At 41.1% G+C, this 109,632-nt stretch overlaps 7 protein-coding genes across 9 annotated transcripts; all 7 read right to left on the reverse strand.

Moving 5' to 3' along the window:
- Positions 1 to 14,857: 14,857 nt before the first annotated feature.
- On the reverse strand, positions 14,858 to 19,583 carry nsun5 (NOP2/Sun RNA methyltransferase 5). Its single transcript, XM_080763417.1, has 4 exons — positions 18,375 to 19,583; positions 18,079 to 18,286; positions 17,463 to 17,627; positions 14,858 to 17,110 (listed from the first exon to the last, which is right to left on the reverse strand). Exons 1-4 carry the CDS (start codon positions 19,297 to 19,299, stop codon positions 16,903 to 16,905), a joined length of 1,506 nt encoding a protein of 501 aa, XP_080619543.1. The 5' UTR covers positions 19,300 to 19,583; the 3' UTR covers positions 14,858 to 16,902.
- An 18,799-nt stretch (positions 19,584 to 38,382) lies between these two features.
- Positions 38,383 to 56,652, reverse strand: sgk2a (serum/glucocorticoid regulated kinase 2a). Its single transcript, XM_080763420.1, has 13 exons — positions 56,450 to 56,652; positions 52,647 to 52,714; positions 51,471 to 51,532; positions 51,077 to 51,134; positions 48,987 to 49,070; positions 46,490 to 46,621; positions 44,231 to 44,343; positions 44,066 to 44,102; positions 43,837 to 43,923; positions 42,458 to 42,553; positions 41,717 to 41,872; positions 40,615 to 40,704; positions 38,383 to 40,261 (listed from the first exon to the last, which is right to left on the reverse strand). The coding sequence occupies exons 2-13, from the start codon at positions 52,659 to 52,661 to the stop codon at positions 40,106 to 40,108; spliced, it is 1,086 nt and encodes a 361-aa protein (XP_080619546.1). The 5' UTR covers positions 52,662 to 52,714; positions 56,450 to 56,652; the 3' UTR covers positions 38,383 to 40,105.
- A 3,201-nt stretch (positions 56,653 to 59,853) lies between these two features.
- l3mbtl1 (L3MBTL histone methyl-lysine binding protein 1) lies at positions 59,854 to 74,694 on the reverse strand (the record flags this gene model as incomplete). The annotated part of the gene is made up of 21 exons (XM_080763414.1): positions 59,854 to 59,991; positions 60,202 to 60,264; positions 60,454 to 60,611; positions 61,419 to 61,468; positions 62,055 to 62,243; positions 62,502 to 62,604; positions 62,818 to 62,959; positions 63,804 to 63,914; positions 64,283 to 64,368; positions 64,796 to 64,872; positions 65,271 to 65,422; positions 65,901 to 65,992; positions 66,212 to 66,347; positions 68,112 to 68,216; positions 68,394 to 68,476; positions 71,714 to 71,762; positions 72,112 to 72,241; positions 72,784 to 72,946; positions 73,131 to 73,260; positions 73,673 to 73,860; positions 74,517 to 74,694. The coding sequence occupies 21 exons, from the start codon at positions 74,692 to 74,694 to the stop codon at positions 59,854 to 59,856; spliced, it is 2,523 nt and encodes an 840-aa protein (XP_080619540.1).
- A 1,668-nt stretch (positions 74,695 to 76,362) lies between these two features.
- LOC308315445 (uncharacterized protein) lies at positions 76,363 to 82,071 on the reverse strand. The gene is made up of 6 exons (XM_080763418.1): positions 81,875 to 82,071; positions 81,180 to 81,406; positions 79,130 to 79,251; positions 78,602 to 78,804; positions 78,288 to 78,365; positions 76,363 to 78,112 (listed from the first exon to the last, which is right to left on the reverse strand). The coding sequence occupies exons 1-6, from the start codon at positions 81,979 to 81,981 to the stop codon at positions 77,611 to 77,613; spliced, it is 1,239 nt and encodes a 412-aa protein (XP_080619544.1). The 5' UTR covers positions 81,982 to 82,071; the 3' UTR covers positions 76,363 to 77,610.
- A 2,813-nt stretch (positions 82,072 to 84,884) lies between these two features.
- On the reverse strand, positions 84,885 to 91,046 carry eif2s2 (eukaryotic translation initiation factor 2, subunit 2 beta). Of its 2 annotated transcripts, XR_013964029.1 has the most exons (10): positions 90,926 to 91,046; positions 90,158 to 90,341; positions 89,604 to 89,704; positions 88,846 to 88,981; positions 88,461 to 88,561; positions 88,134 to 88,282; positions 87,551 to 87,607; positions 87,229 to 87,314; positions 85,245 to 86,856; positions 84,885 to 85,213 (listed from the first exon to the last, which is right to left on the reverse strand). XR_013964029.1 is itself a non-coding variant. In XM_080763424.1 (9 exons), the coding sequence occupies exons 1-9, from the start codon at positions 90,938 to 90,940 to the stop codon at positions 86,681 to 86,683; spliced, it is 1,005 nt and encodes a 334-aa protein (XP_080619550.1). In that variant the 5' UTR covers positions 90,941 to 91,046; the 3' UTR covers positions 84,885 to 86,680. The 2 variants fall into 2 exon arrangements, 1 of the variants encoding a protein (XP_080619550.1); XM_080763424.1 differs by having other exon boundaries at positions 84,885 to 86,856.
- Positions 91,047 to 91,605: 559 nt separating this feature from the next.
- LOC308315451 (charged multivesicular body protein 4b) lies at positions 91,606 to 99,359 on the reverse strand. Its single transcript, XM_080763427.1, has 5 exons — positions 99,051 to 99,359; positions 96,930 to 97,107; positions 95,656 to 95,770; positions 94,051 to 94,177; positions 91,606 to 92,975 (listed from the first exon to the last, which is right to left on the reverse strand). Exons 1-5 carry the CDS (start codon positions 99,232 to 99,234, stop codon positions 92,905 to 92,907), a joined length of 675 nt encoding a protein of 224 aa, XP_080619553.1. The 5' UTR covers positions 99,235 to 99,359; the 3' UTR covers positions 91,606 to 92,904.
- A 790-nt stretch (positions 99,360 to 100,149) lies between these two features.
- Positions 100,150 to 108,573, reverse strand: LOC308315450 (vesicle-associated membrane protein-associated protein B-like). 2 transcript variants are annotated; one of them, XM_080763426.1, is made up of 6 exons: positions 108,344 to 108,573; positions 105,614 to 105,766; positions 104,912 to 105,015; positions 103,620 to 103,700; positions 103,027 to 103,158; positions 100,150 to 102,196 (listed from the first exon to the last, which is right to left on the reverse strand). In XM_080763426.1, the coding sequence occupies exons 1-6, from the start codon at positions 108,399 to 108,401 to the stop codon at positions 102,035 to 102,037; spliced, it is 690 nt and encodes a 229-aa protein (XP_080619552.1). In that variant the 5' UTR covers positions 108,402 to 108,573; the 3' UTR covers positions 100,150 to 102,034. The 2 variants fall into 2 exon arrangements, with proteins under 2 accessions (XP_080619552.1, XP_080619551.1); XM_080763425.1 differs by having other exon boundaries at positions 103,027 to 103,212.
- Positions 108,574 to 109,632: the final 1,059 nt, after the last annotated feature.

Here is a 109,632-nt window from a genome sequence, read left to right on the forward strand (position 1 = left end):
AAGAAGGATGAAAGGGACAGTGTCACAGCGCTTTGCAGCATAGAGGAAATTCCATCTTAGCTTACTTGCTTCTCTCACACCCAACAAATGACACACATCATGCACACTTTCTCTCTTTTCCTCTCTCCCCCCTCTAGATTTTAGACAAAAGCATGTCTTCACACACACTTATGCGCACGCACGCACACACGCACACACGCACACACACACACACACACACACACACACACACAATAAGTGCTCCTCGGTTATAGAGGGTATGCGCATGACATAATCATAATACCCGGAAGTTATGCGGGAACGCCTACTGAGTGTCAAAAAACTGCTTTCTGGCCTCGATAGCCCATACATCCAAACAGAAAAGTCCTATCTGATTGCATTAAACAACGTTAAACTCACTTTGCCACTCGATCTGCCATTCACTTTATGCATGCGCATATCCTCTATTGTGGGCCATCAATCTTGGGAATTCGCCAACCACGATGGAATATGAAAGATCTGACAGATCGGTCTTGATCACTTGACTATAGACAATTGGCCCGATTCACTAAGCTATATTTTGGATGGAAAAATCTGCCTCATGGTGCCGCTATCATACGGCAATGTTAAATGAGCATTCAGTGATTTGGGTGATTTGGAAACCCCCGGTCCGCCTCGGTAGCAAGATGTGCACATGCACACGCTCTACAGTGGGACGCGCAACAGGCCAACAGCATGCACACCAAGGCCCGCCTCTGCCCGATCATGATTGGCGGAAGGCCCCTCATCCTGATTGGATGAAGACTTGGCCACCTATGGTCAGAACACTATAGTTGGGAGGATTATCATAAAACAAATAAAATAAGTGATATGATATTTGAATTAAGTGAAATCACTGAATATACCTTTAAAAGGGTGGCATTTGTTCCTCAAAGTACTGTAGTGTATATGTGCGCACAAAGTTTCATGATTTGCGGCATTTTGTTCAAAACTTTAGACATCAATCTTAGCCAATCAGGATGATCACACATGATCATGTGGGATGATCACACATGTTCATGTGTACCGAACTTGGATAAAATCTCAATGAGTAATTTGCAAAGATTGTAGAAGTATTTTACATAAGTCGGGCCGATTTAGGTAAAATACTTCTACAATCTTTGCAAAGGTGGCCCTCTAAAAAGGCAAATGTGAAGAATGCAGGCCAAAGGTTTTAACATGGCCTCTAGGCATAGTTTACATACAAAAAGTGGCATGTCTTCCTCGGCCTAGTGAGAATGTGCGGGCAAAATCTCACGGAAATCGCACGCTGTGTTCATGATTTGAGGCATTTTGTTCAAAACGGACCAATCCTGCTATAACTTTGGAAGCCAATCTTAGCCAATCAGGATGGAATATGAAGAATTGAACAGATTTGATTATTTTGGAGGGAAAGAAATTTTGAATCTCTCTCTGTCTCTCTAACCCTCTCCCTCTCTCTGGGGCTCCTTCAGGCTTTCATTGGAAGCACCGACTCTACTGGGTGACCAAGCAAATTGTGCAAATGTCACAGAGAGAAAGGGGAGAGAGACACGTGTGTGTGTGTGTGTGTGTGTGTGTGTGTGTGTGTGTGTGTGTGTGTGTGTGTGTGTGCACGCATCATGCGTGCACACATTAACACTGCACTGCAAATGTCACAGAGAGAAAGGGGAGAGAGACACGTGTGTGTGTGTGTGTGTGTGTGTGTGTGTGTGTGTGTGTGTGTGTGTGTGTGTGTGTGTGTGTGTGTGTGTGTGACATTGGGTCTTAGCGGAGCCACAATGTCCTGTCCAATGACGAGAGAAGCTGTTATTTCAACTGGTGTAGTGAAAGAATCTTTCTCTCTCATACATATTATAAATAGTACATTTTATTTAAATCACAGCTTTCTGCTGCTTAAGAGATGTTTTGCCTCTAGGGGGTGTCATTGTAAATTTGAATTTGAGAACCTAACTGGTTGAATGAAGATTAAATAAATATATACATATATATTCCCACTGTGCGTGTTCTTTTAACAACTACCCTGCAGGAGGATGACTGCACTATGACAGATTACGTATTGCCGTGGACAAGATTCAGTAGAGGATCCATGACAGAATGTTGGTATATTACTAATAATACTAATAATTTCCCAAACTTCCCTTTAGTTGTTGCGTTGTTGTATTTGCCAAGTATAATCTTGCAATTTGCAAATGCCTAATATTATGCCTATATTAGGAGCAGAAAAACACTGATCCGTTATGCGAGTAGTGGAAAGCAGTAAAGCACTATACCACAGTAATGGACAGTTCATATGTGGAATAATAGTAGTGATACGAGGTCTTAATCGGTTGGCCTGGTGTTAGTTGACCAATATATTGTTTATTGATTAGTCAATTGTTGTTTTATTCCCAGACTGAGAACATTTCTAGCAAGTAGATTTAAAAATATGCTTTTACCTCATTGCACTTGGAAAACTCAAAATGTAAAGATTTGTTGAATAAAGATGTTAGAATAGATGACTGTCTTTCAGTCTCACACTATTGTTGTCTTTCTGTCTATTTATCCTTCTTACTATCCATTCATTCATCTGTTTGTTTGTCTGTCTCTCAATCTACACAGCTATGTCCCAAGATCTGTTATAATTTATATCCATATATCTTTAGCTATAACAACAAATATGGGCCACTAAAACAGGCCTACTGTTCAGAATGGAAAATATGGATGTACACTGTAGCTGGGCGATATGGACAACCTTTTTTTACCAATTTATTTACCCAAATACGTCAACATTTTAGTAATTTTTGGAAATGGATAATTTTAACACAACATTTAACATGATATTGCAAGATCAAAAATCCCTGTCTCGATATCAATATATTTCCCAGCTATAACTGTAGCACAGACTGAGAAGAGAAGAGAAGAGAAGAGAAGAGAAGAGAAGAGAAGAGAAGAGAAGAGAAGAGAAGAGTATTCCTTGACACAATGCCCTTAATGGAAGAGGGCTGTTTAGAAGCTGTAAATCCCACCGGGCGACGGAAACAAAACACACCTCAAGGCTCTGGGCTTCTATTTGTGCCGTCAGCATCCTCAGAACGTTTGGTATGTATGCTGTCATGCTCTGGGCTTAGGCAGCTAGCACCTCATTACCATGCTGCTGCAAAGCAGTTAACATTACTGCATGGATGCATTTCCTTCCCAACACAATCAGGGGTCAGTGTTGGACTGTGCTACTTGACTAGAGGGATATAGGTACACATCACTGACAGAATTAAATGAGAAATCCCATTCAGGCCTGACGTCGACATTTTTAATAAATGTTTTCTAAATCATGACAATTTTCTGAAAGATTTGAGGCACATTTTAACGATATTTATTTATTTTTTGAAGATATATTTTTGCGGCTTACGCCTTTTATTGGTTTTTTTTAAGGGACAGACAGTAGGCTGACAGGAAACGGGAGAGAGATGGGGGAAGACATGCAGTAAAGGCCGTGTCGGGCTCGGGAGTCGAACCCGCGGCACACTCTGACTGGATCGGGTGCCCAGACGGTTACGCCACCACCTGGGCCTGATCTGCTATTTTTCAATAGCTAAAATATAACATAATTTAAATGTATGTAACCACCAAAAGGGTTCCCGCTCAAAATGGGTTCAACTAGCTGATGAATAATACAGATAATTGAGATTATTTGTTTGATTGAACATTGAAACAGAAACAAAAAATACAATTCTTTTAGGCTTTTTATTTATTTAATGCTTTTAAAATAAATTAAGCCAAAATAGCCAGCCACTCAACAAGCTCGATCAGATGTGTTGTGAACTTGTATGTAGTGTGTACAGCAGGTCACTGATTTGGTTGAGGGTTTTTTAAACTTTCAGGAATCTATTGTTTTCCTTCCATCAGAAACAAGCCTGCAGCTTCTTTTGTTTGTTGTCCTGCCTGAAGACTGACAATGCAATTTCAGAGATCTTTTTTGTGCCATTATTATAATTTATATGACATTTATCAGGTACTATAGCGAAGAGAGAAGCATCCTAACCAGATACCCGAACCACCTAAGCTGGCTCATTTCCAGGTGAAGAAGCAGCGACTCTACTCTAAATATTTATATAGCAGCATCACATCTAAATAATAATTCTAACAATGTCTGAATGTCACTGACAGCGCGTTATCTCATCATTAACTGCACGAATCACTCCCACTTCTCACACAGGCATGGACCATAATTATATGGAGGTCTTAACGGAGCCCTTTTCCCCATTTGACACATTAATGATTAATAATGAATTTATTAGCGAATTAACCTCGCACCTCCGTCCCTTAGCCCACCGTTCTCACCGTTACCCCACTGGCATGCTTCCTCTAGCTACCGCTGCAACACAACAAAATGTGCCCTATACAATTTGGCACCGCGTGTGTGTGTGTGTCTCCTAATAGACAGCACAGCCGTTGTGGTCTATCTCCGACCGAGCCACACTATTAGCACACATCTCTCCATGGCAAAAAAAAACTGCACGCTCCCAGAATCCAGCTAGGCTACATTTTACCGATTTTACCGATGTATTTCACTGTACAAATATTGTTTTTACATCACTCCAACCCCCTCAGGCCAGGAGGCGGTGTGTGTGTGTGTGTGTGTGTGTGTGTGTGTGTGTGTGTGTGTGTGCGCGCGCGGGGCCGGTAAACACTCAGCAACAACACGTCAAATTTCTACTTCTACTAAAGAAAGAGGCAGCGATGGAGCCATAAGTCCATATCCATACATTCGGGGACATAAATTGCGCAAAATACTTTTAAACATGACGCCAGAAGGCTGCTACATCGTCCTAGCTGTTGTGTGCTAAGCTACATTAGCAACACGGCTATGACCAGGGTTGCCACATTGACTGAGAGGGAAACAAGCAACCAGGTCTATGAAAATGTTAACAGGCCAGATAAAGTCAGAAAATCCCAAAATACATCTAGAATAAGCAACAATAATATTATTGCTGACTGTCAAACATCATTTTCATGTCATGGACCACTAATATTCTATATATATATATATATATATATATATATATATATATATATATATATATATATATATATATATATATTATTATTTTTGCTGTTCATATATTCAGAACGGGTAAGGACTAGTTTTTGTAATTTTTGAATACTGTACATACTACAGATTAGAACCCCAAAAGGGGTTCCCGTCCAGAATGGTAAGGTTACAAAAAGAGGTACCCGCCTATAATTGATTAACAATTATCAATTTCTACAGCACAAATATATTTGATATATTTTGGGATTGGTTTGTGGAAGTGAAAAGTAAGGAGAATTTTGTTTTGGTCATACAATATCTGAAATTCCGAATTCAGATTCCATTTGAGTTTTTCCACAGCAGAGGCTTGCCATAAATATATTACCACCAGCCATATCACGGTATTATTATTTTTTACTATTGAGTTTTGGTTTTAAATGATTGATACAGCACAAAGGAATATACTTGTAATATACATGATACTGATCCACTTTCAAAGTTGATCAGACGGCATTGATGTCCTCATCATTATGTTAGTGATATGCGGCATGTACACACAACATGTGTACATACATTCATTCCAGAGGAAAATCAAAGGTCAGTGATACTGTACCCCACGTACAGTAAGCCCAGTATAGGCACGAGGCGGTTCATGCATGATGGAAAAACTCTAATAATAAGGGCCTCTGATGGAGTGACCATGGGGGCCCCCAGCTCGGGCTCTGCACTCTCATATTTGCTTTCCAACGACAGGTCTGGGTTGATGGAGACAAATCGACCCAGCATGGATGCACAGGACGTGATGGGAGCAGGGGTCTATTTTGGCCATCTGACTGACTGGTTGACCCCTAGGAGCTGCCTTCTGAAGCTGACCCCAGCTATCGTAAATCACTGAGCTGGTGAGTCGAGACACACTGAGACACAGCTGCCGATGAGACGATTGCTTGTAGAAAACAGTGTCACTTAGGTGTGGGTCAATGGACATGTTTGTGGTGTGTGAAAAAGACAGAGTGAGTGTGGGTGTGTGGGTGGGTGTGTGTGGGTGTATGTTTGTGTGTGTGTGTGTGTGTGTGTGTGGGGGGGGGTGTTGGGGGTTTGTACTTGTATTACTACTAGAATTTCGCGCCCGCTACATCCCAGAGTTACTTTGCTACGCACTATGGGAAGAAGGAAATTGCGGGAGTTGACTCCACATGTAGTAACGGCGCGCATGTTGTAGTTGCATTCGTCCAAAGCAAACTTCAATTGAAATAAAATAAATGGTTTTTCATTTTCAGGTCATTAACGCTTTTCATGAGACAAAAATAAATCTAAAATGCAATTTATATCCTATTATAAAATCCCAGGTTGATATAATACACAATCCTCTGTGATCACCAACTCACCAGAAGAGTGAGTTTATAATGAGTTTATGAGTTTATAATGTTACATCGTGTGTTTCTGTGGTAAACAACTCACGTTAGGTCTGCGCACACTGTACGTTGCTATGGCAACCTGTCATCAAATGCTGCTAACGTTGTGGTCACCACTGTTAGCATGTGTGCTATCAGGCAAAAGCTGAGATAGATATAAAACTACTGGCCAAAATGTCATACAAAACACAACACCTAAAATCGGAATGTTATTGTGACCTATTGAGCACAAACAGACCATCATGATTTGCTTGCTGGACCTATAATTAATTTGCATTACATTTCCACTCGCCCATATAAATAAAAAGCAAGATGGCTGCCGATTGTGAGACTGTGAAAGGTAGTGTGGGGGCGGGCCTGACGACATGTCCACAGCTTCGCCACAGGTTTTGACGCTTTTCATTGGTTAGCAACTTCACAAATGTAATAATAGATAGTCCTACTGTACTTGTGAGGGTCCTCAAAAGATAAATGGTTGTTTTATAATTAACAGATCTTCAGTTAGACAGGCTATTAGGACATGATTTAGGTAGGGGACAGGGTCAGGTTTAGTTAGGCATTTAGAGGTTAGTTTTAGGGGTTAGGGTTGCTACCCAAAAATAGACGATCTACAAGCTCACAACACGTTGCGTTGTGAACTTCTGGATTGTGTGTGCACAACACTGACACGCAACTTTGAACTATAACCCAACCTTTAGGGTTAAAAGAGGTAAAAAACTAAGGTTTTGCATGACATCGCTGTCCTAAAAGTTTGATATGCTCACAAGTATAGTAATACCTAATACCACTGTGTGTGTGTGTGTGTGTGTGTGTGTGTGTGTGTGTGTGTGTGTGTGTGTGTGTGTTTGAGTGTCAAGGCACATGCATGTGTGAGAGAAGCCTACGGTAACTAACAGCAAACCAAGAAGTGATAATAACTGACAGAAAATGGAGAGAATTACTGAGAGAGTGAGAGAGAGACCTGTACTTTCCTTGAACTGTACCCATTCTACAAACTGTTAATAAAATTTTCAATCAATCAGAAAGAGAGAGAGAGAGAGAGAGACAGACATTGAGGGAAAAAATGAGAACCACAGCCTAATACAAAGTTCTTCCAAAACCCCTGCATTTGTGGCTTACAACCTCATGTTATTCATACAAACCACAGCATACAACATTACTACTACTGACCAAGTCTGGCTCTGCTTGCTTTAACATATAACTCCCAGTGGCCGAACCATAACATTGACCTGACCACCTGACCACAATACATCACATTGAGCTACAATTGACTCATATACGGTACAGGTTCCTGTCAGAGATACTTTTAATGCTGTGACTCATGTCCTCTGTGATTCAAATACCAGTCCTGGACTTGAATGTCTGTGGAGCAGCATGACCATGACCATTGAAGTGGAGATGCTGTAGTGTGATTTCAATGTTTTGAATTATTTTACACATATATGCTACTAAAACTTTAACAAACAAGACACAACCTAATTTGTTTTGGGTTGTTTTATTGCAGGCCTCCGTCACAGTGGACATTTGCTGCTAGTAGGTGGTCTACTTTGCTTCTGAATGATGTATTACACTTCCGGGCAAATCGCTGCCTAAAGGCTAGCCTAAAATGAGTCACTTCCTCTCTAAAGCACAGTAAATATACAGGGATTTGTCTTGTTGACATTAGAACATGTCGACATTCATGAGCGGACGGAAAACAAGAGTAGACCTTATTCGTTGCAAGCAATTGTTGACAAAATTAATTAATCAATCAATAAATCAATAATGTAATTTTGAAATAAATTAGAGGTCTTATAAGCGAGGGGTTCTTAAAGTGTCGATCACGAACCCTCGGGAAGATGCCAAATTATTTCGGGTGGGTCACCAGATTATTTTCTGAATGTTTTCTGAATGTGAATATATATATACTGTATATATATATATATATATATATATAGCGACTGAATGAAGAGTTTACAGTATTTATTTATGATGTTTCTCTTTTATTAAGGTTATTGTAGCCATCAATTTGTATTGGGGGAGGCAGGGGTGGGGGTTGCGCGGGTCCCAAGAGATGGCCAAAGCTGGGTCCCCAGCCAAAAAGGTTGAGAACCCCTGTTGTAAGCCACAAAGTGAATCCTGCCTGCCTAGTAATGCGGATGTGAAGTTCACAAATATAGATTTGTGTAGGCTATGTGACTGCTGGTGGTCTAGCCTGCGGCTGCAAAGTGCAATGTCTGACCAGTTTTCCCATGCTCCAATCCGTCTGGCTGCAGGACACACACACATGCAGACCAATCTCAGAACTGTCGCTCGCTCGCGCGCGCACACGCACACGCGCACACACACACACACACACACACACACACACACACACACACACACACACACACACACACACACACACACACACACACACACACACACACACACACACACACACACACACACACACACACACACACACACACACACACACACACACACACACACACACACACACACACACACACACACACACACACACACACACACACTTACCTAAAATAATAAACATTTCATTGCTCTGTTTACCAGTAAGCAGGATATGATGTAACTATCTCGGGTGCCATTTTTATATGAGCACATACATGAGTCTACATTAAGAAGAAGATGCTTTTGAACACATGCAACTAAGTAAAATCACACCTGTGTGAACTGAGCGGTGCAACTATACATTTATTGTTATAGGTAGTGTACTGTACTGTGCACTGTACTGTACTGTGCTCTGAACTGTACTTTGATTATTTATGGGAAAAATCTTCCAGAAATGACAGTTACCATGTGGGGGCCCCCGGAACAAACCAGACCTGCAGGAACGCACCCAGGGTGCCTGCCAGGTTCCGGCGAGCCGCCACATGTCCGAAACTGTAGAGAAATGACAGAGTTCCTGTGTGGGGGTCCCTGGAGGGTCCCTGGAACATCCAGACGCACAGGAACGCGCCCAGGGGGGTGGCCCGGTTTCGGCAAGCCGCCCCGCATCCGAAAAAGTCGAGAAATTACAGAGTTACCGTGTGGGGGTCCCCGGGGGGTCTGTGTGCGGGTCCCTGGGGGGTCCCCAGAACATCCAGACCCCTAGGAACATGCCCCCAGGAACATGCCACTTAACTCTGTGCTGTACTCTACTGGCCACTTTAGGTGTTGCAGCTGTCGGACACAGAGACTTGAGACTTAGACAGGTACGTATAGGGACACACATTTCTGTGCTCAAAAATCCAGCCAGTGACAAAATAAAGATAACACAAAAACGATCAAGAGCTTATTTACATTGTGTAAACACACACACACACACACACACACACACACACACACACACACACACACACACACACACACACACACACACACACACACACACACACACACACACACACACACACACACACACACACACACACACACACACACACACACACACACACACACACACACACACGAAACGGAATTCTTCTGAACTTTGATTAGTAATAAAAATCAAAGTTCAGAAGAATTCCTCTTTTACACATAGGCTAGTACTCTTGACAGGTGAGGGCCATGCAAAAACAAACAAACCACGCTACTTCAAAGCCCACCAAACCATTAAAGCAAGTCTGAGATCAGCATGTAGAAACCAACAACTACACCTGCACTCCAAGAACAGACACAAGACCTACTCAGTCAGCAGCTGGCTAAACACACACACACACATTACACACGTGTATGCGCACTTGCGCAGACACCCTCTCCCACACACACACACGCACGCACATGCACGCACGCAAGCACTAAAACCTTTTAGTCTCTTATTTATAACCTGGCAGACACATTAGTGAAGATCCCCTGGTGAACTGGAGATAGACAGTAACAGCTGTCCTCAGAACAGTGCTACTGTATTGGAGGGCTCACATGGTGAGAATGACTGAGGGTAGTTGTTAGCTTTCTACATTGCATTGTGTGTATGTGAATGTTACCCATGGGCCATGTGTAAGGTTGTGATAATATAACTAATCATTTTCTAGGATACTTCTATACCCTTCTACCCAGAAGGAATATAACTTCTAAAAAACTGTATTTCTACAATTTACAATTACAATGTAAGGCATTTAGCAGATGCTCTTAATCCAGAGCGACATTCTACATTTAAAGTGTGTGTGTGTGCGTGTGTGTGTGTGTGTGTGTGTGTGTGTGTGTGTGTGTGTGTGTGTGTGTGTGTGTGTGTGTGTGTGTGTGTTGTATTCATGTGCATCCAATCATTGGTCTATATTTACTGTATATGGTTGTGTTGTTTATGTGCATGTTCTTAGTGTGTTTCTACACCAAACATCCAGTGTTCATTTAACTTTGAGATGACTCCCAGAGTTAAATTAAAATAGGATTTTACTGTGTATGTGTGTGTGCACATCCCTTTATATATCTGTGTCATCACATCATCCGTCACTGTCATGTAACTGACCCCCTTGCCTTGCATAGTAAATATGTTAAGATTATCACCTTGTCCTTGGCCTCAGATTAAATGAATATCTGCTGATTAATAGATCCTTAATTTAGCAGCTTCACTGGAGAGAAACTCAATCTCATTCCGTGTGTTGATATTGTAAATTGTGTAAATGCTTTAAAATTAGTATAAAATCAACTGCCATAAATCAGTGCTTCTTAGAATAGAAATTATTATGCATTAGATAGATTGCAAATTCAGCTGCGATCATGTTGCGACTTTTACCAATAGAGTGTGTGTGTGTGTGTGTGTGTGTGTGTGTGTGTGTGTGTGTGTGTGTGTGTGTGTGCGTGCGTGTATTCAGCCTTTGACTATATATAACATGTCTTGCAATTTGCAACTTCTTCATGAGGTTCAACTTGAGTCATGCAATTTGTGTGAAGTCTAGCAATGCCTTCACAGATATGATCTGCAATACATGTTATACATGTACCTGATACTCTTCCCTAAACAAAGATAACACGTATGTCTGTCATATTGTATACAGGAATGTACTGTACCCGATTGTCGGACGAGGGATGGTTACCTTATGTATAGTGATTTAACGTTGGGTGTTTTAGTGGACTACAATAAGACATTCATGTTGTTTAAATCGTCAATACAAATATTCAATTCGACATGGCCTGCATATTTTAACTCCTTGAATGTTTGTGGGGATGATTGTTTATCCTGTGCATATTTGATTGAAATTTGTATTCACAGTTTGTAGAATGGGTACAGTACAATCAAAGGTGCAGGTCAATACAAACACTGCTACGAGGATAAAACCAGAAAAAGCACTATAAGACTTGTTTACATCAGGGTCCTCCATTTTCAATTAATCAGACCATTTCAATTGCATCAATTAACCTGATGCAAGTTGTTGCAACAGGTGTGCAGTTACATCGCCTCTTTGAGTCCAATAACTTCTTGGACCCAGGCCAGATATGACTTAAATCAGCCATCCCACCTGATACTGTTCTCTAAACAGAGATAATACACACATAGGTCTGTCATACTGTACACGTCAGGCATGCATCTGTTCCAATAAACATAGATAATATATGGTAGGTCTGTCGTATTGGATACATGTCAGGCGTGTATCTGTTACTAGTCTTCTATAAACAGAGATATAGGTCTGACATGCTGGATACATGTCACTGTCAGGCCTGTGTGTGTGATACTCATCCTCTACACACAGTGAATGTGCAGACAGAGGTGATGTCAGTGTAATGCTCAATGATATTCTGATGGGTCATGTGACGTCCGTGGCACTTGATGGAAACGCCAGCTGAAATTAGGGACCGAACCGGTGACCTTTAATTCTGTTACTACTACAGTTTTAGCAGGCCATATACAGAACAACTGTCCAGCTGTTTGGAGTTCAATGAGATCTGCGTTCTCATTTGAATGCTGGAAAATGTCGTGGGAATCAGGTCGGTGTCATGTGTTCACACATGTAGCGTGCAACAGGAAAATGTCTCATTACATATAGCACTGACGAAGGTCTTAGGACCGAAACGTTTGCTTTTTAATTGCACTTTATGAGCATGATAAAATAAAAGGAAAAGAAAATGTCTTAACTTAACTTAAATGTTTTCTTGTTTTCGGTCTAAGTTTTCCTTCATTTTTTATAGTGAGTGAGTCTTTTTCTGTCAAGTTTTCCTTTACTGATGCGTTCACATATGAAGGTAAATACATTCTACTTCACAATCATGAATATAATCAAGTGCTGGAACCTCTGCTATATTATTGAAGAGGCCAAATACTATTTGCAAAAAACAAACAAATAAACCAACAACTAAAAAGGACACATTAATAATGTATATATTGGGATTATATTGTCCTGGTGTATTGTGTTAATATTTATGTTAATACCGGTATACCAGTAGGTCTGTCAGACTGTCACATACATTCTAATATTATATTACAGTAGCCTAATGAAGATGAGTGATAGGCCTATGCTTAAAATGTGGACGTCACATAAGGGATTCAGAGACAGTGGAGCTTTTTCTGTGTTCCTATAGTTTGGGGGTAGGTATACCAACAACACTGTGTTAAAAACAAATACTACAGGCCTCAACATTTTTGTTTTATAATCTATAATTCAATTACATTAGGTAAGTTACAAACGTGCAAAAAAACATATTGCCAATGATGGCCGTGACATATAAAGTATTAAGTAGTAGGTCTAGTTCTACGAAATGTTCATTTGATTTAAAAAAATTACTACTAGAGGAAATATTTAGGGTTGAAACTTACATCACCATGTGAGAAGTCAACAACTCAGGGCTGTGCAAACTGCAAACATGACTCGAGTGCCAGTGGTTGTAGAAACGCTGACAGGGGGGCTGCAAACATTTCAAATAAGATTTGCAATTTTGCATCAAATTAACTAACTATATATATTGGCTAGGATAATTTCTTTGTAACAACGATTAGTATACTATAGCCTATTATAGACTAGAACCTTATACTCAAAGTCTTTGAGTCAAAGATCTCACTTAGCCCAAACATTTAGACTCAGAGGTTTTTTTCGTAGAGAGATTCGTGCAGAATCGAATAAAAAACCTCTACGAGAGTCTAAATGTTTGGGCTAGACCTCACTCATGAACGAAATTACGAGCGCTTACCTTTGTGAGTCGCTCTCTTCAAGTCGAAATATGTAACAGGTCGTAGTTGTCCGTACAGCATTCGTCTGGTCTGGTGTAGCCTATTTTCTTGGATATACAGTATCGCTGCGCGTCGACAGGTAGTAGTCAGAGTCAGACTTTGAAAGTCAGTGTATTTTTCACCAGCTGTTTGTCCCCGGCGGGATTGTCGCTGGGTGTGACGACGAGAGAGAGGGGTCTTCACGGCTCTCCAGTCACGGCCGAATGACAGGTCCTCCTGTTGTTGGGGTCACCTACTGTGTTGCCCTCATGGTGCCTTCGTGTCTCGTGTCTGGTCTGGTCTCAGCCTGGCCACACAGCAGAATTACGCACCGTACTCGACGGGGAGCCCCTGTAGCTGGCAATTAAACACTAAGCTAGACTGTTTACTCTAATACTAGTATTTTTGGCCTATTTTCCATTCCATGCCAGTGCCACTAGATAGCAGCTGGCAACTGAGCCTGAGCAACAGAAAAACTGGTGCCAATCCAATCAGACAGTGCAGCAAATCACTCAATAAATGCATCATGCCAGATAACAGAAAACATCCTGCCTAAATATGGCTTGATTAGAAGGACATAGCACAGCATGATGATACCGGATATGAGTGTGGGAATATTTGACAAAACCCTTATGCAAAAGAATGAATGTTTGTCTATGGTACACACTAGTCCCCTAAATAAATAAAATGGTGCATTTCAAACGAGTTCCCCCATCCCCAGAAAAATATCGATACCGAATTCACTTCTTTCTAAATGCTCTTTTGGTCCATTCTCACATTCTCTCCTTTTTGCCCATAAAAAAAAGGCCCACGTACATGGATGGTGTTAATTTTTATGCTTAATTTTGCTAGGCTTGAAACAAATCTGATCGTTTCCCCCCATGCGTAAGGGCCAGCATCATCAGCCATTTTGTTAGCCCAATATAGTAGGCTATATGATACATCACATTCCTCTGGTGTTTACAACAGATCATTCTTTCTCATGGGAAACGGAATAAAACAAAAACTATTCGTTATAATACAAAGGGCACATTCTTTTTAGTTTGAGACCAGCAAAATAATTTATTTTGGTCGTATTATATATCTGAATTGTTCCCTTTTAAACAAACTTTTAATTTCCTGTCACAGCATTAACAAAAGTGTCCATGGAATGTAAAGTGGCACTGGCAAGTACACTCATTTATTAGTGTGACAATGATTGGGCTTCATGTTAGTAGACATTTGATTTTATGTCATCTTCGCTTCAAATGTGCCATGCATTTCTTCTTTCTTTTACAGTAGAGCTGTGATCATATCTCCATATCTGTCTCTCTTTCTGTCACCCAATTCACAACCCTTAATCAACCCTGGCACCCCCCTATTTTGAGTAAAATATATAACAAATAAAACAATTAAATTAGTGTTGGCTACAAATAAAAATGAGAAAAGCAGGTCTACAAGTACACAATGTGTTGTTGGCTATTTTTGCTATTTGTCAAACCTGCCTATAGGTGTAACTAGGATTTGGGGGAGAAGTTGTTCCAAACACAAGACAGGAACAATGGTAATATTGTGTCATCTGCATTTATAGGCTATACTCTTTCACATCAAATCACAGCAAGGTGAGAAAATTACACAGGCTCTTTTAAGTTAAATGGTGGCTTATTTCCAGCCTTCCATTGCATCACACTTACTTCATATGAAGGTTTTGGTTTGCAAAAAGAAACAGGTGTGTTTATGCGTAATGGAAAATGGTAGTGTTGACTCTGACTCATCTTCACCGGACCTCTAATTTCACCTAATCCACAGACCATTTCCCATTGCACACATTTGAAGTTATTCCTTTTAATTGCATGGTTTAAAAACATCTCGTTTTAAGTTCAGAGGTTATGGTAACAGTATGCATTGGCTGCATGTGGAGTTCAGTTGTGGAAATCAGATTAGTATTCAGATATTTCTGAAGAAAGAAATTCTACTCTACTTAACAGATGAACAAGCAACAGTCCGAGTTTAAACATTCCTTCCATAGCTTTAGATGAGGGCAGATGTATAACAGAATTAAACTACCGTACATGATCAAAGTCAGTGGACAAGACTGTCCCTTTATAGTGTTTCTATTTATTAGTGCCTTACTGAATGTACATCTTAACCACCTAAACCCTACATACAGTACTTAGATGCCTTTAGGTTCTCGCAGGGGTCTATACTTGGTCCCCTCCTTTTTCAAATCTACCTATCTAAGGCCTCGATGTGACGCAGTGAGCTTGTAGACGAGTTATTTTCACATAATGTTCACCTATGATATGCCTAGAATAGGGATGGTAGGGTTCATGTGGTTAATGTGACACATACAATGATATTCTTGACATTTGCATGCAGCCAATGAGGCTGTTCGTTTCCTGTTCCAGAACACATGCTTCGGTCTTTTGAGAGAGATGAGTGAAGAACTTAACTGGCCTGCACAGAGCTCTGACTTAACCATATCAAAAACCTTTGGAATGATATGGAACACCAAATGCAAACCGGGCCTAATTGCAGTATTGCACACTATCGGTGTCTGACCTCACCAATGGTCTTGTGGCTAAATAGAAACAAGTCATAGACATTGATATAGAAATTTGCAAACATTCACCTGTATTCTGGGATAGCCTTTTACCAGTAAAATGGAACATTGCTGCTGCAATATGCTTCCATGAGTCCGTCTAGGCACAATGTGTATTAGTGAAGTCAGAAGTAATGTTGGACGATAAAGCCTGCCCAGTCTCAGACCGAGAAAGGGTGTTCACTGACTTTTGGTAATATAGGCCTAGTGTATTTTTAAAGATGTGTTAAAACAGCTGAATCCTATCTTTCATCCACTAGAGGGAGCCAATGTCCTAAATCTTATGAAAATGAATTGAAGCTGCTTTCTAAACAGACAGTCAGACATATTTAATCTGAACAGTCAATAGTTAATTTGTTGGATTATGCAATTACCACTATTGTCCAGTAGTATAGCCAAATGCTACACATAACTGTCTTTCTCTCTCACAAATATTTGCATACATGGCATGCATTCTATTTTGCTGTCTGCTGTGACAAATGCACGCACGTGTGACCTCAATCTAATCTTCCAGGCAGGGATATACCATATTTCTGAAGGAGCTTGGGAGTTGTTTGTGCTTGTGGTGTGGTGGGGCAGAGGGTATGAAAGGCACAAGTAATGTGCAATTCAAAATATATGGATTTACACCTCTTTAGTATTGTTGCATCCTTTATCACTCATAGATTGTATCTTAGAGCAATGTTACATAGAAAATACTATGGAAATACACAAACACACTCCTGCAAGCAATACTCTCTTTCAGACCATACATGGAGACATTTGAAAAACATCCCTTTCACTCCACTTTGGCGGTTTTCTTTTTCTTCCTCCTTTTCCTCTTCTTCTTGGTTACCATGGTGACAGTGTGTCCTTTTACAGATGCAGACTGGTCCTCTGTCCCCACCATTTCCTCATCACTGCTGCTGGGCTCCTCTGTGGCTGCTGTCACAGTCTTCTCCTCAATGTCATCTGTAATATCAACCATCCCTTCTGGGATGGGGTTTCTGTAAAGAAAGGATATATTAGTCAATGGTCAAAATCACTTCACAACATCAGTTTAAGTGTTATTCATTTATTTGGCTGGATTTTATTTTAAATTGTCTGTGAAACTTACTGGGTAAAAGTCACAAAAATCATATTAATGAAATCAATTAAAAAAAAACATTGGATGTTTGCTAAATTACATTGACAACAGTGATGTATTATGATTCATTCGTCAGAGTAGTCTTCAGCTTAGTAAAGAAATGTAGTTACCGGTACTTACAACCTTTCCTAATATACATTTTTATCACACTTAAGGCTTGTATCACTACCCAGAGCAGAGGATATAGTATGAGGATTGATTTTTATACTTACATAATTTCAATGACTTGCTCCTGATTTTGAGTCTCTTCTTTGCTGCGTCTTGCCAACAGAGCAACAAAGAAACCATGGGTGTAGGTCTTAGAGGTGGAGGCACGCAGACATTGTTTGAGAGGCTCCAGACCACGCTCTGGCCACTGTGGCAGCACAGGAACCAACCTGCAGAAACACAACAGACACAGATTCAGGTTCTGGAAAAGCAAAGACGTTGCTGTCGATATGTTAATAGTTCATCGTTAAATAGATTAATCGATCGTTAAGAAATTCTTCAATTTAACTTTTCCGACCAGTTCCTTTCCCCTCCATCAGGCACCCCGGCTGGCCAGGGGGAGGTAGTTCAGAGACCAGGATTACTGCATGTTTTTGTGAGGTTACCTACCCTAGGGGACACGGGGAGAACATGCAAACTCCACACAGAAAGGCCCTTTCGCCTTCGCCAACCCCACCTCGGGTATGGGCACTGATGACGTGGAGGAGGGCCCACAGCGGGAATCGAACCCAGGACCTTCTAGCTGTGAGGCGACAGCACTACCGACTGTCCGCAGATCACTGCCTCTTGAGAAATTGTCCGTCATGGTATGTGGTGTCAATGTGTGTGTCTGTCCTCTACCTGAAGCCTGGATTATTTTGCAGACATTCAGCAACAACCTCCTCATTCTCCTGGGTGTGGATGGAGCAGGTGGAATAGACCAGGCGCTGCACACTGGGAAATCTCATGGCGTGATTGAGGCAGTGCTTCTGGAACAACGCCAGAGAAGCCAGACGACTCCGTTTCTTCTTCTGGTCAGTGGAGTCATCGCCTGGTAGACACACCATGCCTGGAGGGAAAACAAAAACAATAATTGTAATCACGTTTTTGCAAATAATGGGGGTAAATAATATACAGATCTAAACACACTGTGTTACCTGATCCACTGCATGAGGGGTCCAGTAGAATATACTCCACATCTTTATACAGAGGGCCATCGGGGTCTACCTTCAAGAAGTCTTGATTGGCCAGTTGTTGACATGTGACGCCAGCACGTAGAAGGAGAGTGGACATGGTCGACATACGCTTGGCGTCCAAATCAAAGGCAAACACCTTCCCCTTGTTATGCATGATGGCTGCCAGGTGGCTGGTTTTGTTGCCAGGAGCAGCACACGCGTCGATAACATGGCAACCTGGACGAGGGTTGAGGAGATAGGCAGGGAGGCAGCTGGCTTTGTCCTGCAGAATGAAGTGACCAGCCTTGTACAGGAAGTGGTCGTGGAAGTGTGTCTTGGGTGAGAAGACCAGCACATCCGAGAGGTGCATGTCCATCACAAAATGTTTATCTTTGAGGATCAAATCACCTATCCTGTTGGCCTGTCCCAAGTAGTTGAAACCTTCCCTCTTCAGGTAGTCAATGGCATCGTCGACCGTCGTCTTCAGAGTGTTTACACGCACGTACCTCGGCAGCTGGTCGCCTGGAGATTGCTGGACGCCGGCGGGGAGCAGGTCTTGGTTCCTGCTGACCTTCCGTTTTATCTTCATGCGGGCCAGTTCTGCCTCGAGTCGGCACCGATGCTTCATCATCACAACTTTAAAGGACCCGCCGCACTTCAGCCCCTTGCCGATCAGCAGGTCATGCAACAGCACCTTGGCCAGATGTATTCTTAGTTTGGTTTGTTTGAGCAGCTTGGTGGACTCGATGATCTCTCCCAGAATGGATGAATATTTTTGAGTCTCGCATACCAAGGCGAAGAGCTGCTTGACGTTCTGAAACTTGCTTTCGTAAACTAAGGTTTTCACTGCGCCCTGTTTCCCCTCCACTTTCTCTAGGACGTCGGCAGCTTTCATGTAAAGTGCCATGGTTCTCTAACGTGTTCGTCTCTAAGTTAACAGCTGATTGGTAAAAACGTTACCACTGGAAGTAATGTCTGGAAACGAAACGGATAGCTTACCTTAACAGCTAACGTTACTTTATTTTTTATTTTAAATGCCTGCCTTAATAACTTATTACACTTACTATGCTTCTTCCATGCATATCCATTTCCGACAGTGGAAAACGTTATCCTTTCCCTTTATAGATCTTCTCATAACTACAATGAAATCACATTTGATTATGACTAAAGAGGATGGCTCGTGCATGCACAACACATGGCACAGGAAGAAACGTTTCGGGTCAACTCATGACACCGGAAGAAAATTACAAATAGAGGCGTTCCTAGTATGACGTAAATCTTAGCAACCAATTGTGTGCGTGTGTGTGTGTGTGTGTGTGTGTGTGTCTGTGTGTGTGTGTGTGTGTGTGTGTGTGTGTGTGTGTGTGTGTGTGTGTGTGTGTGTGTGTGTGTGTGTAAACGTTTATGTTACATCTTGAGTACAGATTAAGAGTAAAACTTATTTTTGTTTGGCTTCCTTACAGACAATGCAGGGGCATAGATAGCATAATATTCAAACAACTAAATATATAGTTATATAATATTAAAACACAGCAAACAATTAAAGGGATAGAATAAAGAGTGCTAGAAAAATAGTAACATATGTGCAATTTGTGCATGTTTTCCCTGTAGTAGCAAAGTTAGGTAAACATTTTTGTGAACAGCTTCACAGTAATTATGTTCCATATAGCCTACAACACAGTTTAGTTTAAGAAGGTGCAATTTTAGGCTATGTTCCATATATACAATAAAATGAGTTTAGAAAGGTGCAATTTGAGGGTGATAATTGCTTTTTAGTAGAGACACAGTCACAGAACAAAGAGGACAACAAAACAATATAGGAAAAAAACGTAGCTTTTTGGACATAGAAAAAAACAAATTACAAAACTGTTTTGCAGAACTATAGCTATAGTCCTTTTCATGTGAAGGTGCTTACATTTTATGCTTACCACGTTTTATATTTAGGTTAAACTATACATAACTGTTATGGTATGCATATACCACAGACAACTGATAAACATCAGGTTGACAATATTCACCATTAATCAGAGGTAACTGTTTTTTAATACATTCCAAGGCTCAATATTTGCCTCATTAAAAGTAATCTCTTATTTTTAAAGGTCCAAAAGCATTACTTGCACATGGAGTAAATTACACAGTACAGTAAAAGTAGTGAATATTATATATCCATAACACAAAAGTGTGGATCGATGGGGAAAAAAACAACAAAACCATACAGTTTTATCTCCAGCCATTACAGGTACATGACTGAACATTATGCCAGTTCCTAGCTTAGCTAGAATTGACGGTTTATAATGAATGAATAAGAATCCTGGGAATGTTGGTGTGTTTATCAGCAGGTCATAACTTAGGCTAGGCGTAGCAGCCATGAGGTACACCGCAGGTGAGCAAGAAATACAATAGCATAATAAACCCTATAACATTATACTGTAAATTCAAGGTGCACAGTGGAAGTTACAGCACTGGTTACTCCCACAGAGTAACAATACATCCAGCCAATGAGTAAAACATTTAAATAAACGGAGACATCCAACAGGATATCTTAGTGCCAAGAACTCTAGCAGATAATGTTTAAACTACTTTCTTTAGGTAAAGTAAAACACAGGTCGGCATTGTTGACATGGTTTATGTCTTTCATTCCAAATACTTTGCTTCATTGTTTGCTTTATGTGTCCTTTGGCAATTTTGTAATTTTTCGCAGTTTTTTTAAATTTTCCTCTGGAAACTCTAAAAAACATTTATAATTGATCAATATAAAAGTATTATACTGCAAATAGCATTTCTTCAAGAGGAACCTTAAAGCATCACACATACTTATGAGGACATCAAAAAGTATCTCCATACGTTTTACTCAAGTTCTATAACTGGAAGACAGCTTATGATGTGACATCACCATTCACATTTTGATGACACTGTTGGGCTTCTTTCCTGTCTTCCCACTGCATCCCTGTAGAGCAAAAGCCTCTCGGTTGTGTGAGGGAGCAGATGGCTCTTCTTGGCCTTGACGATGCATGCGGCCATCGGGTAGAGCCGCTCAAAACCCCCCGAGGTCGCCGGTATGGCTAGCAACCTCCTGGCCATGTCCTGAAGCTTGGGGAAACGACGAGCGCTACTCCAATACAACAAGCTGGAGCTATCACTGGCCAACTCTGGCTCGGCCAGATACTGCTCCAGTTCAGTCAAGGTCTTCATCCTCTTGGCAGGTGGCTGGAGGCCAATTCGTAGCAAAAAAATGGTCTTGCGCTTGAGGTCATTGCTGTCGCAGGATTCATTGCTCTCCTGCTCGTTGTTCACACCCATAACCACCTGCCCCTCGATGGCCTCCGCAACTGCCTGCTCCCCCATTGTCTGCACAACTGTCTGCTCCCCCATTGCCTGCACAACTGTCTGCTCCCCCATTGTCTGCACAACTGTCTGCTCCCCCATTGTCTGCACAACTGCCTGCTCCCCCATTGTCTGCACAACTGCCTGCTCCCCCATTGCCTGCACAACTGTCTGCTCCCCCATTGTCTGCACAACTGTCTGCTCCCCCATTGTCTGCACAACTGTCTGCTCCCCCATTGTCTGCACAACTGCCTGCTCCCCCATTGTCTGCACAACTGTCTGCTCCCCCATTGTCTGCACAACTGTCTGCTCCCCCATTGTCTGCACAACTGCCTGCTCCCCCATTGTCTGCACAACTGCCTGCTCCCCCATTGCCTCCGCAACTGCCTGCTCTTCGATGGTCTCAACAATTGCCTGCTCCTCCATTGCCTTCACAACTGCCTGCTCCTTGATGGTCTCTGCAACTGCCTGCTCCCCCATTGTCGTTACAATTACATCTGTGTGCTCCTTGATGGTCTCCACAGTAGAAGCTGAGGTTCCCTGGCTTCCCAGTGCGGCCTCCGCCATCGAGCGGGCCTGGAACTTGGATGGAGCTTTTAGGAACAATGTCTCTCCTTCCTCTTTGGTGTCAGAGAATGGCTGAAAGGAAATGGAAGCCCATGTCATTAGTGTCAAATTTGTGTTATAAGAGGTTTTAAATATAAATAAATTACAAAAACTATTGTATTTAAGCCACCTCACTTTGACACCACAGAAAAGGTATTCACGGATTAACATTCAAGTGGCTTTAACCAACAGTGGGGAGTACCTTGAGTTTGATCCTGGGATCGAACAGAGTGGCCAGAATTATATCCCTCTGGGTGATCATGGACTGGAAGTTGGTGTGGAGGCCTGTGCGCAGGGCCTTGGAGAAGTGGGTGTAGGTAGTGGTACGCTTCTCCAGGATCTTATCCAGGCCAATAAGACAGGGAATGATTAAGGAGAAGGTGACTTCATTCCCTGGGTCCTGGGTCAGGACCTGTGTCAGGACGACAATCGACAAAGAGTAAACATTGTAAACAATGTTTCCACAGTGTACACATTATAGCAACAGCACTGATACAAAATGTTTACCTGGATTACTTCCTCAAATGGAATTAGGAGACCCAGAATGTCGACCACCTGTTCACGCTTGACATTCACCAGAGGCGGGTCGAAGGTTGAGTCCCTGGCCTCAGCGCGTGCCACTGCCAGCAGGGTTATGATGGCTTTCCAGACTGACTCCTGCACCATCCGCTTCATGGACAACATCATGGAGTTCCAACAATGGTTTTGGGTAGGTGGGCACAGCGCCAAGCCGCACTGCTGCAGCAGTATCTGGATGACATAAAACAGATACAAGCTTGTGAGTGCAAAGACTTGAGGCATTTATACTTGCAGACAAAATGTTTTGTCTTCAACACCAAAATGACCTCATAAAAGATGATCAACTCTCTTGCATCTTCTTTTCATATGAAATTCTATATGAATCTGTCAACCAGATTACATTTTGTTCAATGCTACAATATGTCTCTATACACTTTTTGGACAGCATGTCCTTTCTCACCTCACTCCAGTAGGCGCTATTCCTGAAGAAGGCCACAACATTGTGGACCTGAAAGAGCAAGTTGTCCACCACCGGAGAGTTCTTCAGTGCCTCCTTGATGACCAGCTGTAGCATGTTGGCCACGCAGTGGGCACTGGTACCGATCTGCAGCTCTGCAAATGGCGACAGCTCTGTCTCCTCATCGCCGGAGGCCTGCACCCGATCCTCCAAGAACACCTCCATCTCCTCTCCGCCGGGATCCCCCCTCTGAGACGAGGAGCACATGATCTTATAGTTGCAGAATATGTCGTTGGCCAGCACGGCCTCCTTAGCCCGGCTTGTAAGAATGTAGCCGACGTTGTGTGGAAAGAGGCCGTAGCTCAACAGTGCACCCTCCAGCTCCTGAGCTACGCCTTTGCTCAGGGTCTTGTGGGTGACGTGGCGGTAAGCCACAATGGGCTGGCGGATTTGCCACTTGTCATCCACAAAGTGGAGCTGCACGGAGACAATGGGGTCTTCCATCGTACGGGAGAGAACACCTGCTCTGCCCCCTGCCCAAAAGTCATAGGTGACGTGGATGAAAGCCTGCCCGTCTGTGACTGCCAGACAGGCTTTGAGGTCTCGGATGAGCTGGGGCTTGACGTTCTTCTCCACATCATCATAGAGACGTAGGCCCACAGTGCGCTGGGACAGCTTGTTATACTGGGGGCAGATGGTGGACATGAAGGACCTGAAGCCCACACCTTCCACAATGCTGTGAAAGAAGTCCATTGCTGTTAGTCAGATTAGCATAGCCAGATGTAGTTCATCAAGTCTCCACTCTCTGTGTGCAATGCTGATGAAAGCCGAGCCTAATATATAGTTTTTGTTACACAACATCAAACATATTTGATAATTCTGTAATCACATTCAGTTTGGCATTGTGCTTTCATATTTGTTTTAAGAAATATCTGGGGGGAAAAAATATATATATTTTTTTTTTATTGAACTTTGCCCCCTGGTCGCTGGGTTTGGTGTGTGTGTGTAATTTAAACATACATATAATCAATCAGACGTGTGTTCTTTGTCTTTCTTTTCTTTTTTCTCCTGTTCTTGTTTTTCTGGTCTTCTGTTGTACTGTCCCTTTTCTACGTGTATTTTGTGAAAACAAATAACTCTGATTAAACAAGAGTGACGCACGTATCATTAACTGCCAGGTGAAACAAGCGCTCTCCGTTGTGCATCTGTCCCCCCATTTTTTTGTTTTTCGCTATTATTTTTTCGTTTTCATTTTGTATGTTTCTCTGTGACAACCTCGCGGCACGTTCGTTTCCGACGTGCTTTTGTTGGTTCAATCACTGTGTAGCTCCAGTTAGCTCATAACGTTAGCCGAGTTATACTGCGAACTTGAGCTTTAGTTTAGTGCCATATCGTGCACCATTTAAAGTGCACGACACCATGTGCACCCAAGTATAACTCAGACCTGAACAGTCACCTGAGGGGCATCATGTCCTCAGCTATCATTCTCAGGGCTGCATCAGTCAGCTTCATCTGGATCTCTGGCTGAGTTCCCTGCAGTGCAACAGCAGGGCTGGTGCTGGAGGCAGGACTGTGATAGGTGATCTCTAAGGTCTGAGGAGGAGTGATCACCGCCTTCTGTTTGATTATTTTCTGTGGCTCCTTTTTGCTCTTCTCCCTCTTGATCTTGATCTTCTGTTTGATTTTTTTCTGTGGCTTCTTTTTGCTCTTCTTCTTGATCTATGGGGAAAGAATAAAGGCAAAGCAGTAACATCATGTTTGTTTTTGCCTGTGGGATGAGGGAGAGAGAAAAATGTGTATGAGAGAGAGACTGAGGGATAGAGGGAGATGCCGATTTTCATTTAATGAAATGGAAAAATCACACCCGTGTGAAGTGAAAGTAAAAAAATGTATGCCATAAATTCTCCATTCATTGTCAATGGCATTTAATGTTTGTGTTAGGACAAAAATCAACACTATAGCTGAATATAGGAGGGGCTAGCGCCCCTCAAAACATTATGTTATCTTACCACTACTGGAGCTTCTGGCTTATTGTCATCACATCTTACGTCCACCTGTAAAAACAGACCAGCCCAACAAAGCATAATACAGCATTGTAAACATCACAATGAGACATTATGGTTGTGTCAAATCCGGCAGAGTGGCACCATGTTGTAACACACTGTCAAAATCACACCCATGTGAAGTGAGGGGCGCTCTTATCATCGTACATCATCACGCATCATCTCATACTGACCAATCAGAATGCCTGTTGCCTCCTAACATTTGACCTAATTTCTCCTTTCATTGCTAATGGTAAATATGAGACGTGTGTGGACAAAAGCTGTATATAGGAGGGGCTAGCGCCCCTCAAAAAACACACATGTATCAAGTGAGGGACGCTCTTATCATTGTACATCATCATGACATAAAATAGACACAGAGCCGATTTGCTCAGACACTATGACGTAAAATTCTCCATTCATTATCAATGGGACTGTAATGTTTGTCACATAATTATCATATGCATGCATCTCACTACTGTAGATTAAATGGAGTTGGAACAACAGATGTTCAGGAGGCGGAGAAACACACATTGACCCTGCCCTTGACACCACTCTCCGCCCTCCACTACTACAGACAGACGTACTGTCTGTTGGTAGGGCTTTCACCCACAAGTGAATGTAGCTCCACAGCCTGCAGAAGTGGAGCCTGATATGTATGGGGCAGTGATTTGGTTTGTGACGACTCGTTCCATGTTTCGCCTGCCTCGCTGTGTCGCACACTAGCCACCTTCCTACAGGCTTCTCACATCCCACCCCCTCCCTTTTCACCTCCATAGTAGCTCCTTTCCCTACTCCCCTCAAAGGAGCTTATCGGTACTAGAAATACTACATTCACTTTGCCAAAGTGGAACAAACTATCAAAACAAAACACTCTTCTCCCCTACTTTTCCCATTTCTCAGGTTCCTGCTGGGGGCACGCCATACAACCTCCTCCCTAAAGACCTCAGGGTCGGCGACCCCCCCTGGAACCTACACACCAATTTCATTCATTCCTTCATTTCTTTACTGTCAATAAATCCCTTAAACCTTCCCAATGGTGTGTTTCTTCCGACTAGTGAAAAGAAACCATGAAATGCCATTTGTCCAGCTAAAGCTAATCTTGGTTGTCTCTGGATAGCATACCTCTTCCTGCCCAGACTGATCATTATCCAGAGGAATTGCCACGTCCTTGTAGGCTCCCAACTCAGCCTTACGTCTGATGCTAGAGTTCCAGTGGTTCTTTATAGAATTATGTGTCCTGCATGCATAGGGGATTGAGAATGACCATTATTAGAAAATGTCTTCTTCATATATTCAAGCATCATCCTTGGTCACTTGTTCCTCCTCCGATCAACCCTGCCCTTTAAACACCCTCACATTGCTTTGTGATGTTTTTTTTATATTTTGCCCCGTCTGTCCGTCCGTGTGTGTGTCTGTCAATGTACAACTAATCTCTAGCACTGTTATTTTTTTACTCCTACGGATTTTGTCCAAACATCACGCAAATCGATACACATTATCCATTCTATATAGTCACATGATCAAGTCAAGACCCGGGAGGTCCTGTCTCCAGGAGGCAGATAAAAAAGAAGATATTGCACACACATACCCCTCCTGACTCTTGCCTGGCGGAAAAACCTAATAAGTAGTTTTATACATAAAATATCTTCCAGGATAACTACTTATTTTCCAGGACATGAGTATTGCATCAAAATATCTGGTGTTTATTGTTTCCCTGTGCAAAACCTGTGCAAGCCAACCCACCTTCCAGGAAGCAGCTTGGAGATCTCAGCCCACCGGTTGCCCAGGGTGGCATTTGCCTGGTAGATGATCAAATCTTCTTCCTCGGTCCAGGTTTCTCTTCTGATCAACGGATCTAGCTGGTTATGCCAGCGTTCACGGCATTGTTTCCCCAACCTGCCCTTGAGGTGAGCACCGATAGTAGTCCAAAGTTTTGGGCCGTATTTTCGAACGTGTTCAATCAACTGAGTGTAGGAAGCACAAACACATATTATGTTAAATGGGTTTTAATCTGCAATGGACACCAGGTGAGCACGGAAGAACACCACCACTTCCACAAAACGGCAAGAGGTACTGGTAACGAAAGCACACGCACGCACGCACACACACACGCACGCACGCACGCACGCACGCACACACACACACACACACACACACACACACACACACACACACACACACACACACACACACACACACACTGGAGTATTGCAACTATTCTGTTTTTCAACCTCTGACCCTGAATTATCGTCATTGTTTAAGTACCTTCCCCTGTTTTCTTTTAAACGAGGAAAAAACTTAAAAAAGACCAGCTTGTACACTCTGACTTTCAGTCCCCTAAGGTTTCACTCAGACAGACCTTATTGAGTCCTCTGCCACAGGGCCATTGTGCCTGGTGTGGCAATACACACAAGACGTCCTCTTTTAATCACCCCCATACTGGCAAGAAGTTCAGGATTAACAGCATTATAATTATGATGTGTTATTATTGTGTTTCAACCTATGTGGTATATGATCAGATGTCCCTGTGGTTTAGCATATATCGGCAAAACTACTAGACAGTTAAAACAGAGAATGTAAGAGTTATATTCCAAGAAATGACCGTGAATATCCTGTTGCCATTCATTTTAATGACCTTAATGATCTCCACTTTTTGCTTTATTGGTATTGAACAAGTCAAACTATACCAGCAAGAGGTGGTAACCATAATGTCCTTCTCAAACAACCTGAGGCTTACTGGATACACACATTACAAATCCTCCACCCGAAAGGGCTGAATGACAAACTATTATTAAATGTTATGCTGTAATTGTAATCCATATAAAATATATTGTCATTTAATTATTGATTTTAACTTTCAATAATATACTAGGAATGTTCTACAGAAGTACTGCACCTTAAGTCACATGACTGGGTTTTTCACAGCTGCTATCTGATGAATGATTACTATATGCAATTTGATTGGTAGCCTAAACCTACTGTTGTATATTTAATGAAAATGTCAGCCTATTCTCAAACTATGCCTGAAGAAGGCCGAAAGGCCGAAACGTTGCTATGACTCTTATTTAAATAAAACTCTTGAACCAGCAAGTGTCTCCTCCTTCTCCATACGTTTGATACTTTCCAGCTTCACCTTCATCTATACTTTTGAGAATTACTGTGTAGATATTTCACAACACAAGTCTATCATTATTCAATGTAATACACCCGATCTCACGAAATAATATTATGTTTAAACCTACCTGGCAAATGTTGTTGCTAATTCGGATTAGGATTAAGACAATCACTAGGATATATTTGTAAATAGTATTTGACCTTTTTTCTCTGAATCAGTTTAATTGTTTCATGCTTCACCTCATCATCTTCCTCCTTCGTCCACCTCCCCTTCACGTCAGAGTCCAGTCGCTTCCTACATCTGCTTATACACTGCATGTCTGTTCTCCCCTGTAGCAGCAAAAACACAGCACAAAATATGTTGGCAGTGTTAGGAACAATTATTACAGTGTTACAGTCATTGCAACATTATTGTTTGTCCATTTTAATTGGTATATCCTGCTCAAGAGCAGATATTTGCTACTTTATTTCCCACTAAATTTGAATGAAACAGTGCACTTTGCCCACTTCTTTTGTATCTGCATTAGTACAGCTGATGTTTAACTGCTTTCAACCTGGCTTCTTTATTGGGGGCATTTCAGGGTCCATTTGGTTCCATTTGTACACTCTCAGAGTTAAATTAACAGTGATTTTACAATATACACTGCAGTCCCAAAGATAGAAATGCCATTAAATAGGCGTCCGTAACCTAATTCAGGTGAAACCGGGGGCCCTGGAAATTAAAAAATCTTCTCTTATGGGGGTCCTTGGCATATATTTTCAAATGGGGGTCTGCAGGCTAATGAGTGTCAATTTGGGGGTCCTTGACATAAAAACGTTTGGGAACCAAGAAGGACTTACACTACCTTTAAAATGTAAATATCCATGTGTCTGTTATAATGATTCTGAAGGACTCACCTCTTTTGATGTCCATTTAACTTTCATGTCTGCTGAATAATTGGAATCTGTGTCAATGTGCAGCTAGGTTGTCATCTCCATCCAATTCCATACTGCAAAACAGAGATATAAGGGTGTGTAAGTTCAAACATGTTTTAACATATTGATCAATTAAACAAAGACAGAGCACATTAGCACAAAGAACAGAATAAAACTTCAAAAGCCATACAAATGATGATTTTAGATATAAGCAACTGTATCATTAACATCAAAATACACAAAATGTGTGTGTGTGTGTGTGTGTGTGTGTGTGTGTGTGTGTGTGGGGGGGGGGGGGGGGGGGTAACTAACTAACTAACTAGTACTACACAGCAGAGTATCAAACAAAACTAAAACATTTAAGACATCAAAACCAACGCTAACTTAATTGTGATTAAGCCATGTTTATCTAATAAAAGCAGACAATATTACTTTGTCTTACACATCAGTGTGGCTAGAAAGTCAAGCTATAAGCAAAAGGATGCACAGCACACCTAACCGGTCCTTGTGAGGTGCCAGCCAACGGGAAAGTTCACCCTGAAGAAGGCAGTATTATCTGTCCGAAACGTACGTTGGTGTCTCTGTGTCCTCAAGCCTCATTAAAACGGCAGCTATGAGTGTGCGGCTATACATTCTTTTCACTTAGAAAGTTAAGCTAACTAGTCAGCTGCACTGACTGACGGTTACATGCTCACCATAGGATGCTCACAAGTGAAACGTTTTTCTAACTAACTGACTATAACTGACTGACTGTTGACTTTTTTACAGTTACAGTGCCCCTAGCGGTGAGGTATTAATGGTTAGGTCAACTGTTGCAAGGAAAAGAGGGCGCTGTTTTTCCTTTATTTTTTGACCATGTGTTCTCAGATTAGTCCAGTCAGGATGATTCTGAAAACCCATCGGCCAATAAAAACAATTAACGAGACCCTCCACCTCTGTTAGAATGTCAGGTTGAATGTGTGTGTTAGGTTTTTTTTTGCCTTCTTTAAGTGCATTTTATGTAGTCATAGCACTTTATAGTACACATGTATATTGTATAATATATAATATAGACAGTATAGTAGTTGACATAGATACTCCACTGTTACGTTCTTAGCTTATACACGATTCATGATTTATTTTATGTGATGTATGACATGCTTTGTTTTTGCTTAAATGTAAGTCGCTCTGGATCAAGAGCGTCTGCTAAATGCATAAATTGTAAATTGTAAGTGCCCAGAGGGCGGCTGTGGCTCAGGAGGCAGAGCAGGTCGTCCAATGATCCCTGGCCGGGTCGGCGGTTCGAATCCAGGCTCCTCTGTCCACATGTCGAACTCTGAAGCTCTGTAAGCATTGTAGACTATTTCTGCCCTCTCCTGGTCAACAATAAGATTATCCCTGGATCGTAGGCCTAGGTTTATTTGTAGTCTACTGGAATGTTCATGAACCCAGGCAAAAATGGTGATTAGTATAAACATTTATGATTCAAATGTCATCTATAGGCTTAGAAGATGAGATTAAGCTTGGTTGCTAAAAGTTGCACGTTGAGCAATTTGAGTAATTAGCATAATATGTATATGTAACAGTAGACTACCATTAACATCCTGTATAAGGCAAAAACATCAAAATTTCATCATGCTTTAAGTAGCATATGACATGTCAAACTAGAGGGTTTGACATGTAAAAAATGGCCTTTGTTATTGTTATTATTAAAATCCTTTTGGGGTAGTACGTGATTGACCAATCACCAATCTCTATATATTTTCTCTCATAATAGGCCTAATGGCCTATCTGAGCTTGAGCTATCTGACCTATATTGAGTGTCAATATAAGTACGAGTGTGAGGACAGCCGTGAGAATATTCCTGGTCTGCATTATAATGTTTATTGTTTTTTTCTAGGGAACATGACGTAAAAGTTACCTAAGTAACTATTAAAATTTAAATTGCATTTAAACTCACATACTGAACAGAACACCAAGGGATGATGTAGGCCTCCATCCATGATTCATCCATCCATCCATCTTCAACCGCTTATCCGTAGTCAGGTCGCAGGGGCATCAGCTTTACCCGAGAGCTCCAGACTTCTCTCTCCAGAGCAACATTATAACTTCCTCCTGGGGGATTCCGAGGCGTTTTAATGCCAGTGAATCGATGTGATCCCTCCATCTGTGCCTTCCAGGCGAAGAAGCAGTGACTCTACCCCGAGTCTCTCTCGTGTGACTGAACTTCTCACCCTATCTCTAAGGGAGATGCCAGCCACCTGTCGAAGAAAAGTCATTTCGGCCACTTGTATTCATGACCTTATTCTTTCGTCATTACCCACACTTCATGACCATAGGTGAGAGTAGGAACAAAGATTGCTCGGTTGACAGAGAGCTTTGCCTTCTGGCTCAGCTCTCTTTTCGTCACAACCGTGCGGTACAGCGACTGCAATACTGCTGCTCAGATTCTCCGGCCTCCGCTCACTCGTACAATTCCTTCACCCGGGGTGATGTCTCATTCCCTACCTGGACTGCACAATCCATTGGTTTCCTGCTGAGAACCATGGCCTCAGATTTGGAGATGCTGATCCTCATCCCAGCCGCTGTACACTCAACTGCGAACCGGTCCAGTGAGAGCTGAAGGTCTTGGACCGATGGTGCCATCAGGGCCACATCATCTGCAAAAAGCAGTGAAGCAACCCTTATAGCTCACCGAGCCATATACCCTCTCCGCCACGACTTTGCCTCGAGATCCTGTCCATGAAAATCATGTAGGCCTAAATATACAAATGCACTATAGGCTACATAAGGTTAACATAGCTTTCCTCTTAACACACATAATAAAAACTACACCTATGTTTTGTACATAGCTGGACGTAGCATTATAGTATCATATTCCTAGTTTATATAAAAGCACAAGACTTGACACTGAAGTATTTTACTGTTTGTTATTAGGTACAGAAATTCCATTACTGTAGCATTTTCTTGTTACACTGTTGTTGGATGAGTACAGCCCAGTTTGTTGACACATTAAACACACGCAGGCACGCAGGCAGGCACGCAGGCAGGCACGCACACACACACACACACACAGACATTTTGGATTCACAATGACTTTGTGACTCAGAGCACAATGGTCACCGGCTGAGACATCAGGAAGCTCTGGTGATTTGTTGTTTCTATTTTACACATAATTAAGCTTTCGTCAAAAAGAACATGTAAATGTTTTGAGAACTGTTTGATCTATTGACAAGTTTCCTATGTACTAACACAACCTTAATTTGTTGCTTCAGTGGATGTCAGTGATCTGTGCCACTGTGCTGGCTGCGTGACTGTCACTCTCTCTTCCTTTACTCTAGGCTTTCATCACACTCTAGACTGAGATTATTTGTTTGTTGTGGAAATTGAATATCCTGTTGGAATCTTTTACAGTTGCTCTTTTACTTTCTTCTGTGTTCTTACAATGTTATTGTCCATATTCACACAATATATATACTGTATATTATCCACATCTCATTTTTTAAAGGCTATACATTAAAGTTGTAATGGCAATCCTTCCCTTCAGATTTTGTTGCCCATTACTTCACAGGTGGTGGAAGTGATCGTACGCAGCAGTGCACACAGAAATATGAATGATGGATGTCCAGTCGTAGAGCTCAGTTTTGCTGTATTTATTGAAGAGTTGTGCAGTTGAGATGAACATACCAATATAGAGATTATGCTGTTATTTTGTCTGCTGGCTGCATGGTAGGCTGGTAAGAACGGTGTGCTCCCACCATACCCTGTGTCTAGTTCCTCCCTAGTGCCCCTGTGTCACCTTTATAAGTGGTCACCTTCTATGTGCTGTGTTTCTCAAGCCCGCCACCAGGTGGTCAAAAATAATACTGGTAATAATAATACAAATAATGCCTCTCTTCTAATGGCTCCTACACACCGGCCCCTAATTGTTTCAAGGGTAACAATTAATAATCATATAAGGAGTCATATTCAAATTTACATTTACATTTTTTTTTCACAATTTCAAAAGAAATAAAGTAAATTCATTCAATCTTCTTTGAACATCAGTCTCTTTAGTTTTCATTCTCTTGGAGCAGACATATCTTTGTTATCGGTCTCTCCAAGATGTTGCTTTTGGTCTTGAGTCGAACTGTGTGTACAAGACCTTTTGAATCAGGAATGGTCTCCAATATTCTCCCCAGTAACCAGGCGCCTCGTGGTGCAGTGGGATCTACCACCACCACAATGTCACCGGGGGCAAAACTTCTCCTTTCAGCTGACCATTTTTGCCGTTCTTGGATTGATGGTAAGTACTCTTTTGTCCATCGTTTCCAAAAGAGATCTGCCATGTATTGTACTTGTTTCCATCTACGTTTGATGTACAGATCCTCTTTCACAAAGAGTCCAGGTGGCAATATTGGCTGCGTTTTCAATAAAAGAAGATGATTTGGGGTCAGCGCTTCCAGGTCCATTGGGTCGTCCGAAGACTTGGTGATGGGTCGATCATTTAAAATTGCCTCTACTTCACACATTAAAGTTTGCAATCCTTCATCATCAAGCACTTGTTGATTAAGAACAGAACGGAGTACACTTCGTACCATGCGGATCAGTCGTTCCCAAACACCGCCGTGATGGGATCCTGCTGGGGGGTTAAAGCTCCACTTTATCCCTTGCTGAAGCATAGCATTCTGGATTTTCTGCTGATTCAGGATATTCAGTGAATCTGGTGAGGACTCCAATAAGTGAGTTAGTCAGATCGGGACCCTGAAGCAGTTGAAAGTTAAGTGATGTTCCTTTAAAGACTGCTCCACAGTCAAAGACCACTCTCAAGGTGCCTTTCTTTGAGTGATGCACACCATGATGTGGGATATACCAGAGTCTTCCATCACTTCGATTCAGCTGGTCCACTGGCACCAATTCAGCGTAGCCACTGTTAATCATGTCTGTGAGGAAAGATGTGTATTCATCATGGAACTTCTCATCTTTGTTGAACTTGCGTTTCAGGCTCTGGATGCGTTGCTCTGCAATACAACGGTTATTTGGCATGATGGGATCTTCTTGTTTGAAAGGTAAGTTTAGGCAGTAATGTCCATCTTAAATTTTTGCTGAGTGGTTTATAATATCAAGGAATTTGGCCTCTTCTCTTGACATTTCCTCCGTTTCATTACTGGCTCTTTCACTGAAATCTTGATTGTACTGTTTGACAAGTAACTCTTCCAGGTTTAGAATAGATATTCTATTGACAGCAACAGCAGGGCAGCCATTCTCATCCCTGATGGTGTCGTCTCCTCTTAGTGGACCATAGATGACCCACCCCAATAGGGTCCTCACTGCGTATGGTCCATCTGCTTGGCTATTAACCACCTCCCAGGGTTCCAGTAGTTTTGAAGCGTTTGTGCCGATGAGGAGGTCAATGCCATGAGTCTATTTCAGGTAGTGTGATATGGTTTAAATATGGCCAGTGAGACAAGTCTTTTTGTTTTGGAATGTTGTGTTGTGAGACAGGCATGGTTGCGTGTGTGAACACATCAGGCAGTTGAAGAAAGTCATCCGAATCCATCCTTTCTATTTCCAAAATAGTGATATGATAGCTAGACTCAGGCTTCACCTGATTCATCGTTCGGAGGAGTACGTTTGTTTTCTGTCCTGCCATCTTGAGCCTTTTCATTAGGTTTTCAGTGCAGAATGTAGAGGTGCTGCCTTGATCCAAAAATGCGTAGGTTTGCAAAACTGTGTCTCCCTTGTGGCTCTTCACTTGAACAGGTACCACATGTGTGCGGTGAGATGACAGTCTTGCTTTCATTTGATTTATGTGTCGGTTGTTGTTCTCCTTGTTGAATGTGAAGTATGTCAGGATGTTTCAGTTTGCATGTGTCACAAGTTAGACGACCTCTGCAAAATTTCGATAAGTGTCCTCTTTTTAAGCAGCCAAAACAGATTCCATTTTGTTTTAGGAAATCTATTTTCTCCCTGTGGCTCTTTTCCATGATTTGAGGACACCATTCCAATGTATGGCCACTTCTTTTGCAGAACAGACATGAGTTGTGACTGATGGATGCATTCAGTCTCTCTCCATTTGACTCCACAGCTGTTATGGGTGTTACTGTTGTTGCAAAACTGCTTCTTGGACTTGACCTTTCTTTTGATTTAACAGTGGTTGAGGTTTTGACAGTTGAAGTCTGCTTAGGGTCCTGGATGTTTCCAAAAAGTGGGTCAGACATTATCATCACTTGTCTTTCGATGAAAATCAGGAAACATTGGCCGATGACCTCCCTCTTTTAGCTCACATGCAGGCCCTGTTCCTCCATATGTCTCTCAGTTTGTATGGCAGTTTCAAAAGAATGGTCCTCATGTTGGAAGTCACATTCATCTCGTCCATGTAGGATAGATTCTAGCATTGCAGAAACCTCGGAGGAATAGAGAAAATGTTCCAACCCTTTTGCATCCTCTGATTTGATTGTTGCCCAGGCAAAAGCCTTTTCCATATATGCCGTGGCAATCTTATTCTCATTTCCAAAATGCTCTTTGAGCAAATGCTTTGCTCTTGGGTAGCCTTGTGACGGAGGCAGATGTTGGCAGCTGCGGACAAGATTTTTTGGATGCCCTCTTGTATATTGCTCCAAAAAGTGTAGACAGTCACCATAATCATCTGTCTTTTTCTCAATTGCCCTCTCAAATGCCCTGATAAACCTTGATATTGCAATGGATCTCCCTCATAAACCGGAATGTCTCTTTGTGGCAAAGTGGAATACAGATTCAGTTTGACCAATAGGGCCGTGATGTCATTCTGTCTTTGTAACACATTGGAAATATCACCTTGATTGACAACATTTGTAACAGTAGGTGAAGTACATACAGTTTGACCTTGAACCCCTGTTTTCATTTGACCCGGTATGTTTTTAGTTTGCATATTTCGACTGAGGAGAGGGTGTTGCAATAATGGAATTTGCCTGGGGAGAGAGTATTGCAATAATGGAGTTGTGTAATGAGTTGTGTCAGTTTTTGCCTTTTCCTTTGGCCTTACAACCTGTGGCTGTGGGGGAGGCTTCGTTTCCATTGACACTTTTCCCTTTTGTTGGGTCGTTTGATCTGGTATGAATGTGTTTGGATTTAATGAAGTTGTTAATTTCCTTGGAGTAACAGCAGCAGCCGCTCCTGGCTCCTCTGAGTGCATCCCTATTGATATTCTTGATGCTTTTCTTGATCCCATGGTTTCCAGTACCTGGGCCTTTGCTTTGGCTGCTGCCAGTTTTGTCTCCATCTCCAGTTTCTCTTTTTGCATTCTGAGTTGTTCTTGTTGCTTTGTGAATTGCTCCTGTTGCTTTGTGAATTGCTCCTGTTGCATTCTTTGCTGTGCTTCAATCTGATGTTTCTTTTCCAAGGCAGCCATTCCATCAGAGAAGCCTTTTCAGCCTGGGCAATAATGAGAGCAGATGATGTCGATGACGATGCTTTGGATGTGGTGGATTTGCGTGTGGATTTAAATCTAGCTGTATTTGACACACTGTCATCGGGTCCAACATCATCAGAATTGACAACACTCATGTTTTCACTTTCATCAGGAATGTATGTTATTGGTGGTTCATTTCCAACAGTGACATTTTCAACAGTAGTATGCATTTGAGATTCATTTTCAACAGTAGTGTGCATTTGAGATTCATTTTCTTGGGTGACAGGTATGTATGGCTCAGTATCAACAGTTACAGTGACATGTGGAATTGGCTGTTTCACTTCTGATAGCCATTTGTGTACATCATGCATGAAACCCTCATGTCAATGTTAGGTTGAAACCACTGATTCTGCCTCTCGAATTCCTCCGCAGGTATTTGTAAACCCACCAGAGATAAATGATCTGCTCTTGCTTCACCACATAAATGAATTAATTCATCCAAATGACCTTTTACAGCCTCCAAATAGTCATTTGAGTTCATGAGCTCCTTCATTGATTCTCTTACTTTGACAGCCTTTTTAACTGCCTCTTGCCTTTTGATACTTAGCAACCTCCATTTCCAAGCCTTTAGCTGTAAGTTTGACAACTCTTTTTTCCTTTTCAGGTTCAATGTTGCCATCTTGTGGCCGAGCATCTCCATCACCACTAGACATGTTGCTCTTGAATTCACAGCCTCAACTCACCCCAGCAGAGCTGTAGCCTGCAGGTGTGTCCAATCACCTGACAATCAGCATTGGCAGTGAAACAAACAATGTCTGTCCATTTGTGGCTCTTTTGATGTCCTTTGAAGTCCTTATCACTCTTAGTAGACCACGTTCTTACAGAATGTAATGGCAATCCTTCCCTTCAGATTTTGTTGCCCATTACTTCACAGGTGGTGGAAGTGATCATACGCAGCAGTGCACACAGAAATATGAATGATGTATGTCCAGTCGTAGAGCTCAGTTTTGCTGTATTTATTGAAGAGTTGTGCAGTTGAGATGAACATACCAATATAGAGATTATCCTGTTATTTTGTCTGCTGGCTGCATGGTAGGCTGGTAAGAACGGTGTGCTCCCACCATACCCTGTGTCTAGTTCCTCCGAGTCCCTAGTGCCCCTGTGTCACCTTTATAAGTGGTCACCTTCTATGTGCTGTGTTTCTCAAGCCCGCCACCAGGTGGTCAAAAATAATACTGGTAATAATAATACAAATAATGCCTCTCTTCTAATGGCTCCTACAAAAGTAATTATTTTTATTGTGGCTAATGCTGTTCTTTTGAATATAACACACCTGCTGAGTTTATGCAAGGCAAGCATGCCTACAGGGCTATTATAGTGGTTGAACCTGAAGGGTTATGCTTAATTAGGCTTTTACAATGGTGGGATTATATTTCACCAAAAGTTATATAATACTACTACACTATGCACAATCCACTTATGTGGAGCAGAAGTAGGCATAGATAACATTTAGTCATAGAATGAAGTGTTCTTTTTTATTGTTCATCATTATTTGTAGATGTGATTCACTAAGTCTATGGTGCATTTCTTTTCATTTGCAGTAGTTTAGATGTTGTGACATGCACTTTTGCAATGACCACACTTTAACATGGTGTGGTAGATCCTATTGTAATATATTCCTTTTTTCCACTAATAAGAGAAACTGACATGTAACCCATGGCATATATTCTAAGTATAATGCATATACTGTAGACTTAACTCTCCTTGACAGTTTTAACATAACAACCTAAACATAACATGGACAATTGAGTTCCATGCACACGCCCCATTTTGCATGTTGCATTTCATACTCTGTATGGACCCTACAATGATCAGCTCCTAAACATACTGCTCAGTAATCATAAAAACCCAAAACTACATTACAGCAAGGAAAGGTATCAAACACAGAAAGGCACTTTATTGTTAAATCACTACCATCATCTCAAGCTGCAAGTATTTACAGAACATACATGTTTACTTTACAACTTTAGACGTTTGCTTTATAATATTATAGTTCAAAAAACAAAATTACTTTTAGCCTATTTACTGATATCTACAGGCTAAAGAAATGTCAAGCTAAAGAGAGAACATTACTAGATTACTGATTATGGACACTGACCGAAATGTGGATTTGGGTCAATTCTACTCTAAGAAATAGATACAAAGAAAAGGATAACTGTATGCAATGAGTGATGATGGATCCACACCTGGTCTGAGTCAAACTAATTAAACTATGGACAGAATGTGTCAACACACCATTACAATGTGCTTTTCTCTCTACCATCTTATTTATGTGTGATGATAAATATTGTGAGAATAAAGTGATTTAAATGGAAGAATCCTGCATCAGAATCCTCCGTCATCTGTTCCACCCCTACTGTACTAAAGACAAGAACCACACAATCTGCCCAACTCAACTTTTTAACCAAAAAACAAAACCTAAAAATATCACTTACCCCCTAACTTTAAAGCTTAAAAAGCTAGTTTATAACTTGTTTTAAACTAGACAAAGTGATCTTTGTCTAGACAAAGTGAGCACAGGTATTTTGCCAGGTTAGGTAGGTTATTGTTGCCTCTTGGTGGTGCTATAACAGGCCAATGTGAAAAAGCTGGCATTTCTTCCATGGCCTAGTACTGGGAATGTGCTGGGAATGTGCGTGCAAAGTTTCACAGCAATCGCACACTCATGCGTTCATGATTTGAAGGATTTTGTTCAAAATGGACCAATCCTGCAAACTTTGGAAGCCAATGTTAGCCAATCAGGATGGAATGAAAGATTGGACAGATCCATCTTGATCACATGACTTTAAAGATACTGTGTGTACCGATTTGCAGTACACAGTAGTACAGTAGGTAGTTTGCGGTGCTTTACTATACCAATGAAAAGTATCGCTGCCTGAACGCCACATCTCCCCAGGCCATGGCTGGTTCCCACTTGGATGTGCCATAAATCATTTGAGATCTTGGCTCAAATCACAGGTGTTAGAGTCGCACAAAAAGAGGACATAATAAAACATATGAGTTCAGTTGCAGCTTTACAGTAAATGGCACATTAGCGTTTCAATCTAATTATGCTTGGCTTGACTACAAATGCTATTGAGCACCGTCCATGTTGCTCTTAAATTACACCATTATGAATAATACTGGTCTTTGGCTTTGTAGGGCAGATATATTTAAGCTGTGTTTCTTTCATTCTGGGTCTTGACCCAGGTTTAAACCTGGGTCAAGATTCATGTGTGTATAGTGTTCCCAGGTGAAAAGATTTTAAAAACCCTGTGCCTTGCGACTGGTCCAGTTAGATTTGTTTTCTTATATATATTTACATTGTTGACAGTAACGTCCTGCTTCACAGGAAGCTGTCCTCAGTGGAGACATAGGAGAAACCATTGAAAGCATTGTTAGAGCTGGTGCTGGCATTGAACTCGGGCGTCCGGCTCACAGAGTTTGGAACCATCTCTCTGGTGAACTCTGGATCGATGTGCTGAGTGTCTGCTGGACCTTTCTGGAAGACAGGAGAGAGAGACACACACACACGCACGCACACGCGCGCACACACACACACGCACACACACACGCTCACACGCTTGCACGCGCGCACACACACACACACACACACACACACACACACACACACACACACACACACACACACACACACACACACACACACACACACACACACACACACACACACACACACACACACACACACACACACACACACACACACACACACACACACACACACAAAGATTCAGCCTTGTTTATTTTGTGAGTGTGGATTCATTTAGCAGCAGTGATACAACAAACTGGTAGACAGTGGACACTCTGAGACACGAGAAAAATCCAACTTACCACATTTGGGTTGTAAGGAGGAGTGATTCTTTTGTGATAAAGATCATCCCAGTTGATTGGAGAGAAAAAGACGTGGTTCTTTATTTCTAACTGAAAACAAAAGAGCAAAATATAATCATGTCCTATACCACATCCACTTTCTATCTTATCTAGTTACAGCCTCCAAACATATTAATGCGGAAATTTGCTCTTCAGATGTCAAGGTCTCACTTTTCAATGCATTTTGTACACTGTTGTATTTGTATTTATTTATTCAGCACAGTATAAAAACAACACAGTGAACATATAAATATGAAAAGGGTAAGGTGCTAGGCTGAGGCAAAAAAGCCCAAGGGGCTTATACGAGGCCTCTACCTATATAGATTATAATGAAATATTGTACATGAGATATAGAATATCCAGAAAACATGATTGCAGTATATAAAACATAAACAAAACAACAAAACAAAAACACAACAAGAACATGATTAGAATTTTTGGTTATTTACATGATTAGAGAAAAGAATAGATGATACAAAGAAATATAATTAGGTGATCTAATTATAATTAATTAATTAATTATACTGCATGCTCACCTAACTATAGAGCCTACATCATGCAAAAACTAAAGGTTGCATACAATGATGCTTTGCGGTTGCTGTTGAGGCCGGGTAGATAGCAAGATGGCGCCTGTCAAGCGCTTTGAAACTTAATATACAATTTCAAGTGTCGTTTAGAAGAGTCTGACAACTGTGTTAATGTGACTTTAATCAACCCTGTGAAGAGTTCTAATCGGTTCTCTTCCATGATTTGGCGACACTGGCGCAATAGCTTCTACGGACTGTGAGATTATGTGGGCTTATTTATTGATTGTGTATTTGTCTTCTGGTATGTGATATGAACCTAAATTTAATTTAACTGTGGATCCTTTTGGTGGGAGGAGATTTTTGAAGATCTTTGCCTAAAATAGGAACGTCAGGGTTTTCAATATTTAACCAATGAAAAGCAATAACAAGAGCTTGTGACAAAATAATAACTAGATTTGATCCATTGAAACAAGTTATTTTATCCATTTCCTGCAATGGAATATGTACGGCAACTATGCCGCATATGAGACACTCACAAAGTCAGCGATGGCCCCGAGGCGTCTGTGCTGGTCCTTCTGAAGGAGGCCCACGAGGAGAGAACACACAGCATCAGACTTCCCTGGAGGAATGGGCAGAGGCTTGTGGAGGATGCCATCATACATTTCACCAACATCACGGCTGTAGAATGGAGGCTGGAGAGGGAGGTGAAAACATATTATTACCGGTATTTAACACCCTGAGGAAGGTGCAATGCATCACAACTTACAGCCCATACAGTAGGAATGTCCCGAATCTACTTTTTACTTACTTTTACTTTTTACTTTCTTCGTTTCCGATCCGATCCCGATACCTCAATTTCTGTGTTAGCCGATACCGATACCGAATACCGATACCAGTGTCGTGATCTCATGTTGTGTTTATAGCTATATCTCGTGTTGTGTTTATAGCAGATTCCTCACTCAAATGTGCACTTGCAGTTTGGGAAACTCCAAAGCAAATTCCACATATCTCAACATTTTATTTACCTGCCATAGTGTTAACCCCTTACCCCTGTGTCGGATCTGTGGTTAGACTGGCATATATGACCTGTCATATATGACCCGATATGACAAATAAGGGCCATCCGATACTTTTCTCGATACCGATACAGTATCGGGACATCTCTAATCTACAGTACACTGTACTGTTAACATGTACATACATGTTATTGTTACAGACGTAATAGAGCAACAATATACATATTGAATCAAATTTATTTTCTACAAAATATAACATACCAGACTGCATAACATTTCGTAGAGCACAGCTCCCAGACACCACCAATCTACTGTCCTGTCATACGGTTCCTTACGCAGAACCTCTGGAGCCAGGTACTATGAAGAGGGTGGCAAAGGAGAACATGAGAGAAAAAGAAGACATCAAATGAAGGAATAGGTAAATGTGTTAATTATTGACCTTCTAGGGAAAGATCCTGATTACTCAACAATGTGTTAGGTTTGCAGTATTTCAGTACACACAGTTTTTCATAATGGAGACAGTGGCATTTTGTCCTCTGCCTATAGTGGGAATTTTGTAGTACGTTTTGAGTGCAAATTCTCACATAAATCACAAGCTGCGTTCATGATTTCAGGCATTTTGTTCAAAACGGACCAATCCTACAAACTAGCCAAATTGGGATGGAATATGGAAAATGGGACGGATCTGTGTTTATCAGATGACTACAGAGATACTGTGTACCGATTTGTGTGCGTATGGATAAAATGTGTATGAGTAATATATGAAAGAAAATGTGTTTAGCAAAAATCTGCTTTCATGGTGGCGCTGTAACAGGCCGCTCTAGAAAATGTGGGGTAGAGGTTCGGCGTTGGCAAACTTGGCATCCAGGGAGTTTCGTAGCGACCAGGCCAACGGTGCCGGAGATTAGGTGGTAACAAATACACAGACACACAGACAATTTACAATTTAGGCATTAGCAGACGCTCTTAATCCAGAGCGATTTACAGTAAGCAAGAACAAAAAACATGGTAATACAATAACACACGGACGGTCGGACAGGGGGGAAAACATACTACAGTAGTCTTTGCCATGCCTCAAAGAAAATCGTTGGCCTCGATCTCCCATGCACTCGTGCACGTGTGACCCTCAACCCTTAATCAGACTTCAATCTCCAGGTGACCCTAATTACCTACCACCTGGCTGGACCTGTGGTAGCAATTAATGACATCGTGAAATGGCTTTATTTCTAACCTTTTTTCTAAGTTTAGCTCAAAAACAGAGGTGTGTCACAAATCACAGTGTCATGCGAGTGGAGGAACGTGAGCAATGGGAATCAAACGGGTGAATGAAATCAAGATTTATTTATATGGGTCTATCATATATGTCAGGAAGTCATTAAAATGTGATTTTTAGGGACTTTATCTTTACATTTTTGGCATGTCCTCATTATGACCATGTGTATGCTTTCTTAAGAGGCAGAGGCACGACTTGCCACTAGCATTTTCATTTTCTTAGTTTTTATATTATGTTTTGGGAAGAAAATATATTGTTTCCAAACTGTTGGTGTTTCTATGTGATGCATGGCTCTTACGTATGAGATGTTTGGTGAAGCCAAAGACATTATGATATGTCTGTGTTATGTATGGTGTCATTTCCTCACCTCTGGGGTCCCACAGAAAGTCGAGGTTGTGGTCTCTGGCTCCACACCTTCTTTGCACAGTCCAAAGTCTGTCAAAACAATATGGCCCTGCAAAATATATAAATATAAGTGCTTTCACATACTTACATACATACAAATTATGCAGACATACAACAGTATGCTTATGTTCCAGATAAACAGATTTGTCCAAATATGTTTTAGCAAAATATTTTATCTATGGCAAACTTACTTGTGAGTCTAAGAGAATGTTCTCTGGTTTCAGATCTCTGCAATAGACAAAATAACAGGGTTAATAAGACAAAAAAGTACATTTTAGTTTGTCAATAACAGTTGTGAAATCTTTGTTTATTCTGTTTGGTTGTATATTGACTCAAAATGTGTGTGCATGTTTGACCTGTAAACGATGTTAAGCGAATGGAGGTAGCCGATGGCGCTGGCTACCTCAGCAGAGTAGAACCTCGCTCTGGGCTCTGAGAAACACCTCTCTCTTTGGAGGTGGAAGAACAACTGGAAGATATAAGGAGTGACAGAGAGAAAGAGAATAGACATGAAGGTGTGGAAAAGAAGCCAGTGATGGAGAGACAGGGCAAAGTGACAGCATGACGATGACCAAAGAGACCATGAGAAGGAAAGAAGAGCAAGAGGGAAGCTAATTAAAATAGTACAATAGCACAATGACAACATTGTTTTTAAGGCCAACCCAGAAGTTACCTCCATCATGGGTTTCTACCACAGATTTTATGCATTAGATTGGATTTTAGATAATTGAAGAAAATACACCCTGTAGCAAACTTATTATAGGCTTATATGATATCCACACATTAAGTTCAACAAGATCATCTCCACAAACCAACACACTTTTCATGATTTCTGAACCACACATCATCATCATCATTTTTCGACCGCAGTCGAGATCATGGATTCCACAATGCTACACCAGACTTCCCGGTCCTTCATTGCCACCCCCAGTTCCTGCCTACTGAAGCACCGGTCCTTCATTGCCACCCCCAGTTCCTGCCTACTGAAGCATGTGTCCCTAGCGATTGGTCCACTGGCACCAATTCAGCGTAGCCACTGTTAATCATGTCTGTGAGGAAAGATTGCCGTATATTAGATTAGTCGAAGGGTGGATCTTCCAAGACAGATTTTGCGCTCTCATTAGAAGGCGGTGCCATCCAAATGATTCTCTTGTTTCTTTGAAAGTGTCCATGTCTCGGAGCCATAGAGTAGAATCTGCTCAACGGTCGTCCTAAATATTTTTACTTACCACACAGGAAATTACTATAGGTTTAATGATGCACTTCAGAATTAATTGTTGAAGAGTGGGTGTAGGCAAAATAGAAAATCTGGCAGGAGAACCCATTGCGAACTCACTACACACTGTACTACAGTGTGTAGTGACTGTGACTGTGGTACTCTATTACCAGTGTTGCATTGGACAATGTTAATCAGCACGTCACTTAACCCTGACGCTACAGGAGTTATCAGGTCACCCGATGGGCTTATTCAGGCTTATTCCTATGTTAAGCCTTTGTAAACTTTGTTTCTTGGTGTGAAATTAAGGTTGGTTTTAATCGATGCGTGTGTTTAATCGATGCGTGTGCGTGTGTGTGTCGTGTGTGTGTGTGTGTGTGCGCTCCTAAACAATCTTAGGGTGGACGGCGTGATGCTGCGTGCAATAAATGTAACAATTCAAAGCCTTGTATATGGTTGTGCAGTAAAAGTAGTACAACAGGGCCTCTATGGTTGGAAACAAGCCACTAGTGGGGTAATATTGGTAACAAGCCAATGCAGCTTGGCTGATTGAACATAAAGGATTACTTATTAGGAACATTGTTACAGTCCAGCCTGCTGTGTCCTACCACAGCTGAACTACAGGAAAGCACATTGCATGTGAATAGGCTGAATACATAACAGAAAGCAACTGAGAGAGCCAAATCAGGAGTCTCAGCCATAGTTCACTTCAATCCAGAACAGGATGAAACTACATTTGAACATGCTTTATTCAAATCATTTAAAATACGCTAGCCTGCATGTCAAAGTACACTGGCACACACTTCGAGAGACACACTGGCAAGACATCTGAAATGAAGGCCTCTCTCCAGTACTATCGATTATCAGGTCTGATAAATATATTAACTCAGGTGGGGAGGTTATATAATCAATGACAATTAAAAGGATCAATACATGTATTTTAACAAAAATAACTAATAAACTAATCAACTACTTCCTTCTCTAGCAGTGTGTTTTCTGTCCCTCTATTGCTAAGCATTCGTTTAAATTTAGTTGAGGAATGAAATGGGGTGAGTGAATGTGTTTTGGGATTAAGATCTCCTTTATTGCTTAGAGATTATCTCAGACGTGTTACTTTTGGAAGGACTTATTGTTCCACTCAGCAACAACTTAATTACCTCCATGGTAATATAAAAGTTAATAATTTAGATATCCTGTTTGATTTGACTAAATCCAAGTGGTGTGTGTGTGTGTGTGTGTGTGTGTGTGTGTGTGTGTGTGTGTGTGTGTGTGTGTGTGTGTGTGTGTGTGTGTGTGTGTGTGTGTGTGTGTACGTGCGTGCGCATGCGCGTCTATTGAACTCTACTGTTATCTTCCTATGTCAGATTCAGGCACAGATGATGTGTGTGCACTGCTGTACCTCTCCTCCGTTAACGTAGTCGAGGACAAAGTAAAGCTTCTCTGGGGTCTGGAATGAGTAATGGAGTCCCACCAGGAATGGGTGCTGCAGACTCTTCAACAGCACGTTCCTCTCTGCCATTATGTTCTTTTGCTACAGGGGGAGAAGGAGTGGTTGATCAGCACAAAGTCATATTCAGAGTGATCATTTAAATCTAACCACTTTAAGACCTATATTCCAAAAATAGAAGATGTTATTTATTTTGTCTATGTCATCAGACCTTTCATTTTTTAAATTGCGTTATTGTTATTGATTTTTTTTAACATTCCTCAAAACCTTGAAACGTTCTCCTATAATATTAATTACATAATGTTAGTAAGTCCTGGGGGGGGGGGGGGAGCATAATGAGATGACCCATATTTACTTTTTTACAGAATCAAGCCGTGTAGGTACACAAGTGAATCCTCCTAAACAGGTCATTGACTGCAGGAGCTTGTCCTCAATTCCTCTCTTTTCACTTTGAATGCCAAAGTAGAAGAGAGGCAGAGGTAGAATGGCTTGGCCAGGCACCAAATCCCTAAGTCCACCGTTATCATCGAGTATAATACTCTTTGACCTTTAGAGAACTAATCACAGACGATGCAGAACGGAAGAAAGAAAAGGCAGATAAATATGGAGTGAGAGGGAGGGTGTTACAGGGAGAAAGAGTCGTCTAAGAGATGTAGACAAGGAGGGAGAAGGAGATAGGTCGGATGGAGAGCTACTGACGAAGGTGCTGCAAGAACAGTGGAAAGACAAGACCAACAAGTATAGAACATTTAAGAGATTAAGGATCATAAGGAAGCTGATGAGAAGAAGGGAGATGTACAGGAATGAAGAAAGGAGGAGGCAAAGCATTATTATTACTTCAGAGGATGTACGGTGAACGAAAATAAACCACATCTGTTTCTCCCTGTGTCATCACATGATTACCACCATCAGGTTAGGGCGAGCAGACAAGGAACAATTACATTTTCATCTGGTAGCAGGTAGTCAGACCTGACAGAAAGACTTCAGGGATATGAATGAATCGTGTTTAATGTTGCACACAGCTGTATGGAACTATCCCACTTCATTGTGTTTTGCCTCTTTATATTATGGTATGAATTTACACTTACATAATTTCTCTCTCTCTTTTTCTTAATCAATTTAGGGTTGTTTGCGTTCCACTTCCATTTTTATTAATTTATTTAATTATCATCATTATTATTATTATTAATGGGTATTTACAGGCGTAGACAATTCTAGTTCATGAAAAGCAGCATTTTGACCAGAAAGCATTATTCAGGGCATTATAGTAGTCGACTGTTCTAACATTTACATCTAACAAACGGCATGAGACAGAAATGTGCAAAATGACACACGTACCTGTCAAGAGTAAAAGCACAGAGAGGATGATAGTCAAATAACACTTCAACTTGAGTTGACCCATGATCCAATACCACTCTCTCTACACTGTTGGCATACTGCCCGATCTCAAACAGGAGAAAGCACTTCCAATTAAAGGCCTGATTTGACAGCAGATTAGAGGATTTGATTCCAAGTGTTTGTGGTTCAGTCAGGTACTCCACAAAGGTGTTAAATGTATGGGGATAACTTGCTGTTTTCTACATACAGTACATTGTTGCAGCTTATTTTCATGGAGTTGTACAGTTTGAGTACAAAGATCAGAACAAGTTGTAGATTAGATTAGATTGTGATCATAACCATAATATCTGTCACTTTCTACAGGCAGCGCTATTGCTTTACTGCAGCGACACAGGAATATAATACACACACACACACACACCAATGAGTTATTAATTTCAGTGCCTTGTATTATGCTGAATTAATTGTGCAAATTCGCAGATCCCAGATTTGTCACATCCTTGCCATTTTTCATATCCACTATAACATTTGAATTATTCAGCTACTCAGAACCACTTAAATCTATGCACATTGCACATCCAATGATGCACAACCTGTTTCTGTAACATTAACGTTGTGCTCACCAAGGCAAATAATTCTTTCCATGACCTCTTGAGGATCTGAAAATAACTTAGTATTTTGCACTTATGAGCGTTTTTTGAATGCACTATATCAAGTTACTGACTCTATATGAACTGTTAGGGTCTATCTACTGTAGGACCCTAACCCTAACAGCTCATACAGAGTCAGTATCTTGCATAAAAACTATTCCCTGGGCTTATGGTTATAATAGGTGGGACTTATTATTGAAAGCTCCGTCTGCAAGCATGATTAGTATACTTTGCTTCTGAAAGAAATGAAGATTGGAGGCAAAGAGAGAAGAGAAGAGAAGAGAAGAGAAGAGAAGAGAAGAGAAGAGAAGAGAAGAGAAGAGAAGAGAAGAGAAGAGAAGAGAAGAGAAGAGAAGAGAAGAGAAGAGAAGAGAAGAGAAGAGAAGAGAAGAGAAGAGAAGAGAAGAGAAGAGAAGAGAAGAGAAGAGAAGAGGATTTGAAAATGGAGTAGCATAACCCACCTCTTTTTTCTTCAGGATAACTTTCTTCTGCAGGACTTTCACGGCATAGAATTTTTTGTCGGCTTTATGTTTGGCAAGCAGGACCTGCATGGAAGCATGTTACCAGTTTGTTTAGTACACACTCAGAACCACCACTTTGTCACACCATTATCTAGATGTTACATCAAATCCCTATGTGAACACACGCACGCACGCACGCACGCACGCACGCACGCACGCACGCACACACACACACACACACACACACACACACACACACACACACACACACACACACACACACACACACACACACACACACACACACACACACACACACACACACACACACACACACACACAGCTATGTGATCTGTGGAAAAGGATGATACTGAGAAATCTGAGATCTTTGTTGATAGAAATAAAACATGAAAACAGGTATATCTTGATGATAAAAGATACTTCTTATTTAGAGATACAAATCTGCAGAGTGGAGCAAGGGATGTTATGGGAAGTACAACGACATGAGTTGTCAGGATTGTCTCTTCGTGTGGCCCGCTGTCATGTCATTTCCTAATATTTTGCCATTCCATCCTCTGACGTCAAGGTAACCCAAGCAGATCTGAGCGGACTCTAAAGTTAATGATTTATGAAGTAGCATGGCTCATTTGGACCAGACAGTCGTCTCTCTCCATCTGACCCTGTCTACAGTGTCTACTATCTGTTCGTCTGTCTGTCCAATTCAATCCAAAGGAGCTTTATTGGCATGAGAAAACGTACGTTTACATTGCCAAAGCAAAAGCGGAACAAGACAAAATCAAGATAAAACAATGTATGTACAAATACAGATTGAATATAAATTGGAATAAAATAAAGGTGTAAACAGAGCTGTGTTATTAACTATAAAAAGATTGTGCATTTTCTAGCTTTATACTTCAGGCCTGAAGAAGGTCAGTAGACCAAAAGCTTGCCAAATAAATTGATTGTGCGCAGATCTGAGTGTGCGAAGCTTCCAATTTCTTTTTTCTCATGTTCCCTTTGTGGCTCCAGCACCTCTCTTAAGTTCTTTCAGCGGATGAGCGGTGGTTCTTTTTCTATTTTTGTCTAGCTTTATACTTTTAAAAGTTGACAGCAGTATTTCAATGTTTTTGCATTCACTTAGTATAAAATACATTAGCGACAAGTAGCAGCAATTTATTCAAATGTAATTGAATTAAAGTTAGTTGCTCTGTTTATATAAAATAGTATTTCTATGTGCCGAGGTCATTTGCTGCAAACAGTGTAGGGTATAAACAGTGTACACACAATGATTTGTATTCCTGAGTGCTTGTATTCCATTTGACATCAAGCTTCTTCTGTCACAGCAGCTCACAAATCTTGCTGCTGTTTGCACATTGTCTCTGATATCTTGGTACAGTGGGCAGGCGCTTAGGAAGTGTACCTCGTTTTGTGTGCAGTGGGTGCATAGTCTGTCTTCTCTTGGGAGCCAGGTCTGCCTATGGCGGCCTTTCTCATTCGCAAGACTGTGTTCACTGAGTCTATATTAAGTTAATGTTTTCCATAGTTTTGGATCAGTTACAGTGCTCAAGTATTCTGCTACTGTGTATTCTCTGTTTAGAGCTAAATAGCATTCCATTTTGTTCTGGTTTTGGGTAGATCTTTTCCAGTGTGAATAACGTATTTTTCATGTCACTACGCCTTTAAGCCTCATTTGACGGTGCCATTAACCAGAAATAGGTGATACACAAGCTTGTAGATTGGTTATTTTCAGCAAGTGACACCATCGTAAAACAGAGTATAAATTAAGCATTAGCAACAGCTCCGCTATCGCTTTCCCTGTCTCAGCACATCCATTTGTGCTTCTATTTTTGACGTCAGCTACCTGCCTCATACACAACACATAGCTATCGCTTTTCTCTATCTCTCTTTCCATGTGTCTGTGGCCCTGTTTATGCATGCAATATGTGTACTATATACTCTAAACTTCCATTTTACAGCCATTAAGTTGCAAAAAACCTTCAAAAATATATATATATATTCTCGTTCTAAATGTTCCTACAATGTACTGTATGTCTATAGCTGTTATTTGTACTGTATGTCTCTCTCCTTACCTTCCCAAATGTTCCTTTTCCAATGACAGCCAAGAAGTCAAAGTCAGTGGGCTTGGCACTGAAAAGATAAATATGCATTACACATTATTACACATACAGTACGTACAAAGTGTACATGTATGCATACATGTGTATTTTGTCGTTACAAATTAAGTGCTTAAATGCATAGTTGAAAATAAAGGAAATCCCCACACCAGTAGATGCCCCAGTTTTAAAAATGCATTGGTGGTAAAGTTCCTTAACAATGCATTTGTCATCATCGACAATAATCCCTCGCCGTGGGACCATTCCCCGTTAAGTGTGGACAAATCAACCTCTGGTTACGATTGGATACTAAAGTGACACGAGACACAGTATGTACAGTATTTGTTGAATAAAAAGCAGAGTTACTGACTGTGGATTGGCTGAAGGTCCCAGGTTGACCTCATCACCAGAGGTGGAGGATGATGAACGAAGCTGAGGATACACATGGAGGTCAAACGGGGAAGCATTCATTAATTAAGTGAAACTGACTATAGGGACATTATAACAATGACATAAACAATAGATATATATTTTTGTAATGATTTATTCTGTATACATATAACTGTACACAGTAGAATGCTCAGTGCTAATGTAAGAGGTACGTACCAGAGTTGAATTACGACAGCATATTTTACTTTGTATAAATGCATACTTTATTCTATATGAAATATATAATAATAATAATATAATCTATACGACTTTTATACTTGTCACATTTAGCATCCCTAGTTGATTTAAACAATGCCATTAATGTAGGAAGAAGATGGCCTACAGCCCTACACAGTAAAATACTCTCATCTCATTAATTTACCCTTTTGTAACTCTGCCAGTGACAAATGTCATGAAATTGTCAGTTTGAGTCCGGTTGCATTTGTTTTTCTTTTGTTTTGTTTTTAGAGTTAGTTTTAGTTGAGAGTTAGAGTTAGTTGAACATTTCTGGTACCAGGTAGGTCTCGTATCATTGCACATAGACCAGGAATTACAGTACCAGGTAGGTCTCGTATCATGGCACATAGACCAGGAATTACAGGCTGGAATTATGTTCTTATCCCAAATGAATTACAGGAGTGAGATCAGAGTAAGCAGGGTAAGCATGAACCTTTAATCGACAAACACAAAATATAAATGCACCGTTTACCAAATAGAAATCTCTGTTGATTTCGTTGACTTAAACTATGACGAAAGATGTTGCTCGACTACACTTTTTTCACTGAGGAAAACTAAATTAAAAACTAGACTAAAATGTTATTGGGAGTAGTGGAGAAGAAATCCAGTAAAACTAAAAGACATATCTTTGTTTTGGTGTTGCGTCCTGCTACGACTTTCAGCATGCATCCTAGTGTAAAATCAGGCATTATAACGCCATCAAGGTCCGCCAAAATACTTTTTAGTCGACAAAATCAACTGTAGATTTCAACTAAAATGATAATTAGTCGACTAAAAGTTAAACATTTCAGATGACATAAATGTGACTAAAACTAAATTTTATTTTAATCAAAAGACTATGACTAAATTAGCTGTCAAAATTGTAAGAGATGCCACTCACATTACTGTGTGCCATGGTTATGGTCCATACCGTGCCCACTACCAACACTACATCAGTGTCTCATAGATCTGTCAGAGAAGAGAAGAGATATTCACCCAAACTGTAAAGAAAACTCTTGTGAGAGAAATAAGCCAACCCACCTCCAAAAACAAGTGAAATCTCGCGAGAGAAATAAGCCAAATCTCATCTCGAAAAACAAGCCAAAACAAGCCCAAATACTGTATATGCTCACACCCACACACATATATCCCTGTCTGTGTTCACCGCGGCATCATAGAATATTAGCATTTCACATGTATGTGTGGGGGAGGGAGTTATTTTTTAACAACACGCTTCATTGGTAGCATATTGAGGGAGGTATGTATGCGAGTGTGTGTGTGTGCGTGCACACAGATATTCATGAGAGGGCTGAATGTCACTGACAAGCCAGCAGACTGTCTGTCACTCAATGTGATTCAAACTCTGCCAAACCTACGGAGAATGATAGTAGATCATTCTCAAAAAACGCATCAAAGAAAAAACGCAACTTGCAACACGCAAGTCTCAGAAAAACCCAAGCCCAAAGTCGCGGTAAATACGGTAAGTGGACTTGGCAACCCTGTTCAAAATATGCTGCTGGTCCCCCTATGCCAACATGATGTAGACTAGAGGAACTGGTAGTTCTGGTTTGGAACACTTTAGCAGGAACATTAGCTGCAGTGTGGACATTGTGTGTGTGTGTGTCTGTGTGTGTGTGTGTGTGTGTGTGTGTGTGTGTGTGTGTGTGTGTGTGTGTGTGTGTGTGTGTGTGTGTGTGTGTGTTTTGGGGTGAGGGTCCTGTATCAGTGGTCAGGTTTACATTGAAAATATTCTTTTGCCATTCTAGCACCCATCAACATGTGCAGGAAGTAGTCACACACACGCACGCACGGACGCACGCGCACACACACACACACACACACACACACACACACACACACACACACACACACACACACACACACACACACACACACACACACACACACACACACACACACACACACACACACACACACACAAGAAGATCCGTTGACACTTTACTTAAAGGTCGGGTCTATATTGCATTATAATCACATTTATAATGCATCATATTCATAATGCACTTATAAGGCACTAGCTATGAATGTTTATAATCATGTGACAACTTATAACAACGTTTAGATTTTAGAAGGTATTATAAGTGCTGATCATAATGCATTATAAGTTAGTTAGGTATAAAGTGTGTTATAAATTATTATGCATTATTATAAACATTTATGTTTCATAACGAGTGTTATGAAGCAGTATAAGTGCATTATAATGCTTTATGTAATGCATTATTTATAGACCCGACGTTAATATAAAGTCTTACCGAAGATCCTTTCATTTTAATTCTATAGTAGGTCTGCACATCCACTTACTATACAAGCAGAGGCATCAAAACAGTACAGTAGGTGAGATGAATCTGGAAAGATCATACCCACACACTGCCACTTGCATGTTCAAGATACGTTTCACAAACATGTTTAGGTCGTGTAGACTTCCCTGTGTGATTCACACAGGCTGACAATATCACTAAAGTTACAGACAACCAATCAGAACCAATGTGTGGTCATCAAAGCATCAAAATTCTAAATGACACACGAGGATCACAGCAGAAGAGAGTAAATGGTGCCTTTATCCAACGTTACACAAGTATCAAGAGCAGCACCACCAGACTCTTGAACAGTTTCTATTTGTCGACAATTAAGGATTTCTAGTGGCGTTTCTCCATCGGTTTTCCGAAAAACGCGTCCAATGTGAAACCAACTATAGACTGCTGAACAAGAACTAGGTCTGGTGGCACTGCACAGACTGAACTGAATTTGTCTCTTGTTTTAGTAGAGACTCCTTTATATATACACGTAGACTACATCAACTATTATTTATTTTTTGTATACATATTGTATCATGTAGATTAGTTTATGTACTAAGCACTTTATGTTTTTCTCTCTATCTTTTAATTGCAATGATGAGCCTGCACCACCAAGAATTCCACCCATGTTACTTGTAATATGATGTGACAATAAAGATTGATTCTGATTCTAGATTGTTCAGTTCACCCATTCACACACACACACACACACACACACACACACACACACACACACACACACACACACACACACACACACACACACACCGATGGGCCATGGCGGAGGAAATAACCATGCAAGGCACCAACCTGCTCATGGGGAGCAATTAGGGGTTCAGCGTCTTGCTCAAGGACACTGGAGCCCGGGATTGAACTGGCTCAACCTCCTGAGCCACTGCCGCACATGATATGAGGATTGCAGCAGAATAAGTGACAGAAAAGAGTGATGGAGAGTGATGGTGCCTTCAGGTAAAGGAAAAAGATACAAAGATGCAAAGCTACACAGCGTATTTGTAGCTTTGTATCTTTGTAGCTGAAGTTGAAACCAACGTACAACGTTTTAATAACTTTGTAGCTTTGAAGCTTTTGCAGCAAACAAACGTCGGATGTATCTTTGTATCTATATGTTGCTGGCTTCCACTGAAAATGAATGGTAGACTGTATCTTTGCATCTGCCGTGTGAACGCAGCATAACCCATGACATGAGGTTTACAGCACTAGAGATAGTGACACATGACATGAGGGTTTTAGGACCCTCTCGACAACAAGATACTGTATCTCAAAGGGTTATAGTACTATTCCTAAAAAATGCACTGAAGGTTACAGCAGAAGAGGGTGACACATGACTTACTAGTGTGTACGTGACACATGACATGAGGGTTACAACTAACAGCACTAGAGAGTGACAATTGACAAATGACATGGGGGTTACAGCACTAGAGAGATTGAGTGCTGTAACCCTCATAAGAAGTATTCGCCTGTGCAGCAGAGTGACATGGTTAATTACAGTACTAGAGAGTGATACATGACATGAGGGTTTTAGGGCCCTCTCGAAAACGAGATACTGTATGTATCTCAATGGGTCATTCCTAAATTAATAAATTAATTTCAATGAAGATTACAGCAGAAAGAGGGTGACATGACATGAGGGTTACGATAGGTAGAGAGAGACATGGGGGTCATAGCAGAATACGATATGCTATGAATGAACAGTGTACCAAACCGTGGAATAATAAATTAATGCCCCTTCAATATAGATAGATAGTTAGATATTAGATAGATAGATAGATAGATAGATAGATAGATAGATAGATAGATAGATAGATAGATAGATAGATAGATAGATAGATAGATAGATAGATAGATAGATAGATAGATAGATTAACAGGTTTTACCACAATGACAACCCCTTTTCATATACCAGCTTAATCTCTGTCAATGTGTTTTCAGAAAGCCTAAGCTATACACGCCCCAAAATGTATGGTGTCCTATATTAGTCACTGCTTATAGATTATATAAGGAGATATGCCTTGTCTTAATGACTTCTGGTGGAGTATAAGGGTACAGTACAGTACATGTAGTACATACACCATACAGGTACAGCAGTAGACCTATAATAGCACGCACGCGCACACACACACACACACACACACACACACACACACACACACACACACACACACACTCGTGGCATTTACAACACAATGTTTTAGCTCCTGTGAAGCTGTGAAATTAAATTTTCTTCCGAGAACTGTATTCAATAGTAGGTATTCAATCAATCAACAGGGTTAATGTCAGAGCCTGCACATGTGTCCAGTGCATGTTCTGTATCAACAACCGCGTTTTTCTATATTTCGCTCAACAAAGCAAAACAAAAAAGTTATCTCACCTGTCGCAAGTTCAATGAGCGGTATTAAACAGTTCACAGCAGCTTAGAGTTCATTCAGTCTCAATGAGAATATTCACTTTCTTCTCCTGTATCGTAGTGAGTGGACGTCGCTGATTTGTGGACAATTACAAAGACACCACGGCACGAATAACTTTAGTGAGAAAAGTGTGAAGACTGAAGAGAAAACTTAGAGAAAGCTGACTCTGGCCACTTGTCTTGGAGAACTCTATTGGTAGAGGACGTTAGCCTACGTCAGGAGCGGTGAATCATTGATAACCAAGGATAACAGGGAACACCAAAAGGGGCGGTGAAGCAGGTAAATTCACTGTTTCCCAAACAGTGGGTCGGGACCGATGTGTGGGTCACGGAACAAATTTATGGGTAGGCCTACAAATAATTTCATAAATTGTAAAACAACAAACAAACTAATCTAAATAATTCTAAAGAAAAGATACAAATAATAAATAAATATATATTGTGATCTTTGTAGTTTGTAGATCTTCTATTTTCACTAGCCCGTGTCCATAGCCTTACATGCTCTTGGACCAGAGCTATATTTTCACTGTTTGGGTCCTGTCCCGGGCAATTGTCAAATCTCTCTTTTTGGGTGTTGATCAGAAAAGTTTGGGAAGCAAATTAATCCAACATTATAATATTATACATCATAATACGGCTTGCCTTCGCAATAAAAGTGGTAGTACATTTAATTTAAAACAATAATCTATATATTTAATTTAAATCTGAAGTGTGGCCTCATATCAAAGGATGAAAAGGAAGAACCAAAGCTACTGCCTCAGGACTGTTACTTGTTGTGTCAAACATTTACCAAACAAACAATCAAGAGGACACTTTCATTCTTGGATGGGCATGGTTGGGTCTTATAGGTTATCAGTGGAGTGTGTTGCTAGTACAGCGTGTGAAGTGGAATAACAAGATAAGCAGTCAATGGAGAAGGGCGTGCAAAAGTTGTCACCACTACAGTCAACTGTTGACGACAATAATAGGCGATAGGGGGATGTGATATAAGCAGAGTAAACCAGAGTGGTTTATAGTCAATATTAGGCCTACAATACATCATGGGTGATCACTGATGCAGCACGTGCTTGAACATGCCACGCAGACCCGAAAACAAACACACACTGTCTCACACACACACACACACACACACACACACCAAAGAGGCTCTAAAACACACAAAACATCTTTGGACATTTATTAATATGGATGAATGAAGTTCATGACCAAAAAAATTCCGGACACATTCTTACACACAAATCCCACCAGAGACACAAAAGAAAGTGATAATCAATATTCTAAGAGCCCTTAAAACACTCCATTAAAAACTTCTTTCATCTTTAGTTTATATCAAACACGTACAATTTTTCTGAGCTTTGTAAACTTTCTGAAACTTTAAATATAGTTTTGAAACAGTATTTCTGACTATGTCATGTTTAACTTAGAGCTAAGCCAATGTTTATAGTGCTAAGATGTGGCCATTTGCACTGTCTAGCGACCATGGGGAACTTTAGTGTGTAAAATCCACCTGGATCACACAATTGTGCTGAAACATTAATGCAACATGTTATTTTCTCCTATTACGAATAACGAATTACAAAATAGTAATAATTTAAGAACGTTTGCATTTAGAGACATATCAACTCAAAAGATTGTGTCACTTTAATGCTATTCTGTCACTTAGACTTAAACACAGGATAAGCCTTACCATTTCAGCTCGTCCATCTCTGCACTTGTAGTTTAATTACACAGTAACAAAATATAATATCTGGAAAACTATGGGCTATGGTTAGTTCCAAATTTCCAACAAATAATTCTGCACTGAGCAATAGAGACTGGGTATTGGCTTTCTCTCCACTTCAGTAGTTTTCAACCAGCGGATAAAAAATAAATAAATGAACCAGTGTTCATATTAGTTTTCGAGGTGTAGCCACTTCCAACAAGTTCACCAGTCAAAGGTGACTTGGGCCTGTTGGTATCAACAGAGCCAGCTGTATCAACGAATCTGATACATTGTATTGTGTTGCTGGGTAACAACTTACAGTACTTTGATAAGAAAAATAGTAGCTGTAGCGTAAAGTGTTAAACAGAACCTCTTTCTCGACATTTCTTATTGCACAAACTGTGAAGCTGTACTGAGCTCCACCAGCCAATTTATACTTGATTGCACGATCGTATCGCTTGGCAAATAGCGGGTATTAGTGAGCCACACAGTTGTACAACCAAGCATACATTAGACCTAATCTCCTCCTAGTCTTTTTCCTGTCGTCCTCAGTCACATCTTTCCCTACATTTTCTCCAGCTCTCCACTAATATGAAACACCTCGTTCAGCCGCACCCCCCACTATGTTCACATCTCTCCAGATATTCCTTTCCATAGCTACCCTACATGCAAAAGATCACACCTCTGTGAAGTGAGGGGCGCTCTTATCATCATGCATCACATTCCGTGCTCAGCCAATCAAATCATCACAAATGTCATTCCAGCCGATCACTTTTGGTGTCTTCACTTTTCTGACCTCACTTTTATCTTCAATATGTACTTTGCCGAGCCAATCAAATCATCGCTATGGGGTGATCAGCCAATGTTTGTGTTCAGACCCACAAAGTTGGGCATAGGAGGGGCTAGCGCCCCTCAAAAATAGGATACGTTGGCCTGGGCCCTGGCTCAGTGGTCCAGGCACCTTGGCAGGACCACTGGCTGGTAATCCAGTCTGGCAGTGTGCCGCGGATTCGACTCCCGATCCCGACAGCCTTTACTGCATGTCTTCCCCCCCATCTCTCTCCCCATTTCCTGTCAGCCTACTGTCTGTCCCTCCATAAAAAAATAAAAAATAAAGGCGAAAGCCAAAAATAAAAATAAATAAAAATAGGATACGTTGTGAGCTTGTACGCTGGCTATTTTTAAAGGTAGGAATGCCAGGCTGAAAGTGGTTAAACGTCTCCCTCTTGCTGTCTACCAAATTCCTTACCTATCTACTCTGCCTAATATTTACCCCTTCCTCCTAACACTTAGCTCCATCGTTCATCATATATCCCCATCTCTGTCATCGTCCCTTCTTCATAAAACTGATCATGCCCTAAATTCCCCCCCCACCTTTCTGTCCTTAATCTGCATTTTCCAAAACCGCCTGTTCACCAACTGTTCCCCTTTGCGTTCACCTCTCTAGTCCCTCCCCCATCTCCCCCCGTGCATAGGTTACTATCCACAACGCTCCCCCTCCCTCCTCCCCTCGATCTCTGATGATTACAGGACATCAAAACACATGAAAAGGGTTGGCGAGGTTCCCGGACAGAATGGAATTTGGCACGTAATGATTGGCCAGAGGGCCAGGTGAGTAGGTGACGTCACATGATGATTGGCCAGAGGGCCAGGTGAGTAGGTGACGTCACTTGAGCCCCTCGTCGTCGGTGCTGTTGAACATCAGAATGGCGTTGGAGATCTTGAGGGCAGGACCCAGTTTGATGCTCATGATCTTTACAATGTCTGTCTGGGTTAGCAATAGGAAGGCCTCCCCGTCAATCATCTGGAGAGAAATCAGAACCCCAAACACTGCATTGACTTAATTGCCAAACACACAGGGTACCAATATCAGGTAGCAGACACGTACGTGCCTGTTTGTTCAGATAGGACATAGCCTATACTTAGCTTTAGACAAAGCCTATATGTTTTTGTCAGTTTAGACACTGATGTGAAAGTAATTTTACTTGGATTATAGTGTGAATTGTAATCTCACTTCTTCTTTGAATAGACGTGCCTGATCTTCACAACCTGTTAGATTCTGGACAAACCCAAAGACCTGGAAAACACATGCATGCACACACACACACACACACACACACACACACACACACACACACACACACACACACACACACGAAAAACGTTAAGAACTACCGATTTAAAAGGCATTGATTCGTAGAACTGGCCTCAGGTCTTAATGCGTTAAAAACCGAGAGCTAAAGATCCATCCAAAAGATTGTCTCACCTCCTCAACGCTCCATGCTGCCACCTGGCTGGCATGAAGGCCCTGCACCCCGGGCAGGAGCTTACAGTGCTGTTCCCAACATAGGGACAGAGTCCTTTCCGACCCACTGCTCAGGGCAGACATAAACAGTGATGGATACACTCCTTCAGATGACATATCTGTAGGGAAAGACGTACAAACACGCATATACACATGCATGCATACATATGTACAGTACACATACACACGCTCGCACGTAAGCACACATACACGCACGCACAGACAGACAGAGACACAAACACGTACACACGTGTTAGTGCTTCTGCCGCAAGTATAAGAATGGCTGAAATGATCCTCATTGGCAGATACACACCCTCAGAAGAAATACCTGTAGGGAGACACGGACACGCACACGCACGCACGCACGCACGCACGCACGCACGCACGCACGCACGCACGCACGCACGCACACACACACACACACACACACACACACACACACACACACACACACACACACACACACACACACACACACACACACACACACACACACGGTCAGTGAAGGGAACATACAGTCATTATATTGTGTATGTTATATGCATCGCAGTATGGCATTCCTGCCATTTATAACTCAGAGAGTGTATAAATGTAACAGATTGTAATAATAAAATCACAGTGAGGGGCGCTCTTATCATCATACATCAACATCATCCAATCACAATTTGCGTCCTCACTTTTCCGTCTTCACTTTTCTGCCCTCACTTTTATCTTCAATATGTACTTTGCTCAGCCAATGGGGTGATCAGCCAATCACAAGCCAATGTTTGTGTTTACACAAACCCGGAAAGCTGGGCATAGCAGGGGCTAGCAATAACTGTTGTACATGCTCAGTTTATGAATAGTTTAATTAAGGCTGTTACTATGTGACCACAGCATTATGTTGTTACAATGATAGTGCAGAGAAGTACTCAGGAGACTCTTACTCTGATAGCTTCTCTGCTGGTTCTTCCGGTGTTTGGGAGGACGGCCGATCCTGAAGAAAAAGGGATAAGAAATGACTGGAAAGCAAGGAAGAAGGGAAAATGAGAAAGTAGAGGACATGAGAAATGGGTGAATGAGGCTGAGCAATGAATCAATGTATAATTTCCCACACATACTGTAGAACCGCTAAAGATTGATTATCTTGCTGATTATCTATATACTTATCACTAGGAGTGTGTAGAAAATGTCTCCTTTCAGTTACTTGTGGAATCACCGTTACTAGCAGCATTTGTATATTGTTTATAGTTGGGAACATTGGTATTCTGCAGCCCTTATTTGTATACATTCATATGCCCTGCATATTATATGTCAATTTAATTATTAATTCATTTATATATTTTCTTCACCAGGCCGGAGGCTCAGTTTTTGCTCCTGTCCGTCCATCCGTGTGGCCGTTCATGTGTTTGTGTGTGAGCATAGCAACTAATTTCCGACACCATTCTATCAATTGTCATTAAACTTAGCACGTACACTCCCGAGAGACTCAGGAAGAACGTCTGCCCCCACCCCACACACACACACACACACACACACACACACACACACACACACACACACATACAAAAACACATCTGTACCTGCCACGGTAATGAGTCTTTTTGGTCCTCTGGCCAAAGAACAGGTTTCTTTTGGACTCTGTGTCTGATAGGTCAGCTTTCAACCTCCCCTGGTTACGCTCAGCCAATGGGCAGCCTGATAGGCAATGATGGGCAGTGAACCGACCAGTTACGTGGCCAGAACCGTCACATCCTGGGGTTGGACATTTCCTGTTAGAATGAGAGAGGTCAGCTAAATAACCAAAGAGAAATCAAGAAAGTCTGCACTGATTGATTATGGCAGATTGATTGATCTACCATGGTATGTACAGTGCATGGCTATGATCATGATCATGCTATGAAATGAGCTTTGGCGCAGTCATGAAACATTATACATAATTGATGAAAAAGAATAAGAATAAAAGGCATTTTTTTTGTCCAACCGACTTTGTACAAGTATAAATTATCACTAAGGGCTCCAGTGCTGACCTGTGATGGAAGCTGTATTTGTTGCTCCTGGAGTGGCTGATTGGTTTACAGGGAATAGATGAGGAGTAGTTGGACTGGCCTATGGTGAGAGGCTCTCTGGGACCTACACATCAACAATGGTAAATGAATAAGTGATACATATTTAAGAAATCTGTTAAAATGGTGGTCTCCCACATTTTTTAAATGGGTAAAAATGACGAAATCGTCTAGTCTACAACTACACCAAGCATAAGGGATGCTTTAATTTATTAATTAGACGACCGTCTAAAACTGATAACTAATAAACTAATAAATATGAGTGTATGTTGATTGTTACCATGTGGTTGCAGTATTTTGCAGTCTTGAGGAGGAACTTTGAGGGGGTGTCCGGTAGACTCACACCACTCTACTGGGTGGATGTCAGGGTGGTCCGAATCCATCCACTCATCATAGACATGGCTCCAACCATCATAATGCACCTGGAGGAGGCATATATATATACACCTGTATATTGTTTTATTTTTCCTTTTAAAGGTTTTTCTTGATTAATTGATATTTATACATATTTATTTGATGTATTTATACCCTGTGTTGTTCTTGCTTACTGTAAGTCACTCTGGTTTAAGAGAGTCTGCTAATTGCTTAAATTGCAAATTGTATACAAAGAAAATATGCAAATAGCATGAATGCAGCTCAAAATGCTTTACAGGGCAATAAAGAACAAATAAAAGCAAAAACATAAAATAACATTAAAATAATTGTAATTTGGTCCAATCTGTATGGTAGAGTATGTAGAGTAGAGTAGTACAATATAACTTATACAACTGGGGTGGTTGTATTTTGTCTCCCTGCTGTTCTATTGAGACATTTAAATCGTGTCAAATGTCATGTCTAACCAAGACACAGGATCTGACACAAATTTTAGTCAATAGTCAATTTAGCGCCCCTCAAAAATCACACCCGTGTGAAGTGAGGGGCGCTCTTATCATCGTACATCACCATGACGTAAAATAGATACTACGCCTATTTGCTCAGAAACTATGACGTAAAATTCTCCATTCATTGTCAATGGGAATTTAATGTTTGCGTAGGACAAAAATAGACACTAAGCCGATTTGCTCAGACACTATGACGTAAAATTCTCCATTCATTGTCAATAGGAATTTAATGTTTGTATAGGACAAAAATCTACACAAATAGCTGAATATAGGAGGGGTTATCGCCCCTCAAAAAATAAGAAATTAATTGATAGTTGCAGCTCTACCTACACACATGCACATGCATATAATATAATTAATATACAGACACACGGCACAGCCTTGCCTTAATTCGATGAGTCTCCACCTCTTCCACTGTAGCAACTCTGATCAGACCAGGACTCCTCTTATCCACCGCCTCCAGCTTCATCCGGGGCTGAAACCCGTGTGGTGCACGCTGGAGCACAAGCAATTAGGGGGTGGTAGAAAACACAAAGGTATGGGTTAAGGGTTCATTTCGACTTTGTTTACCCTGGGTGAGGGGGTGACAAAAGGACAGAGAGGGTGATAAGCCCTATCAGTTTAGCTGATCAGGTGCTGGTAGCTAAAAAAAAGAAGAAAAAAAACGTTTTGTACTGTGGACACAGCCCTTTAGTGAAGAAAAAAAGTCACACTTGTGTGAAGTGAGCCGCTCTCTTATCATAATACATCATCATACATCACATTCCGTGCTCAGTCAATCAAATCATTGCTATACGGGGTACACACGGACACACAAAGCTGGGCGAAGCCCCTCAAAACGCTACTCTAATTCTCTACTCTTACCACTTTGAAGGCTTCAGCAGCCACAGCAGTGGAACCGGTCTCATCCAGGTACCGAGACCAGGAGAATAGACCTGCCTCTGGGTAATCTAGCAGAACATAACATATGTACACATAAATCAGTATTCATACATTTACATTTCTGCTTTCATTTCTGGATTTCATTACTGCTTTTTCAGACAGTGAGAGACAGCCTAGAGAGAATAATATGAGAATATGTTCTCGCTTTCGATCCCTGGTTCCCCCTGGCTAAGTGTCCAAGTGTCCTTGAGCAAGACACTGAACCCCTAACTGCTCCCGATAAATAGGCGGGTGCCTTTGGTTTCCTCCGCCTTCTGTGTGTGAATGGGTGAATTAATGTGATGCACATTGTAAAGCACTTTGGATAAAGGCACTATAGAAATGTACTTATTTTTACATACCATAAATACAATCTGCATTGTTTTTGTACCTTCCTTTTCCATTTGCTTTACTACAGTTTCACCTCAACCCCGCCCCTTTGATCAAACCCATCACCTTGGGGTGGTGTAAGGGGGAGGTTCCTCTCCTGGCACCAGCCAATGGGGTGAATGTATGGACTGGTTGCATCACACCTGAATAGAATACATTTTTGCGTCAAGTATAGATGGTATTCTTAGAAATTAAACCAAACCCCCCCCCACACACACACACACACACACACACACACACACACACACACACACACACACACACACACACACACACACACATATAAATAATGGCACACCTTCCAGCCAATCACAATGGCCAATCACACAGCAATTTCGGCACCATACATGGTAATTTTCTGACCTCAAATTTCTGTACCATACATGGAAATTATTCGTCCTCAAATTTTCCCTTGAGGACACTACTAAAATTATTATTAGATATAATTGTAAATTTATTTTTAGTTATAATTATGAATTATTAGTATTTTGTGATGACCACAATATAGTAACAAACAACCACCCAGTGTCACGGCTCTCACCAGTAGTCATATGTGTCATCCCAGTTGTCAAAGTGAACCAGGAAGCGATCATCCACCACGTCGGTAACAGTTGCTACACAGATGAGGGAGGGGTTCATTCGATCGACAGCCTCCAGCTTCATCCCAACCTCAAAGCCACACTGCATGTCTATCTAAGGAAACACACAGATTTGAAGATGCACTTCTTAAATAAACTCACAGAAACACACATACAGTAGTAGTACACACACACACGCATGCAAGGATGCATTCTGAAATCATCTAACCTACTGGTTGATTTGCCAAATCAAGTGTATCGAGATGATCAGAACTTACTAAAAATAATTTCACCCACTTATTTACACTAAACCTGTGACGTGAGTCGTGATACTCGTGACAATACAATTTAAGTTGAAGTTGCGGTGCTACAATTAGTGAATAAAAATGTGGCTATTTACCGTGGTCAGTTTTTAGGATGCTGGCCTTATGTATAAAGTATGTGGTAAACGGTAAGATATATAAAGATCAGGTAATGTAGAGCACTTGATTTGTGTACCATCAAAGAGAATGACATGGGCGGTCCTTCCTGGTCTAAAGTACCAATCAGTACTGTAGTTGTATGGTGAGATGGTGTTTATTGATGAGACTTACTCTTCCGGGGCTGGCAAACATCTCTCTAGGAGCCACTTGTGCTTTAGTCATTTTCAGATAGTTGGTCCAGGTAAACTCGTCTTCTTTACAGCCTGGAGAACAGAAATACATACAGAGAGACAACGTGTTGAGGCAAGCCAATGATAGTCAAGTCAATAAAATGTTCATCCACTTCTCTTGTTAGCACTCGCCTATTTCTTTTTTATGTCAAGGACCCCCCTCCAAGCTCACGGAAACCCAGTCTCAACCCCTCAAGAACCCAGCCCAGACCTCACTTTGAGAACCAGTGAAGTAGATTTGTGACCTCTGACCTTTAGGAGTGTAGAGTTTGTGCCCTGTGCTCTCACACCAGCCTGCAGGATGAATATCAGAAGAGTTGACATTCACCCAGAAGTCATGGCAATCAGAGTAGCCATCAAAATGGAGCCGCAGTCGGTAGCCACACACCTATAGTAAATGAGGGTTAGGATTATTATTTTTTATTTTACCTTTATTTAAACAGTGAAAACGCATTGAAAAAAATTCTTTATCACACTTTAGAATTCATCAAAAGGGAATTAATGCATCCAAATTCAAGTCTTTTAGAAACTTATTCCATGCTCTAGGAGTACAATAACTAAAAAGCAGTTTTTCCCAGTTTGGTACGTCCGAGGGACGTCAAGAATGAACCTAACCATATAATTAGAGAACAGGTCAGGTAATTAGTTAGCATATTTATGATTGCTTTATAAAGATCCAGTGTTCCGTTCTCCTAGTGTCCAGAGACGGCCAGCCCACTGCGATACAGAGTATAATGATGCGTTCATCCCCACTGTAATAAAACAAAGTGCCGCGTGATAGACCTTGTCAAGCTGTTTCAAGGTGCTACACATTATGCATACATGGAATTTTGCCTTTGGTTTCACCGTGTAGAAAATCTAATTATTATCATCGTACATCATCATGCATCATCTCATTCCGGCCAATCACAATTTGCGTCCTACATGCACCTTCGTCATCAATGTTGACATCAATAATTTACACTATGACGTAAAATTGTCCATTCATTGTCAATGGGAATTTAATGTTTGTGGACACACACACTAAAAGCTGGACATAGGAGGGCCCTCAAAAATCACACTCGTACACTGTGGCTGCCACATGACATCACTGCTTAAAGAAAACGTTAAAAGTCCATAGACTTGGCTGCCACATGACATCACGAGTGGGGTCCTTTTTGTGTGTGTGTGTGTGTGTGTGTGTGGGGTGTGATATGACGTCATATCTGAAAGCCAGACATTGGAGGGGCGCTAGAGTAATTCTGCAATACCATATACTTCCATATGACCAGAAGTAAGTATGCAGAGTGGAAATGTGATTGGACCAACGGTTCCCAAGAACCGAAAACCCACGAACGTCTGTATCTGTCTGTCCATACGTCGGCTTTACTGATTGGCTGAGCTTTGCGTAGCGTTAGTGCCGCATTAGTACGGTTTCCAAGAAGCCAAAAAACACAAATATGTATATCTATCTGCCTGTCTGCGTAGTAGTGTGGGCACCGACTTTCCTGATTAGCCAACCTGACCCCTCAGCTTCAGTATATTTCCTCTTAGCCAATATACTGTAACTGGCAGCGTGTACACTAGTGACTAGTACATCAGATAACAGGAATATTACACAAGTCCTGACGTCACTCGCTCAGTTTTTCTCTATGGAGAATAACATGGGACCACAATTAAAGAATTGTGGTCCAAAAATAAACAAACTGTCTCTGCAAAATTGTCAGGGAGGTGGCTCTGTATCGTTTACGACAGACAGTCAGTCATATTTCATGTAGTCTGTTTCTAGTGAAAATGTAACTATAACAATAGCGTTTTCTCTCAGTCAGTTGATTCTTCATATTCATATGAGTAAAATGGCCGGGATGATTTGCTTATTTTTGAAACACAGTCCTTATATGAGGCGATCTAAAATTCCCCTATGGGGATTACAATGCAAATAAAAAAGTACATGAACCAGTGGACTTAGCGCACTCTACCGATATTGACGTCAGACTTCGGTGCTCTAGTCTATATGGATGGGGTTTGTATTTCCGACATGCATCGTTCCCAACTTGCATGTCCCCTGAGCAGGCTGGTGCCTACTGCATATTATTACAATAATAATGTGTGGTGATTGTGCGCCGTGTGTGCTTCTATTCTTTATCCAGTCTACAAGCGAGGCCTGTCTTACCTCAGCCACGGTGAGGACAAAGTACATGGAAGGATGCTGGGGGTCAATGCCTTCCAGCTTCATCCCCTGTTTGAAGTTACTCTTCACCATGGGCACTCTCTGGGACTGAACACATACGTTTAAAATGTACTTGTTCATTGTTGTACAATTGTTTGGACAATAAAAAAAATACAATTTACAATTACACATGCTTAATTTTACAACACTAACACCTCAGTACAGCCTTAATTACTTGGTGCAAACTTGTAGATGATCAGTCATGTTATGAAACAGTACACAAACCTCTTGGAAGAGCTTAGTGGGAGCAGCTACAGCTTTCTGTTGGTCCAGATAATGGGCCCATGTCCACTGCTCTGTCTTACTGTCTGCAAAATAACACAGAGTAAAGCCTGATTTATACTTTCTGTTGGTCCAGATACTTGGCATGTCCACTGCTCTGTCTTACTGTCTGCAAAATAACACAGAGTAAAGCCTGATTTATACTTGAAAACGTACGTTGAAAATGGGAGATCTTCAGGCTTACAATGCATTGCACGCTTAACGACTTGACAATGAAAACAGGAAGGAGGGGAGGAAAAAAGGAAGGGATGAAGGAAATGAAAGATAGCAAAATACAAAGAAGCATGGAAGTTGTGAATGAAAATGATGGAGGGATGGATAGAATATTAACACTTTTTTTGCCTAGAGTGCCAAGCAGATGAGGCAGATTTTACTCTGAAAAGCCCTGCCTTCCATTTCCCCCCAAAACTGGAAGGAGAATTATTCCATTACTACCTCGTGCTAATAAATCTAATCTCTCTTTAGAAGCGTTAATATTCCAAACGAGATGCATTATAAAGTCAGAAATTAGGACAGAACATCGCTGTTCTGATCAAAACCACGGACAGCGCCGTAGATTCAGAGATAATAAGATTTGTGGGCCCGTAAACCTAGGAACAACTAGAAATGCACTTTGTCGAGCTGCCAACTTGCAGAGCGCGCCATGAGGTGCGCTCACCACTGCTGGTACGACTGCTGCTCTGAGTCCTAAAGCTCTCTGCTGCTGTCTAGGTTTGAAATACAGCAGTGGTCAGTGGTCCCTCATTGCCCGGTGGAGTACACCGACATACACACACACCCAGCAGATACGGTAAATACCCCCTATACCAATTTTGAAACGTACTTTAGTTACGTCATCGAGAACAGTGGTTTCTCATTGGCTGGCGGAATGTACCGACATACATACCCAGCCGATCGCTGTTCTTGATCCCTGATTGACCGAGCGCCGCCGCCGACATACACATAAGTAATACATACGTATTACAGTACTTGCGCACTCTGCTTGCGCAAGTACTAAAGAAGGAACACGTGGCGTGGCGCAGTCTCCTGCGGGAGGTTTGCAGTGTAAACAGGAACTGCGATGGAGTGTTCCAGCAGTGGTGCTAGATAGAAAGCTCATGATCAATTCTCGATCATTAAAAATATTCCATTCCATTCATTATGAATAATGAATATTAATATCAATATTTGTATTACCATGTGTTGTTCTTGCTTACTGTAAACCACTCTGGATTAAGAGCGTCTGATAAATTACTACATTGTAATTTAACTACTAGTTTACTTCACAAACATTCATTTAAAGTTAAAATAATATAACTACTAGTTTACTTCTAGTTATATTATAGTATTTAGTATGTTAAACTAGTTTACTTCACAAACGTTCATTTAAACTTTGTAAGTGCTGTTATTAAAATGCTTACTATAAAATTACTAAAATAGCTAATATACTCAAATTCAAGGTCATAAGTTCATAAAGCATAATTCATAGTGATTTCATGATACATAATAAATCCCGCAGGAGACCGTGCCACGCCCCCGGGAGTGTGCCTTCTTTATTGTTCCTAGCTGTAAACCATGAAGTGAATGGCTGCGTGTGCAGCAAAACAGCTCCGAGACAGACAAGCAAGGTGTTGTCAAGCAACGGCTGCTGTCAAAAAATCACACTTGTGTGAAGTGAGGGACACTCTTATCATCATACATCATCATACATCACATTTCGCGCTCAAACAATCAAATCATCACAAGTCATTCCGTCCAATCACTTTTGGCGTCTTCACCTCTTTGCCCTCACTTTTGTGTGTACTTTTCTCAGCCAATCCAATCATCGCTATGGAGTGATCAGCTAATCACTATATGTTTGTGTTCACAGTGTTTTTTTTGTTTTTTTTGTTTTTTTTTGCTGCTATCACCCACATACTCCCTGAAGAGAAGAAGTGACATTTTGTTGTGTGATAAAAAAACTATAAAAATACTCAAACACTTCCTTGACCCATTAAGACCAGGAAAACATCTGTGTCAATTAACCCATTAAGACCAGGAAAACATTTGTGTTGTTTTAGTTAAAAAGTAGTTTAGCGTCACACTTGTTTTAACCACTTTAACCTTTCTTTCATACTTTAGGACGGTATTACCTACATCTGAAGTAATTAAAAAAGAGGCACAAATGGTGAAAATAGACGATCAGTTCAAATATCATTATATTGGTATCTTGTAGTTCAGCTAATGCTGCAATTTTTTTTTTAAAGGTATTAAAATATTGGATATGTCAGTAATATCTTAGTAAATTATTTAGAAGTTGTCATGGTTGCCTTGTGAAATGTGTCATTACGAAGCCTAAAAGGAATACAGATTTTTATTTTTATTTTTTTTATTATTCTTACATTTAGTTCCATATTATGTGCAACTCCTAAAACACAATGTGACAAAAACAATAAAAAGATCACACCTGTGGGAAGTGAGAGGCGCTCTTATCATTATACATCATTATATCATCTTACATCTTCTGATGAACTGAATTTATGTGAATGGTTAGCCGATTTGCTTGTCTACATATGACGTATATTTTCCCTTCATTGTCAATGGCATTTAATGTTTGTGTTGCCACAAATTTATGTCATATTTGATGGACATCTGACCTAATTTCCTTTCATTGTCAATGGCAAATATGAGTGTTGGGACAAACTTTACGTCATATTTGGCGGACATTTCTCCTTTCATTGTCAATGGCAAATATTGAGACGTGTGGGGTCAAAAGCTAGCGCCCCTCAAAAATCACACTTGTGTGAAGTGAGGGGCGATCTTATCATCGTACATCATCATACATCATCTCATTCCGGCCAATCAGAATTTATGTCCTCACCTTCGTCTTCAATGTTTGTGTTACGCAATGTTTGTGTTTACATGAACACTCAAAATTGTTTGGGCCCGACGACCTTTGGCGTGTGTCATTCCCCATTCCTCTCTAATTACTGTACCCTATCAATAAAGGCAAAAAACGCCATGTATGGCCTACTTGTGTGCAAGGCGCAAGTTGGCACCTTGACATTTCTAGTTGTCAATGGGATTTAATGTTTGTGTAGAACAAAGTTTGTGTTAGCACATACACTAAAAGCTGGACATAGGAAGGGGATATCGCCCCTTAAAAAGGACCTAAAGATGTGTCCACACGTCCTGGGTCTCCTACGGGTGTAATTATGAAGACGTGTGCACACGTCCTGGGCATAATAAGTGGTAAATGTACAAAGAATGAAGGGAGATGAAAAGTATTAAAGGAATGTTCTTACCTCCCCTGATATGTCTACTGTCTGTCTTACAGTCATCAATTTTCTCATCCTGAAACCATCAAATAAAAACCAACGACACATCCAATCACATCACACTTGTCAGAACATTTGATTATCTCACTATTATTTGCATGTACTACTGGGATAAATCCCTTCCTTCTGCCGTCTGTCCCAAGACCCGAGAACCGAGAGGGAGAATAGAGGGTATGTGCATGCATAAAGTGAATGGCAAATCGAGTGGCAAAGTGAGTGGAAAAGTGAGTTTAGCGTCATTTAACAACAACACGGAAGAAGGGGTGAAAGGGGAGTATGCGCTTGGTGAGCAACTCCATACAAGTGAATGGGAGGGGATTTCAGGTGCCTTCTTTATTATTTTTAACTCTTTATACTGTCCTCACCATGTCTGAGTCTTCCTCCGAGGGACTGAGGTACTCCTTCCTCTTCCTCTTCCTCATGGGTTTTAGGTGATCTGGGTTGAGGGTCGACACCCTACCACCTGCTGGAATCTTCTCTACCCCAACACTCCTCCTGAGGTGAAACCAGGGCAAGACAAGTGACTGTGTATTACATACCCGCTCCTTTTGGCCTATTTGTAACACAGAATTAAGTTAAATTGGGTTCATTAATGCATGAGCCTAATGCTCCACCTCTCCTTCAGTGTGTGGGCGGACATGTTGAGGTTTGTTTATGTTTCTCATTATGCTCTCTGCCTCAGAAGTGTGTCTGAATAAAAGGAAAACCGCTCCTTTAGACCACAAGGTTCACCAACTCAGCATGAGTAGTACGGCTTGGGTAACCATGTTGTGTGGTAAGTATTGGGAGCAGAATGGTAGGTGTCAGTTGCACACCACCTCAGCACTCAATCTCCCACGGGTGTAGCAAAAAATAGGATAGACACACTCATTTGCGGACAATACAGACAATAAGCCACTCCAACTTACTTATTACTTAAGCATAGAATATCCCATTTACAATATGTGTTTCAAATGACGGTCAACTGATTCTAATCAGCACTAGAATCACTTTTGCATCATCAGTGTATGTTGTCACCAACTCTTTTGTGAGCATACTTTTCAGTAAAAGGCTCTCTGCGGAGCTCCTCCATGTAGGTCCTTTGGGCTCTGGGTTCATGGTTCTGTAGTCCCAGTCCCACCTGGACCTCTGGCTTGGTTTGAGCCGGCCTCTCTCGCTCCAAGTTCGAGCCCTTCACAGGGACTGCGGGCGCTAGCACATCTGGAATAAAGTGATCTATTAGGCAGATCTGCGTTATATTTCTTGTGCACACCACTTCAGGAGGCCACCATTTTTGTGCTAGTTTGATTTTGTATTAATTTGTGGCGTTTTCAACGAGCAATTCGAGTAAAATAAAGTCATGTGCAAAATACTGTATATTGAACCTATTTTCTATTTGCTCTACCTGACTCATCTGGGAGTGGGGTTTCTGACTCAGCAGATTTACCAGAAGTCCCTGCAGCAGGTTCAGATGTGCTGCTGGTGCTTTCCGGTGTGATCAGTGTGCTCAGAGTCCCTACGTCACTCACACAAAACTGCACGCATGCACGCACACACGCGCACACACACACACGCACGCACACACACACACACACACACACACACACACACACACACACACACACACACACACACACACACACACACACACACACACAGGCAGTGCAAGATAACCTATTAATTTCGTATCAGTACTACAGTGAGCTCAGTAGTACACTAAAAGTTACAAGGGAATATGCAATAGGAAGATTGTTGCAATGGTCTTCCATTTCAGAGTTATTTCAGAGTCTGTTGGGAAAATTAGATTTCAAACCATGTTTTATGCAACCCTATGCAATATGATTGAATTAAACAATCAATGGATTGATAGATCGATTGATCCAATTCTCAAATGCCTTGTTAAACTACATAGCCTACTATTCCACAGCTTTCATGACAGTCACTTACCTTGAGGTTACTGCTGGGTAGAATGGCCATCCCCTCCTTCCACTCCAGCACATGGACGATGCTACAAGCTCCACCCACCTGTGCTGTTAGGGTGGGTGTGGCAGTCTTATTAGTCCCACCTCCTTTACAGGGCTCTGCCACTGCAGCCCCTGCAGTCACCTCCACCTTATGCTGGCTGGGGAGTGGAGCTGAGGAGGGAGAAACTCTCCTTCAATTGTCCTTCTCATATTTAGTTGTACAAGTACAAGACAGAAATCTGACACAGAGACCAACTAGGGCAGTTGCATCGCATGATGAGCTTGTAGATCTGCTATTTTTTAAAGCATCTTGAAAACACAATATATTACAGTGTTATTCAATCAAACTTGTATGAGGTCCCTGGCACAAAATCTTTTCGGATGGGTGTCCGAGGCCAAATCATATTTATTTGGGGGTCCTTGACATGAAAAAGTTTGAGAAGCACAGACACATAATTAATGGTGGAGGGATTAAGACGTAGTAGGATAATATACCTGTATCAGCAGCTGATTTCAGGGATAGCCCCTTGAGATGCAGCATCTCATTTTCAAGGGGGACCCACTTTCCTAGAGTGCACTGCATTTCCTCACAGTGAAGTGCTAATTTAACTGTGATAGTGTAAAGATTTAGGCTACCCAAATGGACAGGTAGCATGAATTGAACTTTGAGAGAGTAAAATGGATTCAGTGATCTCCTAGAGAAATTAACACTGATGATTTTATTGTGCTTAGCTTACCTCTAATGAAAAACACGCACACGCACGCACACGCACACACACACGCACACACACACACACACACACACACACACACACACAGTTCCTCACCTGGTATAATGAGAGCTGTGGTAGCCTGAGGCTGGGCGCACAACTTCTTGGCTATACTATCAGTAGTGCACACCAGGACAGCTTCACTGGGGGATGAAGAGGTGGAGGACGACGAAGGGTCCGAGGGAGTGCACTCTGGTTCTTTGACTGGGGCCTCCATGTCTCCTTTCGCACTCATACTGGTGTCCCTGTCCCTCCCTCAGGAGCGCTGAAAGAGATTTAACAATATAGGCTGCCGGACACAACTATGAAACTAACTAACTAAACAATTTACAATTACAATTTAGGCATTTAGCAGACGCTCTTAATCCAGAACTAAACTAACCAACCCTTTTGCAATGTACACTTTGTACAGTAGGAAAGGGAGAAACATTAAACATATTTAATTTCATGAAGCTCCAAGTAATCTTCATAGGTGGGTCACAACTCTCACAATAGGCCTATACATTTTGTCAATATCGCCCAGGCCAACTGTGGTCACTGAATTCTATGCCTATGCAAGTTAGGGAAGCAAATGCGTCTGATTCTGGGGAGACATTTACAGCTGGTCAATCCTTCCAACACGTACTGACAGTAGGCTATAGTTCAACATATCATATATCAAATATCACCTTTACAATATTGAACCAGACGACCCCTCATGCTATACTGTCATCATGATCATTCATGTGCTACTTAAATCTGCCCTAACATGGTTCTAAAACAAACATTGTTACAGGAGAGTAGTCTTTTTCAAGTTGGAAATATTTGTTATTTGTTATTTATGTCAAATATGCTACACACTACACAGGGTTATTCAACCAAGTAACCTAAAGGGGAAACAGAAACCTACTGACCCTGGGTGACTTCTCGAAAATCTTAGATGCTGTTTTTTTTAAATAAATGGCTAGTAGCCTATATAGTGAGTAGTGACACAGCCTTTGCAATGTTTACTCGTCTCGTGCTATCAATTCCACCAAAAGCCACCAATTCCGTTAAAATGGCGGAGGATCAGAAATCCTTTAAGCAAAATGAGTAAAAAACCACAGGGTCTCAATTCCTGTGTAAATCCCATTTAGTCTACAATACAAAAAAGGGGAAGGGAGAGAGAGAGAGAGAGAGAGAGAGAGAGAAATCCATTCTGGCAAGATCACGAATGAATGAGTCCTAAAACATCGCAGACCTTTAGGCTATCATAATCTGACGATTTTAGTCATTATTGCAAAACATTTCTTAAACCACGTCAATTAAAAGCCAACATTTGATATGTATTAAACAACGTAGGGTGCTGTTATATTCACAAGTGCATGCCATGCGGCGCTATAGCCTCATTTGCGAACCAAAAGCAAAACGGTGACACCGGATCGTCGGAAATTCCTACACTTGACGGATGTCTGTACAGATTAACGGATAATAATTATACTAAATAAATAAATGCATGTCTATACTGATCAATTCAGGAACTGAACTGTTGGCTTACCAGCTCTATCTCCTGCGGCTCCGGAGCTCTGACAGCGCATGCGTCTACACTACTGCCGTCTGCCGATGCTCAAATATAACAGTCAAAGACTTGCATTGAATTCGCTCCACAATGGTAGATTTTACACCATAAAAATATATCTGTCGATGTATTCGGCAGTCGGGTGGGGTGGGGGTCTTCGAGGGAGTCTAGAGATAAACAAAGCCATGTTTTCATGATTTGGAGAGGCCCCCAAAACACTATTGCTGCTGTTCATTTATCCAGACATGCCCAGCCCTTAATGTTAAACCATTTATATTATATAATTAGAAAGATATGTGGCGGTGGTACTGCAGTCTATACAAGTGTCAATCGTTTAGCAGGGAAGGCAACACAACAAAGTCAATGTTTTCATTAAGAACTTTAATTAAATGTACAATAAAAATGGACATGTATCTTTAACCACATAAAGGCTTTTTCCCCACAATAATACCCTTAAAATGGCCACAGACATAGGTGGGCAACATCATCCAGCTGGGGGGCCACGGGGCAGACCAAGGAACAGATGGGTGTGTGTGGGTTATATCTGCATGCTGGCCTTTGAACACCTCAGTACCCCCAGCTAGTTAGGTAATGTGGCCTGGTATTCTCTGCTTTAATGGTTAGCTTGGTGAACCAAAAAGTGAATGACAATGGATGACAACTATTGTACAGCATCTGGGGTGTAGGGTCTTGCTCAGGACACTTGGGACACAAAGCCAGGAAGACCAGAGGATTGATTTGGGAACCTTTGGCTTCCCAAGCGGAATATCCTGAGCCACTGCCACTCTTAGAACAGAATTCTTTGAATTGGACATTTCTAATTTAAATGATTAGCTGTACATCAAAAATGGGGGGGGGGGGGGGGGGGAGACTATGGATTGTCAAAGTCCTTACTCAGAAGATAATACACATCACTGACAAATCAGACACTGAAGATAGTTGTAAATTGCAAATGAGGAATCTCTATAAATTTTTTTATCCTGCCAAGTAATTATGAAATAGTGGGGACATTTTTAAATAGACCACTCACTGCAGGCACCTGACAAAATATAAGACTGAAGGAACGGAGCAGAAGAGGAAATCACATTAGGTCTATTTACAAGATTTAAAAAAAAAAATTCAACACATTGGGATCTTTGCGCCACTTGTTTTCCAACGAAAATAAATTTCCAAACTTCGTTGTGCCTTCTAGTATGAAGTTTTGTATGTTATTTAGCATTCTGGTTATGCAATTTAGAGTGAAATGATTACAAATGTTACAACTGAAACACACCCATTAAGGCATGGAGAAAGGGGGGGGGTAACATAACCAAATCTATTTTTTCCCTACAAGCATGCACTTGAGACTGAATCAAAAACACGACTACAAATCCTAGGAAATACTAATGGACAGGAGAATGAAGAAATGATAACTAACCTATTCCTACCCACTAGCATATGCCGAGATTCTAGTATATATTTATAATCTAGCAAATGCAAATCTTATGAAACAAGTGCACACTTGTGGGAGGAACAGATAAGACAACTCAGGAAGCATGAGCAATTCATCAAAACTGTTACAAATAAGCATAGTAATCAAGGAAAAACTAAACAATTATCAGCAGCTGAAACAACCTAATCCCGAGAGGCTGATCTAGACCGCGAGCGAGACCTTGAGCGGGACTTGGACTTGGAGCGCGAGGCGGAACGTTTCTCAGACGTGGCGTGTTGGTCCTCAGCTTCCTGAGGGGAAGGGGATTTGGAAGCTTCACGCTCTTCCTTGCCATTCTCCACCGGAGACGGTGAGCGACTACGCGACTTCTTTGGCGAGCGGCTACGCGACTTCTTTGGCGAGCGGCTACGTGACTTCTTTGGCGAGCGGCTACGTGACTTCTTGTCAGCAGACTTCTCCTTGGAACGGCTGCGAGAATCACGTTCAGACTTCACCTTAGAGCGGCTCTTTGAACGAGATTTTGACTTGCGATCTCCAGAGCGGGAACGGGATTTGTGGCTGCGCGATCGGGATTTGTGGCTGCGGGAACGAGACTTGCGGTTGCGGGAGCGAGACTTGCTTTCGGACTTCCTTCCTGACCTGGAACGGGAACGACGACCCCTCTTGTTACTACGGGAACGAGATCTGCGAGGAATAGTTAAATAAAAATGTTAAAAATGTACTTTTAGCCTCTAAAATGCAGTACTTACCAATTTCTTTTACTGTAATATACCTGGCCATATTGGAATCATGTTCTTCAACTAAAATGATTTATTTAAAATTTACTACATAGTCTTATACAAATAAATCTTGATCTCACCTGGAGCGGGATCTGGAACGGCTCCTGGAGCTCCTGCTCCGACGGCTCCTGCTGCGGGAGCGACGGCGGCTGCGAGACCTGAGGACAGGAAATAAGATTAATTTTCAGGTGCTTAATTTGCAGGAAAGAGTTACAGTATATTAATTTCGGAGGCCCTAAGCCATTTTAACAGCTCCACATGCTCTTTATGATGTCTGTTATAATCACAATTTTACATAATTTATCAGCCACCTACTGATTTTTATACTATTACTGTTATATTACTATTGTTGCATGTGTGTAAAGGGGAATCTTCCCGGAGCCCTTAAACTCACCTGGATCGGCTGCCAGAGTATGACCTCCGTCTGCGAGACCGGTCCTCCACCAGACGTATCTTTCTACCATTGATGTCTGTGCCGTCCAGCTTGTCAATGGCCCGCTTCAGGTCTGATTGCGAGCGGAACTCGATTACGCCCTCGTTGGTGCGCTCCTTATGGGCATCTGCATAGGTCACCTCTCCTGCCTGGCGCATGAAGTCCTGGAATGGCACAAGATTTGGTTGTTTTATACATGATATAAAAATCTAGATGCCTCATTCGCCACTGCAGGTGGAGAGTTTGCTACCCCATGCATATCTGACACCATCCATAGATAGATATGTGCAATGGAGAAAAGTGTAGGCAGGATTTAATTCCAGCCAAACACATTACCACCCCCTTCTCTCTGGTTGAAGTTATGCCAATTAGTGAGGCCAACTGTAGAGTTGATGGCTGAATGAAAACACTCTTCCAAGACAGCAATGGTGGCAATGCTGCATTAGCTACTGTACACAGTAAATCAAATGACTTGTCCAACATGCTCACCTTCAGGTCCTGCCAGCTGCAGCGGCTTGATAGGTTCTCCACAATGAGTCGGTACTCAGTACGAACCGGAGGTCCATACTTATCCCTACCAGTGCGGCTTTGGCTTCTGTAACCACCGCTACCTTTAAACAACAGGAAATGGAGACTGTCAGACGGGAAACAAAGACAAAAAGTCTGTTTCTCTCAAACTGACACAAAAAGATCAGCCTGATTGATTAATCGTGAGCCAGTGACTAGGCAGATAGTCCAAGCTGACCAAAAAGATTGGATCTTGCGAGAGAAAAAAATAATACAAGACCTGTTTCCATTTTCAACAATAAGACAAACCTTCATTAAGTGATCTACCAAAGCTGCTGCTTGGGCTCTTAAAAGTTTGTACAGGTCAGCATTTGGAAGTTGTTCACTGCTGCAAAGAACACCACTGCATCTGTTTCCAGCAACACCAAGCCTTGTCTGACCCGAGCATAACACACCGGTGATTCTTTTAGCTGCATTAACAAATGGACAGTGATGTTCTTGCAAGACCTTTGAACCCTGAAAAACAGATGAAAAGGGTGGTGCATCCACATATGTTGCTGTCAACAACAACGTTCAGTCAAATTAAAGAAAAAACGAGTCAACCGCAATAGATAAAATCTTTTGTACCATCTGACCAGATGTCATTCATTTTCAATTTCTTTTCCCCTGTGTTCACTTACTTACAAAATCCACTAACATTTCTTGCGTGAGAAAAGTTCTTTACTATTGTTGCGGCACTTTTTTGCTGTCAACATAAAAACCAATGGCAATCCTCACCATCACCCCTGGTCTATTGGCAAAAGGCTGCTGTCATCATGGCTTCCGGTTAGGTCAGCCAAGGATCAAGAGGGGGCAAAGGTAGGTGACACACACATTGTAAGGTGAAAGCCAAGGCCAAACGGGACAGGCAGTCATCTTTAGCCAGTCATCTTTAGCCTCAATGGACTCTCAGCCTCAGCCCGCAACTGGACTCTTTCAAATTGAAACATCAAGGTTTTGTTAATGTTGAATATATAAATATATTTAAAAAACTTAAGTAAAACATGTACATTTGACAAAAAAAATATTCTAGACTAGACACGGCAAGCTACATGAGATGACAGATGAGTGTTTGCAATAAACATACTCAAGGGCAAACACGCAAAGAGATGAGGCCATGAAAACTTAACCTTGCCCAAAAAACGAGGAAAAACAAAAAAAGGAAATGGATACAGCATTGACCAAGTATCGAATATCACATAAGGCTTTGTAGTCCAGGACATAAAACTACTAGTCTACTACAATTCACTTTTTATGACCTCAGAAAGGGGCTTGTGTTAGGCCAAATCTAAAAAATAGTCTAAAATTTTAAAAAGTCAGTCTTGACTTTGTTAAACCACAGGTGAACTTGGTTTCATTAGAATCATTACATAACATACAACAGTGGTTCCCAAACATTTCATGCAAGGACCCCCACAATGGGTCTCAAACTGTTTAATTTCAAGGACCTCCCAGTTTGACCTGCATTAATCTACAGACCCCCATTTAATGGTATTTATCTCTGAGACCCACATTTATATAGTGAAATCAATGTTAATTTAACTCAGAGTGTACAAATGGAACCAAATGGACCTTAACGGGTCAATTTGGTTCCATTTGTACACTCAAGAGTTACAGACCCATAAGGGTCCATTCGGTTTGAAACTATTTATCTGGGGACCCCATGGAACTGCCTCAAGGACCCCTGTGGGTCCCCGGACCTCACTTTGGGAACCACTGACATACAATATAGAGTACTGCCTGTACTGAAGGTTATTACGTAATAGGCTTGCATAACTACTGCTCTTTGCATGCAGATAAAAAAATAAAACCCTGGCACGTTTAAAAGCTAATCCACTACTGGCATAAAATAAACATTTGATGCCACACCTGAAAATCAAAGAGTCAACAAAATGGTTAATCCACCGTGTCTCTGAATAATGGCGAGTTGTGGTGTGTAGTGTCTCCAATGGGAAGTGAGAGACGAGTGTGTGTTGGAATAGACTGCACTTACTGCGATCACCACCACGACCGCCGCCGCCGCCGCCGTAGCCCCCACCACCACCACCACCACCACCTCCTCCTCCTCCTCCTCCTCCACCACCACCGTAGCTATCCCGGTCTCGTCGCGGTCCACGGGCATGCTCCACGATCACCCGCTCCCCGCACAGCTCCTTGCCGTTCAATTCATATACGGCATCGTCGGCATCTCGGTTATCCTCGAACTCCACGAATCCGTACCTACAGACGAATACAATACAATTCGGGGGGAAATGCTTAACTATTACGGTTTCAATTCAAACTGGCGTTCGTTTAAACTACCAGGGACATACAACTGGTTGAAAAGTGGTTAAATAAAACCACCGTCGTAAGTTTTTGGAACAACGCTGTAATGTTGTGCACGCTGGCTCGCCTCAACACGACACCATGCAAGGCGCCATATTGGCATGCACATTGTCCCACACTCACATTATCACTGGCACGGCAAAGTTAATATCGCGAATTATATCGCTATAGTCGTTTTCGACAATGACTGTATAAATGCCCACAAAATATATTTCGAGGTTCTGATTAAATAATTGTTTTTTAACACGTCATAGATACTCTTCCGGGGAGTTAGCACCGTTAGCATTAGCTAGCACGGCCCGGGGGTAACGTCGAGCAGCTAACCCGCGTTTTCCAAATTGCACAACGAAACGAAAAACTCACCCATTTTTTAAATCAATTTCCGCGACCTTTCCATAACCGCCAAAAAATCTCTGGATGTCCTTTTCACGAACATGATAGCTCAATCGTCCGATATATATACGAGGCATGGTTATTTTAGTTGTGGTGGTTCGCTCCAACAAAAACACAACTTGTCCAGTGTCCACCACGAGCGAGCGACGACCTGCTGCTCTGCTGTGCTGCACTGTAAACGAAAAAGAGGAAGGTGCCAGAGTAAGAGTTTGTGAGAGAAATAAGCAACCGGGTCTATGAAGACAAGCCCAAAAGAAGCAACTGCACGCCCTACGCAGCGCTCTGCCGATCTACAAGCCCACAACTCGTCGCAAATTGCGATATACATTTATCTGGAGGTCCTTTACATGAAAATGTGAGAATCACTAGTATAAACGACATTAGGATTAAGGAAACAAGCCCCCAAAAAGCAATATTACTACCAACTAGTAACTATTTATTTACAAGCAACTTTACAGAAGAAAGAAGCCCAAAGCTTATAGCCCAAGGCTTATAATAAGCAGACATGGCAACACTGGCTGTGTAAAGGAAGTCACCACACACACCACACACTCACAGCCACAAGAGGGAGTTATTGTAGATTAATAAGAAAACATAATAAAAGGATGCAATAAAGGTATGCAACATAAATTAAATACACTATTAAATAAAATCTGAAGCCAGTGGCAGCACAGTCAAAAATGAAATAATAAATACCACAATCAAAAAAATCAAATCCACAATAAATTTAAAAACGGGGGGTCTGCGTCACCGGACAAATACTTTTTAAAGTAAGCCCAAAATAAGAAATACCAATAGAATGTTCAAGCCAAAAACCGCAACCCGAAACTACCAATATTTTCAAGCAACTTTACTTGCTTATAAATAATAATAAGTAGACATGTTGTCACATGGCAACACTGCCACTCACTCATTGGCCCACAGTGCACTGTACTGGTCACGCGAGGTTGATTGATTGATTGAAATATTTATTAACAGTTTGCCGAATTACAGTACATTTCAAGCACAAACTCAATACAAAGACTGTTAACTGTGAGTGGACGACCCATTTAAGCATTACACTTGTTTACAAGAGGGTCCACCATGTTCAATTCATCAAAACATTTAGAGACGTACAAATAGACACTTCTATATAGTTAAAGAACAGAACACAAATTCATCATAAAGGAAGCAAAAAGGGAAATATACAGTGAGGGGAAAAGGGGGGGGGATTCAGATTTTACGGGGGCCAGTTTCGAATTGCAGCCGTCCATAGGTGCCCTTTGAGAGCGGTTTTGAAGGAGTCATGGGATTCACATGTCTTAATGACTGTTGGTAGGGCGTTCCACATTTTGGTGGCATAGGAGCGAAAATAAATTAGTCCCTTGGTTGTGCCGAATCTGGGTTGTACATGGTTTGTTGCACTCCCTCTGGTGTTGTGGGTGTGGACTAAGGAAGTATTTAGACAGCCTGGTACATGGGTATCTTGGTGGTGTATCGAATCTTGTGGACCAGACCCATTGCAAGATGCTGTACTCTGTCGTCGACCCTAAGCCATTCCAGCCTGTCAAAGTGGGCAGGGGTGAGGTGGGTTCGGGGGGTGAGGCCAAGTAGGAGCCTGACCAGTTTGTTTTGGGAGGTCTGGAGCCTTGTTTTAAGGGCCTTTGAGGTGCTGTGGTACCAAGAGGTGCATGCATAGTCAAATAAACCTTGTACGAGGGCTCCTGTTAAGGTCTTCAAGGTGTTTTTGTTGACCAGTGAGGAGATCCTGTAAAGGAATCTTGTTCTTTGATTGACTTTTTTGATTACGTTGGTCAGGTTGGTGGCCATTTTATCACCGGAAAGATTAGCCTCCAGGATGGAACCTAGGTAGGTAATTTCATCTTTTCGTGTGATAATATTGTCACCCACTCTAACCAAGAAGCCATCTGCCTTGCTGAGATTACTATTTGATCCGAAGAGAATGGATTCAGTTTTTCCCAGGTGTAAAGGATAGTTTGTTATCAGCGAGCCAGGTGCAGATTCTACCGTGTTCAGAGCTGAGGGTCTTTTCAACCTGCAGTTTGTTCCTGTCCGAGACCAGCAGTGCTGAGTCATCTGCGAACAGGAACAAGTTGCAGTCACAAGCTGATGTCATGTCGTTTACATATATTAGGAACAGACTAGTAAAGTCCCTAGTATGCTTCCTTGTGGAACGCCACAACTCACTGGGAGGGGGGCGTAGCCATGATATACAATAACAGGGGTCTCCTCATCTCTAGTCTACTAAAATTGTCTAGCTCTTTAGAAACACATTTTCAGGTCAAGATACTAATTTCATCCAATCAGGAGAGATAACTCATACAGGGTTAATAAAAAAAAGTATAATAATAATAATAATTAAATGAAATTGGAATGAGAAAACTCAAATAGAGGTTGATAAATGGGTACTCTACTCTCTTCTGGTTGGGTGAAATTGGTAAACTACCTTTGCCTTACCAAAAAACCTTTCGTTTTAATCCAAAGAATATCACTTACACTGCCTTTAATGGTAGAACAGAGAACAGGGTGGAATACACCAGGCTAACCATAGTTTGTAGTCTAATTATGACAAGTCAGTGAGTGAATATATTTAAATTACATTTAGAATATAAAAACATCATTATCAGTTAGTTGAATCCAGCAATTCTGTATTCATTTTTGTATCTTTCTTAGCCACCTGAAGCATAGGGTTATATATAACGTATGCATGAAATTGCAAGTCGCCACACACAAAATGGATGACTGTCAATAACTGAGAATGAAGTCTGCACACTGCTCCTCATTAGACATGAATGAATGACAAAATACGACTGCACAACTCAATTAGGTGCTTTGTTTTTCCATTACACATGAGATAGGCTAATACATCTGAAACAAGGAAGCAGCTAGACATTCTCTCACAAGAGCCACATTGTGTAGTTAAATTATTTATAACCAATTCAGTTGTACAGCCATCAATTTGAATGAAAGAGAACAGTGATAGGGAGCAAGTTGAATATTTTATTTGTGTAAAAACCAGATTTAAAATGATTTCTATCAAGGTCTTTTCATCCATCGCCAATTCAACAAGACAGTTTAATTTAGTTTCACTCAAACAAAAATGCATCCATTTCAGATTAGAAAAGGTCTTAGGATATTTTCAATAGTACACAACAGTGTTATTTTCACGACAGTAAAGATTTTTGGCAAAGTATTCAATTTATTCAAATTATGGATGTTTAATTTCAAAATGTAACTCTTCACTTGCTGCCTTGCTTGGGTTGTATATTTTCTGGATCTTAGTTGAAATAAATGACCCAATATGGACATCTGCTTTGAGGTGCCAGTTCACTGACTATACGTTGATATCTAAGGGCAGCAGTGCTGAGAAAAAGGAAAATGCTGTCGCTTATGCTGTGTATTTCAGTGAGAGAATTCCCAGTCAACGTTAACTAGGCAACCAGTTTCACATGACAAAACCTTGTATTGGGCACTTGATTTTCAGTCTCGCATCCGCATCTCTCCACCTAGGTAGAATGTGTTGAACTAAACTGCAGGAACCAAAGAAAAAGAGAAATTGCTCATCAATGCCACTGTCATAGTCCATGTTGGGATAGCTCTTATTCTTCTTAATCAGTTAGATGAAAATAAACCCTTGTAAAGAGTCTCTTGGGCAACTAGCAACAGTTGACAACTCTCCCCACTGTGTCTACTGTAACCTTGTCTTTCTGATATATCTCGTTGTGAGCTAGGGTAGGACTGTTTTATGGGACCTAGGGTTTAACCTACCAGAGAACAGGCAGCATGCTACCCATTGTGGATTAATTATCAGGAGAAAACAGTGATAAATGACATTCCAGTCATTACAGCCTACGGTATAATGGGTTGCCTATTGTCTCGCCCCAAAAATAGCACATCTACAAGCTTACAATGCAGGCGTTAAGGCCAAGATGTTATGGAGCAAATAAAGGCGCTCTGGTTGTAGATCACCTAGCAAGACACTTTTGTTTTCAGCGCAATCTCCATTTAAAGCTACAATCTTCAAATTATTTTGATGAACAAAATATATCAATGTGAGTCAAGACTTCTTTCAGGCCATCGATGGCTTTCTCCAAAGTTTATTTTTGTCAACAAAATGTGCTTTTTGATGTCAGTGAGCAAGAGGTTCAAACTTGTTATATCTATATGGTATATAGTATAAATAGCACATCTGCAGTAGTTGTTATTTTAACCAATTAAAATCCTGGGTGTTAGAATTGCAATTAACTGTTGGGAATTTGGGATGACATCAAACTTACAGATTGCAGCTTTAAATTACTCAAAACACATCCAACTGGTTCGATATGTGGTGCTTGTACATCAGAGAGGAAGGGGGATGAAGGAATCAAGTAACGTTAATTCAGAATTCCCAGGATCAATCATCAATCAAGAATCAAGGATAAAAAGCAAATGAAAAAACCTAGCGACTGGGAGAGAGTTGGGTTTATAACCGAGACTGCAAAATGCACCAATGTGAATTGTACATAACACATCTTCTGTTTGTGGCCCTGCCTGTGAACACCCCTAACACCTTCATATATTCTACAAACCACTCAACTTTAGCCTCTCTCACACACGCCTTTGCATGGTTGGGCTGAATCAAAGCCTATCAAACAGCCCAAACTCCACCTGCCCAATACAGAAAGTCCAGTTTTAAATCACAACGGGGCGTCTAGCCACCTCGCCCCAAGTCATCCTCCCCAAGTAGAGAGAGAGGGGGGAGCCAGAGAGGGAGGGCAGCCCCGGGTAGGTGACCTCTTAGTTGGCTTTGGCGCGGAGCTGTGCCCTCTTTCCCGTGACAGCCTGGAATCCGGTCTTGATGCTAGCGACCGAGCAGCGGGAGTGGCAGGTCTCACATTGTAGGAAGTAGAGACGAGTGTCCTTTTGGAGGATGGTGTCTGGAGAGCGGCAAGTGTGACACGTCACATATTCCTCTGTTGGGGGTGTGATGGGAAAATGGAATTAATGTCAGAATAAGATAATGGAAATCTTCTTTCTTATCCACATGTGGAAACTTTGTCTTTTATTTCACAGCAGTTTTAAGAATGAGACTGTACACAATACATTTGTGAACAAACACTGCAAGATATATATTAAAAAAATATATATACTGTATATATATATATATATATATATATATATATAAAGCAAAAGTCCTGGCCATGGCAACATAAACAATAGTAAGACAATATTACTAAAATATTACAAAGAATTATACAAAATGTAAAAAAAATAGAACTGAGAAACGCAATTAACTTTTGACAGCGAACGTATTTGAATAATGGTGGAAAATGGGTCTCACTTACTGATATATCTTCTCAATACGTTTTCTATCTGTTTCTGCTGAAATCTGCCTTTAATCACAAGCTGGTTATTTCCATCTATGGAGCCACTGTTGGGAAGAAATGTTAAACAAACTTAACATCAACACGTACAAAAAAGAAAATTGTCTACATAATGTCAATTTGAGGTTTTATTGGTAGAATAAATGAATGATTAAGTTCCACACACACAAAGAAACATGTGGCAGAACTAATGAGTAGAAATTCATTTTATCTAGTCCATATTGTTACAAAAAGATGGTAATAATTAAATTAATTAATATGGATTTATAGTAAATAACATTACCTTGTACCCAACTCAGCCAAGAGGAAAGCCAGGAGATGCTTTGGCTGACGATGCAACCTGTAATAAGCCACACAAAATGCCATTAAAGAAAAAGACAATCAGGAGGATATTTCATTTGTTTTCTTTGAATCTCTTTTGAGCTACTTTTGTATTTTTACTTGACTTTCAATAAGGAATCTTACTTCTATCTAGGCAATATTTAAGTCAACCAACAGTACAAATGCTAAAGGGAAAAATGACATTGATGAAAAGATTGACACACACACACACACACACACACACACACCATTTAATCATAAATAAATAAACACCAAGTGCTGCACGATTCTAGCTCAAATGTGAATCTCGATTTTCCTCCCCAAGAATTGAGATCACGATTTTTTCAATGAAAATATATATTTAAAAAAACCCAAACAAAAACCATAAGAGTATCTCAAATTAATTGGACAGCCAACTAGTGCTACACGATTCTTCACAAAATTAGTCTGAATCTAGATCTCGATCTATTTTCGATTAATTGTGCTATGCAGATACAGGCAGTGTAATGGAAGCCGAAGCTCAATGGAGAAGGGAGGTTACTTACAGTTTGCAGATGTCTGTGAAGTTTACAAAGGACGTTTTCTTGGTACCCACTCGCACCACCTGAGGAGGCTTCATCACAAACTTCCTCTTCTCTCCAGCCACCATGTCTGGGTTCTTCTCCCTCATGATGTTGAAGACTCGGTTGAGCAGCTGAATGGAGGAATAGCAGATAGTCATCGTCATCATAAATATAGAATCACGACTCCTTGGTAGTGCCTCAGTGTACTCACAGTGAAAACAGGAGAGGACATTACACAGTTATCAGTTAGTTAGTTGAGGAAAGAAGGTGAGAGCTTGTGCAGGTGTACATTTATGTTATCTCTCCTACCTCGTCATAGGAGTAGTCTCTCTCTGTACCAGCCCAGGATGGTCCCATTGAGGAGCTAAATGAGATTCCATCATAGTTTTTCCCCTCTTCCTCCTCAAATGCTGCCAACACATTGTACAACACATCATTACACATGTAGTACACTAGAACATGTACTGGCCACTACTAAGAATAAACTTTATGTATATTTCACGTTTGAAGTGTTTTACTGAATAAAATAACTAAGATACATACATAACCACATAAAAGTACAATAGGAAAAATACAGAATACAACTACACGGAAAAAGACAGAAGTACGGCATTCACATATTCTATATTTACAAGACTGGACTTAACATAGTGTTATACAGTCCTTGTTTTTCTTTTCAGTCATTGATCCTCACCGTCATCTTTTTCCAACAGCAACTCTCCCTCCTCAAAGTCCACTTTTTTGGGCTTCTTCTTCTTGGCTGGAAGCATGAGATCAAGATCGTCCTCCTCTATAAGAGCCTCTATCGGCTCACTTTCAATCTTCAGCTCCTGGTGTCATATGAAACAAAAGACATGTTCAGTGTGGGATAAGAATCCTGAGCCAAGTGCCGACCCAGTAACAAAAAGGAGATCAGATTTCGACTGACACCAATATGAACGTGTTTACAAAGCATGACATATCCAAAAGCTGCTGCTTTCATCGGCAATGTTTATCTGAAGTGTCATTAGCCTGTTCATCCCAGATAGACTAAAATGATAAATGAACAAGCTTGTCTCTTGTCAATAACATGGAACACAGACTGCTGGCAGTAGCCAAAAGTGGTGACATAGAAATACTTAACAGCTTGTTTGTTACAGAATTCACTAATCTTTCCTAACCTTTTATTCCTTTACTGAATTCAAATGTCCTTTTATAATTTTGTGTATTTTGCTTATGCAAAGCACATTTAATTTCCTTCTTGTTGAAATATACAAGCTATACAACTGAACTTGCTCAAATAAAATGGAAACTAGTAAACTACGACAACTTCCCAAATGATGGATTTGAAGAAGATTGAAGAGGTGAGCTGACAGGCACTGAAAGAGGTGAGCACACTATCCTTTTCAAATGTGACTTTACAGTGTACCAATTTGGCTGGTGAAGCAGAAAAGAGACCACAACTAAACTAACCTTAATTCCCTCCTCAACTTCATTATCAAACACTTTCTTCGGTTTCTTCTTTTTTTTCTTCTGGTTGAAGAAGTTCAGGTCATCCAGATCGTCAGATTGTTCTACGAAGAGATAAACCAATTAAGCATCGACATCGCGTTATACATTTATATCAACATTTGGAGGGCCTTCCCCAGTTTCAGACCATGTAAAACTTTTCCATAATGTTGATAATACCACATCTAGCAGGAGTCTGTGATGTCACAGACACTGGTGTCACTTCCTTCCTGGACTACATGTTGTCTCAGTAAGACAGGCTTCCCCATCAGGGCTCCAGACTAAGGAGGTCCTTACGTCCCAGGGACTATAAAATATCTATTTGGGACTTAAATTGATCTCAGGTTTCTGAAACGATTATATGACAAAGGTCACAAAACTCGCAATCCTTCAGAAATAGTGTTTATTCGTTAGCAATAGCTGGTCCAGCTGGCTCAATGGCGCATGCCTAGCTTCCATTCCTTCTTAATTAAGTTTGCTTCTCTCCATTGACAAATACCCAGAAGTCATCCCTTTACCTTTCTTCTTTCCTTCATCCTCATCTAGATCCAGCTCCTTGTCTTCTCCTCCCTCTGGTTCCACCTCCTTCACCTCAATCTCCTTGGACTCCTCTCCTCCGACCCCCTCTCCTCCTTCCTCATCCAGCATGAAGGGCTTCTTCTTCTTCTTCTTTTTCTTGCTCATGTTGGGGTCGAAAATCATCTAAACGTAAAGGAGAAGAGGAATGCAACTGGTTAATATTGTTAATAGGGAACCTCAGTATGTCACATGTCAGTTTGACGTGGTTCATATCTTGGCTGCAATTTACTAGAACGTTGAAGGATGACCCGTCAACGTTCATGAACAACGCCATGAACAATGAAACACTACGAGACAACACTTCTGAACACATTGACCGTTGCCAGTGGAGCACGTCAAAAGGCCGGGCAGCTAACGTTAGCTTAAATTAGCCAGATGTTTTTTTCAATAACCATTGTATGGTGACACGGAAGATTGATGTGTCACACCGAATAAAAATTAAAAAAACGATTTAGCAGTGAAGCGTGCAAGTGAAATATGTGTAAGTTTTCTACAGTCTACAGCTTTCGGCTGTCGTTCGAGGTAGATGGTTCATTGTAGCCATGTGGAGAACGGCACCAGGGAGTGGAGCAATGGAGAGGGACAAACGCTGAACAGGAGGCCCAAAGTCATTCTATCAACCATCACGTCTTATATGTCATCTTATCGCCAGAAACTACGGTAGAGATCTATAGGCAGAAATTAGTAGATGTGATCCGATGGCTCACCTCGTCTCCTGACATGTTTGCGAACTAGAAATAGCCTGGAATCTGTTGGGTTTGATCCTTCGAACGGTCTCACTCACTGCGCCGAAAAATGTCTTGCATCAGCGTTGGACTTGCAGTGCGCACGCGTGAACATGCCAACTCGTCACGTCAGTACTACGCGACGCTGGGCCGCATTCAAGACGATTCAAGACCATCAGTGTTGCACATAGGTGTTGCATAATATAATGTTCATGCAACATTTTCAACAGATATTGATCTCTTTGCCAGTGAGTGACCGACTGTGTTGCTTTGAATATGAAAACATGGAAACTGTCACAGGTGAGTAATGGCAGAGAGGAAGAGGCACAATGACAATGATCGCTGTACAGCTGCCAAAATATCAGATATGGACCCATGTCTCCCATCCTGGTTACACAGTGCCAGTGGACACAAAGCTTTTTATGGGTATATATCCACATGACATGATAGATATTCATATGAGCCAGGATACTGGGTGATAAGGCTATATGGAAAACATATAATAATCACTGTCTCACACTAAGGGCTATGGGAAAGTAACAAGGATACAAAACAATTTCCAACATGGGGCCTGGAAGGAGATATTGTATGCAATGCAATTTTGGCATTTTAATCCATACACATCGATATAACACATAAGAAAATCGCCTCCACCACAGTAAAAGAATTGAGAGCTTTAATGATTTTTCCAAATAATATTCTCATCTGGATAAATAAAACATAGAAATGCAAACATGCTTGCCCATCCTTGTTACATGTTTTTCTATGTAAAAAATGTACAACATGTTTCTGAAAAATTAAAAGTAAATTCCTCAAATCCAAAACTCTGATATTGTAGACTATCTTCATCTTATATAAACCACCGCCAACTTTTATGAAATTAATGTGTGACACATTTTTTTTTTTACAATTTAAATTGAAAAATAAAAATCCATATGAAACAAAACAAAAGACCCAGACAGACAACAGGATGCAGGGGTTGGGTTAATATAGTCTCTCTTTTACTAGCCGTGCGGTGTGAGAACTGTTATGAATGTCCTGTTGTTGCATGCGTCACACAACATGAACAAAACCCTTCAATGTCAGCAAAAATAGAAAATAAAAAGGACATTTGGGGTATATTTACACCAAATAAGTAACAAGAACCACTGGTAGTGAGGATGTTTGTTGTGGTTTGGGGATTGTAAGTTGTAATTGACAAAAGTAGCACAAGAGGCAGGAAAACGAGGATGAAACCTGTAACAAAAACGGTTTGATAAATTCTGGAAACTGTATTACATCTTAAGTGTTTATAGCTTCTTATCCACCTTGTGCATGCTCAGTTGGCATCCCATTCTCAGGATCAATTAACAAAACAGAGTGTGAAGAGTATTATCATCGTTAATATTATTATTATTGAAACATCCAGCTAGTTCAGTGCCAACAAAGACAAGTAAATATACCGTATATGTCAGATACAGGCCCTTCAGGGCTTCAATTCCCACAATGAAATTCTTCTGGCATTCGGTGATGTGAGCCAACAACATGTCTATAAGCAACCTAGACAATAGTCTAGCCATAATTCAATTGTCAAACCATGGAAACCACAATATTATGTTCATCAATCATATATAAATATGATTTCTGTGGCTAGCATGATAGCCGATGTCTGACGCCTGGGCCTTGGAGTGTTACTGTTGTATCGTAATCAAGGGTACAAACTTTAAGTGATTTTATCAAGCTACATTTATAGCTTTGAAAAATAACCATGACATACTCTCATGAGCACTGGGTGTGTCTGTTCTCTGGATTTGGGTTGCCAAGGGGAGGGAAAGGTATAACTCTACAGCAATTTTGCCACGTTTTGTAGTGTTACAAGATGATCAGCTCTCCTCAGACACACAAAACAACCACACTCAATATCCCATAAGTCCATTCATTCCCACAATGTCTTCTTCTCTCTCTGTATGTGATGTACGCGTCTACATGGCCTCCATTGCCCAGCGCTGTAGATCCTCCATGTCGTCCTCTTCCTCGTCTTTCTCTTTCTTGGCTGTGGGGCAACAAAATGCACAATGCGAGAGATTAGATTTCGATTAGAGCAAGATCAGATTGCATGATATTCCCAATCTCTACTCCGTCATGTCACTTGCCACAAAGAAGACACATCATTAGCGTGAAGATATGTATTATTATTAACCTTCGTGCAATTGAGTATGAATTGAGCCAAATGTGTAACGTGAGCGATTTCAGTACATTGTTGTCGGACGGATTGCATATTAATTCCATTCGTAATGTCAGGTCCTGCTGTTTTTGACATGTCGACTCTCGAGTCAATATCCATAGTTCAGTCTGGAGTTTAGTTTCAACATTTCTCTATTTAAACAAAAACAAGTGCTTATTAGTTGGGGAGAATAACATGAGGCAGGGTCAGGGTGTGAACAATACAGGGAGTGTTAATGTCATGACACATCCATCTTGTGTAAAATAGCAAGTACATATGGCTGTACTTTGTACTAATTACCATAGTTAAATTACAAACAAATCTAATAAAAACATCAACATTTTACGGATAGTGAGTGACAGCATCAAGTCAATCAGCCAAAGCCCCTTCATTTTGAGTACACAAGTACATACAGTAAGTAGCAGGGAAGAGTGGCTTATAATTGGTATCAGCAGAGAGCGATGGACTAGACCCCTGGGAGATGGATTGCTGAGGTGGAGCGCAACACCTACCATCAGCTCCCAATACTTATATAATTATTTATTTATTCAATCTATTTTATTCAGGTGAAATCCCATTGAGATACAAGATATTTTTTACGAGGGAGCCCTGTTTAGAGCCATGCTTCTCATACGCTGAGTTGATGCACGGGATCGAACCTCATATCCCAAAGGCGAGTGCTGTACTGACTGAGCAACCCAGAAATAAAATACATAAATAGATTTCTGGTGGTCATTTTGGCATGTATGTCAGGGGCAGATGCTCCAGAATAAAAAAAATATTTAGATACATTTATTTCCAGTCATCATATAAAATCATATAAAAAATACTTTATTTAATTAAAAAGGTTTCACAGTATGATTTTAATAAAATGTGAAATAATAATAATAATAATGTTTCTCACCAGGTCTGGCGGGTAAGGAGGTGGAAGGCACGTTAGGCAGTGGGACATTCTCCGTCCCACCAATCTCCAGCAGGTTCTTGTCCAGCTCTTCCTGTTCCAACTCATCCAACTCAGCCAGCAGCTCATCCTGAGGACCACACAGCACACCACTTAGGAATCATTCACCATTACTAGTAACCTTTAGTATGCATTAATACTGTTTAACACTATGGTAGAGGGATAAAAAGAAAACAAACTAAACAAAGACCGGATGAAATGTGATGTATGTATGGACATAGTCATGACTCCTTCATCCACATGCTTGTGTGTGTGTGTGTGTGTGTAATATATATATATATACACATATATACACACACACACACACACACACACACACACACACACACACACACACACACACACACACACACACACACACACACACACACACACACACACACACACACACACACACACACACACACACACACACACACACACACACACACACTTTTAATTTAGTTGTTTTCAAAAATACATTCCATACAAATGTCTATCTATACAGTGTATGTAAAGGTGAGGTAATAAACCCATCTATGGTGTTAATAGTATACCACAACATAATTTACACAAGGACGTACATTCTGGTACAGAGGTTGAACTGTGAGTAACCATGGACTCCAGTAAACATAATGGGCCTGGTAAGCCTCTCAACTCCTGACTCACCTGCTAAACAGGTGATTCCTCATACCCGCTTTTGTATTGCATTCACTGATTACATGACTCTTGAGCGCAAAGTTATATATAGCCTCACTAGGTTTAATCTGGTCCATATATTGCAGCAGAACTCATTGGGAAGTACCCGGTTAGGACTACTACTACATCATCATACTATAATCATCATCATCATAATACTATATCATCATCATCATCATACTATCATCATACTACAAGTAAGACGCGCAAACGTGGGAAGCGAACGCAGCTCGTACATATTTAGGTTTTTTAAAGATTTGCGCCCTCTGGTGGCGGGCAGGTGGTGTTACAGCGTGACAGACAGACAGACACACAGACAGACAGACATGTTCTGCTAGGTCTCATACTGTAGTTAGTGCTCACTGCGTTCGCAATAATTCTGACAATGTCTGAATGTCTATCTGTCTGTGTGTGGCTGTGTGTCAGAAACATCACCGTAGCTCCTCACTGCCTGCACCAATCACTCCCACTTTTCACACAGGCATTGACCATAATAATATGGAGGTCTTAACGAAGCCCTTTTTCCATGGGGGGCACCAATATCTCACACCGGGTATGGGCTAGTTTTATTAATTCTACCGACTTTGACTGTCAACATATCCCTTTATCTGTTATTGCAATACATATCATCATTCACCGTGGCTCTCTGAATGAGCACATTCAAAACTGAGGTTGATGCTGTGGATCACCTCATCCAAGGACAATATTTAGACAGATATTCAAAGTGGGAGTAGGAATGAGGTGTGGGATTATGCTAATTCCACTGAAGTGAGATTTGTTTCACCCTCTTAGCTTTCTAAACAATTTCAAGTGGAACCTTCAACTTTTGTAAAAACAAAACCGCCCTAAAAAATAAAAATATTTTCCTACCTCGTCGAATTCCTCTCCGAAGCCCACGGGTTTTGAGATGGCATCGGAGATTTCCTGAGCCAGCTCCTGTTGCTCGGTTATGTCCTGCATGAGGTCATCGACCTTGTCAATGTCCCTGAAATGAACAACAGCATGGGAGGTTAAAAACTAATTTATACTAACAAACCAAGAACAGATTTTGAAGTCGTGATGTGACATATTGTTAGCTTGAAGTTGAGTTCTTGTGGGTATAAATAAATCTTAATGTTATTGTACCAACACTTTCTATGGTGGTGCAATCTAGTGGTAGACACTCAACCAAGCCCCCAGTGAGGCTCTCCAACGTTAAGGCGCTCGGCCCTAGTGGTAAGAGCGGGGACTGCAGGCGGACCCGTGGCGTTATGACAAGGAAACCCTGCATTTTTTGGTGTCCAAATCGAAGAAAACACGGAAGTAGACTGTTCTTCCAGGTGATTCAAAACGCCACTGAGGAACTTCTATTGAAATGAATGCAATGCATGCATCCTTGGGTTGGACTCAGATACAGGAACTTGCGGTATGTGTACGAACAGGTTGAGTTCTAAGGGAACGATTACACTTTCCTTAAATTATAATAGAGCACCACATACTTTTTACATTGAATCCTATGAGAAATTACCAAAGGCGACAGCATAAAAAGAAAAAGAAAACGCCTTTAAAAGCAGCTGGTCAATGCATTTTTTTGCAGGTCCATGATGATATCGCAACATTTTTGTTATCATGGTATCACGATAACATCGTTACATGGTTAAAAATAAATTAGATGCATTTTACATGCAATCATATTACCGTATTATAATAGTCTTTGACAAATGTGCGATACAAATTCTATTTAACACTCACGCAATCATTTCACTGATTCTAATTACCTGAAAGCTGTCTATTAGTGTGGTATTACTGCCTATGGATGAAAAATACTTTCAGGCCTATTTTTTGTTAAAAAATGTAAAAATGCCTTAAAGAAGGGACATATACATAATGATGGGTGCAGGCTTTAGTTCCGACATACTATTGATTCGAAACCTCAATCCTAACCTAACCCTAACCGCAAGCACGGGAGCAGCGCATGTCGGACCATCGCTTTTTCGCATCGCATCGCATGTCCCCCCGCTTCGGATCTTCGGTGTGTCAGAAAAGCGTGCGCACCCCATAATGATTTCCGTTGTAAAACCTTGAACCTTATCTCTAATGGAATTATACCATTAATTAGCACCTAAGCAAACAAACTCATCCATGATAAAGATGGGCCGTCTTACATGTTTTCATGGGCAGACTTCATGGCCTTGGCAGCAAAGCCCATGTTCTTGAGCACTTCAGTATTGGTGTTGGCATTCTCCAGTGCCTCCCTCTGGAACTCGATGGTGGACAGTGTTCCATCGATCTGGCTCAGCTGCTTCTCATACCGCTTCTTTCTTTTCAAGGCCTGCAGAGCCGCTGCAGGGGAACACCAGACACACAAACAAGATGAACGGATGGATGGGTGAATAAGAGGGCTGGGCAATTAACCAAAACATATATCAAACAGATATATAGAGAACCAAATTATAACCGAATAATAAACATGAAAATTTCTAATATATCGTTTAAATTTGACTAAATCGATTAGTCTGATTAACCACCTTGTGGTAAGGTATACTTAATTGTACAACAGTGGCATACAAAAATAATGAAATAGCGGAAAAGAAAAAAGTGAAAAACATCATAATCTAGGAAAAAGTTTGAAATAATCTAGCTATTGCTTTGAGGTCATGTCGCTTAGGCCTAGAATAGACGCATGGAGAGAACCAGCCAGATAATGTAGATTTGTATATGGTTAAGGGGAGACAGACATACAAGAATCTAGACAGATATATATAGATTTAATATTTAAAAACTAGTAAGTTAATAAATATGGAGTGACAGCGATTTAGCCTTCAGTGTGGGTGAAATAACTCATAGCAAAAGGACAAGTCAGAGCTAAGAGTAAGACATTTTCTGAAACAGGAGAGGCCAGTGTTGTCATGACAACCTGAGCTGGTCGAACATTATGTGTGTTACAAAATCATTTAATTTGAGAGCAGAGTGATAAGGATTCTGGCTTATTTTTATTTTATTTTTTAAGGAGAGCTTCCAAATTCCATGTCACCGTTATAACAGGAAGGTGGGCTGCTTTTACATTCGTTTGTTCGTTCAGAGACAATTCAGAGCCACCAGGTGGATTTGATGAATGGTTACTGTACCATATCCCAATTAACTGTGTTTCTATTAAAGGTGGGAGTATCTGTTGTAATGTAATTGTATCTATTATAATCTGTATTCATTTTAAAGTGCACTGTTGCACTCTGTATTTGTTTTTATTCTGTAAAGCACTTTGAATTGCCTAGAGTATGAAAGGTGCTATATAAATAAAATTGCCTTGCCTTGCCTACCTATATCCGAGTCTGTAGGTGGAGTTTTTAAGGGCTCAAAGAGTTCAGAATAAAAAGGAGCAATTATTCCAACAATATTGTGGATTGTCATAACATGAACATATGATATAGATAATTGATTCACAGATAACAGCATCAGGAAATAGAAACTTTCCAGGCCATGATCAGGTGACCATCACATAGTTAAAGGGCTGTCATGGAAAATGTGTGGTTGTATGCCAGTGAGATACTATGAGTCAGTCTGTTGAACTTTGTGAGGCTGGGGAGGGAAATGCCCATAATGTAATCATTTTTTATTATGTTGTATAAAGATAAAAGGGTGGTAAAGTCTTTTAATTCCCATTTGATGTCATTTTCTCTGTGCTTTACTTCTTGTAATAAAAGTTAATGTCGATAAATAAGGCTTATTGCTGACTAACGTGACGGCAACATTGTTGTTCGTAAATCAGTGGGTCAATTAACATGCTATAGTTTTTAATTGAAACTTTCCAGAACGTTACACTGGTCTCGTTATTGTAGTCATCACCCCGTGACAACAACTTCTCAATTAACGTCAACAGCTGACTGTAAAACAGTCGAACAAGCCTTATTTTAACGTTACAATAACCTCAGCCTGTATGGTTAGATCCGTCTACAAAACATGTTATCACACCTCTGGATTAATTTGGATCGCAAAGTTATCAAACACGAAATCCTCACTTAAACACAAGTTATATTTTGTAGTGTAATTTGAGCTTAACAACGACGACCACCGGTCTCGAGTGGTTCAACAGTCTGTAAACATCGAGCCTCGGACGGGATACAGTCTCACGGTCGCTCGACGTGAAAGTTAGCAGCTATAGCTAGCATGCTGATGCTAAATGACAGATCGAGTTTAGAGTTGTCAAGTAGCTCACTCGTATGATACACTGGGTGCTTTAATAACCTTTCGTTGGCGAAATATTGCATGTGTGGGGGGAAATGTCTCACCTCGTTTGTTTTTTGTGCCGTTCTTCTTTGCGGTGAGCAGTTCAGCGTCTATCTTTTTTTCTAGAAATTCCTGTTTCTTCGTTAGCATCTCCTCTGTTTCTCGGAGTTTCTGGATCGCTTCTTGTGGACTGGGTCCCTTTCCTCCTTTTCCGCCCCCACCAAACATCTTAGCGAACAAAGACATATCGGAGGCAACACAAAACCTACAAAACCTAGGAAATACGTGTGGAAAAATAATCGATCTATAGCTACTAAAGCTACTCTGACACTTCGCCCTGGCCCGAATTGTTGTTTTTTCTACTTCCTGGATAAGGCCTGATGACGCAATATTGTTTGTTGGGTGGGCGTTGTTCGTCGTTGATCTGTCGCCGCCTGCTGGATAAACAACCATAGAACACTGGAGGGTTTTTTGGGGAGACTTTTCAGAAATAATATGAAAGCCTTATGTGCCATCAGATTTAATATGCCAAAGGACATAATATCGCAATTGTAGGGTGGAGGACCCTGTTGTAAACAAGTCTTTTTTCTGGTTTATCCCCTTGTATTGATCTCCCTGTACCTTCGTTTGAACTGTAGCCATTTTTCATTCTACAAACAGAATACAAATTTAAATCAGACTGCAGAAACAGAAACCATTCCTTTGCATGGGTAGAATTCCCATTCAAACTTAAAAGAAAAAGTAAACTTGCCACAAGAAGTAGTTGGGGGTTTATGTATTTTTAATTCATTATGCTACAGGATCCATAATGGTTGCTTTATCTTCTTTTAACTACATTTTGTTAATAACGTTGCTCTTTATGTTTTGAATTCCATTTTATTTTTATGTACATACAAAACAGTATCCAATTAATTTGTGGTTACATTGTGAGACTTTGTGGCCTGTATGTGTTCTGAAGCCGTTTTTTTTAAACGTAGTGTATGTTCACAAGTCAGTCCTCCTTGATAACTGTGCTTGCCACCCGATCTCCAATCCCCCATGCTCCCTCAGGCAACAAAACAATATACTTCATAACAGTTGGTTGCACAGATGGCCATTTCATAGCCAAGGCAGCAACACACTACAGTACCGTCTTTGTTCTAAAATAACCAAGCCCAAAAAGAAAGGAAATCAAATTTAATAAAATAAAACAAAGAGGGAGAACACACTGATAAACCAGACACAAGATGGTCCCTTTTTCAGAAGACGATAATCTTTGTTTTGCTTATAGAAGTTTCAAAACACAACAAATGAGAGCAGAATAAATCCAGATCATGTCATGCAGTAAGCTCAGTGGACAGTAGAATATAGTGCATTTATAATATGAACAAAAATATAGTGGATATGTAAAAAAAACAAAAACTGCTATAATGCACTGGAACACAAACAGTATAATACTCTATGGGCAGAAATAAACGAGGTTGCCAAAACTAGTGTTATATACACTGATGTCATTACTGTTAAATGTTCAAGTTGTTTTTGCATAAAAAGTCCACTGGTTTAAGATGAGGGGCATAGGTTATTTTTTATTTTTTACTGGTGCCATTTCTTTAGTCAACCTGAGGAAGCAAATATCAACAGTCTGAAAAATCAAACATTAAAATGAGAAAATCAGATGGCTTGAAAAATGCACTGCCGCTTAATATTAATCTAATTTAAACTAGTTCACTGTGCAGCACACATAAGTAAAAATATTTCAATGACTGGAATTGAACAAAAAAAACTAAAACAAACAACTTTTTCGTATCAGGGCTGAACTTTACAGACACTCAAGATTTAATTTTTAGGTAACACCATGTTCTTCTGTTGTGTACAGGAAATCTGTTTGGGTAACAGGATTTGTATAACCATTCCCTTACTTCTCTATCTGCAACAGCAGCCTGAAAATTCTCTGGTTTCCTCTCCTTAAATGAAAGAAAACAAAACAATTGACAGTTAAAACTGTATATTTGCACCCAGGTATTCCTAGTAATGCATGCAGTATGCAGATCTTAAACTATTTATATCCCAGTGCACATAGTAATGTGTGCAAACCCTAAAGGGTGATTTATACTACGTTTGCACGCCGGTGTCAAAAATAGCAGATTTACAAGCTCACAACACACCACGCTGCAAACAAGTATAAATCAGGTATAACCTACTTAACCCTTAAATACCTGAAACTGACCATTCACAATTATTAGACTTTCAGCCTCAGGTGCAAATTACTGCACTGTGTTGAGAAAGCAATTTACACCTGGGTACAAATACACACTCTGGTTAAAATATTCACACACACACAGAGCGACAGAGACACTTGTGTAGAAGCTCAAATGAAGAAAAACGAACACAACCATGGCTTTTACTGGCTCACACCGTTTTTATCAGACACATTATAGAACACATTTTGTAATAGATAATATGTTTGTCTTTCGTGGATTCCCTGCATTTCCTGTCTCTTTACGCATCATCAGAACTACGTGGAAGATAAAAACTCAGGAGCGGATCACTGGACCGCCTCTCCTGATGTCTTCTGAAACAGGAAATGTGAAGACTTAAAGAGGTTTAGATAAGGAATCAAGGAAAGACTGAGTGAGACATTCAACCGGAGGGAGCATAGCCACTCCCCTTACTCACTCCATTATCTTCTGTCTCTGTGAACTTGGGACAGATGGAAAGGATGGATGGACGGAAGAAAAGATGAAAGCCGAGATGGTGATAATTTAAGAAAGAAATAATAATTTAATGACCAAGCCCTACAATCCTGCATTGAAACTGTTCCTACTTGCGATTCACTCGAATCTTTCCTTTTGTATTGTTTTGACATTTGTTTCTTTTTAAACATTAAATACTTTCCACGGTACTCAAACAAACCCTTGTGATGTTGCCATATGGATGCTAAAAAATAAAACAAAGATAAAATAAACAAACGTAAACCGAGAAGACATCATCATCATCGCCGCCATCGCCATCATCATCTCTTGTCCTCCCGAGCATGCCATCTGTCTGTCTGTCCATCTGTCTAACTTTACAGGGCTAGCTTGCCGATGATGACTCCGATGACAAAGAAGAGCACGCAGAGAGCCAGAATACGGGTGCTTAGACCTTCCTCCCTCATGCTGGATGTCGCCATGGAGGTGGAGTGAGGAGACATTGATGCCACCTTTCTCTTCCGCAGTCCATCGTCCTCCTACCGTACACAGGAAAAACAGAGCACGAGAGCAGAGGTCAGGGGGACGCATCTTTCTTTTAACAAATAATAAAATAAATTAGTTGCTTGGAGGATATACTGCTCAGGGATCTAGTTGTTGCTAACAAAAATCTGAAAACCTTTTAAAAGTTATATATAACACTCAACTTGAACAGCTTATGTTACGAATAATTAAAAGTTAATATTGATCAAAGCCTGCTTTGAAATTATAGGCCATTTGTAATCTGAAAATAAATATTGTGAATGCCCTCTTAACTGAAGTGGGGGCAGGGATATTAACATGACAGATACAGTAAAATGCACATGTATAAACATGTATGTTTACATCCAATCAATTTAATGATACATTTTCTTTTTTAAAGAGGTGAAATGGGGTAAAGCATGGATAAGCACACTGATCCATTTGTGCTCCTCTGGTAACCTGGTTCAGTTTATAATACATGGATACAGAGGATGCCAAGGGATTTGGTATGCACACCAGATTCCCATTGACCTTTATATAAAAAACACATTATATAGTCAGTAGATGTGCAAGTTTCAGATGGTAAAAACAAAAATCGCAGACTTCATGAGGTGCAACTGAACACACCACAATTTCAGGATTCCGACTGGCGCATGCCTCAGCCATATACAGCTTTGGGTGTGGGTATGAGAAGGAGCCATTGAAGGATAGAGTGCGGTGCACTAACTTGTAAGTGGGAATGAATAAGGGAGGGAAGTGAGGGTGAGTGAGTGAGTAAGCATGTGAGGGTGAGTGAGTGAAGGAATGAATAAGGGATTGATTGCACCAGCCCGTCTGTGTGTCTCACCCTGATCTGTTTGTTTTCTTCCCGTAGCCGCTGCACCTCCATCTGCAACCTCTTGCACTCCTCCATGATCTTCTTTACCTCTCCGTCATCCAGAGAGGCACTGGCTGACTTGGGCAAAGGCGAGTGCTCAGTCTTAATGGGGAAGGAGGACACAGGTTGGATGCCTTCACTCTCTGATTTCACTTGCTGCAGAGAGCGGGGGGAGGACGGATAGTGGAGTGGACAGGTGGAGAATAGGTGCGAGGGGAAGAGGAGGGATATGGGAGGAGGGGAGAGACAAAGACATGCATGTGGCAGTGGAGATGGGAGTGAGAAACAAAGAAAACAATGAAGATAAAATCATAATGAAGGGAGAAAACTGCACAAAAGAAAACATATAACTCAAGAATGCTGATATGAGTGGGACATTTACTGAGGGGATTTGCTGGTGAATTTTGAATGACAAGCCTGCTTGCACTAAACACTAGGAAGGTAAAACTGAAGAGAAAACAAAACAAATGAAAGAATTAAACATAGCCTAAGGGGTAAGAAATGACAATGAAGCATCATGCAGCATGAACGGATGCATGTGCCAAGGGAGTCCATCTACTTACAGTTTTGTCATTTTCTAGCGGCATCTCAAATGCGCATCTCAACTTTGAGTCCATCAGCTCCTCGGGTTTAGCCTCCTTCCACTGTGGACAAGAATGAAGACTTGGTTGTCAAGAACATTCACACCCAACACCACATATCAGATGCTAAACATGAAATAAAACAAGACGTTACTTCTTTCACTTGATTATTATTCATGATTCTTGCAGAAAGACTGCAAAATCTGTATACAGTATAAATAATTTAGAATACTGGTAATGGTAATTTTTCGGATCGATGAATATGAATATTTATGAAGAGGAGACAACCGCACGCCCGGTTCCTTTTCAAGCAGGTGTGTAGGTGAATAAAGGTGATGATACGGTAGTACAGGTAGAAGACAACAGACCACTTGCTGGTTCTTTTCGTTGTGAGACCTTCTAAGCCTGAGGAAGGTCTCACGACCGAAATGTTGCTCGCTCTGAATAAACATTCTCTTGAACCAGCAAGTGGCAGTGTGCAGTTCGATGAATATAGAATGAGGAAACTGTTCTGTCCATCATTCCTTCCTCATTTTTCTCCTCAGTGGGTTCACCAATCGATCTGAACTTGCACACGGGTGACAACTGGCAATTGACAATTATTCACTTTCCCCAAAATTATTCTGTTTATTCGCATTTTTGTGAACTCTCAATTAACCCATTGATGCCTGAGGCCGAATCTGGGAACGCCTTCTAGGGCCTGACCTAAGGTTTCTGAAAACCTTCAAATTCTGATGATTTTTTTTAAATAGTTATGTTGCTACATGTATAGCAATAGCTGATGAGACACAGAGAGCGTGCCGCATCAAGGGTAGAACAACGTATACGTTGCACCAGGCGTCAATGGGTTAAGACCGTTGAGGGTGGAGCCAGGGGTAGCCAGGGGTAGTGACTCAGAGCAGTGCCAGCTCTCCTCTTTAAGACCGTTGAGGGTGGAGCCAGGGGTAGTGACTCAGAGCAGTGAGGGTGGAGCCAGGGGTAGTGACTCGGAGCAGTGCCAGCTCTCCTCTTTAAGACCGTTGAGGGTGGAGCCAGGGGTAGTGACTTAGAGCAGTGAGGGTGGAGCCAGGGGTAGTGACTCAGAGCAGTGCCAGTTCTCCTCTTTATATTTGCATGCTGTACCTGGGCTCAGAGCCCCACCCACCCCCCCACATTTGTTTTTCCCTTCCCAATTTTAAACTGTAGCATGAGCAGTCAATTACAGCTTCCACTTTGTAAATGATGCTTTAAAAAGTTAAGTTATGTTAATTATATCCGAATGTACAGTTACTCACCACTCCCTCCATGTCAGTCATGTCATATGGGGCCAGCAGGGACTGCACCATGAATTTGTGTTTACTCTTTTCATTGGGATCATAGTCAAAAGGCTGTAGCATAACTGTGAACAACAACAAAACAGGAAAAGCAGGACATTAAAGCCCCAGTGTTAACTTCCTGTATTGCCCAATAAGAAAGGTAATACATAACAATTGTAGATTACATCTTAACCTGCTAACTATACAAAGAAAAACTAAACCACCACGACTAGCCAAACTGCATTTTTATTCATCTGCAGGGATTCAGATACATTTTTGGACCAGTGCAAAGGTTATAGTTATGAAGATTTGGTAATAATTCAACTTAGAGGTTTTCCATTACAATAATGGTGAGGATTAACAAATTAGGTCAGTACATTTGTATTTATTAATTTGTTTACACCAAGGACAGAAATAAATCATGACAAATAATGAATGTGAGAATTGAGTACGAAGTTGCATTTTAGAGTGCTAGAATCACATTATGCCCCGGTGTTTTGGAATGTACACCAGGTGACTAACATTGAGGAAAGGAATCTGATTAGTCAACCTGGACTTCCACCCATACAGTACTTTGGCCCAACCCTGTATTATACTGTAAAAATGTGTAAAAACAACCATAACATTTAAGGGAATCCAAGCTACATTAAAATTAACACTTATTTTACTTATATTACAAACCAGAAACATTGATGGAGGTTCCAGCGTCAATGATGCCACTGTTGGGGCGCACACAGTATCTGCGAGGTGCAGTTGTCTTGACTTTGAAACACACATTTCTATCTGTGGGGTTACCGAGCTTCAGGGTGGCAGTGACAACATCTGTGAAGGGGCCTGCAGAGTAGAGAACACAGACAATATAATAGTATTAGGGATTGTTACGGTAACAGACAAAGTTAGAAATTTGTTTAGTTGGGTTTAACTTTTTGTGACTGCAAACTTCCCCACTTGTCTTGTGGTTGCATTTGTATATCCAGTGCATGGATCAGTTTACAACAGGGGTTGCCACTAACGTCTCAGAGGCACTTGCTAGTCGGGCAAGTACAGGTCATGTTCTATTTGCCTAAAGGTCATGCCCATTTGCCCTAAAAGTAAATCGTCCACCGTCTGGGGCTGTGCGTGTACAATAAAAACAAACGCTATACCTACATTTTTATGCCAAATACCTACACATAACTAAAAAAATATGACACCTGTTATTTTAAATTTGTTTAATTGTTTCACACTTGTGTCATTTCATATTTTTAAGTTCAGCAACAGTGAAAACAGCACAGTGACATTATAGGTAAACAGTGCTCTAATTTTACATTCAACATACTAGAAGACAGAGTGCTCTGGCCACATTTAGACAGATATCTCATGTTATGTTTATAGACTGTTCCATCCCCTCTTAAACGAGCACTTGCCCGGTCCGGCAACCTGAAAGCAAACGTCAACTGCCCAAAAAACTTACTTGCCAGGGGCAGGTGGGCAACCCTCAACACGTGTGGCTTCTGTACCTCTGTATTACACATGAAAAATAACTGCACAGTGAACACTTCTTATTACAGTCTTGCCCTGACTGATAGTTTAACAACTGAAACTAACAAAATGTAGCTGTCTTGTGCAACATTGAAGTGCTCAGACCTCCTTTTTGCTGAATGCCATGTCTGAGGGAAGACAATTTAATACACTGTCCTTTCACAGACCAAAGCCGAGAATACTTTAAATGAATCTAATCTATTCAAAAAAACGAAATCTCACTGTACCTTTAGTTCCAATTAGTTAACACCAAGAACAGTTCCATGCCCATGTCTGAGTAATTTATGCACTTGACTTCCTTATTGACTTGTACTGCCTCCCGCACCGAGAGTGGCTAGCTGAGACAGAGCAGATCAGAGGCAGGAACGTAGCGCGCAGCTAACCACTCTCGGTGCGGGAGGGGGTACAATGGGAAGTCAATAAGGAAGAAAGAGAGAATTTCAGAGCAGCCAAAACAGTCAAACAAATAAAAATACTTAACGGCTTATGCGCCAAATGAAATTTCTCTCACGTATCCTATAGCCTATTTATGCTTCTTTTGAAACATCTCACCACCACCAAAAGGCCACAGCACGGCCTACACAGAGGGTACTATGTACTGTATCTACCAAATTTCAGAAAACTTTACGGAGGGTTCCGATATAGGGGCTACTGTTTGCCTTATTGCGAACGCAGTGAGCACTTACTATGAGACCTAGCAGATCATGTCTGTCTGTGTGTCTGTGTGTGTCTGTCCCGCTATCCAAATATGGAGTGTGTTGCATCAGCAATCACTCAGCTCCATATATGGGCACAAAAGGGGCCAGGTCCACTCAGCTCCATATATGGGCACAAAAGGGGCCAGGTCCACATATACAGTAACAGCGGGACAGACACACAGACAGACAGACAGGATCTGCAGGCTCTCAGCGTTCGCTTCCCGCGTTTGCGCGTCTTACTGGTATTTTACATACAAGACAGGCATCAATCTTCTGTAAACATAATATGCCTCTATTGAGTTGAGGGCGCCGCTACAGTACAGACATCAGTACAGTACAGTACAGTACAGTACAGTACAGTACAGTACAGTACAGTACAGTACAGTACAGTACAGTACAGTACAGTACATCTGCCTCATTTCAACAGAATCACACCCTAACCAATTATTTAACAACCACAAAAATAGTTTTCCATTATTCCAGACACACCCGGGTGTTTAGACAGTAGACACTGTTTTTGTATGCATTTAGGCCTGGGTGTAACATAAATAACTGGCGAAGAATTTCAGCACATCTATAATAATAGTTAAGACTTCAATGTAACATAGCTTTTAAAAGTGAAATTTAAATGATAACAGTGTCCACTTGGTTGTAGAACGTGCTTGTATAACGTTATATTAGGTAAACACCATCTTACTAAGTAGTTCCAAGTGCAGTCTGTGCAGATTTCCATTCTTTCTGACACAGATATGTGGAGAATGTGCACGGTTAAATGTTATTATTGTAGTTAAACGGCTGGATTAAAGAAATGGGGCGGCGGGGCCTGCCTTCCTTGAACGGTGCAATGACAGCTAGCTTAATGAGTTAGCTCTTTTTAGCTCAATGCTACATGTAGCTCGTTAGCACCAACGCATTAGCGTCGTTTCACCTGTCATCGCCACAAAACCAACGCCTATAGTGCACGTACACAGTTGGCCATGCATGATCGAATGTCTCATCCACACCCACGGGCCCGAAAGAACTAACGTTGAACATGTGAATAACCCACATGCCCGTCATTGACACTTCTTGTAGTAGAAGCTAGCCTTTTGGAGCTATACTTGGCAGTTCAGTTGGAGAGGCACACAGTGGGAGCACCAGGCAGGCAGGGCCCTGCCTGTCTGCCCTCCTCCTCCTGGTCTTCTGCTCTTACCTCTGAATTTCAGCTCGTGTTGTGGCTCTAGCACCAGGACTTGTTCCGTTCTGGCCATGTCCCAGAGCTTTAGTTCGGTCTGTCGGGAAGAACAACAACAATCGGAGCCGCCGCCTCTGTGTTTAAGTTTAGCTCCCGAAGATTACAACCCGTCCTCTGCTCGCTGGGGGAAGGTCCGAGGAGGAGGGGAGGGTGATTACAAACGCACCACTGAATGACTGGACTGCCAACGACAGCTGGGGGGGGGGGGGGGGGTGTTGGCTAACACTTTAGTCGAGAATCAAGATAGCAAGGACTGGTAAGCGACGTAACAATTTGTACTGTACAGTATGGAGTGTGACTGAGATCCACAGCGGAAACGGAAACGGTGTGTGAACGCCCTACCAGTCATTAAGACATGCGAATCCCTTGACTCCCTCAAAACAGCTCTCAAAGGGCACATGTAGGACGGCTGCAATTCGAAACTGGCCCCCGTGTTTTTTCCCACTCTTTACCTCCTCCTCTATGAGGTAATTATATCAGTAGTAATCAATCAATCAAAAAGTTTGAGAATTCATAGTGCAACTGGCCAACTGCAATTTATGGGATACCTAAGTGTAGGCGGGCTCTAGACCGGATCAGTCAGCGGCTTCCGCGCAGAATAGCATTGAGCAGTAGAACCATAGAGCAGGCCTATATAGAACCAACCAGGCTTTTATTTGTACAGGCTTCAGAAAGCCTAGTGAGGCGAGGAGGCCATTAACCGTACTGTACTTGTAATGTAGCCTTTATGGAACAATCTCGACAAAAAATTGCGTCATTTTTAGTTATGACATCACTGTCCAAACCTTTGTATCTTTATTCCCAGCATAGTAAGCAGAGAACGGGAGAAGGAGCCTGGGTTACGTCACATGATGGGCGGGTGTCGTTTTGGATGTCAATCAGCTGATTATTTGTCTGGCAGTTGTATCAATGAAACCAGTTAATTATCAAATCCCCTGCCACTTCACCACTAAAGTGAAATGTTTTGACAGTGAATTAGTGTTACAATATTAAACAACAAACGGCAAGAATATTAGTTCACTATTAATCATGAGTAGGGTTGAGATTTCTCAGCAACAGAACCAGCATCTTTCTTGCATCTTGTGTCGAATCATAGGATTTGTAAGTGATTTGAGAAACCCTGCATGCATGGATTCACTATTATGTAACTTGTTGTAGAGCGCTAGACTGCTAGTTTATGTCCTACGACACCATCAAAATTACCAACAATTACTCAATAGGGAAGTGGTATTGTTTAATGAGTCAGA

This window comes from Protomyctophum bolini (assembly GCF_963924005.1).
Source record: "Protomyctophum bolini genome assembly, chromosome: 5".
Lineage (NCBI taxonomy): Eukaryota > Metazoa > Chordata > Actinopteri > Myctophiformes > Myctophidae > Protomyctophum > Protomyctophum bolini.

Bases quoted from the DNA above. Each gene is read 5' to 3' on its own strand.
- LOC308315445 (XM_080763418.1), bottom strand. From the start codon at position 81,981: ATGCCTCGTATATATATCGGACGATTGAGCTATCATGTTCGTGAAAAG. The intron at 81,407-81,874 runs GTGAGTTTTTCG...ATTCGTCTGTAG, and splicing joins GAAATTGATTTAAAAAATGG to GTACGGATTCGTGGAGTTCG. The intron at 79,252-81,179 runs GTAAGTGCAGTC...TGTTGTTTAAAG, and splicing joins CGGTCGTGGTGGTGATCGCA to GTAGCGGTGGTTACAGAAGC.
- sgk2a (XM_080763420.1), bottom strand. The intron at 49,071-51,076 runs GTAAGGAGAGAG...GCTTCCATGCAG, and splicing joins GAAAAGGAACATTTGGGAAG to GTCCTGCTTGCCAAACATAA. The intron at 44,344-46,489 runs GTACAGCAGTGC...TATATCTTCCAG, and splicing joins ACTACGTTAACGGAGGAGAG to TTGTTCTTCCACCTCCAAAG.
- LOC308315451 (XM_080763427.1), bottom strand. From the start codon at position 99,234: ATGTCTTTGTTCGCTAAGATGTTTGGTGGGGGCGGAAAAGGAGGAAAG. The intron at 95,771-96,929 runs GTAAGACGGCCC...TGTTCATTTCAG, and splicing joins AAGTCTGCCCATGAAAACAT to GGACATTGACAAGGTCGATG. The intron at 92,976-94,050 runs GTGAGAAACATT...GTTGCCCCACAG, and splicing joins CTCCTTACCCGCCAGACCTG to CCAAGAAAGAGAAAGACGAG.
- nsun5 (XM_080763417.1), bottom strand. From the start codon at position 19,299: ATGGCACTTTACATGAAAGCTGCCGACGTCCTAGAGAAAGTGGAGGGG. The intron at 17,628-18,078 runs GTAGAGGACAGA...GTGTTTCTGCAG, and splicing joins CAAAATAATCCAGGCTTCAG to GTTGGTTCCTGTGCTGCCAC. The intron at 17,111-17,462 runs GTAAGTATAAAA...CTTTCTTTACAG, and splicing joins GAGCAAGTCATTGAAATTAT to AAACCCCATCCCAGAAGGGA.
- eif2s2 (XM_080763424.1), bottom strand. The intron at 87,315-87,550 runs GTAATGTTATTT...TCTTCCCAACAG, and splicing joins TTGGCTGAGTTGGGTACAAG to TGGCTCCATAGATGGAAATA. The intron at 86,857-87,228 runs GTAAGTGAGACC...CACCCCCAACAG, and splicing joins CGTATTGAGAAGATATATCA to AGGAATATGTGACGTGTCAC.
- LOC308315450 (XM_080763425.1), bottom strand. From the start codon at position 108,401: ATGGCCAGAACGGAACAAGTCCTGGTGCTAGAGCCACAACACGAGCTG. The intron at 105,016-105,613 runs GTTTGTAATATA...TGTTGTTCACAG, and splicing joins AACCTCCATCAATGTTTCTG to TTATGCTACAGCCTTTTGAC. The intron at 103,701-104,911 runs GTGAGTAACTGT...TCTTGTCCACAG, and splicing joins TGACTGACATGGAGGGAGTG to TGGAAGGAGGCTAAACCCGA.